This window comes from Pseudophryne corroboree, chromosome 3 (assembly GCF_028390025.1).
Source record: "Pseudophryne corroboree isolate aPseCor3 chromosome 3, aPseCor3.hap2, whole genome shotgun sequence".
Taxonomy (NCBI): Eukaryota; Metazoa; Chordata; class Amphibia; order Anura; family Myobatrachidae; genus Pseudophryne; species Pseudophryne corroboree.
Genome location: NC_086446.1, coordinates 108,260,532 through 108,404,710, shown reverse-complemented (window position 1 = coordinate 108,404,710; position 144,179 = coordinate 108,260,532). Strand labels below are relative to the sequence as shown.

The 144,179-nt window shown below is 47.5% G+C and overlaps 2 protein-coding genes across 6 annotated transcripts; one reads left to right on the top strand and one right to left on the bottom strand.

Annotated features, from left to right (window-relative positions):
- Window positions 1-36,688: 36,688 nt before the first annotated feature.
- On the bottom strand, window positions 36,689-64,864 carry LOC135054925 (uncharacterized). Of its 2 annotated transcripts, XM_063958410.1 has the most exons (10): window positions 64,660-64,864; window positions 61,956-62,031; window positions 52,072-52,206; window positions 51,774-51,962; window positions 48,699-48,822; window positions 46,421-46,528; window positions 43,406-43,848; window positions 43,169-43,289; window positions 42,442-42,533; window positions 36,689-38,795 (listed from the first exon to the last, which is right to left on the bottom strand). In XM_063958410.1, exons 3-10 carry the CDS (start codon window positions 52,147-52,149, stop codon window positions 37,308-37,310), a joined length of 2,643 nt encoding a protein of 880 aa, XP_063814480.1. In that variant the 5' UTR covers window positions 52,150-52,206; window positions 61,956-62,031; window positions 64,660-64,864; the 3' UTR covers window positions 36,689-37,307. The 2 variants fall into 2 exon arrangements, with proteins under 2 accessions (XP_063814480.1, XP_063814481.1); XM_063958411.1 differs by lacking the exon at window positions 61,956-62,031.
- LOC135054926 (oocyte zinc finger protein XlCOF7.1-like) lies at window positions 64,838-116,730 on the top strand. 4 transcript variants are annotated; one of them, XM_063958413.1, is made up of 6 exons: window positions 64,838-65,029; window positions 65,343-65,501; window positions 107,678-107,844; window positions 109,105-109,293; window positions 109,834-109,957; window positions 114,518-116,730. In XM_063958413.1, exons 3-6 carry the CDS (start codon window positions 107,773-107,775, stop codon window positions 116,188-116,190), a joined length of 2,058 nt encoding a protein of 685 aa, XP_063814483.1. In that variant the 5' UTR covers window positions 64,838-65,029; window positions 65,343-65,501; window positions 107,678-107,772; the 3' UTR covers window positions 116,191-116,730. The 4 variants fall into 4 exon arrangements, with proteins under 4 accessions (XP_063814483.1, XP_063814485.1, XP_063814482.1 ...); XM_063958415.1 differs by having other exon boundaries at window positions 64,838-65,227; window positions 107,725-107,844; XM_063958412.1 differs by having other exon boundaries at window positions 64,838-65,227.
- The last annotated feature ends 27,449 nt before the right edge of the window (window positions 116,731-144,179 follow it).

Here is a 144,179-nt window from a genome sequence, read left to right as displayed (position 1 = left end):
ACAAAAGGACGCTCTGGATCTGGGTGTCGCAGCACCTTGGCCGAAACAAATGCCCTTTTGAGACGGGCAAAAGCCGCTTTAGCCTCACAAGACCAGTGAGCAACATCCGCCCCTTTCTTAGTGAGTGCCACCAAGGGCGCCACTATAGACGAAAATCCAGCGATAAATCGTCTATAAAAATTCGCAAAGCCCAGGAAACGCTGAAGCGCCTTCAAACTAGTGGGCTGCACCCAATCCAGGACTGCCTGTACCTTGGAACCCTCCATTTGGAAACCTTCTGGGGAGATAATATATCCTAGAAATGCGATTTGCTGAACTTCAAATTCGCACTTCTCCAGCTTCGCCCCAAGCCGGTGGTCTCTGAGTTTCTGGAGGACTAAGCGTACATGCTTCCGATGTTCCTCCAGGGAATGGGAGAAGATTAGGATGTCATCTAAGTATACAACTAAGAATCTATCCAAATATTCCCTGAGCACATCATTCATGAAATCCTGGAAGACTGCCGGGGCATTACAGAGCCCAAAAGGCATCACCAAATATTCATAATGCCCCGAGTGGGTATTAAAGGCAGTCTTCCATTCATCCCCCTCTCTTATTCGGATTAGATTGTACGCACCGCGTAGGTCAATCTTAGAAAAAATGGTGGCAGTACGAAGCTGGTCAAACAAGACCGAAATGAGAGGCAGTGGGTATGAGTTTTTAATCGTGATACGGTTCAATTCCCTGAAGTCGATGCAGGGTCGCAACGAACCGTCCTTTTTACCCACGAAGAAGAACCCCGACCCAACTGGAGACTGTGAAGGTCTGATAAATCCCTTAGCCAAGTTCTCCTGAATGTACTCTGCCATAGCCTGAGTCTCAGGACGTGACAGGGAGTACAACCTGCTCTTGGGAAGCTTAGCATTTGGCAACAAATCAATGGCACAGTCATAGGAGCGATGGGGAGGTAGTACCTCTGCAACTTTTTTGGAGAACACGTCCGCAAAATCTGCATAACACCCTGGCAATCCTGGCAAACTTAGCTGCGAGAACCTGACTGGAAGGCTCAAGCAACTCCTGAAACAATCAGTACTCCAACTAAGAATCTCCCCAGAGACCCAGTCAAATTGAGGATTGTGGGCCCTTAACCAGGGTAACCCCAACACCAATGGGGCAAAAGTACAGACAGTCACATAAAAGGACAATTTTTCAGAGTGTGTGGCTCCAATAAACAAAGAAATCTGGCTAGTGCAAGAGGTAATTTTACCTTGGGATAATGGTTCCCCGTTTAACCCACAAATCTCAATTTCCGATGCCAAGGGTACTAAGGGAACAGAGTGTTTCAGGGCGAATTGGCGGTCCATAAAAACCCCGTCGGCCCCACTGTCCACAAAGGCCTCAGTCTTGACAGTTTGACCGAGGATCTTCAAGGTCACCGGAATGATAAAAGTCTTCTTGGGAAATTCTGACTTCTGGCCTGACAGGATATTTCCCATCACCCTCAGGCCCTGAAGTTTTCCGGCTTTTCTGGGCATGATACTACCACATGACCTTTATTCCCACAGTACAAACACAACCCCTGCTGTCTCCTCCGCATCTTCTCACGCGAGGAGAGGCGGGTAGCCCCAATCTGCATAGGCTCCTCGGAAAATTCCTCAGAGTCTGAGGGTCCCTTGGGAAGGAAGGAAATCTCAGTCTCCCTTTCAAGCCTACGCTCTCTCAGCCGTCTATCCACCCGGATGGATAACTGCATGAGCTGATCCAAGCTATCAGGCAAGGGATGTTGTACCAGTTGGTCCTTTATCTGGTTAGAAAGACCTCTTCGGTACTGGTGTCTCAGGGCTGGGTCATTCCACTGGGTATCATGGGCCAACCTCCGAAACTCCGTACAGTAAACCTCAACTGGCCTTCGCCCTTGCTTAAGGATCGAAATCTGAGCCTCGGCTGAGGCCGTCTTGTCAGGGTCATCATACAACATGCCCAGTGCCGTAAAAAAAGCATCAACACTTTTAAGCGACGGACAGTCAGGCTGCAACCCATATGCCCAGACCTGTGGGTCTCCTTGTAGCAAGGAAATCACTATGCCCACCCGCTGAATCTCCGACCCAGAAGACTGAGGCCTAAGCCGGAAGTATAGCTTGCAGCTCTCCTTGAAACAAAAGAACTGCGAGCGATCTCCAGAAAAACGATCCGGGAGATTTACTTTCGGCTCCTTAACCCCTGCAGGTGCTGCTGCTGCGGGAGCTCCGCCAGCAGCCTGGGAGGTGTGCATTTTAATGGACAAATCATTACATTTTTGAGTCAGGACCTGCACCTGATCAACCACCTGTTGCAACGTATTTTGAGGGGTATGCTCCATATTCCCACAAAATTTCAACAGGAGTATTGGGCTGCTGAATATGTTATGCACACCAGTGCCTGCAGGAAAGTACTGGTGTCAGGACTGTTATGCACTCCAGTGCCTGCAGGAATGTACTGGTGTTTGAACTGTTATGCAAAACAAATGGACTCACAGACAGACTAGGGAATATGACATAACGTACACAGAAGGTGGTAGGGTAACAAAATACACACAACGTGAACAGAGAAGCCCAGAGGCTAAGGAACTGGGTATCTCCCTTGTATTAGAACTGCTCAGATGTGAAAGCAAGATGTTGTGTTTTAATACATAGAAAACCCGAAATGCTGTTGCTAAGGGCAACAGCAAAACCCTAAAGGGTTACCAACGGGTGTGGCAGTAAACTCCTTGGTCAGAGATGGAATGATAGACACAAGGAGATTCTCCACAATCCTAATTCTCACTTGCAGTGCACAGGTTCGGTTTACTGCCACTAAACTGACCCCTGACACCTAGCACAGTGAGACAGGATTAGACAGGCAAGTCTTAGAATACAGCCGCAAACTTGCTAAGTTCACAGAGTAGTAACAGAACCCCAGCAAGCTAAACGACTGACTCCAGTCTTACTGCTAGGTCTGGATTGGCAGAGTGTAATACCAAATCCCCAGGCCTATTTGCAGTAAGCAACAAACAAATACAAAGCTACACAGTACTGGCTAACTTTCAGAAACTGACTAACCAACAAAGATTCAGCAGCATCTGCTTACCCTGAAAAGAGGCCTTATAAAGCAGGTGCTGTCCACGCCCCACTCAGACCTCACAGACTGTGAGCACAAAAACCAGCACCGGATCCCCTGCCATGCACAGAGCCTATAACCACTGCACAGCAAAAGACCCGAACCGGAGTATCAGCTGCGCTCAGGTTACTCCGCTAGCACTTGTCTCCCGGTTGCCATGACGACGTGGCAGCACAGGGCAGGAGACCCTAACAGTAAGATACCATCCTGGCATGTTATAGTTACTGTTTTGTGTACTGTGTGTGTATTTTTACAATAAAGGGCATTTGCCACTTTACTAAACTGTTTACCTGAGTGATCTGAGAATCTGTATCCTCACAATAAGAATCCTCCGCTGGGCAGAAAAGCACACGGTGGCGCTATCAGCAATCTTCATTCCGGGAGTGGACAACTGGGAAGCGGACTTCCTCAGCAGACACGATCTCCATCCAGGAGAATGGGGCCTCCACCCCGAGGTGTTCGCAGAGATGACAAGCCGATGGGGTGTACCTCAGGTAGACATTATGGCCTCTCGCCTCAGCAAGAAGCTTCGGAGGCACTGTTCCAGGTCAAGAGACTCACAGGTAGTGGCGGTGGACGCACTGGTAACTCCGTGGGTGTTCCAGTCAATGTATGTGTTCCCTCCACTTCCACTCATCCCAAAGATTCTCAAACTAATAAAAAGAACAAGAGTTCAGGCGATCCTCATTGCTCCGGACTGGCCAAGGAGGGCTTGGTACGCGGATCTTCTGGAATTACTGCTGGAGGATCCGAGGCCTCTTCCTCTTCGAGAGGACCTTCTGCAACAGGGGCAGTTCGCCTATCAAGACTTACCACGGCTACGTTTGACGGCATGGAGGTTGAATGCCAGATCTTAGCTTGGAAGGGCATTCTGAAAAAGGTCATTCTACCCTGATACAAGCTAGGAAGGGAGTTACGTCTAAATATTACCATTGGATTTGGAAAAAGTATGTGACTTGGTGTGAATCCAAGAAGTTTAGAATGGTGGAGTTTCAACTGGGATGGTTTCTCCTCTTTCTGCAAGCAGGTGTGTATGTTGGCCTACGCTTGGGCTCCATAAAGGTCCAGATTTCGGCCTTGTCCATTTTCTTCCAGAAACAATTGGCTGCCCTCCCGGAGGTTCAGACATTCTTGAAATGGGTTCTGCACATCTAACCACCCTTTGTGCCTCCTACGGCACCTTGGGATCTTAATGTGGTGCTGCAGTTCCTGCAATTGGATTGGTTCGAACCTTTGCAAGAGGTGGACGTCAAGTTTCTTACTTGGAAGGCGGTCACACTGTTGGCATTGGCATCTGCTAGACGTGTGTCAGAATTGGGGGCATTGTCATGCAAGAGCCCCTACTTGATTTTCCATGAAGATAGAGCTGAGCTCAGAATGCGTCAGCAATTTATTCCGAAGGTTGTGTCGGCTTTTCATATCAACCAACCTATTGTGGTGCCAGTGGCTACTGACACCTCAATTACCTCACAGTCCTTGGATGTGGTGAGGGCTTTGAAAATATATGTGAAGAGAACTTCTCGTCACAGGAAGTCGGACGCTTTATTTGTCCTTTATGATCTCAACAAGGTTGGGTGTCCTGCTTCTAAGCAAACGATTTCTCGGTGGATCAGGTTTACTATCCAGCATGCTTATTCTACGGCAGGCTTGCCGTGTCCAAAATCTGTTAAGGCCCACTCTACTCGTAAAGTGGGTTCTTCCTGGGCGGCTGCCCGGGGTGTCTCGGCTTTACAGCTTTGCCGAGCAGCTACTTGGTCTGGGTTGAACACATTTGCTAAGTTCTACAAGTTCGATACTTTGGCCTCTGAGGACCTAAAGTTTGGTCAATCAGTTCTGCAGGAACCTCAGCACTCTCCCTCCCGTACTGGGAGCTTTGGTACATCCCCATGGTACTAAAATGGACCCCAGCATCCTCTAGGACGCAAGAGAAAATAGGATTTTAATTACCTACCGGTAAATCCCTTTCTGGTAGTCCGTAGAGGATGCTGGGCGCCTGCCCAGTGCTTTGTATTCCTGCTTTGTTACTTGGTTCAGTATTGTTGTTTCAGCCATTGCTGACTTGTTCCAAGTTGGTTAGCTTGGCTTTCCTTTTTTGTTATATGTGAGCTGGTGTGAATCTCACCACTATCTGTGTATTTCCGTCTCTCGAAGTATGTCCGTCTCCTCGGGCACAGTTTCTAGACTGAGTCTGGTAGGAGGGGCATAGAGGGAGGGGCCAGCCCACACTATTAAACTCTTAAAGTGCCAGTGGCTCCTAAAGGACCCGTCTGTACCCCATGGTACTAAAATGGACTCCAGCATCCTCTACGGACTACGAGAAAAGGATTTACCAGTAGGTAATTAAAATCCTATTTTCAAATTCTGCTGAAGCCTTTTGTTCTACACCAATTGGACATATCAACATTACAAACAGTGGCTGCAGTCGCATTTTGGTATAACAATAAATGCTGTTTGTGGTGTAGTCTGCGCCAGTGTTGGATTACCCGTAATGTGGCTGGTGTCTTGACTGCATTTCAGTAAAAAGCAAGGTTTGCCCAGGCTATAATGGGGGAGCCCCACTGGTCTGATGCTGCATGGTGGAAAGTCCTTCCGCTTGGACCATCCACTGTTGTTGGAATATATATGTACAGATTGTTGTGGCACAGTTAGTGTATACACCAGCGGATGCCTTGAACCTACAAACAGCCCAAATGCTTAACCAGTGGAGTGGTTTATTAATGGTAGATGCAGTACTACAGCCATACTTACACTATAGTAGTACACACTGGTTATGTAGAAAAGAGCTTCAGTGGAGTGGGGTATCATACAGCTTAACAGCTGGTGACTGTATCTGGGTAGAGGGTAGAGGGTAGTGGTGTGGATGCAAGCAGTACCAGGCTGTATTATCAGCATCTCTGAAATGGTTGCCGCAGTGTCTCCCAGGAGGATGGACATCTCCCACTGTGGTGCGCTAACACAGTGACAAGATGGCACCTCGCATTCGCAGTAGTAGGTTCAGTGGCCATCTTTGTTAGGTAACAAAGCCTCCTTGTAGGAACCAATATGGAGTATGCGCAGTAGTGCACTTCTACACCTTTTCCCTCCCTAAGTTCCCATTCTATGTTTTCCTCCCCTAAGTTCCCACCCCTTCCTTTTTCACTCTTCTATCCTATCCTTCACACTTCATGGTATGAAGAAACCAAAGAGCCTCCTCCAGACAGATGTAAGGATCTGGGAAGGGTTGTGGGTGTATTTATGTTATCCGGTGGTTGGTGTCAGCATATTAAAGTTGTGTGGGGGTTGGGGGGTATATTGTTATTATATTGTTGCACATATATTAATGTTATGTGTGGGGCGTAGTAATGTTATGTAACAAAGTGTACAGTGGAGACCAGCGCTGGAACTGAGTAGGGGTATCCAGTGTTGGATATGGTTGCTGCTTAAGGTGGAGAACTACACCCAGTGCGACACCTAGAGAGCTTATTGAACACTTACCTGGACTTGGAGAAGAAGGATTTGGAAAGGTCCCGGGCACATGAAGGTACCCACCAGGTAAGTCTTTATTGCTTATGAGCAGTAGCGTGCAGGAATCTCTGCAGATTCAAGCCCAACCAATCAGCTAGCGTTAGTATTGCTGCATGGCATATGGCATAGGGTACGCTGACAAGGCCCAGCAGTAGAGTGACGCTGACTCCTGTGAGGAAGGACCAGCATCCCTATCTGTGCCTGTCAAGGTCAGCAGAGCAAGTAAAGCCCCAGGGGGGCACCTGTGTCTTCGTGATAGCCACTAGACCACTAGGGTATATTGGCTGCACTAAATTGGGTCCTATTCAGCTTCCCCATAACAGGCATTTAGGCCTAGAGGATGATTGGAGTGGACCTCCTAATTGATTTGTGTAGGGGTTATTAGGCCCTGCATTTTCTAGCAGCAGGAGGTTAGTTTAATACATGGAGAGGGCGAGAGGCCACGATAGACGGGATGTGTCCATGCCTGTTCTGCCATTAATTTGATAATAGGCAGGCTGCTGATGTGTTTTGTGTGGTATAAACAGCATATACTTGCATGTTTTGCTTTGTATTGACTGTCTCACTCTACTGCATTGCGTTATTGTTTGTATTATTGGATCTATTGAACTTGTGTCGTTAGACAGCAATAGGTGGCTCACACTGTGTAGGCCAAGGTACACCAACCCATGAAGGTGGGTTGTGGCTGTGTTTTTTTTTTTTTATAGGAATCCTGTGTATGTTGCAGTCAGATACCAATCAAGTGGCACCAGAGTGACCCTTATAAGTTGAGTCAAAGTGGCTATAGTTGCGAGCAACCACAGAAGCCAGATTTACTCTTGTGCATACTACCTAATGCGGTAATCCAGATGCAAGAGATCCGCCAGAAGCTGGACTCACTTCCCCGTATGCACAACTGAGAATCACATGGAGATTTTGATACACCCCCCACAACACTCCTATGACACAGTTACAAGTCAGGGTGGCTACATGTTATAGCTTTGCCCCACTGCACGGTTCCTGGCCAGAAACGATCTATTTCACCGAAAGACGGAAAGTTCTGTCCATACCAGAATAGGTCAGACATATGCAAAAAATCATAAATTTGTTTCTGCGAATGTCCTATGTGATTCATGTGGGTGCTAGGACAGGCGGAAGGCATTACTGTGAGACAGGGAGGGGGGGGGGGGGGGTTAGTAGGCAGTATCACTCTTGTGTTGTTTCTTGCCATATTGTGTTGCCAGGTCCTAACATTTTTCTCCTTCCAGAGTTGTCTGACCTGCATTCTAGGACACGCTGTGCATCATCTCAGCGTCCTGGAGGTGACAGTGGATGGGGTAAGGTATGTGCACACCTACACCCCACTTCATGCCTTCACACCTCTCACAATTATGTCGGAGAGGGTTATAGTAATGCCTCGTTGCATCTGATATTGTTTTAAAAATATTCACACACACAACCTTCAAAACTGTCTCCAATTTCTGACATCCACCATACATCTCCAGATTCTAAGATAAGCTACAGAAAGAAAATGGACTAACCGGGATCAGCACAGATCGGGGTCCTGGCAGTAGTAGCGGTCATGCTGCTGTGTGCACCAATCACATTCCACCATGCCATTACTCCACCCAAGGTAGGGGATATATTCGAAGCCACTTTGGGCGGGAAAGGAAAATTCGCTTGAATACCAGGAAAAGCAGTAACGGTGGCCAGCACAGAACGGCGAGTGGACCCCGACAGGCAGAGGTCCAGGATCAACAGTACCAATGAGGTCACTGCAGCTAGAAGTCTCCCCCCAAGAGATGTCCCCTGCAGCTGGAACCCCTGTACAAGAGGAGGGAGGCCCCATGCAGACTAGAAGACAAGGTAAGTTGTCTATGAGTGTCCTGCCCTGTTACCCCTAGACCTTAGGCCCCTAGGACAGCCCACAGGCTACCGCCAGCCGCCAATTACTTCCCCAGGTCAAAGGTTGGCCCAGGTCTCTGGCCTAAATTCTGCCCTATTTGCTGCTATCTGAAGTTATTTAGCCCTGCCCCTTCACACAGACCCGCAAATCACGGCATTTTACCGCTATGGTGGTGGGGCATAATGATGCAAGAGCCCTGATGCGCTCCCCAAATTTGCAAGCTGCAGCTCCTCTCCGAGCTTCTCCTGGAGAAGAAAATGGAGTAATGGCAAGTATGGCTTCACATATTTGCTGGTGCACTGTATTGTAGTTGCATGGCGCAGAAGTATGTGCTTAGTTGTAGTGCAGGTAGTTTAGATATCATGGTTAGGGTAGTGCACCACACCTAAATTCATTGCATAGCAGAGGGATTAGTTAGTGGTAAGACACTGGGCCTGATGAGTGTGCTAGGCGAAGGGCATGTTATTATTACACACCCTGTACTGACCATCCCTAGTACATGGGAACATCTAGGGGATATACGATAAAGTATAATTAATTATGCCCTAAATCATGTGGCAAACAAGGTACAATGAAAGCAACTCATTTCAACACAAATCGTAATTGTGGTTGCAGTTGCACCACACATGTTTATTCTACTTTTAAGATTAATAATAATATTATAGTAGTAATAATAAAATTATTACTATTATTATTAAGATTAGCATAGGCTATTGTTATACAACACAAGTTAAGTCAGTCTATAGAAAAGATAGATTCAGTGCGGGTATCCAATAAGCCGTGATATATTGCGTTTTCGTAATAAATGATCACAAATGTGATAATTCAGTATCATATTAGTGGTGATAGGGTATCGCTGATAAATCTTCATAGGGTTTATCGCAGATTTCTCTTCAACCTTCTCAGAGCTGAAGAGAAGGCAAAATCCCTTTTTAAAGCTAAAATGTCTTGGCAAATTTAGCATTGAAGCAGCCCTCATACAAATGTACGGGGCTGCTTTAGTAAACAAAAAATGGGGCATCGCAGCTGATATAACCGATATTTGCTGCACTCCCCCATAGATACCTCCTTCATAAAAAAAAGGATATTCAGCAAATATGATTTGATAAATAGGCCTCTAAGAGATTTACAGCTATAGCACTGCTGCTGGTATTCATCTGGTTTCCCACATTAGGGGGGTGATTCCGAGTTGTTCGCTCGCTAGCAGATTTTAGCAGCATTGCACACGCTAGGCCGCCGCCCTCTGGGAGTGTATCTTCGCTTAGCAGAATTGAGAACGAAAGATTAGCAGAATTGCGAAAAGAAAATTCTTAGCAGTTTCTGAGTAGCTCGAGACTTACTCCTACACTGCGATCAGCTCAGGCCGTTTCGTTCCTGGTTTGACGTCACAAACACGCCCTGCGTTCAGACAGCCACTCCCCCGTTTCTCCAGACACTCCCGCTTTTTATCCTGGCACGCCTGCGTTTTTCCGCACACTCCCAGGAAACGGTCAGTTTCCGCCCAGAAACACCCACTTCCTGTCAATCACACTCCGATCACTTCAACGATGAAAATTCTTTGTTCTGCCGTGAGTAAATCTACTAAGTTTTGAGCTAAAATACTTAGCGCATGCGCATTTTCGCATTAATCGCTCCGTTGCGAAAATCGGCAACGAGCGAACAACTCGGAATGACCCCCTAGATTAATTATCTGGAACACATGAGGAACACTAACACCTAGTGGATGTTCAGGACATTGCAGAGCTGACACCCAGAGTATTCATTTTTTTTTTGTAATGTAGTGCCATCTAGTGAGCAGTGTAGGTAACAACAGTGTCAGTTTCCTTTTAGACCTAAATTATTTTGTTGGGAAAAATAAATAAATTATATATTAGAGACAGAAACAAAAGGAGGGGGTGCACATAGTGCAAATCACTTTTATTTAAAACAGGTAAAATCCCTTTAACAGAGGATCCACATTAACACATAGGATCACTGTGACATAGAATCCACATTAAATGAATGAGACTCGTACCGAGGTTCTCACCTGTGTGGACTGGTTACCACTTGATGGCCTCCTTACGAAGCTACATGCGAAACTAGTAGAGGCGTGGCCTTCTAGATGTACCCATCTCCAAGCTGACCACCGGTCTGTGCCTTCTGCCTGTGTTGGTGTCCCGACGAGCCGCGGTGTTGTCCCGTAAGCCGTTGGCGCGGTGTGAGATCCCAGTTCCCAGTGCAGCACAGCTCTTACCGGCAGGGAGAGATTGGAGCATTTACTTTGTATACATCAAGTGGTAACCAATCCACACGGGTGAGAACCTCGGTACGAGTCTCATTCATTTAATGTGGATTCTATGTCACAGTGATCCTGTGTGTTAATGTGGATCCTCTGTTAAAGGGATTCTACCTGTTTTAAATAAAAGTGATTTGCACTCTGGGGGTTATTCCGAGTTGATCGCTAGCTGCTGTTGTTCGCAGCAATCAGGAAAAAAAAATCGGCATTTCTGCGCATGCTCCGCAATGCGCACGCGTGACGTATGGGTACAAAGCCATTTGTGTTTCTGCACAGGTTCTAGCAAAGTTTTCAGTCGCACTGACTGCCTCAAGAAGATTGACAGGAAGGGGGCGTCTCTGGGTGTCAACTGACCGTTTTCAGGAAGTGTTTGTAAAAAAACGTGGCGTGGATGGGCGTTCACTAGGCGGGTGTATGACGTCAAATCTGGACACGAATAGGCTGAAATGATCGCAAGTGCTGAGTAGGTTCAGAGCTGCACAGAAACTGCACAAACTGTTTTTGCAGAGCTCGGCTGCACACGCGTTCACACTTCTGCTAAGCTGAAATAGACTCCCCAGTGGGTGGCGGCATAGCGTTTGCACGGCTGCTAAAGCTAGCTAGCGAGCAACTCGGAATGACCCCCTATGTGCGTCCTGTCCCTGATGACGGGGTAAAGCCCAGAAACGCCGTTGGATGGTCTAATAAAGATCCTTGCACTTACCTATTAGTCCAGACTGCTTGAGTGCCGCCGAACCTTTGCAGTATATACCTGTATATATATATATATATATATATATAATTATTATTTTTTTTGCCAGTCCAATTATTAAGATATTTCCTGCTGTTTGTATTTGAAACTTGGGCTCTGTTTGAAAAAATGCAGAAAGATATTACTCCTTTGTGCTTATTCTATTCCTAACCATAAATCCAGTTGGTAGCCTGACTGGCTCTACTTTTGCTCCCACCAGGACGTTGTTGCTTACATGAGATAGGGTGATGCCTAGAATGAGGTGAAGGTATATAGGGGAGAATTCCCTGCATTGCAGTGGGGGCATTGTTTTTCTTCTCATGTGGTGGCAGAGGTCAATTAAACGATTCATATAAAAATATGCCCAGTAATAAATTATTCCTTCCTGTTAGATACGTCTTTCAATAAATGATGCCCTCTCATAGATGTTGCCTGCCAGCAAACAATCGAACACAAATAGGCAAATTTGTTTGTGCGTTTAGAGGGAAATGGAGTGTTAACCTAGTCAAATAGCAAGGATATGAGCGACAGTGAGCAACAGGGCCAAGAGCCAGCAGACGGCTTACATTGCTATAGGAAAGGCTGGAGACGAGAACAGCACTTTAAATAAAAAGAAAGCCCTGAAACTCTATCAGTATCCGTCTGTAGGAAAACATTCAGAAGTTCCTTTCTTGCCAGTCCCCGAAGCAGCTTGTATTATCCTTTATGTAAGTTTTAGTTTTTGCTGTGTGTCATTTTTATTGTTCTTTAGATTCTGTAAGTATAGTTTTTCATATATTAAATTCCATTTGAACAGGTTGATGCTCTTATTGCGTTTATAGCCTGTTTGAGAGAATTATCTTGCATGGACGGGAGTATCCATGTTGGGGAGGGAGTCCGTTACATCAGTAGCCCATAAATGAGGCAAGTGCAATATTGAGGGCTCAGAACAAGAAACGAATCACAGGCAGAGCCAGCCCTAGGCAAACTGGGCAAACGCTTAGGGGCACAAGCAGATTCTGCTGATTAAAATGATATGCGGCAGGTCTATATTCTGTGTGTGACTGCGGCTGTATCGTCATACAAAATGCTACGTTGCAATGATTTCCAGGAATTACACTGTAACATAGCATTTTGTATGCAGATACAGTCAGTCGCACACAGAATATAGGCATGCTAATTATCATTTTAATCAGCAGAATCTGCTTGTGCGTCCTAGTCATATAGCAATGCAAATAAGACGCATTTTCTGCAAAAACAAAGTACCCAACCTTAGCAGAGCTGGACGGGCATATCGAGGCAAGATGTTTGAGGACACATCTTTATCCAAGCAGAGGCAGAGGTCACACTGTTAGCGGCTGTGTGTGGGTAGGTTCATTGTGCAATAGGGGCATTATGTTTGTCATTATGTGTATAATGGCATTAATAATGTGTGTCATGTGTAAGGGGCATTACTGTGGTATGTGTATTAAGGCATTACTAATGTGTGGCATTTTGTGTATAAGTTGCTCTACTGTTTGGCGTAATGTATAGAAAAGGCACTACTGAGTGGTCTAATGTGAATAAAGTGCAACATGGTGTGGTGTAATGTGCATAAGGGGCACTACTGTGAGGAGTAACGCATATAAGGTAAAGTGGTATTACTGTGTGATTTAACCTGAAGAAAGGACACTAGTGCATGAAATAATGTGAATAAAGTTGCACTACTGTGTGGTGTAATTTGAATTGGGGGTACTATTGTGTGGCCATGCCCCTTCTTAAAAGAACACACCCCTTTCTCTGACGTCCTAGTGGATGCTGGGAACTCCGTAAGGACCATGGGGAATAGCGGCTCCGCAGGAGACTGGGCACAAAAGTAAAGCTTTAGGACTACCTGGTGTGCACTGGCTCCTCCCCCTATGACCCTCCTCCAAGCCTCAGTTAGATTTTTGTGCCCGGCCGAGAAGGGTGCACACTAGGGGCTCTCCTGAGCTTCTTAGTGAAAGTTTAGTTTTAGGTTTTTTATTTTCAGTGAGACCTGCTGGCAACAGGCTCACTGCATCAAGGGACTAAGGGGAGAAGAAGCGAACCTGCCTGCTTGCAGCCAGCTTGGGCTTCTTAGGCTACTGGACACCATTAGCTCCAGAGGGACCGAACACAGGCCCAGCCTCGGAGTCCGGTCCCAGAGCAGCGCCGCCGGCCCCCTTACAGAGCCAGAAGCAGGAAGAGGTCCGGAAAAATCGGCGGCAGAAGACATCAGTCTTCAACAAGGTAGCGCACAGCACTGCAGCTGTGCACCATTGCTCCTCAGGCACACTTCACACTCCGGTCACTGAGGGTGCAGGGCGCTAGGGGGGGGCGCCCTGAGCAGCAATGTAAAACACCTTGGCTGGCGAAAATACACCACATATAACCCCCGGGGCTATATGGAAGTATTTTAACCCCTGCCAGAATTCACCAAAAAGCGAGAGAAAAGGCCGCCGAGAAGGGGGCGGAGCCTATCTCCTCAGCACACGGGCGCCATTTTCCATCACAGCTCCGCTGGAAGGACGTCTCCCTGACTCTCCCCTGCAGTCCTGCACTACAGAAAAGGGTAAAAAAGAGAGGGGGGGCCACTAATTTGGCGCAGTTTTGATAATAACAGCAGCTATAAAGGGAAAAGCACGTTATATAGTGGTATTCCTGTCTATATATAGCGCTCTGGTGTGTGCTGGCATACTCTCCCTCTGTCTCCCCAAAGGGCTAGTGGGGTCCTGTCCTCTATCAGAGCATTCCCTGTGTGTGTGCGGTGTGTCGGTACGATTGTGTCGACATGTTTGAGGAGGAAAATGAGATGGAGGCGGAGCAATTGCCTATAATAGAGTTGTCACCCCCTAGGGAGTCGACACCTGAGTGGATGAGCTTATGGAAGGAATTGCGTGACAATGTCAGCTCTTTACGAAAGACAGTTGACGATATGAGACAGCCGGCTACTCAGCTTGTGCCTGTCCAGGGGTCTCAAACGCCATCAGGGGCTCTAAAACGCCCGTTACCTCAGATGGCAGACACAGACACGGATACTGACTCCAGTGTCGACGATGATGAGACAAATGTGACTTCCATTAGGGCCACACGTTACATGATTGAGGCAATGAAAAATGTTTTGCATATTTCTGATAATACAAGTACCACTAAAAAGGGTATTATGTTTGGTGAGAAAAAACTGCCTGTAGTTTTTCCTGTATCCGAGGAATTAAATGAAGTGTGTGATAATTCCTAAAAGGTTATTGGCATCATACCCTTTCCCGCCAGAGGATAGGGCACGTTGGGAAACACCCCCTAGGGTGGATAAAGCGCTCACACGCTTGTCTAAACAGGTGGCACTACCCTCTCCTGATACGGCCGCCCTAAAGGAACCTGCCGACAGAAAGCAGGAGAATATCCTAAAATGTATATACACTCACACGGGTGTTATACTGCGACCGGCAATCGCCTCAGCCTGGATGTGCAGTGCTGGGGTGGCGTGGTCGGATTCCCTGACTGAAAATATTGATACCCTAGATAGGGACAGTATATTACTGACTATAGAGCATCTAAAAGATGCATTTTTATATATGCGTGATGCGCAGAGGGATATTTGCCGACTGGCATCAAGAGTTAGCGCGCTGTCCATTTCTGCAAGAAGAGGGTTATGGACGCAGCAGTGGTCAGGTGATGCGGATTCCAAAAGGCACATGGAAGTATTGCCTTATAAGGGGGAGGAGTTATTTGGGGTAGGTCTATCAGACCTGGTAGCCACGGCAACTGCTGGAAAATCCACATTTTTACCCCAGGTAGCCTCTCAACATAAGAAGACGCCGTATTATCAGGCGCAGTCCTTTCGGCCCCATAAGGGCAAGCGGGCAAAAGGTTCCTCATTTCTGCCCCGTGGCAGAGGAAGAGGAAAAAGGCTGCAGGACACAGCCAGTTCCCAGGAACAGAAGCCCTCTCCCGCCTCCGCAAAGTCCTCAGCATGACACTGGGGCTTTACAAGCGGACTCAGGCACGGTGGGGGCCCGTCTCAAGAAGTTCAGCGCGCAGTGGGCCCACTCGCAAGTGGACCCCTGGATCCTTCAGGTGGTATCTCAGGGGTACAAATTGGAATTCGAGACGTCTCCCCCTCGCCGTTTCCTAAAGTCTGCTTTACCGATGTCTCCCTCAGACAGGGAGGCAGTATTGCAAGCCATTCACAAGCTGTATTCCCAGCAGGTGATAATCAAGGTACCCCTCCTGCAACAGGGAAAGGGGTATTATTCCACACTGTTTGTGGTACCGAAGCTGGACGGCTCGGTGAGACCAATTTACCCTTCTCACCAAGGGTACCTCAGGTTTGTGGTACAGAAGTGTCACTATCAGTTTCAGACGCTGCCGTTTGGCTTGTCCACGGCACCCCGGGTCTTTACCAAGGTAATGGCCGAAATGATGATACTCCTTCGAAGGAAGGGAATTTTAGTTATCCCTTACTTGGACGATCTCCTGATAAGGGCAAGATCCAGGGAACAGTTGGAAGTCGGGGTAGCACTATCTCAGATAGTGTTGCGGCAGCACGGTTGGATTCTCAATATTCCAAAATCGCAGCTGATCCCGACGACACGCCTTCTATTCCTAGGGATGATCCTGGACACAGTCCAGAAAAAGGTTTTTCTCCCGGAGGAGAAAGCCAGGGAGTTATCCGAGCTAGTCAGAAATCTCCTAAAACCAGGCCAAGTCTCAGTGCATCAATGCACAAGGGTCCTGGGAAAAATGGTGGCTTCCTACGAAGCAGTCCCATTCGGCAGATTCCACGCAAGAACCTTCCAGTGGGATCTGCTAGACAAATGGTCCGGGTCGCATCTTCAGATGCATCAGCGGATAATCTTGTCACCAAAGACAAGGGTGTCTCTCCTGTGGTGGTTGCAGAGTGCTCATCTTCTAGAGGGCCGCAGATTCGGCATTCAGGACTGGGTCCTGGTGACCACGGATGCCAGCCTGAGAGGCTGGGGAGCAGTCACACAGGGAAGAAATTTCCAGGGCTTGTGGTCAAGCCTGGAGACATCACTTCACATAAATATCCTGGAGCTAAGAGCCATCTACAATGCTCTAAGCCTAGCAAGACCTCTGCTTCAAGGTCAGCCGGTGCTGATCCAGTCAGACAACATCACGGCAGTCGCCCACGTAAACAGACAGGGCGGCACAAGAAGCAGGAGGGCAATGGAAGAAGCTGCAAGGATTCTTCGCTGGGCGGAAAATCATGTGATAGCACTGTCAGCAGTGTTCATTCCGGGAGTGGACAACTGGGAAGCAGACTTCCTCAGCAGGCACGACCTCCACCCGGGAGAGTGGGGACTTCATCTAGAAGTCTTCCACATGATTGTGAACCGTTGGGAAAAACCAAAGGTGGACATGATGGCGTCCCGCCTCAACAAAAAACTAGACAGGTATTGCGCCAGGTCAAGGGACCCTCAGGCAATAGCTGTGGACGCTCTGGTAACACCATGGGTGTACCAGTCAGTGTATGTGTTCCCTCCTCTGCCTCTCATACCCAAGGTACTGAGAATTATAAGACGGAGAGGAGTAAGAACTATACTCGTGGCTCCGGATTGGCCAAGAAGGACTTGGTACCCGGAACTTCAAGAGATGCTCACAGAGGACCCGTGGCCTCTACCTCTAAGATGGGACCTGCTCCAGCAGGGACCCTGTCTGTTCCAAGACTTACCGCGGCTGCGTTTGACGGCATGGCGGTTGAACGCCGGATCCTGAAGGAAAAAGGCATTCCGGATGAAGTCATCCCTACCCTGATCAAAGCCAGGAAGGATGTAACCGCACAACATTATCACCGTATTTGGCGTAAATATGTTGCGTGGTGCGAGGCCAGGAAGGCCCCTACAGAGGAATTTCAACTGGGTCGTTTCCTGCATTTCCTGCAAACAGGACTGTCTATGGGCCTAAAATTAGGGTCCATTAAGGTTCAAATTTCGGCCCTGTCGATTTTCTTCCAGAAAGAACTGGCTTCAGTTCCTGAAGTTCAGACGTTTGTCAAGGGGGTACTGCATATACAGCCTCCTTTTGTGCCTCCGGTGGCACCTTGGGATCTCAATGTAGTTTTGGGGTTCCTAAAATCACATTGGTTTGAACCACTCACCACTGTGGACTTAAAATATCTCACATGGAAAGTGGTAATGCTGTTGGCCCAGGCTTCGGCCAGGCGTGTGTCAGAATTGGCGGCTTTATCCTATAAAAGCCCTTACCTAATTTTTCATACGGACAGGGCAGAATTGAGGACTCATCCTCAATTTCTCCCTAAGGTTGTTTCAGCGTTTCACCTGAACCAGCCTATTGTGGTACCTGCGGCTACTAGGGACTTGGAGGACTCCAAGTTGCTGGATGTAGTCAGGGCCCTGAAAATATATGTTTCCAGGACGGCTGGAGTCAGAGAATCTGACTCGCTGTTTATCCTGTATGCACCCAACAAGCTGGGTGCTCCTGCTTCTAAGCAGACTATTGCTCGTTGGATTTGTAGTACAATTCAGCTTGCACATTCTGTGGCAGGCCTGCCACAGCCTAAATCTGTAAAAGCCCATTCCACAAGGAAGGTGGGCTCATCTTGGGCGGCTGCCCGAGGGGTCTCGGCTTTACAACTTTGCCGAGCAGCTACTTGGTCAGGGGCGAACACGTTTGCTAAATTCTACAAATTTGATACCCTGGCTGAGGAGGACCTGGAGTTCTCTCATTCGGTGCTGCAGAGTCATCCGCACTCTCCCGCCCGTTTGGGAGCTTTGGTATAATCCCCATGGTCCTTACGGAGTTCCCAGCATCCACTAGGACGTCAGAGAAAATAAGAATTTACTTACCGATAATTCTATTTCTCGTAGTCCGTAGTGGATGCTGGGCGCCCATCCCAAGTGCGGATTGTCTGCAATACTTGTACATAGTTGCTGTTACAAAAATCGGGTTTTTGTTGTTGTGAGCCATCTTTTCAGAGGCTCCTTCTGTTATCATGCTGTTAACTGGGTTCAGATCACAGGTTGTACGGTGTGATTGGTGTGGCTGGTATGAGTCTTACCCGGGATTCAAAATCCTTCCTTATTGTGTACGCTCGTCCGGGCACAGTATCCTAACTGAGGCTTGGAGGAGGGTCATAGGGGGAGGAGCCAGTGCACACCAGGTAGTCCTAAAGCTTTACTTTTGTGCCCAGTCTCCTGCGGAGCCGCTATTCCCCATGGTCCTTTCCGGAGTTCCCAGCATCCACTACGGACTACAAGAAATAGAATTATCGGTAAGTAAATTCTTATTTTTTGGGATGCGCGGTTTAATCGGCATTATATGGGATGGAAGGGAGATCAATGCCAGAGTCAGCAGGTTTTCCAAAGTCTGTGATATATGTGGATCTGAGTGCTCAATCAGTGCACTGTACCAGAGAGCAGCTGCCAAAAAGAAGAGACAGGCATCTTACGTTTTGGGGAAGTACTGATTGTGTAATTACTAGCATTACTGCCTCACAGCACTGAGGTCATGGGTTCGATTTCCACCATGGCCCTAACTGTGTGGAGTTTGTATATTCTCCCTGTACTTGCGTGGGTTTCCTCCGGGTACTCTGGTTTCCTCTCACAATCCAAAAATATACTGGTAGGTTAATTGGATCCCAACAAAATTAACCCTAGTGTGTATGTGTGTGGTGTACATGCGGTAGGGAAAATAGATTGGAAGCTCCACTGGGGCAGGGACTGATGTGAATGGCCAAATATCTCTTTAAAAGCGCTGCGGAATATGTGTGCGCTATATAAATAACTGGTAATAATAATAAATAAATAATACTGCGAGCTGCGAGAATGTGTGCTTAGAAGCTAAATTCTCTCTCTGATGGGTTATATTATCCATGTATTATTAATGTGGGATGCTTAACATTCACTCTTCCACTTATGTTATTTATGTTATGCGATAAAAAGGTTTGATACAGTAAGTTCCTATTTTATACTCTCTCCCCTACAGCCTATATTATACACCGGTGTTTCCCAAACAAGGTCTTCAGGGGTAGGAATCTGACTTTGGGAACCAATGAGCACTGCTATAGACCATATACAGCATAGTGTTAATTGTTAATACTGTATTATACACATACTTGCCTACTCTCCCGGAATGGCCGGGAGGCTCCCGAAAATCGGGTGACCCTCCCGGCCCCACGGAAGAGCAGGCAAGTCTCCCGATTCGCGAGGTCCCCCCTGCCCATCCGCCCACTTAGGGTGTGTACACACGGTGAGATTTTTTCTTAAGATTTTGACTATATAGTCAAAATCGTAAGAAAAGTTAGTGCAGATCGCAAGGTGAAAGTCACCTTGCGATCCCGATGCGCGGTCCCGCCAGGTCGGCATCGCATGAAAAGATAGACTGTGCAGGCAAGTCAATCCTTGCTAGATCGGTGTACTATCTAGAGATGAGCGCCTGAAATTTTTCGGGTTTTGTGTTTTGGTTTTGGGTTCGGTTCCGCGGCCGTGTTTTGGGTTCGACCGCGTTTTGGCAAAACCTCACCGAATTTTTTTTGTCGGATTCGGGTGTGTTTTGGATTCGGGTGTTTTTTTCAAAAAACCCTAAAAAACAGCTTAAATCATAGAATTTGGGGGTAATTTTGATCCCAAAGTATTATTAACCTCAAAAAACATAATTTACACTCATTTTCAGCCTATTCTGAACACATCACACCTCACAATATTATTTTTAGTCCTAAAATTTGCACCGAGGTCGCTGTGTGAGTAAGATAAGCGACCCTAGTGGCCGACACAAACACCGGGCCCATCTAGGAGTGGCACTGCAGTGTCACGCAGGATGTCCCTTCCAAAAAACCCTCCCCAAACAGCACATGACGCAAAGAAAAAAAGAGGCGCAATGAGGTAGCTGACTGTGTGAGAAAGATAAGCGACCCTAGTGGCCGACACAAACACCGGGCCCATCTAGGAGTGGCACTGCAGTGTCACGCAGGATGTCCCTTCCAAAAAACCCTCCCCAATCAGCACATGATGCAAAGAAAAAGAAAAGAAAAAAGAGGTGCAAGATGGAATTATCCTTGGGCCCTCCCACCCACCCTTATGTTGTATAAACAAAACAGGACATGCACACTTTAACCAACCCATCATTTCAGTGACAGGGTCTGCCACACGACTGTGACTGATATGACGGGTTGGTTTGGACCCCCCCCAAAAAAGAAGCAATTAATCTCTCCTTGCACAAACTGGCTCTACAGAGGCAAGATGTCCACCTCATCTTCACCCTCCGATATATCACCGTGTACATCCCCCTCCTCACAGATTATCAATTCGTCCCCACTGGAATCCACCATCTCAGCTCCCTGTGTACTTTGTGGAGGCAATTGCTGCTGGTCAATGTCTCCGCGGAGGAATTGATTATAATTCATTTTAATGAACATCATCTTCTCCACATTTTCTGGATGTAACCTCGTACGCCGATTGCTGACAAGGTGAGCGGCGGCACTAAACACTCTTTCGGAGTACACACTTGTGGGAGGGCAACTTAGGTAGAATAAAGCCAGTTTGTGCAAGGGCCTCCAAATTGCCTCTTTTTCCTGCCAGTATAAGTACGGACTGTGTGACGTGCCTACTTGGATGCGGTCACTCATATAATCCTCCACCATTCTATCAATGTTGAGAGAATCATATGCAGTGACAGTAGACGACATGTCCGTAATCGTTGTCAGGTCCTTCAGTCCGGACCAGATGTCAGCATCAGCAGTCGCTCCAGACTGCCCTGCATCACCGCCAGCGGGTGGGCTCGGAATTCTGAGCCTTTTCCTCGCACCCCCAGTTGCGGGAGAATGTGAAGGAGGAGATGTTGACAGGTCGCGTTCCGCTTGACTTGACAATTTTGTCACCAGCAGGTCTTTCAACCCCAGCAGACCTGTGTCTGCCGGAAAGAGAGATCCAAGGTAGGCTTTAAATCTAGGATCGAGCACGGTGGCCAAAATGTAGTGCTCTGATTTCAACAGATTGACCACCCGTGAATCCTTGTTAAGCGAATTAAGGGCTGCATCCACAAGTCCCACATGCCTAGCGGAATCGCTCCGTGTTAGCTCCTTCTTCAATGCCTCCAGCTTCTTCTGCAAAAGCCTGATGAGGGGAATGACCTGACTCAGGCTGGCAGTGTCTGAACTGACTTCACGTGTGGCAAGTTCAAAGGGCATCAGAACCTTGCACAACGTTGAAATCATTCTCCACTGCACTTGAGACAGGTGCATTCCATCTCCTATATCGTGCTCAATTGTATAGGCTTGAATGGCCTTTTGCTGCTCCTCCAACCTCTGAAGCATATAGAGGGTTGAATTCCACCTCGTTACCACTTCTTGCTTCAGATGATGGCAGGGCAGGTTCAGTAGTTTTTGGTGGTGCTCCAGTCTTCTGTACGTGGTGCCTGTACGCCGAAAGTGTCCCGCAATTTTTCTGGCCACCGACAGCATCTCTTGCACGCCCCTGTCGTTTTTTAAAAAATTCTGCACCACCAAATTCAAGGTATGTGCAAAACATGGGACGTGCTGGAATTTGCCCATATTTAATGCACACACAATATTGCTGGCGTTGTCCGATGCCACAAATCCACAGGAGAGTCCAATTGGGGTAAGCCATTCCGCGATGATCTTCCTCAGTTGCCGTAAGAGGTTTTCAGCTGTGTGCGTATTCTGGAAAGCGGTGATACAAAGCGTAGCCTGCCTAGGAAAGAGTTGGCGTTTGCGAGATGCTGCTACTGGTGCCGCCGCTGCTGTTCTTGCGGCGGGAGTCCATACATCTACCCAGTGGGCTGTCACAGTCATATAGTCCTGACCCTGCCCTGCTCCACTTGTCCACATGTCCGTGGTTAAGTGGACATTGGGTACAACTGCATTTTTTAGGACACTGGTGAGTCTTTTTCTGACGTCCGTGTACATTCTCGGTATCGCCTGCCTAGAGAAGTGGAACCTAGATGGTATTTGGTAACGGGGGCACACTGCCTCAATAAATTGTCTTGTTCCCTGTGAACTAACGGCGGATACCGGACGCACGTCTAACACCAACATAGTTGTCAAGGACTCAGTTATCCGCTTTGCAGTAGGATGACTGCTGTGATATTTCATCTTCCTCGCAAAGGACTGTTGAACAGTCAATTGCTTACTGGAAGTAGTACAAGTGGGCTTACGACTTCCCCTCTGGGATGACCATCGACTCCCAGCGGCAACAACAGCAGCGCCAGCAGCAGTAGGCGTTACACGCAAGGATGCATCGGAGGAATCACAGGCAGGAGAGGACTCGTCAGACTTGCCAGTGACATGGCCTGCAGGACTATTGGCATTCCTGGGGAAGGAGGAAATTGACACTGAGGGAGTTGGTGGGGTGGTTTGCGTGAGCTTGGTTACAAGAGGAAGGGATTTACTGGTCAGTGGACTGCTTCCGCTGTCACCCAAAGTTTTTGAACTTGTCACTGACTTATTATGAATGCGCTGCAGGTGACGTATAAGGGAGGATGTTCCGAGGTGGTTAACGTCCTTACCCCTACTTATTACAGCTTGACAAAGGGAACACACGGCTTGACACCTGTTGTCCGCATTTCTGGTGAAATACCTCCACACCGAAGAGCTGATTTTTTTGGTATTTTCACCTGGCATGTCAACGGCCATATTCCTCCCACGGACAACAGGTGTCTCCCCGGGTGCCTGACTTAAACAAACCACCTCACCATCAGAATCCTCCTGGTCAATTTCCTCCCCAGCGCCAGCAACACCCATATCCTCCTCATCCTGGTGTACTTCAACACTGACATCTTCAATCTGACTATCAGGAACTGGACTGCGGGTGCTCCTTCCAGCACTTGCAGGGGGCATGCAAATAGTGGAAGGCGCATGCTCTTCACGTCCAGTGTTGGGAAGGTCAGGCATCGCAAACGACACAATTGGACTCTCCTTGTGGATTTGGGATTTCAAAGAACGCACAGTTCTTTGCGGTGCTTTTGCCAGCTTGAGTCTTTTCAGTTTTCTAGCGAGAGGCTGAGTGCTTCCATCCTCATGTGAAGCTGAACCACTAGCCATGAACATAGGCCAGGGCCTCAGCCGTTCCTTGCCACTCCGTGTGGTAAATGGCATATTGGCAAGTTTACGCTTCTCCTCCGACAATTTTATTTTAGGTTTTGGAGTCCTTTTTTTTCTGATATTTGGTGTTTTGGATTTGACATGCTCTGTACTATGACATTGGGCATCGGCCTTGGCAGACGACGTTGCTGGCATTTCATCGTCTCGGCCATGACTAGTGGCAGCAGCTTCAGCACGAGGTGGAAGTGGATCTTGATCTTTCCCTAATTTTGGAACCTCAACTTTTTTGTTCTCCATATTTTATAGGCAGAACTAAAAGGCACCTCAGGTAAACAATGGAGATGGATGGATTGGATACTAGTATACAATTATGGACGGACTGCCACGGTTAGGTGGTATAAAAAAACCACGGTTAGGTGGTATATATTATAATAATAATACAATTATGGATGGACGGACTGCCTGCCGACTGCCGACACAGAGGTAGCCACAGCCGTGAACTACCGCACTGTACACTGGTTGATAAAGAGATAGTAGTATACTCGTAACAACTAGTATGACACTATGACGACGGTATAAAGAAAGAAAAAAAAATACCACAGTTAGGTGGTATATATTATAATAATAATACAATTATGGATGGACGGACTGCCTGCCGACTGCCGACACAGAGGTAGCCACAGCCGTGAACTACCGCACTGTACACTGGTTGATAAAGAGATAGTAGTATACTCGTAACAACTAGTATGACACTATGACGACGGTATAAAGAAAGAAAAAAAAATACCACGGTTATTATAATAATAATACAATTATGGATGGACGGACTGCCTGCCGACTGCCGACACAGAGGTAGCCACAGCCGTGAACTACCGCACTGTACACTGGTTGATAAAGAGATAGTAGTATACTCGTAACAACTAGTATGACACTATGACGACGGTATAAAGAATGAAAAAAAATACCACAGTTAGGTGGTATATATTATAATAATAATACAATTATGGATGGACGGACTGCCTGCCGACTGCCGACACAGAGGTAGCCACAGCCGTGAACTACCGCACTGTACACTGGTTGATAAAGAGATAGTAGTATACTCGTAACAACTAGTATGACACTATGACGACGGTATAAAGAAAGAAAAAAAAATACCACAGTTAGGTGGTATATATTATAATAATAATACAATTATGGATGGACGGACTGCCTGCCGACTGCCGACACAGAGGTAGCCACAGCCGTGAACTACCGCACTGTACACTGGTTGATAAAGAGATAGTAGTATACTCGTAACAACTAGTATGACACTATGACGACGGTATAAAGAAAGAAAAAAAAATACCACAGTTAGGTGGTATATATTATAATAATAATACAATTATGGATGGACGGACTGCCTGCCGAGTGCCGACACAGAGGTAGCCACAGCCGTGAACTACCGCACTGTACACTGGTTGATAAAGAGATAGTAGTATACTCGTAACAACTAGTATGACACTATGACGACGGTATAAAGAATGAAAAAAAAACCACGGTTAGGTGGTATATATTATAATAATAATACAATTATGGATGGACGGACTGCCTGCCGACTGCCGACACAGAGGTAGCCACAGCCGTGAACTACCGCACTGTACACTGGTTGATAAAGAGATAGTAGTATACTCGTAACAACTAGTATGACACTATGACGACGGTATAAAGAATGAAAAAAAAACCACGGTTAGGTGGTATATATTATAATAATAATACAATTATGGATGGACGGACTGCCTGCCGACTGCCGACACAGAGGTAGCCACAGCCGTGAACTACCGCACTGTACACTGGTTGATAAAGAGATAGTAGTATACTCGTAACAACTAGTATGACACTATGACGGTATAAAGAATGAAAAAAAAACCACGGTTAGGTGGTATATATTATAATAATAATACAATTATGGATGGACGGACTGCCTGCCGACTGCCGACACAGAGGTAGCCACAGCCGTGAACTACCGCACTGTACACTGGTTGATAAAGAGATAGTAGTATACTCGTAACAACTAGTATGACACTATGACGACGGTATAAAGAAAGAAAAAAAAATACCACGGTTAGGTGGTATATATTGTAATACAATTATAGATGGACGGACTGCCTGCCGAGTTCCGACTGCCGACACAGAGGTAGCCACAGCCGTGAACTACCGCACTGTACTGTGTCTGCTGCTAATATAGACTGGTTGATAAAGAGATAGTATACAATACATACAACAATATACTACTATACTGGTGGTCAGGCACTGGTCACCACTAGTCACACTGGCAGTGGCACTCCTGCAGCAAAAGTGTGCACTGTTTAATTTTAAATTAATATAATATTATGTACTCCTGGGGGCTCCTGCTATAACAACCTGCAGTGCTCCCCAGTCTCCCCCACAATTATTATAAGCTTTGCCTTTTATACATTGATGTGCAGCACACTGGGCTGAGCTGAGTGCACACAGACTGAGTCACACTGTGTGACTGGCTGCTGCTGTGTATCGTTTTTTTTCAGGCAGAGAACGGATATAGCAGAGAACGGATATATTATATTAAAATAAATAAAAGTTAACTAACAACAACTGCACTGGTCACTGTGGTAAACTCTGTCTGACTCTGCACAATCTCTCTCTCTCTTCTAATCTAATTTCTAATGGAGAGGACGCCAGCCACGTCCTCTCCCTATCAATCTCAATGCACGTGTGAAAATGGCGGCGACGCGCGGCTCCTTATATAGAATCCGAGTCTCGCGAGAATCCGACAGCGTCATGATGACGTTCGGGCGCGCTCGGGTTAACCGAGCAAGGCGGGAGGATCCGAGTCTGCTCGGACCCGTAAAAAAAACATGAAGTTCGTGCGGGTTCGGTTTCAGAGAAACCGAACCCGCTCATCTCTACTATCTAGTTCTTCTCGCATGTCAATGACATCTCACATAAGCCAAAATCGTAAGCACACATAGTACAGATCTCAAGAAAAGTTAGTCAAAATCTGTCCTATCTGGGCTCCGGGGAGTTCAAGGGAAATCGCAAGTAAAAAATAAGATTTTACTTACCGATAAATCTATTTCTCGTAGTCCGTAGTGGATGCTGGGGACTCCGTCAGGACCATGGGGATTAGCGGCTCCGCAGGAGACAGGGCACAAAACTAAAGCTTTAGGATCAGGTGGTGTGTACTGGCTCCTCCCCCCATGACCCCCCTCCAAGCCTCAGTTAGGACACTGTGCCCGGACGAGCGTACACAATAAGGAAGGATATTGAATCCCGGGTAAGACTCATACCAGCCACACCAATCACACCGTATAACTTGTGATCTGAACCCAGTTAACAGTATGACAAACGTAGGAGCCTCTGAACAGACGGCTCACAACAATAACAACCCGATTTTTTTGTAACAACAACTATGTACAAGTATTGCAGACAATCCGCACTTGGGATGGGCGCCCAGCATCCACTACGGATTACGAGAAATAGATTTATCGGTAAGTAAAATCTTATTTTCTCTGACGTCCTAAGTGGATGCTGGGGACTCCGTCAGGACCATGGGGATTATACCAAAGCTCCCAAACGGGCGGGAGAGTGCGGATGACTCTGCAGCACCGAGTGAGAGAACTCCAGGTCCTCCTCAGCCAGGGTGTGCCCCTGACCAAGTAGCAGCTCGGCAAAGTTGTAAAGCCGAGACCCCTCGGGCAGTCGCCCAAGATGAGCCCACCTTCCTTGTGGAATGGGCATTTATATATTTTGGCTGTGGCAGTCCTGCCACAGAATGTGCAAGCTGAATTGTACTACACATTCAACTAGCAATCGTCTGCTTAGAAGCAAGAGCACCCAGTTTTTTGGGTGCATACAGGATAACAGCAAGTCAGTTTTCCTGACTCCAGCCGTCCTGGAAATCTATATTTTCAGGGCCCTGACAACATCTAGCAACTTGGAGTCCTCCAAGTCTCTAGTAGCCGCAGGTACCACAATAAGCTGGTTCAGATGAAACGCTGACACCAACATAGGGAGAAACTGGGGACGAGTCCGCAGCTCTGCCCTGTCCGAATGGACAATCAGATATGGGCTTTTGTGAGACAAAGCCGCCAATTCTGACACTCGCCTGGCCGAGGCCAGGGCCAACATCATGGTCACTTTCCATGTGAGATATTTCAAATCCACAGATTTGAGCGGTTTAAACCAACGTGATTTGAGGAATCCCAGGACTACGTTGAGATCCCACAGTGCCACTGGAGGCACAAAAGGGGGTTGTATATGCAGTACTCCCTTGTCAAATTTCTGGACTTCAGGAACTGAAGCCAATTCTTTCTGGAAGAAAATCGACAGGGCCGAAATTTGAACCTTAATGGACCCCAATTTGAGGCCCATAGACACTCCTGTTTGCAGGAAATGCAGGAATCGACCGAGTTGAAATTTCTTCGTGGGGCCTTCCTGGCCTCACACCACGCAACATATTTTCGCCACATGTGGTGATAATGTTGTGCGGTCACCTCCTTCCTGGCTTTGACCAGGGTAGGAATGACCTCTTCCGGAATGCCTTTTTCCCTTAGGATCCGGCGTTCAACCGCCATGCCGTCAAACGCAGCCGCGGTAAGTCTTGGAACAGACATGGTACTTGCTGAAACAAGTCCCTTCTTATCGGCAGAGGCTCTGAGTCCTCTGTGAGCATCTCTTGAAGTTCCGGGTACCAAGTCCTTCTTGGCCCATCCGGAGCCACGAGTATAGTTCTTACTCCTCTTTGTCTTATAATTCTCAGTACCTTTGGTATGAGAAGCAGAGGAGGGAACACATACACCGACTGGTACACCCCTGGTGTTACCAGAACGTCCACAGCTATTGCCTGAGGGTCTCTTGACCTGGCGCAATACCTGTCCAGTTTTTTGTTCAGGCGGGACGCCATCATGTCCACCTTTGGTCTTTCCCAACGGTGCACAATCATGTGGAAAAAACTTCTCGATGAAGTCCCCACTCTCCCGGGTGGAGGTCGTGCTGAGGAAGTCTGCTTCCCAGTTGTCCACTCCCGGAATGAAAACTGCTGACAGTGCTATCACATGATTTTCCGCCCAGCGAAGAATCCTTGCAGTTTCTGCCATTGTCCTCCTGCTTCTTGTGCCGCCCTGTCTGTTTACGTGGGCGACTGCCGTGATGTTGTCCCACTGGATCAATACCGGCTGACCTTGAAGCAGAGGTCTTGCTAAGCTTAGAGCATTGTAAATTGTTCTTAGCTCCAGTATATTTATGCGGAGAGATGTCCCCAGACTTGATCACACTCCCTGGAAATTTTTTCCCTGTGTGACTGCTCCCCAGCCTTTCAAGCTGGAATCCGTGGTCACCAGGACCCAGTCCTGAATGCATAACTGTGGCCCTTTAGTAGATGAGCACTCTGCAGCCACCACAGAAGAGACACCCTTGTCCTTGGAGACAGGGTTATCCGCTGATGCATCTGAAGATGCGATCCGGACCATTTGTCCAGCAGATCCCACTGAAAAGTTCTTGCGTGAAATCTGCCGAATGGAATCGCTTCGTAAGAAGCCACCATTTTTCCCAGGACCCTTGTGCAATGATGCACTGACACTTTTCCTGGTTTTTGGAGGTTCCTGACTAGCTCGGATAACTCCCTGGCTTTCTCCTCCGGGAGAAACACCTTTTTCTGGACTGTGTCCAGAATCATCCCTAGGGACAGCAGACGTGTCGTCGGAGACAGCTGCGATTTTGGAATATTTAGAATCCACCCGTGCTGTCGTAGAACTACTTGAGATAGTGCTACTCCGACCTCCAACTGTTCTCTGGACCTTGCCCTTATCAGGAGATCGTCCAAGTAAGGGATAATTAAGACGCCTTTTCTTTGAAGAAGAATCATCATTTCGGCCATTACCTTGGTAAAGACCCGGGGTGCCGTGGACAATCCAAACGGCAGCGTCTGAAACTGATAGTGACAGTTTTGTACCACGAACCTGAGGTACCCTTTGTGAGAAGGGCAAATTTGGACATGGAGGTAAGCATCCTTGATGTCCAGGGACACCATATAGTCCCCTTCTTCCTGGTTCGCTATCACTGCTCTGAGTGACTCCATTTAGAATAGGTCTCACCGAGCCGTCTGGCTTCAGTACCACAATATAGTGTGGAATAATACCCCTTTACTTGTTGTAGGAGGGGTACTTTGATTATCACCTGCTGGGAATACAGCTTGTGAATTGTTTCCAATACTGCCTCCCTGTCGGAGGTAGACGTTGGTAAAGCAAACTTCAGGAACTTGCGAGGGGGAGACGTCTCGAATCTCCAATCTGTACCCCTGGGATACTACTTGTAGGATCCAGGGGTCCACTTGCGAGTGAGCCCACTGCGTGCTGAAACTCTTGAGACGACCCCCCACCGCACCTGTTTGTACGGCCCCAGCGTCATGCTGAGGACTTGGCAGAAGCGGTGGAAGGCTTCTGTTCCTGGGAATGGGCTGCCTGCTGCAGTCTTCTTCCCTTACCTCTATCCCTGGGCAGATATTATGGGGACGAAAGGACTGAGGTTGAAAAGACTATGTCTTTTTCTGCTGAGATGTGACTTGGGGTAAAAAAGGTGGATTTTCTAGCTGTTGCCGTGGCCACCAGGTCCGATGGACCGACCCCAAATAACTCCTCCCCTTTATACGGCAATACTTCCATGTGCCGTTTGGAATCTGCATCACCTGACCACTGTCGTGTCCATAAACATCGTCTGGCAGATATGGACATCGCACTTACTCTTGATGCCAGAGTTTCGCATATATAGAAATGCATCTTTTAAATGCTCTATAGTCAATAAAATACTGTCCCTGTCAAGGGTATCAATATTTCCAGTCAGGGAATCCGACCAAGCCACCCCAGCGCTGCCCATCCAGGCTGAGGCGATCGCTGGTCGCAGTATAACACCAGTATGTGTGTATATACTTTTTAGGATATTTTTCAACCTCCTATCAGTTGGCTCCTTGAGGGCGTCCGTATCTGGAGACGGTAACGCCACTTGTTTTTATAAGCGTGTGAGCGCCTTATCCACCCTAAGGTGTGTTTCCCAACGCGCCATAACTTCTGGCGGGAAAGGGTATACCGCCAATAATTTTCTATCGGGGGAAACCCACGCATCATCACACACTTCATTTAATTTATCTGATTCAGGAAAAACCACATGTAGTTTTTTTACACTCCACATAATACCCTTTTTTGTGGTACTTGTAGTATCAGAAATATGTAACATCTCCTTCATTGCCCTTAACAAGTAACGTGTGGCCCTAAAGGAAAATACGTTTGTTTCTTCACCGTCGACACTGGAGTCAGTGTCCGTGTCTGTGTCTGTGTCGACCGACTGAGGTAAAAAGGACGTTTTAACGCCCCTGACGGTGTTTTAGACGCCTGGACAGGTACTAATTGGTTTGCCGGCCGTCTCATGTCGTCAACCGACCTTGCAGCGTGTTGACATTATCACGTAATTCCTTAAATAAGCCATCCATTCCGGTGTCGACTCCCTAGAGAGTGACATCACCATTACCGGCAATTGCTCCGCCTCCTCACCAACATCGTCCTCATACATGTCGACACACAAGTACCGACACACAGCACACACACAGGGAATGCTCTGATAGAGGACAGGACCCCACTAGCCCTTTGGGGAGACAGAGAGAGAGTTTGCCAGCACACACCAAAAACGCTATATTATACAGGGACAACCTTTATATAAGTGTTTTTCCCTTATAGCATTTTAATATATATATACATATCGCCAAATAAGTGCCCCCCCTCTCTGTTTTAACCCTGTTTCTGTAGTGCAGTGCAGGGGAGAGCCTGGGAGCCTTCCCACCAGCATTTCTGTGAGGGAAAATGGCGCTGTGTGCTGAGGAGAATAGGCTCCGCCCCCTTTTCGGTGGGCTTCTTCTCCCGTTTTTCTGAGACCTGGCAGGGGTTAAATACATCCATATAGCCTCCAGGGGCTATATGTGATGTATTTTTAGCCAGAATAAGGTATTATACATTGCTGCCCAGGGCGCCCCCAGCAACGCCCTGCACCCTCCGTGACCGTTGGTGTGAAGTGTGTGACAACAATGGCGCACAGCTGCAGTGCTGTGCGCTACCTTCATGAAGACTGAAAAGCCTTCTGCCGCCAGTTTCTGGACCTTCAATCTTCAGCATCTGCAAGGGGGGTCGGCGGCGCGGCTCCGGGACGAACCCCAGGGTGAGACCTGTGTTCCGACTCCCTCTGGAGCTAATGGTGTCCAGTAGCCTAAGAAGCCAATCCATCCTGCACGCAGGTGAGTTGAACTTCTCTCCCCTAAGTCCCTCGATGCAGTGAGCCTGTTGCCAGCAGGACTCACTGAAAATAAGAAACCTAAAAACTTTTTCTAAGCAGCTCCTTAAGAGAGCCACCTAGATTGCACCCTGCTCGGACGGGCACAAAAACCTAACTGAGGCTTGGAGGGGGGTCATGGGGGGAGGAGCCAGTACACACCACCTGATCCTAAAGCTTTAGTTTTGTGCCCTGTCTCCTGCGGAGCCGCTAATCCCCATGGTCCTGACGGAGTCCCCAGCATCCACTTAGGACGTCAGAGAAATAGGACATAGCAAGGAACTCACCGTGTGTACACACCCTTAGTGTGTAAAGTGGGCGATCCGGGCAGTCGATGACGCGATTCTTGCAGAATTGCGTCATCATAGCCACGCCCCCTGCAGTGTAATGCCGGTGATCGCGGCATTACAGAGCGGGGGCGTGGCTTAAAGGAGGCATCATTGTGACCCTGCCCTTGCTCCGCCCCCGCCCACCATTGCTCCGCCCCCGTCCCACCTCCGGTCAACCCCCTCCTCTTCGTCACAGCCTCCACTGCCCGCCCTCTGAGCCGACCTGGCTGCTCTCTCCCGCAGAGAGCAGCCAGAATGTCGGTAACTATGATTATACACTACACAGTGAATAAGGTAATCATTGTGCACATATAGTGGATGTCCAGGACCAGTGCTAGGTTCTTCTACCAGCCCCTCCCTAGATTCCTGACTTGTTGCACAGAGCAGGGGACTTGAATTGTGGAATGGTACCCACATATAGCCCCTTGCCCCCCCCCCCCCCCAAGTTAAATGGAAAAACACTTGTCCTCTTAGTCTGCCAAAAAGTGGTTTTGAACAAAGCGTCTCGCAAGGGGGGTACGCACTGAGAGATTCTGACTAGATTGCTTAGAATTTAAGCACGGATCTTTCCATGTGTATGCACATCGCGCTGAGTGCTGAACAGGGGGGTGGGGGAGAGTTTAGTGTTCTGTGCTAGATCGCCTAGCACACATCTCTGGATAAAATCTCCCTGTGTACTGGCCTTAAGACTTTGATGCCTTTGTTTTGTTTTTCTTCTCAATAAAACCAGTAGAGGACACAGTAGGGTGACATGATGAAGACTGGTGGTGTGACAATAAGTGAGCAAACGCTGCTGAAAAACTCAGTTTATTTTGTACAGTCTAGAAAACAAAAGCATACATCTGATCTTTTGCTATTGCTTATAGCACATTTTGGGTTGCTGCCTGTGCAGCATTTTAGTGAACCTCTGTGTGCCTTTACAGTCTTATCAATAAAGTTTTAGTATAATGTCCCTTTAAACCTTTAAGGTACAATTATCTCTTAATGGGTCTAATTCTCAATCCTTTGATACAGTCGCGCCTGCCTCTTATACTAATGCAGCAACTGGTTTTCTTAATACTGTTCACTCCCAAGAACGCCCACTAAAATACATTGACCCTGCCTCCGATCCTGTACTGCAACATGTGACAGAGCCGTTCAGATGTATAGGCAGAGTTATATCAGCCATTTGCCACTGCATCTACCCAATGTGTGCAAAACCGCAATACTGTGCATGAAGGAGGTTCCATTTGCCCAAGTGCCTCCATTCTCTCCCTCCCACGATGCATTATCTTACAGTACCTAACAAAATATAGTGCTTAGAATAATGGGGGGTCATTCAGAGTTGCTGCCGTTGTTCGCTGCGTAGTGATCAGTGAAAAAACGTCTAATCTGTGCATGCACCGCAAAGCGCACGCGCGTCTTACGGGTACGAAGTCCTTTGTGGTTTTGCACTGGTTCTAGTGACGATTCCAATCGCACAGCGAACGCAAGGAGATTGACAGAAAGAAGGCGTTTTTGGGTGTCAACTGACCGTTTTCTGGGAGTGTTTGGAAAACGCAGGCGTGGCCGGGCGTTTTATGGGCGGGTATCTGATGTCATTACCATGTCACCCATCACAGCAATCATCGCACAGGATAAGTAACTACAGGGCTGGTCTTGTTTTGCACAAAATGTGTTTGCAGGCGCTCGCAAGCAAAAATACACTCTCCCGTGGGCGGCGACTATGCGTTTGCACAGCTGCTAAAAAATGCTAGCGAGCGAACAACTCGGAATGAGCCCCAATGTGCAGTGATGTTTTACAGTGATGAATCTAGTCTCCAACGGTTAATGGTCAATGTAATGTAAATGTAACGCCTACACCTACCTCTCATGTCATTTACATCTTTTATATCTGAATTGTTCTTTCTGGATCTCATTACGAGTTGGATGTAAATGTAAGCTGCGTTTATTTTTGCTCTCTTCTGTTGTCGAATGCGCACCTTTTCACGATGCATGTCTTTTTGTACTGGCAAGATGCACTTATGACTCTCTCCGACAAGAGACAACACTGGCATTTGGAGAGGGTTCAGTATGATATACCGCCAATGGCATCCCGGCCGTCAGTATGCCGGCAGCGCGGTGAGTGGAAAGAGTCCCCTATGGCTCAGTGGCTCGCTGCACTCGCCATAGGTTCTATAACTACTGAGGGTGTTGGCATTGTCAGCGGTCGGGATTCCGGGGTCAGAATCCTGAACGCCGGCAAATTAACTGCATCCCTTTGGAGGTGCTTGGTACAGTAAGGTTAAATCAACGCTAAGACGCAAATACGCCTGTTTCTTGGGACAAGACTTGCGGGTACTCAAAACCTGCCGCAAGTTGCAAGTGGATATCACGATGACAGCCACAGGACACTTCTGATTCGCCAAATGCATTAAAGACACACCCAGTTATGCAAATGTATTAAAACTGCTGAGGTTGCGATTTTACAGCAGGGTTACAGTGTACTGAACACACACGTCAAAAAAAAAAAAAAAATGTATCATGTTGACTGCTGTTTGGAAAGGGGGAGGCTGCTGATATATTTAAGTCTGGACTTCAAAATAAAATAAATAAATAAAAGTAATTTCACAGGCTCCAGCCTTTTCTGCCCTATACTGTAATGTGTACAGTTTGTATGATCTTTCATACACCGAAGATAAACCTCCAGTTACATGTATATATACTACAGGTACTGGCATGGAAAGGGAGCCTCACTTGGCCCCCATGAAAAAAAAAAAAATATATTTCTACAATCGCATAGCATGACTGTGTTCATCACTGAATAAAGTCCTCTAGAAGTATAACACTTATGGGTTCATGGCCTAAGTTTTAGATCAGTGCATATCTAGCTCCTGAATTTACCATAACAACATTCGACCTGCCAAATCATCATGGCAATAGCTGGGCGTTGCGGCAGCCTGATCTCACAAAAAAAAAAAAAAAAAGTGTGTCAACTGGCCCATAGTGAAGTGAGCACTTTTGTGCAAATTCTGGATTCAAGTAGGCAGGCGAAGGGTGCCAATGTTTAAACACCGCGGCAAGGGTAACTCGCAACTTCTCCCGCAATTGAATTTCCACCAGAGTGTGTCTAATATTATTATTTAGGGTCTAACAGAGTTAGCACAAATTTGCAGCCTTTAAACAGCCATGTTGCGATGCATGTAGTAGGTTGCAAACACCTATTGTGTTTTTGGACGCAGAGAAAATACTGAACAGTTTTTGCAAGTCTTTTCCTTCTGATCTCGGACAGGCCACTTTAATCTTGTACAGACAATCTGAGAACACAGTTCACCTACTTTTACATTTTCCGTTGTGATGATATGTTCCGATTTTCACAGCTACACGCATCGCTTAGCATGGTAATACAGTGTCAAAAGCAGACTTACCAATGTAGATACCTCCCCAACCAGATTGCCATGATTTGAAGACTGCCCCCCTCCATTCTGTGATCGGCACCTCTGTACCAAATAATTGCAGGATTTGGGAGATATTCCAATGCTACATTCAGCGGATACAGATCCCTCCACTGCATGCACTGGAAGCATCACATTCAGAAATGTTTAACCCCCAATAACACTGCCTTTTCTCGTGGCCACATTCGCACATTCTGATTATGGGACTATGGGGGGTATTCAATTAAGTGCCGTTTTTTCGACTTGTCAAAATAACGTCACTAATTCGACACAGTATTCAATTGCGGGCATTTTCGCCCATTCTTTAATCCATTTTCACCCATGCAGTTTCACTTTTTTGTTTTTTTGTCGAATTGGTATGGTCGAAAATTGTGCCAAAAACGGGCAAAACCACCCGCAAATTCGCCGAAACGACAGGGACGGTTTTTTCGCCCAGTCGATAAAACGGCACAGGCATTGAATAGGTCGAATGTAAACTCTACCTAAAAACGGGCGAAAAGTGACATTTTTTCGAGTGGTCGAAAAACAAAAAATGCCACTAATTGAATACCTCCATAAATGTTGGTGAGGAATGAATTAAGACAATCCCTGCTGCACCCACTCATCAGATTACATACTATGTAAACACTGTGGGTGAGATCGATCAAACCTTGGAAAGAGATAAAGGGACATAAAGTATCAACCAGCTTATAACGGTCATTTGAAAAATGACAGCTACAAGTCGATTGGCTGGTACTTTATCTCTCACCAAACTTTCATACATACATCAACACCTTACTTTTTTTCAAATCATTTGAGCTGGTGGAGATCCTCTTATGGGATTCCTATTGCACGTTCTAGGAACATCAGCACACATATGTCCTACATAAACCCATAACAAATAGGATAAGGGTGCAGTGCCTACAGTATGTCTCTTAGGGGTCTATTCATGAAGCAGTGAAAAGTGTGGAGAAGTGAGCCAGTGGAGAAGTTGCCCATGGCAACCAATCAGATGCTCTGTATAATTTTATAGTATGCAAAATATAAATGTTACGTCAATGCTGATTGGTTGCCACAGGCAACTTCTCCACTGGCTCACTTCTCCACTCTTTTCACTACTTCATGAATAGACCCCTAACTCTTATGACTTATTACATACATAAATAATGCACCAATGAGCGGTATTTGAAGAGAAACCGTGTTCATGATGGACAGAATTTTGACTTTGTGGTACAATTACCATCATACAATCCCAACAATTGTCACGCCAGATGTCAGTAGACGGGGGAAAATACTGGAAGACGGATGAGAACCCGTATAAACACAGGCCAACAGGCGCACTTGGGAGAAAGCGGTGTACCTCAGGACTGCCCAGGACGATTCAGTCATAGGTATATACACTGTTGGTGAGTTGAACCGAGAAATTAAACCTGAAAAATCTCTGCAGGTACGGTAAGTGCAAACCTGTACTGTAATAAATCTAAATGAAGACGAATAAAAATTCCAGAAAGCTGTTTTTTTGTAGAAATAAGAAAACTTAATTTAAATAAACAATTAGAGAACTGGTTAAAAAGTTGAATAAATATAGCTTAAAGGTGAAGGGTAAACACAGGTGCAAAGACAAAAACAAACAGAAAACCCAACACAAGTCCAGGGGCAATTTCTTTTAAAAAAAAGTTCCTTTTGGAGGCAGAGTGTATTGTGGATTTAGAGGACACTACAAAGTACCGTAGTCTACTCCGATTTAAAGTCATACATAATTGTTTTGCGTTTTTTAGCGGGTTCCCCTAAACTCAGGTGACTGTAGTTATTTAGATACATGGCTGAATTGCGCTGCTGTACAAACCCTGTGTCTACAAAGCTCCTTTTATTATTAATAGATGATTCTACATATCTGCTGGTTGATGGGCGCGGGTGATAACTGCTGGCGGAAGGAAGTAGCTTATCTTGTGATGGACGTGACGTGGTTGGTTGTACGTTGTTTATCATGACTGGTGCTTTATGCTGCTTTCCCTCTAGGATACTGGAACGGTTATTACTGCTGTGTAAATTATACTGCCGCGTGGTCTGCACCATTGAAGTGGTGGACAAATGGTGTTGGGGCAGCCTTTCCACTAGTCTCTTTTTTGTGATGTAGCTCACTTTCCTTTTTGACTCTGGCAGTGAGGCCCGTATTTTCATGGTTGTCATCATCGCTCTAATTTTTTGAATTCCTATTTTTGTTGAACGGAACCATTCGGAGAAGGCAGGGTTATAGTTCACATTAGGCGCCAAGTAAAACGGAGAATCTGGTGCCATCATAGCACTGGGCCTGAAGCTTCTGTACTTTATGTATGCGGTTATTGGGTCTCTCTCTGGTATATGTGGAGTGGAGTATATCCTGGGGTTCATTTGTCTTAAATTTTTGCAATTTTCTACAGCTTCCGTTTGGCGATCACAATATTCAAGGTATTGATTCCCTCTTGGATCAATTTTTAACTTGATGTCGCCCCACTGAAGGTTGTATTGTTCCTTTGTTCGTAATGCAAAATGGATGCCATTGTTGAAGAAGACTAAGTTGAGTAAGCTTGTTGGGTTATCTAGGGATAGTGTCCTGCTCTTGAAGAGGTTTTCTATGTCATGGTCTGTTAGTGCCTCCTGTCTGATTGGTGGGTTGCTTTCTGCAATTTTTTTGAGGAATTTGATTTTTGCATTTAGGGACTGTTTTGTCAGTGGAAAGTCTTTGCTGTTGCCATAAATTATTGTGTGTGTGTAGCGGTGTTCTTTTAAGTACCGGTCGATGCTCCCTATCATACACCGGAGGGTGTGGGGCTCGTATTCATTGCCGTCTTTTCTTTTCACCACCAGAAGAAATTTGGAAAGCAAGGTATCCAGCTGTGTGTGAGGTATCTCTTCCACTTTACGGTTCTCGTTCAGTTCGCTCATAAAGTTCTGTAGCGTTTGAATATCGGACGTGGTTTTTCGGACAGTGTTTACGTTTTTCTGTTGTTGTTGCTGCTGTTGTACTGTATGGACGTGTCCTTGAGCCATGGGCACTCCAAACGGTGTAATCATTTCTACCTGACAGGGAGGGAAAGTTCTTTGGGGCTTTGAACATTTTTTCACATTAATGTTGTTGTTTAGTGTTGCTGCTGATCCGTTATTAGTGTGACCTTTCAGTAGTGCTTGTGGACTGCTTTTATTTGTTAAAGAACTCGTTTTGACCCCAGGCAGCATACGGTTCTGATGAGAAAGATACAAAGACAGGAGGAATGTTACTCAGATTTGTCTGTATCCAGCAAGATACTTTACTTTCAAGTAGCAATACATTTATGTAGCATGATAAATGTCTAAACGTATGAAAGTAGCATAGAGCTGAGGCCAGTTGCAGTTATTGGCTCCCTTACTACTTGTGTGTCCAAAAAGATCAATTTATTTATTTGTTTTAAATATGTAGCTGAATTCTTATCTAAAGGATACTAAAATCCGTATAGTCCCCGTATACAGCAAATTAAGAAAATAGTATTTTTGGGTGCAAGGATTGTTTATTATTCAGAACCCCCTAAAAAAGTACAGATTTTTATCTGTGATCCTATATTATCTTATATTATTTAACATGATTATTTCAAATGAAGTTACCTTTAATCTTCAGGTAGTGCAGTGGGGACACGCTTTGTTGTTGCCCAATTCTGCTAATCATTTTATTATTATTTTTAAATAGGTTGCCAAAGATATTTTATTTATTATAAGCTATGTTTTGAAAATATTTATTTATTAAAAGGTGTGAGGAGATCAAGATTGGGGTGCCCTCTCGCAGGCTTGATGGTCCCTTCCAGACACACAGCAGTCAGGAAACAGCACACCAGTCCAGGGTTTTTGTGCAATCTAGCCATAGCTAGCTTTATTGTGCAGTACAAAAACACAAAACATAAAAATAAACCCTAGTACATCTGGGAACTAACTAAATAAACAGATTCCGTCTCTCAGAGTGGTAGGACCTAATTCCCCTACCACAAACACAGGCATATGCACAGTACTTACAGTCAGTAAATCATAGTGTCTCTTAACAGGTGTCATGCATGTTCCTCCAGGTAGTGAGACACTTGAGTAAAGCCTTGACACAGCTTTATTAACCTGTACAGGTGCAAGCACTAATTAGCCTAATTTCAGGCTGATGACCTGAAGATCTGAAGTGGGCCTAATGGATGGGACCCACCCTCCCTCTACATCAGAGATGTGCAGTGAGGTACATGGCTCAGGAGGCACTTAGTACCAGAGCCACATTTTAAACAAAATATGTATGAGCCTAAGAGTTCAAGTGGGCATGATACACAGATGCAGCAGTATAAACTCCTGAAAATGTGGTGAATTTTGATAAGAGACATGCAGAAAAGATAGGCAGGGGAGGCAGAGTTTTGACTATAAAAATGATTATAATACTATAAAGAAGATATTTCTAATATATTCTTTGTATTTTCCATATACCTTATATAGTCAAAACTCTGGTGTATACGTTAGTATTAGAACAGAATGTAAGTTGGTAAGTTGCTCATTTCAATTAGAATATACAATTCAGGTGCGTGAAAGGGAAGAGGTAGTCTAAGGTAGAAATACACTCGGGATTAACTCTTGGTGTCCCCCAGCACACCAAGCTGTACCTGTACTAAGACACGATGGAATATTACACACATTATATATATATATATATATATATATATATATATATATATATATATATATATATATATATATACACATACACATACATACATACATACATACATACATACATACATATATATATATATACATAGATACATACATTTGCAAATGAATGATTAAGCCACCAGGCCCAGACACGGCTCCTCTGACGTTGGTGGTCCCTAACTATAGGTCTGGGCCTGGGGTGCAGAACCCCACAAACCGCCATAATGCCACATGATATTGGGATCTGAGCAAATATATCCAAATTGAGATCTAACTTACCGGTAGATACAACCTGGGATCTCCAAATAGCACTACAGAGACCAGCATGCCCTCTAAACACTGGTCCCTTACTAACACTTTACCCTATCGCATTGTGCTGCCCTGGGGTAGCTGGCCTATGCCGGTTTGTGGGGTTCTGCACTCCAGGCCCAGACCTAGAGCTAGGGAGCACCAACGTCAGAGGAGCCTTGTCGGGGCCTGGTGGCTTCATCATTCATTTGCAAGTGTATGTAACTAAGACCTCTGGATTTCTATTATATATGGAATGTAGTTATTTGACCGGCGGTCAGGCGACCACTGGTCACAATACACTCCCCCTACAATCCCGTACCCTCACAATCCCGACGGTCGGCATGCTGATCAACAGGGTCTATTCCCATTCGTGGGTGTACACGACACCCAAAGAGTGGGAATAGAACCCGTGCACGGGTCGCCACCGAGCCCACAAGGATCTTTTTGTACTCTCCTCCCCGCCGGCATTCCGCTGCCGGGATTACGATGGAGGTATGCCGACCAGCAGTCACACAATACACATCTACATATCTATATCTCTTTCTATGTGGCTTGTGTCACTATAACCCATGAGCGTGTTCATTCGTTAGCCTATATATTCTGAACTATAATCATACTCTGGTAAATACAGGTGTGCTGTGACCTGGCACATAGTGCTGTCATATTGTTATTTTAAGAGGATGCCATTCTGTGTATGAGGTTACAAGTTATCATTGATAAGCCTATTGAGTCCATCTATTATCCTTATATGGTTACACTGGAAGTATGAGGGCCAGGTAATATCTCTCTGAAGATGCACCTCCACAGGGGACAATCAGGACTTAAACCAATTTCCCTATCATTGTTCCTTCTGTTTACTTTCCTCTGTTAAACCCTGGGCTCTGCCAGACAACTCGGAGCCTGGCCCAGCATGTGGTCAGCAGGAGAAGGCCAGCTGTGGGAGGGAGGAGGGAGATACCTGAAATGGGATCCCACCAATCAGGAACCTGTGTATCCTCCCCAGGTGAGCGCATCATGGGCATTTGGAAGGTTTTAAAAGAGGTTGCACAGGTCAGCTCCAGATGTTAGTCACAGGACTCTGGCTAAGGGGTGATTCTCTGCCAGGGTACCTTGTGGAACGCATCACCAGTGCTGTGTGGACTTATACGTTTTTACTCCTGCGTGGACTTAAACAAATATTCTCCTGTGGACTAATCTATCACTGCGGTGTGGACTCAGTGATAGTTCTGCTGTGTGGACCTGTTTATCTGTAACTTCTGTGTGGAATTGCTGTGGACCTTAATCCTCTACTGGGACTTACTATCTGAACTGCTACCTGCGTATGGTTTCTGGGCTATATTTACCTCTGTTTCCTGTGTGATATCTATTCCGGTGTGCAGTGAGAAATAAACCATCACTTTGGTTTCATCTGCTCTGTGTCTGAGTGATTAGAAGAACCCCGTATCCTCACACTCTTACTTCCCGATATGTTAGGAAGCTGAAATTTAACTTAGGCATTCTTCAGGTGGGAAATAGAAAAACTACGCAATTATGATTTTTAATAAACCTCCAACTAAGGGGATGAAAAGAGGGTTGACATAATGACGTCATTACCGATGCGTGGCTTGCGTTGCGTGAGCAATAACGCCCAAACGAACATTCGGATCAAAATTTGGTTTGCACCTCTAGTGTGTAGAATTTAATAAGCTACAAAAATAGTCCCGTCACTTTTTACCATATCTGCTACGGGTGCGCCTCGGGTAACGCCAAGAACAATGGATAAATATTTACTTACATTAACACGTCTCAAATTTACATCTCTATAGATTTAACACATTTTTAATTTACATATATATCTGTGAAAATCAGAAACACATATATTATATATCATTTTTGTGTTTGTGTATCCTACCTGGAGGTCCTGCGGCACATCTTTTTCTTCTTTATAGTGAGGATAAAATGTACGGGGACTTCTCTCTGCAGTATTTCTGTTACAGGATCCACCTGTAAAAACAAACACATAATTGATGCGTTGTATAAATGATATAACCATTCACTCCAGAATGTAAAATGTCTATACACCATGCACAGTAAAATAAAATGATAACCTAAGGGAAACTAAAAGTTGAATATGTCGTTATTGAACAACCATGCACCAGACTACTTACAGTAAAGCACAGGGAGAAGCCAATGTACAGCAATATGATGTTACAAAATATAGGGGTCATTTGTGTGGTGTAAATGGGTCTTTAGAAATGCATTAGGGAATGAGGGGACCAGGAGACAAAAAAGGTGTATATTCCAAAATCAGGGGATGTAAAATGGGGTTTATTAGTGACCGGCACAAAAAATCTGCATAGACCAGTGATGGCTAACCTTGACACTCCAACTGTTGTTGAACTACACATCCCAGCGTGCCCTGCATCAGTTTTAGCATGGCCAAATAGCAAAACTGTAGCAGGGCATGCTGGGATGTGTAGTTCAACAACAGCTGGTGTCTCAAAGTTAGCCATCCCTGCCATAGACTCTTCTCCTACCTCATAATAATATTGGGCTCTCTCTCATCCTCAGAATCATGTCCGGTTATTCAACAAGTAGACTTACATGACCCATATTTATAGAGAGTGTATAGCGCTCACCTGTGCTGCTTCCTTGGTGAGGAGTTTCCCCCTTGTATTGCTGTACACCCCACAGAAAGGTCTCTTCCTCCCACTCATCATCTGACAAAATCTCAATCTTCACATCTTTCAGCAGCTCTTCCTAAGTGACAAAAAAAATGCAATGTATATCATGGCGGCTGGCTGAGGGTTATGGGAGATGTGGCTCATAAGAAACAAAACGACAGTACAGAGAGAATTCTGCCTAGTACAGCCTACCGCATAATATGGCAAGACCTCATCTTCTTCATGTTTGCAATTCTTCAGGGTATTGTCATCTTCCCGTTTATAGTATTTTGTTATGGTGTTAATGTCCTCTTTACCATTTAGTGGTATAGGGTCATCTTCACTGTCCTGTTGTGTATAGTCATCTTCCACTTGTGGAACAGTATCATCATCCTCCTCCCCACTATCTTGTAGGATATCATCATCGTCCTCTATGCCATCTTGTGGCATATAATCGTCCTCTATGCCATCTTGTGGGATATAGTCATCTTTTTCTTTACCTACTGGTCTCATTTTGTCTTCTTCCTCATTATTACCTTGTGAGGTTTTGACATTTTTCTTTGTACCATCCCGTGACTCATTAATGCCTTCTTCTGTATCTGGTGAACAAAGAGGACTAAGGCATCCGCCCTGTGTAATACTTTTACTGGATTCATCTGTAGGAAACCGATACGGTACACGACTCGTTATTTACAGTTTATATATATATGCTTTTGTCAGAATGGTCAACCAAACTGAAGGTTTTAATACTCGGTGACATTAACAAAGATCAAATAACACAAAAGCTGACTTGCCTGCACTCCAACAATATTACTATACAATTGGTGCCATGATACCTGTTACGGTAACAGCTGGTTGGTAAAAGCCCGTGCAGCTGTGGCATAGACATCACAGCCGCCTGCTGTGCTCCCCCAGGTCATTATTTGCCTGCAACCACTGCCTGATGCCTGGCCGACCACCACCACTCATTGCAGCTGATCCGCCTCAGACTCTCTCAACCCACAATGGCCACCAACCCACTGGTCATCGATTTCTGCATGCAAACCAAGGAGCCGTAACAGAGTCTCTGTGTAACACCGCAATGTCTGTGGATGGGGCACACATCTACACACCCATCCACCAAACACCAAGAACACTGTGTTCTGTACAGCAGTCATTACGTGTACTCATTCAGGCAAGTTTCTCTCCCTGTGACCAGACTAGGGTAGGCCAAATCCCAAAGCAGATATTCTAGAATGTACCTGGTAAATGCTAGCTAGAAGCTGATAGGTTACAATGGGCAACTTCCTCACTCTTTAGAAGGCTTGATACAACTCCCCCATAGTGACTATAGTGGACAGTGTGATGCCCCTTATCAGCTGGCATCAGAAATCATAACTCGTTTAACACTAGTAAAGGCATGTAAATAGGTATAAGGATTAGAATCCGTTGGTTCTGAAGACCTTAAACCCATCTGCACATTTGCCAGCTATTGGGAGAGCCCATGGCACTGTGACATCTCAAATGTGCTGCCTGCTCTATTTACTTAAATTCACTGAACACACCAGGGTCCATGGACTGTGCTACCACCACACATCAGACTGAATTTTCCCTAAACGGACCATCCTTGTCCTAGGCAGCAGACCAAAACAACCAAAAAAACAACATTGCAGTAGTCAGGCCTTAACAAAAACAATGGGGCAGATGTATTAACCTGGAGAAGGCATAAGGAAGTGATAAACCAGTGATATGTGCAAGGTGATAAAGGCACCAGCCAATCATCTCCAATATGTAAATTAACAGTTAGGATCTGATTGGCTGGTGCGTTTATCACCTTGCACATATCACTAGTTTATCACTTCCTTATGCCTTCTCCAGGTTAATATATCTGCCCCAATGGGTCTAATTCAGACCTGATCGTAGATGTGCTAAATTTAGTTTCACAGACATGTGGGGGGGGAGACACACCCAGCACAAGGCTAGTCCGTCCCGCATGTCAGGCCCTACCCCCTTCCCCCGCACAGGTACAAAAGCATCGCACGGCGGCAATGCTTTTGTACCTGAGGAGTAGCTTCCAATCAGCGCAGCTCCTGCGCGCTGGCAGGGAGCTACTCGTAGCTCCCTGGGTCGCAGCGGCTGCGTGTGACGTCACGCAGCCGCCACAGCCCGCCCCCCGCATGGTCTGAGCACGCCTGCGTTGCCCGGACTGCGTGCCAAAACGGCGGCCAAACGCCGCCGGCTCGCCCAGTGACCGCCTCTGCCTGTCAATCAGGAAGTATAGCCTTGATCCCTGTTCACACCTATGCACTACAGCTTCACTGTCTAACTCCCCCAGTCTGTTTCTAGAGTTCCAGGCCTCTCTTTATTCTCCTTTCTCCCATCTCGCTCCCCATGCCTACCCCATCTGTGTCTCACCCTTTATCAGAGTCTCTCTTCCCCTCTTTCTCGCTCTTGATTTACCCACCACTGCCACACCCCACACCCTTCTCTCTCCACTTTTTTTCTCTCTTACAATAAATCTGAGAGGAACTGTTCCTAGTACTACCAATAGTTTGGCTCTGGATAGTGCTTCATTGTACATCTCAAACAGCAAAATGGAAACACTAGTGAAAGTCACATAATGCTGTCCACCTCTTACTCAACTTTAACTCGAAGGACATCAGGATAGTGATCAGTTAATCTGTCACTGATAATCCCACCGCACTGCCAGTCAGCCAAGTAAGAGTGGGACAGCTTTACCTGTACTGGCTGGGTTCTGACAGCATACGTCATTGGTGGGAGGGAGCAGTTATGATTGGCGGAGCACTAAACTGTCTGCCTCTGACTGCGCACGTTAGGGACAGACAATGTATCTTATTATAGAATGGATATGACGTGCAGCGGAGATAACATGACACAGCTGGATTACAGGTAAATCTGCTGTCCAAATAAAATATGGAGAAGAAAAAAAAAAGTGACTGCAACCCATTGTTGCAACTTTATCTTCTATATATTTTAGTCATAATCAACTCCTGAAACCTAAACATGGATATTTGTGAGCGTTAATGGTCCTTTAATAGAGAAATTACCAATTATTTGTAGGATCCCATACAAACATGAATGGAGCGGGATGCATAGAATTTCAAGCAGACTTGACAGGCCTAGAATGCTGAAAGGATGACATCAGTAATATACTTGTATTATCTCCAGCAAATACTAGGCATTTCAGTATTTCTGCAGCCATCACCTGATGCACTGTAAAAACATTACCTTCGCTTGTAGGACATTCCTCAATACAAGTATTGCAGTGAAGAACCGGTTTAGAAGCCATGGTTGGATCGGTCTTTCCTTTACCAACGAGCGAGGTCATGTTGTTCACTGTAAATTCATGAAATAACATTATACATGGTGAGAAAATGTGTGCACCATCCCCACTCTGGGCCTGATTACTGCATAACCCTGATGGCTTATGTACTAACCTAACAGTGGCGGAACCGCGCATGCACAGGAGCCGTTCTCTGCATGTGCATAACGGGTCCTGCATCGTCACAAGCAGTGCCCCTCTAAGCCACAGCCCGACTGACAGGTTGTGGCATTTAGGGGCGGTGATAGGGACCGTTCTACAAAACAGGGGTATCACGCCCCCATTTCGTAGGCATGCCGAAGCTAGGGTCTGCGTTTTCCGATGCATATATCCTGGCCGCAGCAGTATAAGCAGCCCAGTCATCTTGCGGAAACTGAGCGTTACTCAGATGGCCGATGTTCACGCTAGTAATCTGATGTAATGGACGCAGCTGCGGATCACAGAAGCAGTCAGGAAGCCAACGATACAGCTGCTGTGTGTAATGCTCTGAATGTAGGCCCTCTGTGTGTGTATTTCAGGTCACATTCTGACAGCTGTATTTAACTTTTGTCGCCTTAATGAGTATTATGTAATTTACAGTAATGTATGTGGTCTGATTTGCTCCAATGAAGATTTTCTCTAATTATCCTTCTCTTTAGAGACAATCTAGGAATAAAAATTCTTAGCTGCCAAGAGAGTGGAAAGTAACATCTAGTTCTACACAGTTGACAAAAGTGACTGAACACTGACGGCAAACAGATCAACGAGAATTCATGGACGTCAGTACTTTGTAGGTCCACCACGTGCAGAGATTACTGCACACACCTTTCTTGGCAAACTGTCCACAAGTCCCTGGACAACAGCAGGTGGTATGTTTTGGCATTCTTCCTTAATTACGGTGACCAACTATGACACTGAAGAAGGTCAAGTCGGCTTTGAATGGACCCGTCGCTCCAATTCGTCACAGAGGTTCTCAGTTGGGTTAAGATCTGGACTCTGAGCTGGCCAGTCTATCCAGGTCACTGAATTTTCTGTTTCCCAGTCCAGCATTGCCCTGGCTACATAACAGGTGGCATTGTCGACCTGATAAAAATATTTGTTGTTTCCATAGAACTGCCGCAATGTATGGAGCACAGAGTTATCAAGAACATTTCTATACTTCTCAGAGTTACTGTGACCATGCATTACAACTAGTGGGTCCATGCCAAACCAGCTGAAATAGCCCCACAGCATAAGGCGACCACCTCCATGTTGTACTGTAGGTACTGTACACTCTGGCATCACACATTCTCCTGGCAATCATCAAACCCAACCACGTCCATCTGATCTGAAAAGTGTAAACCGTGATTCGTCACTCCACAAAACTCGCCGCCATTGTTCCACTGTCCAGTTTTTGCGCTCTTGACACCATCGTAAGCGCTGGGCTGCATTCTTCTTTGTGATTAGAGGTTTACGAGTAGCTGCTTGCCCATAATGTCCAAGTGCATGGGCCTCCCTACAAAGTGGTGTTGTCGAAGCCGGCACATTAGTGGCCATTTGTGGTATGCATGGGGCAACCCCTGTTCTTTCGCAGCTCCCTGGTTAGCACTCTCCGGTCCCTGGGTTGCAGTTTTGGGGGTCTTCCAGAGAATGATTCATTCCAGCAATGACCATTCTTCTTCCACGCATTAATGACAAATGACAGAGGATTTAGGAACCTTCCTAACACCAGCAATGCTTCTCACAAATCACACCTCTGATTGTAGGCTGCCCAATGATCCCCTTTTCAAACTCCGTTAGCTCCTTCCAGCAAGCCATTTTGTTAGCAAATGATCTAATCAGAGCCCCCCTACTACCAGTTTTATACCTTCATGTGTCGGCGGAAGGAACTACACAATTGCGTGGGGGTGTCCAATCACTTTTGTCTACATAGTGTATAAATCAGACTAGGGAACTGTAGGTTAACACTGGGAACTTGCCATTATTGTGGTAAGCTATCTTCAGCCCTATCCCTGCAAAACTCTACGGTGTGCAGAAGAAAAAAAAAAAAGAGTGACGATACATGACAGTTACAGTGCAGATTATTAGGAACACATGTACATTATTGTCCTTTTTTTCCCCCCCCCCTCTTTCCGAAATCTAATTGGAAAAGGAAACAACTCCCCCCCCCCCCCCCCCCCCCTCACCCCCAAAAGGGGGAAAAAAAAGAAAGAAAAAGACTCTTACCAAGAGGTGTGATGGGATGGTAATTTTCCATCATGGCGTCCTTGTAGAGCTCCTTGTGTCCTTCTATATACTCCCACTCCTCCATGGAGAAACAGACCGTGATATCCTCACACCTTATAGGAACCTGCACACACACAATGACACAGTCATCACCCAGACACCTCCCCTGGTGTTACTGTATAATGTCCCATTCCCAGCAGTCACCTCTCCAGTCATCACCCAGACACCTCCCCTGGAGTTACTGTATAATGCCCCATTCCCAGCAGTCACCTCTCCAGTCATCACCCAGACACCTCTTCTGGTGTTACTGTATAATGGCCCATTCCCAGCAGTCACCTCTCCAGTCATCACCCAGACACATCCCCTGGTGTTACTGTATAATGTCCCATTCCCAGCAGTCACCTCTCCAGTCATCACCCAGACACCTCCCCTGGTGTTACTGTATAATGCCCCATTCCCCCCAGCAGTCACCTCTCCAGTCATCACCCAGACACCTCCCCTGGTGTTATTGTATAATGCCCCATTCCCCCCAGCAGTCACCTCTCCAGTCATCACCCAGACACCTCCCCTGGTGTTACTGTATAATGCCCCATTCCCCCCAGCAGTCACCTCTCCAGTCATCACCCAGACACCTCCCCTGGTGTTACTGTATAATGCCCCATTCCCCCCAGCAGTCACCTCTCCAGTCATCACCCAGACACCTCCCCTGGTGTTACTGTATAATGCCCCATTCCCCCCAGCAGTCACCTCTCCAGTCATCACCCAGACACCTCCCCTGGAGTTACTGTATAATGCCCCATTCCCAGCAGTCACCTCTCCAGTCATCACCCAGACACCTCCCCTGGTGTTACTGTATAATGCCCCATTCCCAGCAGTCACCTCTCCAGTCATCACCCAGACACCTCCCCTGGTGTTACTGAATAATGCCCCATTCCCAGCAGTCACCTCTCCAGTCATCGCCCAGACACCTCCCCTGGTGTTACTGTATAATGTCCCATTCCCAGCAGTCACCTCTCCAGTCATCACCCAGACACCTCCCCTGGAGTTACTGTATAATGCCCCATTCCCAGCAGTCACCTCTCCAGTCATCACCCAGACACCTCTTCTGGTGTTACTGTATAATGGCCCATTCCCAGCAGTCACCTCTCCAGTCATCACCCAGACACATCCCCTGGTGTTACTGTATAATGTCCCATTCCCAGCAGTCACCTCTCCAGTCATCACCCAGACACCTCCCCTGGTGTTACTGTATAATGCCCCATTCCCCCCAGCAGTCACCTCTCCAGTCATCACCCAGACACCTCCCCTGGTGTTATTGTATAATGCCCCATTCCCCCCAGCAGTCACCTCTCCAGTCATCACCCAGACACCTCCCCTGGTGTTACTGTATAATGCCCCATTCCCCCCAGCAGTCACCTCTCCAGTCATCACCCAGACACCTCCCCTGGTGTTACTGTATAATGCCCCATTCCCCCCAGCAGTCACCTCTCCAGTCATCACCCAGACACCTCCCCTGGTGTTACTGTATAATGCCCCATTCCCCCCAGCAGTCACCTCTCCAGTCATCACCCAGACAGCTCCCCTGGTGTTACTGTATAATGCCCCATTCCCAGCAGTCACCTCTCCAGTCATCGCCCAGACACCTCCCCTGGTGTTACTGTATAATGCCCCATTCCCAGCAGTCACATCTCCAGTCATCGCCCAGACACCTCCCCTGGTGTTACTGTATAATGCCCCATTCCCAGCAGTCACATCTCCAGTCATCGCCCAGACACCTCCCCTGGTGTTACTGTATAATGCCCCATTCCCAGCAGTCACCTCTCCAGTCATCGCCCAGACACCTCCCCTGGTGTTACTGTATAATGCCCCATTCCCAGCAGTCACCTCTCCAGTCATCACCCAGACACCTCCCCTGGTGTTACTGTATAATGCTCCATTCCCCCCAGCAGTCACCTCTCCAGTCATCGCCTAGACACCTCCCCTGGTGTTACTGAATAATGCCCCATTCCCAGCAGTCACCTCTCCAGTCATCGCCCAGACACCTCCCCTGGTGTTACTGTATAATGTCCCATTCCCAGCAGTCACCTCTCCAGTCATCACCCAAACACCTCCCCTGGTGTTACTGTATAATGCCCCATTCCCAGCAGTCACCTCTCCAGTCATCGCCCAGACACCTCCCCTGGTGTTACTGTATAATGCCCCATTCCCAGCAGTCACCTCTCCAGTCATCGCCCAGACACCTCCCCTGGTGTTACTGTATAATGCCCCATTCCCAGCAGTCACCTCTCCAGTCATCACACAGACACCTCCCCTGGTGTTACTGTATAACGCCCCATTCCCAGCAGTCACCTCTCCAGTCATCGCCCAGACACCTCCCCTGGTGTTACTGTATAACGCCCCATTCCCAGCAGTCACCTCTCCAGTCATCGCCCAGACACCTCCCCTGGTGTTACTGTATAACGCCCCATTCCCAGCAGTCACCTCTCCAGTCATCGCCCAGACACCTCCCCTGGTGTTACTGTATAATGCCCCATTCCCAGCAGTCACCTCTCCAGTCATCACCCAGACACCTCCCCTGGTGTTACTGTATAATGCCCCATTCCCAGCAGTCACCTCTCCAGTCATCGCCCAGACACCTCCCCTGGTGTTACTGTATAATGCCCCATTCCCAGCAGTCACCTCTCCAGTCATCGCCCAGACACCTCCCCTGGTGTTACTGAATAATGCCCCATTCCCAGCAGTCACCTCTCCAGTCATCGCCCAGACACCTCCCCTGGTGTTACTGTATAATGCCCCATTCCCAGCAGTCACCTCTCCAGTCATCGCCCAGACACCTCCCCTGGTGTTACTGTATAATGCCCCATTCCCAGCAGTCACCTCTCCAGTCATCGCCCAGACACCTCCCCTGGTGTTACTGAATAATGCCCCATTCCCAGCAGTCACCTCTCCAGTCATCGCCCAGACACCTCCCCTGGTGTTACTGTATAATGCCCCATTCCCAGCAGTCACCTCTCCAGTCATCGCCCAGACACCTCCCCTGGTGTTACTGTATAATGCCCCATTCCCAGCAGTCACCTCTCCAGTCAGCAGCTGAATGATCTTGTTGGTGAGATCCAGGATCTTCTGGTCATTGTCTCTCTCATGTATCAGTGAGTGAGGTGGCAGCTCTGTCACGGGGCTCTGGGTCTTGCTCCATCCTCCTGATACACGGGGGCCGCTGCTGGGGGTCACGCGGTCACAGAATGATTTTGCTGGCAAATAATCCTAATTAATTAATGAGAAACACAGAAAATTGTATCAATACACAGACATGGCTTACTAACCTACAGCGCAAGAGTAGTGATATCACAGTGATGTTCCTAGAATCCCTCACCTCTCCAGTCAGCAGGTAGATGATTTCCAAGGTGAATTTTAATATTCTCTCAGTGATGTGATCCTTGTCCTTGTCCATTCTGAGCCAGTCTATAAGATGGTGTCTGGATGCACCTTCACCCAACTATCAGACGCCCTGTACACACAGATATAGACATATAAATCAATGACCTGGCAGTGTACAGTGATTATGCAACATATATGATTCCGCTATATAAAACACTCTAGAATGACATAAACCTGTTGTACGTTTCTAGAACTCCATAAAGTTATTTTCGTTCCAATCGATCTTATATCAGAAAAAATGTAAGATCCATTGTAACAAAGTATGAGATCAGATTATTAGACTTTCAAGTTTCGAGAGATCTACTGGATCAGTACACAATGAGAAAATGACGGGATGTATCGCTAGTTTTGTCACACATGTGGTGTAATGGTTAGCATTACTGCATCACAGCACAAAGGTCATGGGTTCAATTCCCACCATGACTTTGTGTGGAGTTTGTATATTCTCCCCGAGCTTGAGTGGGTTTCCTCCGGGTACTCCGGTTTCCTCCCACAATCCAAAAATATACTGGTATGTTAATTGGCTCCCAACAAAAATTAACGTGTGTGTGTGTGTGTGTGTGTGTGTGTGTGTGTGTGTGTGTGTGTGTGTGTGTGTGTGTGTGTGTGTGTGTGTGTGTGTGTATGTATACACACGTGTTTAGGGTAGACTAGATGGGCCAAGTGGTTCTTATCTACCATCAAAATTCTATGATTCATGTTCGGGAATCCAGCTGCATCACATAGGGGACTATGGTGCAATAAGCTATGCCCACTGATAGGTTTCAGGCTATTAATTTTATATTGGGCTAGTTGGGAGAAATAGCCCAATGATTAAATGAGAATTCTATTTATTGAATGCTGTGGCTGGTAGGTGGGGAAATAAATCTGTATTTTAAATGGGAATGCTATTCTTTTGAAATTGGGGCGAAGATGGGGATATCACTTTGCCGGCAATGTAATGGTGAGGAGGAGGCCTCACAGTTAAATGTGGGAGCTACAGATTTAATGTTGGACTGGTTGGGAGGTGGGGGTGTGTGGCTAGACTCTTTATACTGCTTTCTGTAGAGCATTAAAAAAAAAAAAAATAGGATTTTAATACCTACCGGTAAATCCTTTTCTCTTAGTCCGTAGAGGATGCTCGGGACTCCAAAAGGACCATGGGGTATAGATGGATCCGCAGGAGCTTGGGCACACTATAAAGACAAACTGAGTGTGAACTGGCTCCTCCCTCTATGCCCCTCCTCTAGACCTCAGTTAGAAAACTGTGCCCAGGAGAGATGGACATTTCGAGGAAAGAATTTATTTTTAAACACGGTGAGTGTCCTACCAGCTCACACCACGAGCATACCGCAGAACATGGCATTCAATAGAATACCAGCCAACGGCATGAACAATACACAGCCACATGCTGAGAGAATATGTAACACAACCTGTGTGTCAACACAACCAATAATAAGACACCGCATGCCCTGGCATGAACAATGTCAGCAACAGCCTGACAGAGAAGAAACACCACCAGAATGTAACCAAAACCAATAACTGCAGACACAGTACGCACTGGGACGGGCACCCAGCATCCTCTACGGGCTAAGAGAAAAGGATTTACCGGTAGGTATTAAAATCCTATTTACTCATACGTCCTAGAGGATGCTGGGGACTCCAAAAGTACCATGGGGTCTATACCAAAGCTCCAGAACGGGCGGGAGAGTGCGGACGACTCTGCAGCACCGATTGAGCAAACAAAAGGTCCCCATCAGCCAGGGTATCAAACTTGTAGAGCATAGCAAAAGCGTTTGAACCAGACCAAGTATCCGCTCGGCAAAGTTGAACCGCCGAGACTCCTCGGGCATCCGCCCAAGAAGAGCCCACCTTCCCAGTAGAATGGGCCTCCACCGACTTCGGTAACGGCAATCCAGCCGTAGAACGAACATGCCAAATCGCATCACAGATCCAGCATGTAACAGACTGCATAACGCAGTCACCCCAATCATGCTGGGAGCATACCGGACAAACAGAGCCTCTGTTTCTCCAAACTGAGCCAAAGTGGCGACCTAAATATTCAAATCCCTGGCTACATCAAGAGACTTTGAATCAGCTAAAGCCTAAGTAACCACCGGCATCAAAATAGGCCGATTTCTGCGAAACCTAGCAACCACACTTGGCAGAACTACTATCCGAGTTCTCAATTCCTCTCTACCCACATGAAAGATCAAACAAGGCACTTGTGAGACAAAAGCACCACTACCGACACCCGCCTTGCGGACGCCAAAACCAATAGCGTGACCTCTTTCCAAGAGAGAATTTGTTAAATAAATTTAGAAGGCCATACTGCACTGAAATGGAGCCTAACTTTAGGCCTGCATCCACACCGGCTTGTAAAGTATGGATAAGAACGACCTAGCTGAAAGTCCTCCGTAGGAGCTTTCCTGGATTCACACCAAGACACAGTTACGCCAACTACAGTGGTAAGGCTTTGCCGTTACTTCTTTCCTAGCCTGAAGAATTGAGGAAATGACTTCACTGGGAACACCCTTTCGGCTTAGGATATGGCATTCAACCGCCACGCCGTCAGACGCAGCAGCGGTAAGTCTTGATACACGCCCTGATCTTGTTGTAACAGTTCCTCACGTAGAGGAAGAGGGCAGGAATATTCTATGAGTAAATCATGAAAAACTGGATAGCAAACCCTCCTTGGCTAGACCGGATCCAAGAGGAGCGTCTGAACCTTTGTTCTTCTTACGTTTATCACCTTCAGAAAAAGGTGAAAGCGGAGAGGCCAAATAGACCGACTAAAAACACCCACGGTGTCACGAGGGTGTCCACTGCTATAGCTTGAGTGTCCCTTGACTTGGAACAATATCCCTGAGGCCTCTCAGTGAGGCGAGACGCCAACATGTCCAATTGCGACACTCCTTAAAGACTTGTCACGTCTGTGAAACTTCTTGATGATGACTGAATTTCTCCCGGATGGAGATCGCGTCAGCAGAGGAAATCTATTGCTCCGTCGTTTATCTCCGGACCGAAGACTGCTAATATAGCGTTTACCAGACTTTCCACCCAACGGCAAAACTGTGCATCTTCTGCCATTGCCGCTTTGCTCCTTGTTCCGCCATAGCGGCTTACTAACGCCACTGCTGACAATTCATCTGGCAGAACTAACACGGGCAGAACACGAAGAATAAGTTCATCGAAAATAGCTCTTAATTCAAGAAAGCTTTCCAACTTGACCTTATCCTCTGGAAATACGTCCCTTGCAAGGACTGCTCCCCAGCCTCGGAGATCCGTATGCACGGACACCAGGATCTAAACCTGGATCCCGAACCTTCATCCCTCTAGAAGGAGAGAACCGAGCAGACACCACAGGAGCGATGTCCTGGCCGTTAGGATTATATTCCGGTGCATGTGCAGGTGAGACCCGGACCACATTTCCAACTGGTCCCTTGAAAGCCACTCTGGCATTAGACCTGCTCACCAAAAAAGGCCTCTTAGGCCGCACCCATCTGTTTTAGTAACGGAACATATCGATGAAGTGTCACAGCAAATCTGATCCAACTCTGGATCCTCAGACCTCTTTCCACAGGAAAAACACCGAACCTTAACCGGTCAGTATCTACTCTGAAACCCACCTCTGACATCTGTGTCGTTGGGAACAACAGCCAATCCCTGTGTCGAAGAACAGTCAGAGAGAAACAACGAGTTGCACCTTTATACAGGGTCAACCGGACAATGTCCTGAACCTGACGCACCTCTGTATGGCGCCGCGTACTACCTCCCCTTCCAGAGGGGAACGGCAAGATCTATTAGAAAAAACAGTAAGGGGAAACAACCGTAACTCAGAATGTACCCCATTGGATTCTATAAATAACTCACCGGTCCTAGTCTATTCCTGGACTAACTGAAAATTAGTAGACGAGTGCCCACCGGAGTGGGGACCAGCCAGATAGACTCAGCGACAAGTGGCGGATGTGGTGGAAACAGAAAACGACATCCACTTCTGCGAACCTAACAAGGCTGCAGAACTCTTACCTTTTCACCTTCCACTGTCTGCACAGAAAAGGAAAAAGAACGGTATCGAACCGGTTAAACGACTGCATCCCACAAAAGAATGCGTCACCAACCGTTGTGAAGTAACCTAACTCACGAAGTTAGACTTACCAGTGGTATCCGCCGAGAGTGACTGAACAGAGGCCTCTCCAAACAGCTGTCTACCTCCCTCCAGTATCTCTCGGAGACATCCTCAGCATTTCCCCGGTCACACCTCCTGCTGACACGTGGCAGCCTGCTGCAATGTTATAAAGTAGAATCAACATAAGCAAGCTTACCCACTCTGGGTAGGGTAATTCTATCGGATGCCTACCCCAATATAACACTCCCTCATGTGCATGCAATGCAAATAAGGTCAAAATATAGAAATAAAATATCACTTAGCTTCCTGTTATACAAAAAAGAATACCAAGAACTAGCGCTATATATAAATTACAGTAAAAATGATAGGGATATTGCCACGTAGAAATCCCCTGTACGGTCTCTCCCCTGGAAAAACACTTACAGGTAGTTTCTTTCACGTGTGTCCATAAAGGTATCTTTATCAGCACATGGATTTCAACCCACTGGCACCACAGTATTCTTTCACTGATAGCTGACAGTTATACAACTTACATTGAATTTCTGTCCCGCGTGCCCATAAAGGTATCTTTCTCCTCTCTGTGTGTTGATTTCCAGTAGGAATCCCCAGTAGGATACCTTTATGGGAGGGACTTGGTAAGAATGAGCAGGATCAATGTTGAGCAGGATTCGACTGGAGCTAATGATGAACAGGGTTCGGCTGAGGATAAGCTGGACAAGACTGTCTACCAGCTATGGGGAACTGGACTTGAGAGCAACCGCACTGGAACTGGTGAATTGCTACAATGATGAATATACTGCAATGATGAAGCTGAGCAAACCTTCAGGATCACTGCATACCTCCCAACATGACCCTCTCCATGGCTCTGCGTCGACCAGGAGTTGACTGCCACAATGTTCTCTCTGCGTCGGGAAGAGAATAATATTCGGACTCCTTGAGAGGATCGAAAACCAACTTGTCACGGCCAATCTAGAGCTTAATCAACAGAGCGACCAGCACATGATAAGAATACCATTATTTCAGCATTCATGGATATACATAATGTAATACACCATAAAACACACATATCCTAACCATGCATATATAACTATATATCTACATATATATATACATATAGATATAACCTATACGCAAGTGGATTGTCCAGACCCGTCAGGTCCCTAGTGACAGTAATGTAATGTGATGTGAATGTGTATGACCATGTACTGACATGCCCCAGATGTGGATCTACCGGGAACGTTATGGTCGACAGAAACTTAGTAAATGTCGACAGCAGAGAATAGTAAGCGGGCAAAAAATAATAAAAATCTTGGAACCCCGAGGGGTCTGAGGGAGGCATACATATACAATTTCAATAACACTCCCCCACATATACCTATAAATATATATACAGGTACCAGGCAATAACAGCCTGTTAATTTTTTTACCCAGGAAATACTGTTGATGCCGACAGGGCATCCACAAACAACTGTATCTCCCCTAGCGTGTTTACTTTTTTAAGCACACAAACCCCAACCTGCTAATACTTAATTTTCCGAATCAAGTACCGCAATGCGCCGGCGAAGCCCGACAGCAGCTTGTGACAAAGCCCTCACACGTGTCGACATATGTCGACTAACCGATAGTGAGTAAACAAACAGGGAAACACTGAATTTATGTATCACACAAGGATTATGCGCCCATTATCAAACATAATGCTATATGACACCCATATAGCATTAAAACACTGTGCCCCCCCCTCCTTCTTACTATACAGCAAGTCTTGGTGGGGACCTGAGGAAAATGGCGCTGACTCCGCTGTGAGGGCTAAGCTCCGCCCCTTCTCGGCGCGATTAAGCCCGCTAAAAAAAAAATACATATATTGAGCTAGGGGGACCTATATACAGCGAGTAACCCCCTGTAAATACACACATATATAGAGAACGCTGCCCAGGGCGCCCCCCCTGCGCCCTGCACCCCCGGAAGCCGTTGGTGTGTGGGAGCAATGGAGCGCAGCGCGCGCGCTGCGGTACTCTGGCGGGGTGAAGAAACCAGGTGTCCGGGCAACTAAATATGTCCCCCCGCCATTGATCTAACACAGTATATACCGCCCAGGGCGCTCCCCCCCAGCGCCCTGCAAGAGCCGATGGTGTGCGGGAGCAGGGAGCGCAGCGCTACCGCTGCTGCTCCCTCCGTTTCGCGGCACACTGGCGGGGTGAACATACCCGGTGCCCTGGCACCTAAATATGTCCCCCCACCAGTGCTCTAAACCTCAGTAACATGCCCCCAGGGCGCTCCCCCCCAGCGCCCTGCCTGAGACGTTGGTGTGTGGGAGCATGGAGCGCAGCCCTACCGCTGCTGTTACCTCCATTACCGAAGTCTCCTGCCGTCACTGAAGTCTTCTTTTCTTCCAATACTCACCCGGCTTCTTTCTTCTGGCTTCTGTGAGGTGATTGACGGCGCGGCTCCGGGAACAAGCAGCTAGGCGCACCAAGTGATCGAACCCTCTGGAGCTAATGGTGTCCAGTAGCCGAGAAGCAGAGCCTTTAACTAAGAAGAAGTAGGTCCTGCTTCTCTCCCCTCACTCCCACGATGCAGGGAGCCTGTAGTCAGCAGGTCTGCCTGAAAATAAAAAACCTAACAAAGTCTTTCAGAGAAACTCAGGAGAGCTCCCCTAGTGTGTGACCCATCACTCCTGGGCACAAAGTCTAACTGAGGTCTGGAGGAGGGGCATAGAGGGAGGAGCCAGTTCACACCCAGTTTAAGTCTTTATAGTGTGCCCAAGCTCCTGCGGATCCGTCTATACCCCATGGTCCTTTTGGAGTCCCCAGCATCCTCTAGGACGTATGAGAAAAGGGAGGTGCTGTGCCCACCTGGGAGAGAGCGAGCTGGAGGGCACTCTAACACTTGGGCTAGATATTCCCCCATGGCCGGTGGACCCCCCTCTCTCAGCAGTGGTCCTCCACCTGGAAGCAGTACTATTTATTAACATTTACTTACACAGCACCAGTGTATTTCCTTGCACTACCTAGAATGGATGCGGTGCCAGTGCGCTCTGTCACCCAGGCCACCAACATGTCTAGTTCCAGATCTGTAACTTCTTGACAGAAACATCTACCTGTTCCTAGGATTAGTAAAGTTGCAATTTCTTTAGCCAACAGAATGAATGTTAATAAAATATATTGGTTAGGAAAACCCCTATATTATTATTATTATTAACAGTTTCTTACCTAGCGCAGCATATTCCGTTGCACTTTACAATTAGAACAACAGTAATAGAACAAAACTGGGCAAAAACAGACACAGAGGTAGGAAGGCCCTGCTCGCCTGCTTACAATCTATAGGTGTATTACACATATTGGCTTTTTTTGCCCATATATATTATTGATTTCACTATGATTTATCTCCTTGATGGGGGAGCAATGCCACCTCTGTATTTTCTCTGTATTCCAATTAGTTTTTATTACAGGCTTGGACAACCAGTGACTCTGCAGGTGTTGTGAAACTGCAAGTCCCAGCTGTCAGAGGATGCTCCATCTCAGGCATTCCCAACCGCGGTCCTCAAGGCACACCAACAGTGCAGGTTTTAGTGATATCCAGGCTTCAGCACAGATGGTTAAATCAAAATAACTGATGTACTAATGAAGTCACCTGTGTTCAAGCCTGGATATTACTAAAACCAGGACTGTTAGTGTGCCTTGAGGACCGAGGTTGGGAAACACTGCTCCATCTGGTAGTTCCACAACACCTGGGGAGTCACAGGTTGTCCAGGCCCAGAAAGACTGCATCAAGCTCATAAACAGTGTCAATGTTATGTTTTACATCCGGCTGATGGGGTGCGTAGACGCGGCCCTATGGACAAGCCTGGTGGGAATTAGACATTGCAGAGGCAGGCAAGACTTGTGGTAACTGTTGTGGAAATTAGCATCAGATCTACACTGACCAGACCACTCTATCTGAGGTAAAGTACAGAGGTCATCAATGGTTTAGCTATTACACATTTTGGGGCTGTAAAGGTCAAGATACAGTAATAAAGACCAACCTTGATCAGTGCTACCAAATGTGGGCATAATACTGTAGGTATTGCCTTGATCCTTCTTAAATAGGCAATTACCAGAGAAGCCCTGTGAACAGCTGGTATGGAAGGGTCTCTCCGGCGGTATTGATTAATCAGTTTTTCATTAACTGAGCCAAGACTATAACAGGGAAATGATACTGCTTCATGGAGCTTCTCAAAGATATTAAGGGGCAGATGTATTAAGCCTGATGAAGTGATAGAGAAAAATGACAGTTAGGAGCGTATTGGCTGGTTCGTTATCACCTTGCGCTTATCAGTTCTTTATCACCGCTTTATCCCTTCTCTAGGCTTAATACATCTGCCCCTCAGTGACATAAGTGAAGGATAATTTTAAATAAGCGAATTTTGAAATGTGTAATCTGAATTGGAACCTCTGTCTACTTTGGGTCTAAAACAATATGCTGATAAATAAGTAAATTAACTATTCAATCCAGACTAGGGAGGCCAATCCCGGGCCTTTTTTTTTTTTTTTTTACAATCCCAGGATACCCGGGATTGGGTTGAAGATTTTAAAATTAAAATCTTCATTTTTTCCCGCCCCTTCTCCCGGACCTGCCGAGCCCACCCCTGCCCACACAAATACCATCCTAGACAGGGGGGCGGGAGGGTTCATTGGCTGCAGGCGGCGATGTACAGTCCATGCGGCGCGTGCAGCTGGCGTCAGACTGTGCAGCGTGACCTCTGACATCATGTCACACTGCACAGTATGCACAGCTGGGGGCAGGGGGAGCTGGGAGCCACCATAATCCAGGCTAGTCCCTGCACAAGACAGGCATTGTCTGCTAGTGCTAGTGTGTCCAGGTGCGATTTTGCCTGTTTTTATCCGAATCCGATGGATCGTTCCGATAAATGGGATGAAAACTGGCCAAATCATCAGTGTTTGACATGAGTTCGGATCCGATGCGCGTTCCCGTGTGCATTGGATCAGACCCTACAGATCCTATGTGCAGCACATAGGATAAATCGGATTTAGGGCCATCAGCAGCACATAGCGGGTGCTTTTTAAGCACCTGCGATGCTGTATATCGCATGCATACTTGACTGGCATCCTGTGTGTGCCCACCCACACAGGATCAGGAAGTGACGCAGCATCAGCTGCTACTTTTTAATTCACTGTTTAGCCACCCCACACTAGCAATGAGGGCCAGCCTATCAGATAAATCTGATGAGATCTATCTAATGCAAATTGCATGTAAAAATGGCATATCAAGTGCCAAATCTGATGTAGCCCTCCCGGGCAGCTGCCGGGAAAATCAGGTCAGACTTGTTGCTCAGACAAGTCTGACCTGTGTATGGGGGCCTTTAGTTTGTACCCAGTACAGTGTTTCCCAAACATGTTCCTCAAAGTCCACCAGGTTTTAAGGATATCCATGCTTTAGCACATATGGTTAAATAAAAAATGACTGGGTTAATAATTAAGTGACCTGTACTTAAGCATGGGTATGCTTAAATTCCTGACTATTAAGGGACTTTAAGGACTGTGTTTAGGAACCATTGATATAATATGTAGTAGATCTATTTAAAAGTGGTCAGAGACTGGTCCTGTGGCCAGGGACCAAAGTCACATAACTAATATGTATAAAGCTGCAAGGAAAAAGTTAAACTTTAATGTTGCTAAAATGTGCAATGCGGTACTATGTACATTTTTTAATACCTGTTGCAGATAGCCTTGGCATCAGTTTCTGGTAATTGCAGCATCAAAGGCGTTAAATTCCCGGGACTACAGAATACTGTTTTAAAATAAATTGAAATGTATGAACAGGTTATATTTATCAGTAGGCACTGCTGCGCTGAAATAAACGCTGCTACCATCATGAAAACATCTCTAGATTGCTGTTGCCTCTATAATACAAGTAAGAAGTAATATTGTTTTCTTAATAAAATGAAACCGCAATATTCTTCCTAATACATTAATAAAATAGTATTTCCCCCATAAGAAACTTAACAATGTTATCTGCACAGAACGACTGCCCTTATTTTTAAGTGTATTGCGATTCCACATGTTCTGTTCAAGACAGATGAGGGTGCTTTACGGCAGTTTATGCCGGTTTGGTCAAGAAAGAAAAACCCCTCCGTAAAACAGTGATTTACAAAACCCCATCAAAACCGCTGAATAGTAAAACCAGTGGTTTGGTGCTTTAATCTGCCTGCGAGTTGATGAGGCTTCAAAATCCCAACAAACAGTGGCTTAGTAAATTGACTCCTAACACTAGGCACTAAGGCCCAGATTTATTAAGCCTTGGAGAGTGATACATTTCACGGCAATAAAGTACCAACCAGCTCCTGTCATTTTTCAAACACAGTCTGTGACATGGCAGTTAGGAGCTGATTGGCTTGTACTTTATCTCCGTGCAATTTATCACTCCCCAAGGCTTGATAAATTTGGGCCTTAGTTTTCTCACACCAGCGGTTACTGGAGCTTGTCAAGGATGTCAGTGGTCAGGTAAGAAGAAGTGCAACGGCATTTAGAGATTCAAAGTGAGTAAGAGAATAAGATCGTGTGTCTCAACTTTATCACAGATGGGAGACCGTTTATTTAGTGTGCTCCGTCACTGCTATAGAACAGAGAAAGCCAGTTTAGAAATCCCAAACCGCCACACCACACCACACCACCAGGAGATTATCCCCTAGCAGAAAGCGGGACACCACCAGTGCCTCGGTGAATTATAAATAACACAAAACTTTATTTAGAAATGCACAATGAAAGTAAACATGGCAATCCAGGTGTTGGTGAACTGAAAGCAATTTTAAGAACAACCACGTATTTCCTAAACCTGTTCTTGCTGCACTGTGTTACCTGCAGAGCATCTTTCCATAACTTTTCCCACTGACTTACTTAATAGAAGGATGTAGAGAGGAAATACAGTAGAAAGCAAATCATGGCAACACTGTGGAGACAACAGAATGGCCTGGAGTCGTGGGATTGAATACCCCCTGCAAACTGGAGTCTGAGTCGCCAAACTGCTGGTGACGTGGGTGGGTTACGAAGCCACACACCGCCGGCATTCTGGTGTGTTTTCTGTACATTTGCTGGGATTGCATAAATTGAGAATAATAATATACTAACCCCTACCAACTACCCAAGGGGGGGGGGGGGAGAAGGGGATTGGTATGGGATCAGGAGACAAACGCCAGGATCCAGACAGCCGGAATCCCAGCAGCGAGTGAAGCATGTCCCCCACAGTCTTGATTATTGTCTACCCTTGCGCGAGTGAGCGATATAAAAAATAAAAAAAAAACCTTCAGTAACAGTCCCATCTATCCCATATAAAATTGTCAATTATCTATTTCATGTAATTGACAGGTATCAATCAGTCAACTATTTCATATCCACTCTAAAGACAGAGGAAAACCTTGTTCTCAATGTAAGCAACATGAATAAAACCATCTGTAGTCTATGCAATATCTATTCAAAATGAATGAATAAAAACCAACAAAAGCTATAAGGCTAACGCTGCTCCTTACCTCTATATGGGGTATTCTGCGTCACTAGTTCGGACGCACACAGCCGCTGGCACTGACATTACTGATATGCCGTTCTGTCATTTTGATGGGATGGTAACTAGTATTATATTTTATTTATATGGTGCCACAAAATGTATTATATCTATCTATATATATATATATATATATATATATATATATATATATATATATACATATACATACATACACACACCCACACACATATATACACACGCACGCACATTTATTTATTTATTTTAAGTGCACGGTACCTTTTGTTGCACAATGTAAATAAAATATTATAATGTTTGTTGATTTTTTTTATTAGTTTTTTTTTTCTAAGTAGGGGGTTAAGGTGTATTTCTGGTTTTATCTCACATTAATTATTTAATATATGGGATAGAAATATATTACATAACATATGTTAAATAATGAATGTGAGATAAAACCAGAAATACGCCTTACCCCCTATTTAGGAAAAAATGCCCTGAATGTAAATGAGTGCAGTAACCCATCTGATCCCCGTAATGATATTAATCCAGTATGAATGGCAGAACAGAGCACCTAGATCACAATATCCATTTATTACCAGTGACACACAATAGCCAGTCAGTGTGAGGGGCAGCAGGGATGTACACCCATAGTCCCTACATTACAAGCATCCAATGTAATAGTCAAGAAAATAAATCCATTAGATGAGCCCAGTAAGGTGAGGGGCAGGAATCCAGCCCTCTGTCACCTATGTGAGCCCTATACAATGGGAATGACAGGAACAACCCACAATAGAAAAAAACCCAAAACATCATCTAATGACTGTGACCGACCCCATACACCCATGCCTCATCTATACAGCATATATACATCCAGTGTGAATAACAGGGGGTACAACTCACCTGGACACCACGATCCTTAGCCCAGGTTACATGAATAATACATTTAATAGACCTCTAATAGCTCCAGCCTTTTGCAGAAGTTAAACACCGGAAATTGGCTTTTTAATAAACTTCCTGTCTGCGCTCCAAGCCTCGTTGTGGCTGACATCTGCCTAGCACACCTAAACACTAGAGAGCCACGCTGGCAAACATCGCCGTGGCAACGAGCGCTCTGTCACCGCGCTGTGAAGCCTACGGCCGCCATTATGTCAAAGCCGATTACCTTAACCGTGCGTGAGTAAAGCACCGGTCCCAGTACACCGACGTCCTAAGAGGAAAGTAGTTGTTGTTCTTCAATGTCGCCTTAGCAGGGGCTCCGGCGCCATTTTGGGTAGGACATGCCATTGATTGTCCTACTTGTTTTAAACGTCAATTGAATACCGCAGGCGGCTTGTTATATCAGCCCATACATGTATAAAGACACTGGACTACCGTGTGGTCCGCAAAATCAAAATAATCTTGTTGATGACAATTTATAACTGTTGGTTCCTTGTCATGGCTCCTGCAGTGGGGGCATATTATAATACAGGTGGTTATCTGGTTTCTCCTTAATGCAGTTCTCCTGGATGGATTGCATAGCTTGCAATTTGAGCAAGTATATATAATTTGTTAGCTGTATTATGTCCCTTTGTCTTTTTTTATAGTGATGTATGAAGTGCAAGATAAAAGACTACAAGTCCCATAATCCTGCTGGGGTATCATTTACTTCCAGTGTGGTGTGTATGGGTGATTTCCTTAAGTGTTATGGAGGAGTCTGCATAACGCCTATATCTCCTGCCCTGTGACCAATGTCTGCTTGGAAGGTAAGACAGGGGCTGCTGTGGGTAACTCAGATCACTGATGGCATTGTGAGGGGATTGCCCTTTGGTATGTCACATGTATATCCTGTGGAAATGATACAGAACATTGCTTGATGTCTGCCCACATTCTGACAGGGATTTCTTTTGTAAGGTACTATATTAATATTATGTTACGACTGAGCCACCCATTATATATTGGATTTTTTTGGGGAGGAATTTCAGTTGTTATTGGGACACCTATAAGTCATGGGCGCCTGACTGAAGCTATTTAATTGTTTTGCCAATAGGCGTGAGTTCTGCGGGTGCCAATTACTTCAGCTCAAACCCTTATGAGGTGGCAAGCAGAAATGCACCAAAAGTCGGGCTTTTGGGTGCCCAAACTGCAATATTTTGTACAGGTTTAGCCACTTTATGCGTCTAAATCCGGTGCATTTGGGAGCTACAAGCGCGATAAGTAATGGCCGCCCGTGGCACTCGTACCTTACTTGCCTAGTTTCTGTAAGCTGCGTGCGACTCATGATTTTTTGGGAAGCCCCTCCCTGGAATGGTAGGTGTCTCTCCTGCATCTTGCCCGTTTCTTGGTAAAGCAGGATAGGATAAAATCAATGCGTTTGCGGTTATTAAGTGAAGGGAGCGGGGCTAAAAGATGCAAATCGCAGGCATTTTCCTGTTTGGGGGGCAGGTGTAATGATGTGGCTTGCTGCGTCTCCTCTCCAGGCTTCTCCCTGGGAGGAGACAAAAATAAGTAGGTAAGTATGACACCCACCCATCTGCAGAACAATTTAATATTGCCCGTCGGGCACCCATTACTTTCATGTGCCACAAAACAATTGAATTCCCCCCTATGTATGTACCCAGTAGGGTCATATGCATTGTATAGCTAATACAGGATGTCAACTTGTGCAGAGTTTCAGACAAAAAATTAATATGTTTAATATATATTTAGGATAATGTACTGATACTGCGAAATATGAGAGTATTGGTTTTCATGAAGGTCAGTGTTTCCCAAACTCTGTCCCCAAGGCACCTTAGCAGGTCAGGTTTTAGGGACAGGGCCATCTTAACGTATAAGCACACTGGGCAGCTTCCCAGGGCCACACTATTCTTGGGGCCTTCGAGCAGGTATGGGCTTTGCCAGCAGGCATCTGACCCCAGGCAGGTGCCTCAGGAGATTTTTGGGAAGCAGGTAGAGAATGCTGCCTGACTGCTCTGATTGTGGATTATATGCAGTCAGAGAGGCCAGGCCGCGTTCTCTACCTGCAGCTTAACAGCTGTCAGTATGCTGATTGGTGGATGGCTGGAGCTATTCACCAGTCAGAGTGCTGACAGCCATTCACTGTATGGAAGCATGTTGAGAGAAGGTGCGGGACTGCAAGAGGGGTACGTTAGGATATATATATATTTTATTTAGCATTTATTCCTGTGAATGGGTGGGTAGGGGTCCCAGTGCATTTATTTACCAGGCTTGCAATGCTGTTAAGACTGCCCTGTTTAAGGATATCCATGCTTAAGCACAGGTGACTTAATGAGTAAAACATTCAGTTTGCTGTAACTGTCTGTGCTTGTGCATGGGTATTCTTAAAACCTGGGGGTAGATTTACGAAGGTACATACACATCTTATAATAACTATAAGAAGAACTGTTAATCCAGCCTTGTTTAGAATTCATTACTATTGCCTTCTTAAACTATTGGTTTAAGCCACTGATGATCTATGGCATGGGTCTTCAACCTGCGGCCCTCCAGCTGCTGTGGAACTACACATCCCAGCATGCCCTGCCACAGTTTTGCTATTAAGCAATGCTAAAACTGAGTCGGGGCTTGGTGGGATGTGTAGTTCCACAGCAGCTGGAGGGCCGCCGGTTGAAGACCCATGATCTATGGCTTTGACAAACCTCATCTTAGTAAATATGTTCTCTAGACCAGTGGTTCCCAAACTGGGGTGTTGTGGCCCACTTGCTGAGGTGCCGCAGTTGGTGGTCTAGGTCTAAGTCAAAGGCTTGCTTCAGAGATGGACGCTATTAAGACAGCCGCTGCATCTTTGTACCAAGCCGCTGTGTAAAATGAAGCTTATCCTGTAGGATGCGCCTTAATGAAAAAGGCGCAGCTTCGCATCATCATTAGCATGGCTGCCCGGACACCAATACCGAGGCCAGCAAATCTGCATTGGCTGTGACTCTGACGCATGCGCGGCCCTCCCACCATTGAAAATGTGTCCATCAGTAAATCAGGCTCCAAATTATTTGTGGTCTTTTTAATAGGCAAAAACCAGTTTTGTTATTTGGGAGTGCTAAAACTCTAGCAGGGCATACTGGGATCTGTAGTTCCACAACAAATGGAGGGCCGCACCTCTGCCTCATTCTGTAAAAACACGAGACAACAGGTGACGAAGCTCTGAGATGACTCCTAATAGCCATATTCAAAGAGGGGTGCATTATTCCGTGTAGTAGATGAGTAGTAGTATTTGAGACCTTTTTTCTTATTAACTGTACTACCACTTATAAAATGTTTTTTTCTTCTTTTTTTTTTACCTTCCTATCAGTAGACCCTGTAGCTGCTACATTCTGCCATATTTTCCTGGGGTTTGCTTCTTCCACAATACAAAATAAAACTTGCCACTTTAAAATAGCACTGTGTGAACGGGAGGCCCAATCACATGCCACAATGTCCTGATTGCGTAGATGTGTAGGGGAGATGAGTTGACTCCATGTTGAAAGATCTACTTTCTCCTCAGTGTTGTAATTTAATCTTTTGATTGAGGCCTGTGATTGGTCCTCCTGCTCCTTTTATTTATTTATTTATATATATATATATATATATATATATATATACATATATATATATATACATATATATATATATACATATATATATATATATATATATATATATATATATATATATATATATATATATATATATATATATATATATATATGTGTGTGTGTGCAAGTATGTATACGGGGATAGCATAGTACCATCTGCTCCGAGAAGGTGCAGATTTCAATTTCTCTTGTGGAGTAAAAGTTGTGGTGCTCCTAATAAGATGGTCTTTCTGGGAAGCCGTTACAATGCTGACGCCGGAATCCCGACTAGTGGTGAAATGCTGTCACCGGAATACCGCCATCACAGTCTGTGGGTGTGCAAGTCCGCCCCGCGGTCCGGGACCTGCCCCCCCACCCCCCTCCCCTGCAGACGTGCGAAAGCTTAGCACAGCGGCAATGCTTTTGCACCTGCCGAGTAGCTACCCGCCATGTTTAGGGTCAAAGCAGCTGCGTGTGATGTCACACAGCCACCACGGCCTGCCCCAAAAACGGTCCAGACATGCCAGCGTTGTCCAGAACCCGCCCCAAAAACCGTGCCGTAACGTGGCCGACGCGACCCGTGACCGCCTCTGCCTGTAAATCAGGCAAAAGCGATCGCACAAGTGAGATGCCGTCGTATCTCACTGTGTGCACATGCGCAGTGCGGCTGCTGCCTGTGTACGCTGCTGCTGCAGTGACCGGGTCTGAATTAGGCCCAGTATAATGAAACGGTTCAGAAAATAACTAATTGATTAAAAAACATTACCACACCGCAAAACTGTCTCCTGTATCTAATAATCTATCCCTAGCCGCTGTCACTGATTTGTCATTTTATCATTTTGACATATTTCTGAAAACTGGATTAAGGCCTGATTCAGAGTTGTAAGCTATGCCGATGTTTTTGCAGTTGAGCAATTATCGGTAATCCGCGCATGCACCTTAGTCGCACTGCGCACGTGTCAAGGTACCTTATCGTTGTTGCTCGCGTGAGGATTTATTCTCAAACTGATTAACAGTCAGGAAGTGTTTAAGGGAGGTAACGGTGAGTGGCAGCAAAAACGCAGGCGCATCATGACCGTTCTGCAGGCATGTTTCAGGCTGCAACTGCGATCCCATACACAGAAAACACTCAGCCAGACTATAGGTCTACTCAGACTGGATGCAGTCAGTTTACCTCCAATCAAAATCCCGACGTTCAAAATCCAGACACCAATTGACCGACGGTCAAAATCCCGACAAGGTCAAAATCCCGACATGGACAAAATACCGACATTTAAAATACCGACCAGGTCAAAATACCGACATGTAAAATGCCGGCAGGTCAAAATACCGACATGAGTTTTTTATGATTTTTTTTAAACCGACTTGTCCATCCCAGTGGACCTGGAGGGGGAATATAATAGTGTGCCGAGCGCAGCGAGGCACTGTGCCCGAAGCATGGCGAGCGCAGCGGTACACTTTATATGGTGTCCATGTTGACTTATGTCGACATACACACACAAAACAACAACAAAAAACGCATGTCGGCATTTTACATGTCGGCATTTTACATGTCGGTATTTTGACCTTGTTGGTATTTTAAATGTCGGTATTTTGTCCATGTCTGTATTTTGTCCATCGGTCAATTGGTGTCGGGATTTTGAACGTCGGCATTTTGATTGGAGGTATTTCATACCGATCCCACTCAGACAGTCATTTACGGAAGAATATTATTATTATTATCCTTTATTTATATGGCGCCACAAGGGTTCCGTATCGCCCAATTACAGAGTACATAAACAAATAATCAAACCGGAAAACAGCAACTTGCAGTTGACGATAACATAGGACAAGTACAGGGTAACTAAACATAGCTAGATCTGCAGATGACACTGGGATCAGGTGGCAGAAGACTGCTGAATTTGGTGCAGTTGAAGACTATTTAAGTAAGAAAAAGGCTAAGCACGTGAGGGAAGAGGGCCCTGCTCATGAGAGCTTACATTCTAAAGGGGAGGGGTAGACAAACATGGGTGACACAGATGGGGTACATAGAGAGCATAGAACAGAGGGTTAGAATGAGATTTGGCTGGGTTTGGTGAAGAAGTGGGTCTTGAGACCCTGTTTGAAGTTTTGTGGAAAGTCTGAGGAGGAGAGGTAGGGAATTTCAGAGAAAGGGAGCAGCACGTGAAAAATCTTGGAGGTAGGAGTGGGAGGAAGTAATCCGTAGGCAGGAGAGTCGGCGTGCATTAGCAGAGCGAAGAGGACAGGTGGGAGTGTAAAGGGAGATAAGGTCAGATGTAGATGGGAGAGGAGTGGGTGAGGGCTTTGTAAGTGAGTGTGAGAAGCTTGAAATGGATTCTGAAAGGGAAGGGGAGCCCGTGAAGGTCTTGTACGAGAGGAGAGGTGGATGTAGTGCCAGTCAGGAGGAGATCACAGTAGTCCAGTCTTGAGATGACCAGTGAGTGGATAAGAGTCTTAGTAGCCTCCTGGGTGAGAAAGGGTCTGATCCTGAAAATATTTTTTAGATGAAAACGGCAGGTTTGTGAGAGGTGCTGAATGTGTGGTTTGAAGGAGAGGGAGGAGTCAAGGATTACTCCAAGACAGCGCACTTGGGGGCTAGCGGAGATAGTCGTGCCATCAATAGATAATGAGATTGTAGGAGGTGAGGGAAGATGATCAGCTTGGTCTTAGACATTTTAAGTTTAAGAAAGCGCTGTGACATCCAAATAAAAGCATATGCATTTGTGTACCAGATGCTGAGATTTACGAGGCCGCCGGTGGGCATCTTAGTCAATTTCCAGGCGGCAGCTGCAGCATCATCCTGTACAGTAGCTGCGTACAGATGCACACATTAGCATACAACTATGTATCAGGCCCTGAGGCAAGTTTTTCACAATTAAGCCTGTTGCATTTGTCTAATGCAGCACCAATGCTCACATCACCTTGTCTTCTCTTAAAGCTTGGATTCAGGGTATCTGCTGCAGCATAAAGTGATTGACGACACAATTCAGTGGGGTCAATTCATGTAGGTGCGAACAGAGCAATGGTGTAGAAACTCAGATATTTCTACATTGCCCTATTGGGCTGTGAATAAAAATCAGCGAGCCCCCTCTCTAAGATTATAACATGTTGGAAAGAGTTATGATATGGACAACCTTGGATTTACATTTCTATTACGTCCTAGAGGATGTTGGGGACTCCGTAAGGACCATGGGGAATAGACGGGCTCCGCAGGAGACATGGGCACTAAAAAGAACTTTAGATATGGGTGTGCACTGGCTCCTCCCTCTATGCCCCTCCTCCAGACCTCAGTTTGATACTGTGCCCAGAGGAGACTGGGTGCATTACAGGGAGCTCTCCTGAGCTTCCTGAAAAGAAAGTATTTTGTTAGGTTTTTTATTTTCAGGGAGACCTGCTGGCAACAGGCTCCCTGCATCGTGGGACTGAGGAGAGAGAAGCAGACCTACTTAAATGCTAGGCTCTGCTTCTTAGGCTACTGGACACCATTATCTCCAGAGGGAGTCGGAACGCAGGTCTCCCCTCGCAGTTCGTCCCGGAGCTGCGCCGCCGTCCTCCTCACAGAGCCGGAAGATAGAAGCCGGGTGAGTATGAGAAGATAGAAGACTTTAGAGGCGGCAGAAGACTTCAGATCTTCTTTGAGGTAATGCGCAGCGGTAACGCTGCGCGCCATTGCTCCCACACATAACACTTAACATTTTAAACCTCTGGGACTGGCCAAAAATATATATATAGGTTCTGCGCTGTATATAGGAAATCCCCCGCCAGTTTTAAAAGAAATCGAACGGACCGAAGCCCGCCGCTGAGTGGGCGGAGCTTGATCCCTCAGCACTCACGAGCGCCATTTTCTCCACAGCACACCGCTGAGAAGCTGGTTCCCCGGACTATCCCCTGCTGAACACGGTGACAGAGGGTTTTAAAGAAGGGGGGGGGGGGGGGTACATAATTTGGCGCAGTGAATATATATATAGAATAAAAGCGCTATATCTATCTGGGAATTTTTTCCAGGGTCATTGGCGCTGGGTGTGTGCTGGCATACTCTCTCTCTGTCTCTCCAAGGGGCCTTGTTGGGGAACTGTCTCCAGATTAGAGATTTCCCTGAGTGTGTGGGGTGTCGGTACGCGTGTGTCGGCATGTCTGAAGTGGAAGGCTCTTCTAGGGAGGAGGTGGAGCAAATGAGTGTGGTGTCTCAGTCGGCAACGCCGACACCTGACTGGATATGTGGAATGTTTTAAATGCAAATGTGAATTTATTACACAAAAGGTTGGACAAAGCAGAGTCCAGGGAATGTACAGGGAGTCTAGCCCTGCCTTTCACTATGTCGCAGGGACCTTCTGGGTCTCAAAAGCGCCCACTATCCCAAGTAGTAGACACTGATACCGACACGGATTCTGACTCCAGTGTCGACTACGATGATGCAAAGTTGCAGCCAAAATTGGCTAAAAGTATTCATTATATGATTATTGCAATAAAAGATGTGTTGCATATCACTGATGACCCCTCTGTACCGGACACGAGGGTGCGCATGTTTAAAGAAAAGAAGCCTGAGGTTACTTTTCCCCCTTCACATGAGCTAAATGAGTTGTTTGAAAGGGCTTGGGAAACTCCAGACAAGAAACTGCAGATTCCCAAAAGGATTCTTATGGCGTATCCTTTCCCGGCTAAGGATAGTATACGGTGGGAATCCTCCCCAAGGGTGGACAAAGCGTTGACACGCTTATCCAAAAAGGTAGCGTTGCCATCTCAAGATACCGCAACCCTCAAGGATCCTGCTGATCGCAGGCAGGAGACTACCTTGAAGTCAATTTACACACATACTGGTTCATTACTCAGACCGGCGATAGCGTCGGCTTGGGTTTGTAGCACTATAGCAGCGTGGACAGATACCTTATCGGCTGATATTGATACGCTGGATAAGGAAACCATTTTATTGACCCTGGGTCATATTAAGGATGCGGTCCTATATATGAGGGATGCTCAGAGAGACGTGGGCCTACTGGGTTCCAGAGCCAACGCGATGGCGATTTCTGCTAGGCGAGCCCTATGGACCCGACAATGGACGGGTGATGCCGACTCGAAGAGGCATATGGAGGTTTCGCCTTACAAGGGTGAGGAATTGTTTGGAGAAGGTCTCACGGACCTAGTTTCCACAGCTACGGCAGGTAAATCAACTTTTTCCCCCTATGTTTCCTCACAGCCTAAGAAAACGCCACATTATCGGATGCAGTCCTTTCGGTCGCATAAATCCAAGAGAGTACGGGGATCTTCCTTTCTTGCCAGAGGTAAGGGCAAGGGGAAAAAGCTGCCAACTACATCTAGTTCCCAGGAGCAGAAGTCCTCCCCGGCTTCTACAAAATCCACCGCATGACGCTAGGGCTCCGCTGAGGGAGTCCGCCCCAGTGGGGGCACGTCTTCGACTTTTCAGCCATGTCTGGGTTCAATCACAGGTGGATCCCTGGGCAATAGACATTGTTTCCCAGGGTTACAGGCTGGAATTCGAAGAGGTGCCTCCTCGCCGGTTTTTCAAATCGGCCCTACCGGCTTCTTCCCCAGAGAGGGAGGTGGTTTTAAATGCGTTTCAAAAATTGTGTCTTCAACAAGTGGTGGTCAAAGTTCCCCTGCCTCAGCAAGGGATGGGGTATTACTCAACCCTGTTTGTGGTCCCGAAACCGGACGGTTCGGTCAGACCCATTCTGAATTTAAAATCCTTAAACCTATACTTAAAAAGGTTTAAGTTCAAGATGGAATCGCTCAGAGCGGTCATTGCCAGCCTGGAGGTGGGGGGGGGGGATTATATTGTATCCCTGGACATAAAGGATGCTTACCTTCATGTCCCCATATATCCTCCTCATCAGGCGTTCCTGAGATTTGCTGTACAGGATTGTCATTACCAATTTCAGACGTTGCCGTTTGGGCTTTCCACGGCCCCGAGGGTTTTCACCAAGGTAATGGCGGAAATGATGGTGCTCCTGCGCAGGCAGGGAGTCACAATTATCCTGTACTTGGACGATCTCCTAATAAAAACGAGATCAAGAGAGCAGTTGTTGAACAGCGTATCAGTCTCCCTGAGGGTGTTGCAGCAGCACGGCTGGATTCTCAATCTACCAAAGTCACAGTTGGTTCCAACGAACCGATTGCCTTTCTTAGGCATGATTCTGGATACAGAACAAAAAAGGGGTTTTTCTCCCGATGGAAAAGGCCCAGGAACTCCAGAGCTTGGTCAGAGACCTGTTGAAGCCGAAAAGGGTGTCGGTGCATTTATGCACTCGAGTTCTGGGAAAGATGGTGGCGTCTTACGAGGCCATTCCATTCGTCAGGTTCCATGCGAGGACTTTTCAGTGGGACCTTCTGGACAAGTGGTCCGGGTCACATCTACATATACATCAGATGGTCAGCCTGTCCCCAAGGGCCAGGGTATCTCTCCTGTGGTGGCTGCAGAGTGCTCACCTTCTAGAGGGTCGCAAGTTCAGCATTCAGGACTGGGTACTGGTAACCACGGACGCGAGCCTCTGAGGATGGGGAGCAGTCACACAGGGAAGAAACTTCCAAGGTCTGTGGTCAAGCCAGGAGGCTTGTCTACACATCAACTTACTGGAATTAAGGGCCATATACAACGTCCTTCGTCAAGCGGAGAATTTGCTTCGCGACCTACCGGTTCTGATTCAGTCAGACAACATCACCGTAGTGGCTCATGTAAACCGCCAAGGCGGAACAAAGAGCAGAGTGGCAATGGCAGAAGCCACCAGGATTCTTCGCTGGGCGGAAAATCATGTAAGCGCTCTGACAGCAGTCTTCATTCCGGGAGTGGACAACTGGGAAGCAGACTTCCTCAGCAGACACGATCTACATCCAGGAGAGTGGGGACTTCATCAGGAAGTCTTTGCAGAGATTACAAGTCAGTGGGGACTGCCTCAAATAGACATGATGGCGTCACGCCTCAACAAGAAGCTTCCGAGGTATTGCTCCAGGTCATGGGACCCTCAGGCGGTAGCAGTGGACGCCCTGGTGACACCGTGGGTGTTCCAGTCGGTCTATGTGTTCCCTCCTCTTCCTCTCATCTCAAAGATATTGAGAATCATAAGACGAAGAGGAGTACAGACAATTCTCATTGTTCCAGATTGGCCTCGAAGGGCCTGGTATCCGGATCTGCAGGAAATGCTCACAGAAGATCCGTGGCCTCTTCCTCTCAGAGAGGACCTGTTGCAACAGGGGCCCTGTCTATTCCAAGACTTACCGCGGCTGCGTTTGACGGCTTGGCGGTTGAACGCCGGATCCTAGCGGAAAAGGGCATTCCAGATGAGGTCATTCCTACTCTGATAAAGGCTAGGAAGGAGGTGACAGCAAAACATTATCACCGTATATGGAGGAAGTGTGTGTCTTGGTGTGAGTCCAAGAATGCTCCTCCGGAAGAATTTCATCTGGGCCGTTTTCTTCACTTCCTACAGACTGGAGTGAATTTGGGCCTAAAATTAGGCTCCATTAAAGTTCAGATTTCGGCCCTATCCATTTTCTTTCAGAAGGATTTGGCTTCTCTCCCAGAAGTCCAGACTTTTGTGAAGGGAGTGCTGCATATCCAGCCTCCTTCTGTGCCTCCAGTAGCACCATGAAACCTTAACGTGGTGTTACGGTTCCTTAAGTCTCACTGGTTTTGAGCCGCTTCAAACGGTGGAATTAAAGTATCTCACTTGGAAGGTGGTCATGTTGTTGGCCTTGGCGTCTGCTAGGAGAGTATCTGAGTTAGCGGCTTTGTCTGACAAGAGCCCCTATCTGATCTTCCATGTGGATAGAGCTGAGTTGCGGACTCGTCCTCAATTTTTGTCTAAGGTGGTTTCCTCTTTTCATATGAACCAACCTATTGTGGTGCCTGTGGCTACGCGGGACTTGGAGGATTCCGAGTCCCTTGATGTGGTCAGGGCATTGAAAATTTATGTAGCCAGAACGGCTCGGGTTAGGAAAACAGAGGCACTGTTTGTCCTGTATGCAGCCAACAAGGTTGGCGCTCCTGCTTCTAAGCAGACTATTGCTCGCTGGATCTGTAACCCGATTCAGCAGGCTCATTCTATGGCTGGATTGCCGTTACCAAATTCAGTAAAGGCCCATTCCACTAGGAAGGTGGGCTCTTCTTGGGCGGCTGCCCGAGGTGTCTCGGCGTTACAGCTTTGCCAAGCGGCGACTTGGTCGGGTTCAAACATCTTTGCAAAGTTCTACAAGTTTGATACCCTGGCTGAGGAGGACCTCATGTTTGCTCAGTTGGTGCTGCAGAGTCATCCGCACTCTCCCGCCCGTTTTGGAGCTTTGGTATAATCCCCATGGTCCTTACGGAGTCCCCAGCATCCTCTAGGACGTAAGAGAAAATAAGATTTTAAACCTACCGGTAAATCTTTTTCTCCTAGTCCGTAGAGGATGCTGGGCGCCCGTCCCAGTGCGGACTAAATTCTGCTAGACTTTTATATAGTTTTTGCTTACATAAGGGTTATGTTACAGTTTGATCAGTCTCGGGCTGATGCTGTTTTGTTTCATACTGTTATATGGTGTGGGCTGGTATGAATCTTGCCCTTGGATTAACAAAATCCTTTCCTCGTACTGTCCGTCTCCTCTGGGCACAGTTTCTCTAACTGAGGTCTGGAGGAGGGGCATAGAAGGAGGAGCTAGTGCACATCCATATCTAAAATTCTTTTTTCTCTAACGTCCTAGTGGATGCTGGGAACTCCGTAAGGACCATGGGGAATAGCGGGCTCCGAAGGAGGCTGGGCACTCTAGAAAGATTTAGGACTACCTGGTGTGCACTGGCTTCTCCCACTATGACCCTCCTCCAAGCCTCAGTTAGATTTCGTGCCCGACCGAGGTTGGATGCACACTAGGGGCTCTCCTGAGCCCTTAGAAAGAAAGTATAGTTTTAGGTTTTTTATTTTCAGTGAGACCTGCTGGCAACAGGCTCACTGCAGCGAGGGACTAAGGGGAGGAGAAGCGAACTCGCCTGCTTGCAGCCGGATTGGGCTTCTTAGGCTACTGGACACCATTAGCTCCAGAGGGATCGACCGCAGGCCCAGTCCTTGGTGTTCGGTCCCGGAGCCGCGCCGCCGTCCCCCTTACAGAGCCAGAAGCAAGAAGAGGTCCGGAAAAACGGCGGCAGAAGACATCAGTCTTCACCAAGGTAGCGTACAGCACTGCAGCTGTGCGCCATTGCTTCTCATGCACACTTCACACTCCGGTCACTGAGGGTGCAGGGCGCTTGGGGGGGGGGGGGCGCCCTGAGCTGCAATAAAAACACCTTGGCTGGCAAAAATACCACAATATATAGCCCTAGAGGCTATATATGTGGTAAATACCCCTGCCAGAATCCTGAACAAAGCGGGAGAATAGGCCGCGGAAAAGGGGCGGAGCTATCTCCCTCAGACACACTGGCGCCATTTCTCCTTCACAGATCCGCTGGAAGGAAGCTCCCTGGCTCTCCCCTGCAGTCTACACGTCAGAACAGGGTAAAAACAGAGAGGGGGGGCACTAAATTTGGGCGCAATACATATATAATATAAAAAGCAGCTATAGGGGACATAACTCAGTTAGTCCCTGCATTATATAGCGCTCTGGTGTGTGCTGGCATACTCTCACTCTGTCCCCCCAAAGGGCTTTTGTGGGTCCTGTCCTCATTCGGAGCATTCCTTGTGTGTGTGTCGGTACGGCTGTGTCGACATGTTTGAGGATAATGATGTGGAGGCGGAGCAGATGCCTTTAGAAGGGATGTCACCCCCTGCGGGGCAGACACCTGAGTGGATGGGCTTATGGAAAGTAATGAGTGCACGTATAGACTCCCTATATAAGAAAATCGACGACATGCCAAATGTGGGACAGCCGTCTTTTTAGCTCGTGCCTGCCCAGGCGTCGCATGGGTCGTCAGGGGCTCTAAAACGCCCGCTACCTCAAGCAGACCCAGATGTCGACACTGATACTGACGCCAGTGTCGACGACGATGAGTCAAACCTGATGTCCACTAAGGCCATTCACTGTATGATTGAGGCAATGAAAGAGGTGTTAAACATTTCTGATATAACTACTGGTACCACTAAAAAGGGTATTATGTTTGGAGAGAAAAAACTACCCGTAGTTTTTCCCCCATCAGATGAATTAAATGAAGTGTGTAAAGAAGCGTGGGCTTTCCCTGATAAAAAATTGGTAATTCCTAAGAAGGTACTAATGGCGTTCCCTTTCCCGCCAGAGGATAGGTCACGTTGGGAAACACCCCCTAGAGTGGATAAAGCGCTCACACGTTTGTCTAAAAAGGTGGCACTACCGTCTCAGGATACGGCCGCCCTCAAGGAACCTGCTGATAGAAAGCAGTAGGCGATACTGAAGTCTGTATATACACACACAGGCATTATACTTAGGCCAGCTATTGCGTCAGCTTGGATGTGCAGTGCTGCCGCTGCTTGGTCAGATAAACTGTCAGAAAATATTGACACATTAGACAGAGACACGATCCTGTTAACCATAGACCATATAAAAGACTCAGTCTTATATATGAGAGATGCACAGAGGGAAATCTGCCGACTGGCATCTAAAGTAAGTGCATTGTCCATTTCTGCTAGGAGAGGCTTATGGACTCGTCAGTGGACAGGAGATGCAGATTCTAAAAAGCACATGGAAGTGTTGCCTTATAAGGGTGAGGAATAATTTGGGGATGGTCTCTCGGACCTAGGCCCTCATTCCGAGTTGGTCGGTCGCAAGGCGAATTTAGCAGAGTTGCTCACGCTAAGCCGCCGCCTACTGGGAGTGAATCTTAGCTTCTTAAAATTGCGACCGATGTATTCGCAATATTGCTATTACAAACTACTTCGCAGTTTCAGAGTAGCTCCAGACTTACTCTGCCTGTGCGATCAGTTCAGTGCTTGTCGTTCCTGGTTGACGTCACAAACACACCCAGCGTTCGCCCAGGCACTCCCACCGTTTCTCCAGCCACTCCTGCGTTTTTTCCGGAAACGGTAGCGTTTTCAGCCACACGCCCCTAAAACGCCGTGTTTCCGCCCAGTAACACCCATTTCCTGTCAATCACATTACGTTCGCCGGAGCGAAGAAAAAGCCGTGAGTAAAAATACTTTCTTCATAGTAAAGTTACTTGGCGCAGTCGCAGTGCGAACTTTGCGCATGCGTACTAAGCGGATTTTCACTGCGATGCGATGAAAAAGAACGAGCGAACAACTCGGAATGAGGGCCCTAGTTTCCACAGCAACGTCTGGGAAGTCAGCATTTTTACCCCATGTCCCCTCACAGCCTAAGAAGGCGCCGTTTTATCAGGTTCAGTCCTTTCGGACCCAGAAAAACAGGCGTGGAAAAGGCGGGTCTTTTCTGTCCAGAGGCAGAGGTAGGGGAAAAAAGCTGCAACAAACAGCAGGTTCCCAGGAGCAAAAGTCCTCCCCCGCGTCTTCTTCCAAGTCCGCCGCATGACAGGTACAGTGGGGGGTCGCCTCAAAAATTTCAGCGATCAGTGGGTTCGCTCACAGGTGGATCCCTGGATCCTGCAAATAGTATCTCAGGGCTACAAGCTGGAATTCGAGGCGTCCCCACCCCACCGATTCCTAAAATCTGCCTTGCCAATTGCTCCCTCAGACAGGGAGGCGGTGCTAACGGCAAATCACAAGCTGTATTCTCAGCAGGTGATAATCAAGGTACCCCTACTTCAACAAGGCCGGGGTTATTATTCCACACTATTTGTGGTACCGAAACCGGACGGTTCGGTGAGACCCATTCTAAATTTGAAATCCTTGAACACATACATAAAGAAATTCAAGTTCAAGATGGAATCGCTCAGGGCGGTTATTGCAAGCCTGGACGAGGGGGATTACATGGTATCCCTGGACATCAAGGATGCTTACTTGCATGTCCCCATTTACCATCCTCACCAGGAGTACCTCAGATTTGTGGTACAGGATTGCCATTACCAATTCCAGACGCTGCCATTTGGACTGTCCACGGCACCGAGGGTATTTACCAAGGTTATGGCGGAAATGATGATACTCCTTCGAAGAAAGGGAGTTTTAATTATCCCGTACTTGGACGATCTCCTAATAAAAGCGAGGTCCAAGGAACAGTTGTTGGTGGGAGTAGCACTATCTCAGGAGGTGCTGCACCAGCACGGCTGGATTCTGAATATCCCAAAGTCACAGCTGGTTCCGACGACACGACTACTGTTCCTGGGTATGATTCTGGATACAGTCCAGAAAAAGGTGTTTCTCCCGGATGAGAAAGCCAGGGAGTTGTCATCTCTAGTCAGAGACCTCCTGAAACCAAAACAGGTATCAGTGCATCGCTGCACGCGGGTCCTGGGAAAGATGGTGGCTTCTTACGAAGCAATTCCCTTCGGCAGGTTCCATGCCAGAATCTTTCAGTGGGACCTGTTGGACCAGTGGTCCGGATCGCATCTTCAGATGCATCGCTTGATAACCCTGTCTCCAAGAACCAGGGTGTCGCTACTGTGGTGGCTGCAGAGTGCCCATCTTCTAGAGGGCCGCAGGTTCGGCATACAGGACTGGGTCCTGGTGACCACGGATGCCAGCCTTCGAGGCTGGGGGGCAGTCACACAGGGAAGAAACTTCCAAGGACTATGGTCGAGTCAGGAGACTTCCCTTCACATAAATATTCTGGAACTAAGGGCCATCTACAATGCCCTAAGTCAAGCAAAATCCCTGCTCCTACACCAGCCGGTGCTGATCCAGTCAGACAACATCACGGCAGTCGCCCATGTAAATCGACAGGGAGGCACAAGAAGCAGGATGGCGATGGCGGAAGCCACAAGAATTCTCCGATGGGCGGAGAATCATGTACTAGCACTGTCAGCAGTGTTCATTCCGGGAGTGGACAACTGGGAAGCAGACTTCCTCAGCAGACACGACCTCCACCCGGGAGAGTGGGGACTTCATCCAGAAGTCTTCCAGATGCTGGTAAACCGTTGGGAAAAACCACAGGTGGACATGATGGCGTCCCGCCTCAACAAAAAGTTAAAAAGATATTGCGCCAGGTCAAGGGACCCTCAGGCGATAGCTGTGGACGCTCTAGTGACACCGTGGGTGTACCAGTCGGTTTATGTGTTCCCTCCTCTGCCTCTCATACCAAAGGTATTGAGAATAATAAGAAAGCGAGGAGTAAACACCATTCTCGTGGTTCCGGATTGGCCAAGACGAACGTGGTACCCGGAACTTCAAGAGATGCTCTCAGAGGACCCGTGGCCTCTACCGCTCAGACAGGACCTGCTACAACAGGGGCCCTGTCTGTTCCAAGACTTACCGCGGCTGCGTTTGACGGCATGGCGGTTGAACACCGGATCCTAAAGGAAAAGGGTATTCCGGAAGAAGTCATTCCTACGCTTATTAAGACCAGGAAAGATGTTACGGCAAAGCATTATCACCGCATATGGCGGAAATATGTTGCATGGTGCGAGGCCAAAAAGGCCCCCGACAGAGGAATTTCAACTAGGTCGATTTCTGCATTTCCTGCAAGCAGGAGTGAATATGGGCCTAAAACTAGGCTCCATTAAAGTACAGATCTCGGCTCTGTCGATTTTCTTTCAAAAAGAACTAGCTTCAGTACCTGAAGTTCAGACATTTGTGAAAGGAGTGCTGCATATTCAGCCCCCATTTGTGCCTCCTGTGGCACCTTGGGATCTCAACGTGATGTTGAGTTTCTTAAAATCACATTGGTTTGAGCCACTAAAAACCGTGGATCTGAAATATCTCACGTGGAAAGTGGTCATGTTATTGGCCTTGGCTTCAGCCAGGCGAGTGTCAGAATTGGCGGCTTTATCATGTAAAAGCCCTTATCTGATTTTCCATATGGATAGGGCAGAATTGAGGACTCGTCCCCAGTTTCTCCCTAAGGTGGTGTCAGCGTTTCACCTGAACCAGCCTATTGTGGTGCCTGCGGCTACTAAGGATTTGGAGGACTCCAAGTTGCTAGACGTTGTCAGGGCCCTGAAAATATATGTTTCCAGGACGGCTGGAGTCAGAAAATCTGACTCGCTGTTTATCCTGTATGCACCCAACAAGCTGGGTGCCCCTGCTTCTAAGCAGTCTGTTGCTCGCTGGATTTGTAGTACAATTCAGCTTGCACATTCTGTGGCAGGCATGCCACAGCCAAAATCTGTAAATGCCCATTCCACAAGGAAGGTGGGCTCATCTTGGGCGGCTGCCCGAGGGGTCTCGGCTTTACAACTTTGCCGAGCAGCTACTTGGTCAGGGGCAAACACATTTGCAAAATTCTACAAATTTGATACCCTGGCTGAGGAGGACCTGGAGTTCTCTCATTCGGTGCTACAGAGTCATCCGCACTCTCCCGCCCGTTTGGGAGCTTTGGTATAATCCCCATGGTCCTTACGGAGTTCCCAGCATCCACTAGGACGTTAGAGAAAATAAGAATTTACTCACCGGTAATTCTATTTCTCGTAGTCCGTAGTGGATGCTGGGCGCCCATCCCAAGTGCGGATTGTCTGCAATACTTGTAAATAGTTATTGTTAACAAAAGGGTTATTGTTGAGCCATCTGTTGAGAGGCTCAGTTGTTTTCATACTGTCAAACTGGATATAGTATCACGAGTTGTACGGTGTGATTGGTGTGGCTGGTAAGAGTCTTACCCGGGATTCTAAATCCTTCCTTATTATGTCTGCTCGTCCGGGCACGGTGTCCTAACTGAGGCTTGGAGGAGGGTCATAGTGAGAGGAGCCAGTGCACACCAGGTAGTCCTAAATCTTTCTAGAGTGCCCAGCCTCCTTCGGAGCCAGCTATTCCCCATGGTCCTTACGGAGTTCCCAGCATCCACTACGGACTACGAGAAATAGAATTACCGGTGAGTAAATTCTTATTTTAGTGCCCATGTCTCCTGCGGAGCCAGTCTATTCCCCATGGTCCTTACGGAGTCCCCAGCATCCTCTACGGACTAGGAGAAAAAGATTTACCGGTAGGTTTAAAATCTTATTTTTCCACTTCTGTGGCATGTCTGTGTGGTTTGAATATTTCCAACATTTAGGGGGCTATTCAGAGATGGACGCAGATCTCTGCATCCGCAGCAAGATCTGTGTCCATCTCCTCACATGCTGGGGGCCGCCCCGCATGTGTGTTGCACCGCCCTGCAAAGCGTTCACAATTTAATTGTGAATGCATCAATTTGAGGATGACCCCTGCCTGCTCATTCTGACGATCTGGCATGAATTTTTTTCTATCTGAGCGGCTGTGTGTGGTCCGGACACGCCTGCGTTATCCAAACCATGCCCACAAAATGCTGCGGTGCCGCCCCTTTCCCCCGACGCACAGAGCTGTCAACATAGATCGCATCCTTTTGGAATGCAATTGCATGTAGAAGGGTCCTGCACGTGTACTATGGCCAGTGTGCATGCACAGACATGATGGACGCAGACACTGCATGCAAACGCAGCGGCTGCGTCCGTCTCTGTATAAGGCCCCTAAGCCATTACAGAGTTCAACCGTACTGAATCTGGAATCATCATCTGGGAGATCTATACCTGAATTCAACAGCGCTTATGGGCCCTCATTCCGAGTTGATCGCTCGCTAGCTGCTTTTAGCAGCAGTGCAAACGCTAGGCCACCGCCCTCTGGGAGTGTATCTTAGCTTAGCAGAAGTGCGACCGAAAGATTAGCAGAAAATGTCATGCTGTTTCTGAGTAGCTCCAGACCTACTCCTATCTTGCGATCACTGCAGTCAGTTTAGTTCCTGGTTTGACATCACAAACACGCCCTGCGTTCGGCCAGCCGAAAGGTTCGCTGAACTGCTTCAAAATATTTTCATGCAGTTTCTGAGTAGCTGCAGACCTACTCCTACCTTGCGATCACTTCAGTCTGTTTAGTTCCTGTTTTGACGCCACAAACACGCCCTGTGTTCGGCCAGCCACTCCCCCGTTTCCCCAGGCACGCCTTCGTTTTTATCTGACACGCCTGCGTTTTTCAGCACACTCCCGGAAACGGTCAGTTACCTCCCAGAAACGCCCCATTCCTGTCAATCACTCACGATCAGCAGAGCGACTGAAAAGCGTTGCTAGACCTTGTGTGAAACTACATCGGCTTTTGTGAAAATACGTTGCGCGTGCGCACTGCGTCCCATACGCATGCACAGAAGTGCCGATTTTTTTTGCCTGATCACTGCGCTGCGAACAACGGCAGCTAGCGATCATCTCGGAATGACCCCCATGGAGCCCTCTTTTGTGTACAATATATGCTAATCAGGAATTGGTGCTCTTGTGAGCGGAGATCTGCAGTTAGAGGGCACAAGTTATTCCATCTGTTCTGTATCATTGGAGTGTGTCTTTACTATGATATGCGATTTATGGTTTAGTTGAAGTAGCACTATTGGTTCCTGTTTGGTAAACTTTGAATTCTCTTCCCCCGGATTGTATTTTACATGTTTGTGTTCTTAATTACCATTATGTGTAGTCACTGTTATGGCCCCCGTACATCAGCCACCGCGATTCTCCATCCCGCTGGTGCCGCCAATCCACAAACTCTGATCCACCAATCAGCGGCCAGCGATGGTCAGCAATCCATTGGGGAATCGGGGAAATTAAATATGTTAAAAATGCCTGATTCCCCTATCCTGACCGTATATGTTCTCAGGATCAGGGAATTGGGGTTTTAAACATGTTTAATATTCCCCTATTCCACAACAGGCGATTGGGACATTGCAGCAATTAATTGCTGATGTATGGGGGCTATTACACGGTCTCTGGATTAGCCCCCCTTTCCCCCCTTCCCTTTTCTCTTCCCCCCCCTTTTAATGTTTAATGTTAATGTTTACTGTTGTTGATATGTTGCTGTATTTCTGCCTCTGTTTATTGTTTTCCATAACCTTTTTGTACCTATTGATCACGGTATCTTAGCCATCACTGACTGTATTTTTAAAACGGGGTGCATTCAATATCCTGGCAGTCGGGATAACTGCGCTCAGCATACTGGCGCTGGGATACCGACATCTTTTGTCTGAGTAGTATACTAGAATGTGCACGCTATCTGCAGGATCCCTGAGAATAGCTAGTGCTACCTTCTGTGCAAACGGGACACCCTAGGGGAAGATTCCCATCACATCCTGGCCCTAGTGGGGAAAGGATACTGCTTGAGAATTTTTTGTGGGAAGCTGCAGTCTCTTGTCTGGAGATTCCAGCTCTTTTTCCTCATGAGAGGAGGGAAATTTACCTCCGCTTTCTTCCCCTTAACATGTATACCTTTGTGTCAGGGACAAATGAGTCATCAGTGATATGCAAATCATCTTTTATTACAATAATCATATATTCAATACCTTTCAGCCATCTTGGCTGTAACTTTGCATTATCGTAGTCGACACTGGAGTCAAACTCCGTGTCGATATCAGTGTTTATTATTTTGGATAGTGAGCATTGTGAGACTCTGAAGGTCTCTGTGACATAGGGACAGACATGGGTAGATTTCCTGTTTGTTCTCTAATCTTTTGTGCAATAAATTCACCTCAGCTCGTACACATATCCAAACAGGTGTCGGCGTTGTCGACGGAGACACCCTCTCACACACATATTTGCTCTATATTTACTTGGGGTGTCCACGACACCCCTGGAGGGAGAGTATATAGCATGGCGCGCCACCGTGCCCTCCGCATGGCAAGTGACACAAGCACACATTGGGCTCTTTTGCGCTCACCTCGCTGCCGGCATTCCGCGGTCGGGATTCTGACTGGGGGGATGACAGGTGTCGGTATATCGATACCAACCCTTTGAAACTGTGAATAACATTTTACAAGTTAAAAAAAATTAAATCAGCGAGCCTGGGGCTACTGTAAGTGACTCGCCACTTAATTGAATTGACCCCATTTTGTCTGTTGCCACTCCCTGTGTTTCCACCAGGAATTCACATATTTTGTCAAATTGTACATGTATTTAGGACATTGGGCCTGATTCAGATCTGATCGCAGCAGCAAATTTGTTAGCTAATGGCAAAACCATGTGCACTGCAGGGGGAGGGCAGATGTAACATGTGCAGAGAGAGTTAGATTTGGATGGGTTATTTTGTTTCTGTGCAGGGTAAATACAGGCTGCTTTATTTTTACACTGCAATTAAGATTTAAGTTTGAACACACCCCACCCAAATCTAAAGGGTCCTACACATTTAGCGATGAGCTGCCCGACGGCGGATACGGCCGACCGGCGGCCGGGGGGTTTTGGGGGGGGGAGGGGGGTAGTGACTGGGGAAGTGAAGTTTCTTGACTCCCCCCGTCACCCGGCTCCATAGCAGCGCAGGTAAATATGGACGAGATCGTCCATATTGGCCTGCATGCACAGGCGACGGGGCACCAGCAGTGAACGAGTGCGGGGCCGCGCATCGTTCATCGCTTGTGCCTCCACACTCAGATATGAACGGTATCTCGATCATTAATGAACGAGATCGTTCATATCTTTGACTATTATCGCCCAGTGTGTAGAGCCTTTAACTCTCTCTGCACATGTTATATCTGCAACCCCCCCCCCCCCCCTCCCGCCCAACTGCTAACAGATTTGCTGCTGCGATCAACTCTGAATTAGGCCCATTGTCCTATCCTGATTGTAAAGGGCCGTACTGACGGGGAGATTTCCCCAGAGATGTGTGCTGAGCAGTCTAGCACAGACCACTCACCACACATCTCTCCCCCCGCTCAGCACACAGCGCGATGGGGGATGGACACGGGGGGGGGCACTCATTTCACCCAGCGGTGAAATGAGCGACCTGCTACATTGTGCCTGCACCCCTACACATGGAGCGATGTTCAGCTGATTTCTAGTAAGATTGCTTAGAAATGAGCTGAACATCGCTACGTGTGCACCCCCCTTAAGCCTGTCCGTCACATTGCTCTTTCAGTGTTTGTTCTTTGGGTCTACCCTCTGTGCTCTTCCTGTATCAGCAGGAGTACCACAAGTCCTTAGTCCTCTGTTCTTCTCTAGCTACACCACTTCTGGAATACTGTAAGCTCTTTTGTATCTCCGTATCATCTATATAAGGAAAAAAGAGAAGTTCAACTTATCAAGAAAGCGCATTAACTATTTCTCTAACGTCCTAGTGGATGCTGGGGACTCCGTAAGGACCATGGGGAATAGACGGGCTCCGCAGGAGACTGGGCACTCTAAGAAAGATTTAGTACTACTGGTGTGCACTGGCTCCTCCCTCTATGCCCCTCCTCCAGACCTCAGTTAGAATCTGTGCCCGGCCAGAGCTGGGTGCTTTTAGTGGGCTCTCCTGAGCTTGCTAATAAGAAAGTATTTTAGTTAGGTTTTTTATTTTCAGAGAGCTTCTGCTGGCAACAGACTCTCTGCTACGAGGGACTGAGGGGAGAGAAGCAAACCTACTAACTGCGGCTAGGTTGCGCTTCTTAGGCTACCGGACACCATTAGCTCCAGAGGGTTCGAACACAGGATCTTAACCTTGGTCGTCCTTTCCCGGAGCCGCGCCGCCGTCCCCCTCGCAGAGCCAGAAGACAGAAGCCGGCAGAAGCAAGAAGACATCGAAATCGGCGGCAGAAGACTCCTGTCTTCACATGAGGTAGCGCACAGCACTGCAGCTGTGCGCCATTGCTCCCGCATTACACCCACACACTGCGGTCACTGTAGGGTGCAGGGCGCAGGGGGGGGGCACCCTGGGCAGCAATTAAGTACCTCCTGGCAAAAGCAGCATATATACAGTTGGACACTGTTATATGCATGAGCCCCCGCCATTAATTTTACACAAAATCGCGGGAGAAGCCCGCCGCTGAGGGGGCGGGGCCTTCTTCCTCAGCACTCACCAGCGCCATTTTCTCTCCACAGATCCGCTGAGAGGAAGCTCCCCAGGCTCTCCCCTGCACGATAGAGAGGGTGAAAAAGAGAGGGGGGGCACATAAATTTGGCGTAAAAACAATATATACAGCAGCTACTGGGTTAACACTAAGTTACTGTGTGATTCCTGGGTCATATAGCGCTGGCGTGTGTGCTGGCATACTCTCTCTCTGTCTCTCCAAAGGGCCTTGTGGGGGAACTGTCTTCAAATAGAGCATCCCCTGTGTGTGTGGTGTGTCGGTACGTGTGTCGACATGTCTGAGGTAAAAGGCTCCCCTAAGGAGGAGATAGAGCAAATATGTGTGTGAGAGGGTGTCTCCGTCGACAACGCCGACACCTGTTTGGATATGTGTACGAGCTGAGGTGAATTTATTGCACAAAAGATTAGAGAACAAACAGGAAATCTACCCATGTCTGTCCCTATGTCACAGAGACCTTCAGAGTCTCACAATGCTCACTATCCAAAATAATAAACACTGATATCGACACGGAGTTTGACTCCAGTGTCGACTACGATAATGCAAAGTTACAGCCAAGATGGCTGAAAGGTATTGAATATATGATTATTGTAATAAAAGATGATTTGCATATCACTGATGACTCATTTGTCCCTGACACAAAGGTACACATGTTAAGGGGAAGAAAGCTGAGGTAAATTTCCCTCCTCTCATGAGGAAAAAGAGCTGGAATCTCCAGACAAGAGACTGCAGCTTCCCACAAAAAATTCTCAAGCAGTATCCTTTCCCCACTAGGGCCAGGATGTGATGGGAATCTTCCCCTAGGGTGTCCCGTTTGCACAGAAGGTAGCACTAGCTATTCTCAGGGATCCTGCAGATAGCGTGCACATTCTAGTATACTACTCAGACCGGCGATTGTGTCGACATGGGTTTATAGCGCTGTGGCAGCGTGGACAGGTACCTTATCAGCAGAGATTGAGACCTTAGTATGCATATAGATATATATATAGATATATATAGATATATATATATATATATTAAAGATGCTGTCTTAAGTGATAGGTGTATATATATATATATATATATATATATATATATATATATACACACCTATTAAACATGCCCAAAGAGACATGAGTATACTGGGTCCTAGAGTCAAAGCTATGTTGATTTCTGTTTGACGTGTCCTGTAGAATATGCAATGGACAGATGATGCCGACTTAAGAGGCATGTGGAAGGCTGAGGATTGTGTGGAGAAGGGTTCTCGGACCTTGTCTCCACAGCTATAGCTGGTAATTCTGATATTTTGCCTTATATTCCTGCACAGCCTAGGAAAGCACGACATTATCAAATGCAGCCTTTCGAATAAAGAAACAAGAAAGTCCGATGTGCGTCCTTTCTTGCCAGAGGCGTGGGCAGAGGAAAGAAGCTGCACAACACAGCTAGTTCCCAGGAACAGAAGTCCTCCCCGGCCTCTACAAAAATCCACCGCATGTCGCTGGGGCTCCACAGGCGGAGCTAGGCCCGGTGGGGACACGCCTTCGTAAGTTCAGCCACAAGTGGGTTCACTACCTGTTAGATCCCTGGGCAATAGATATTGTGTCTCAGGGATACAAGCTGGACTTTGAGAAGATGCCCCCTCACCGACGGCCCTGCCGGCTTCCCCCCACGAGAGGGAAACAGTGTTAACTGCAATTCATAAATTGTATCTTCAACAGGTGGTGGTCAAGGTTCCCCTCCTTCAACAAGGAGGGGGTTATTATTCGACCATGTTGTAGTCCCGAAACCAGACGGTTCGGTCGGACCCATATTGAATTTAAAATCCCTGAACATATACCTGAAAGGGTTCAAGTTCAAGATGGAATCGCTAAGAGTGGTTATTGCAAGCCTGAAAGGGGGAGATTTTATGGTGACTCGGGACATAAAGGATGCATTCCTTTATGTCCCCATTTATCCACCTCATCAGGCGTACCTCAGAATTTCGGTACGGGATGGTCATTACCAATTTCAAACGTTGCCGTTTGGTCTCTCCACGGCCTTGAGAATATTCACCAAGGTAATGGCGGAAATGATGGTGCTCCTGCGGAAGCAAGGTGTCACTATTATCACGCACTTGGACAATCTCCTCATAAAAGCGAGATCAAGAGAGCAGTTGCTGAACAGCGTATCGCTTTCTCCGGAAGTAAAACGGCAACACGGCTAGATTCTATATATTCCAAAGTCGCAGTTGGTTCTTACAGCTCATCTGCCTCTCCTAGGCATGATCCTAGACACAGACCAGAAAAAGGTTTATCTCCCGATAGAGAGAGCTCAGGAGCTCGTGACACTGGTCAGGAATCTATTAAAACTAAAACAGGTTTCAGTGCATCACGGCACTCGAGTCCTGGGAAGGAGGGTGGCATCATACGATGCCATTCCCTTCGGCAGGTTCCATACCTTCCAATGGGACTTGCTGGACAAGTGGTCCGGATCACATCTTCGGATGCATCGGTTAATCACCCTATCCCCCAGAGCAAGGGTGTCTCTCCTGTGGTGACTGCAGAGTGCTCACCTTCTCGAAGGTCGCAGATTCTGCATTCAGGACTGGGTCCTGGTGACCACGGATGCAAGCCTCCGAGGGTGGGAAGCAGTCACACAGGGAAGAAATTTCCAAGGGTTGTGGTCAAGGCAGGAGACTTGCCTTCACATCAATATCCTGGAACTAAGGGCCATATACAATGCCCTAAGTCAAGCGGAGACCCTGCTTCGCAACCAACCGGTTCTAATCCAGTCAGACAGTATCACCGCAGTGGCTCATGTAAACCGCCAAGGCGGCACAAGGAGCAGGGTGGCGATGGTAGAAGCCACCAGAATTCTTCGCTGGGCGGAGAATCACGTAAGCACACTGTCAGCAGTGTTCATTCCGGGAGTGGACAACTGAAAAGCAGACTTCCTCAGCAGGCACGACCTCCACTCGGGAGAGTGGGGACTTCACCAAGAAGTCTTCACGCAGATTGCAAATCGACGGGAACTGCCACAGGTGGACATGATGGCGTCCCGCCTCAACAAAAAGCTAAAAAGGTATTGCGCCAGGTCAAGGGACCCTCAGGCGATAGCTGTGGACGCACTAGCAACACCATGGGTGTTCCAGTCGGTCTATGTGTTTCCTCCTCTTCCTCTCATACCAAAGGTGCTGAGAATTGTAAGAAAAAGAGGAGTGAGAACAATACTCATTGTTCCGGATTGGCCAAGAAGGACTTGGTACCCGGAACTGCAAGAAATGCTCCCAGAGGACCCATGGCCTCTGCCTCTCAGACAGGACCTGTTGCAACAAGGGCCCTGTCTGTTCCAAGACTTACCGCGGCTGCGTTTGACGGCATGGCGGTTGAATGCCGGATCCTAGCAGAAAAAGGCATTCCGGATGAAGTTATTCCTACGCTGATAAAGGCTAGGAAGGACGTGACAGCAAAGCATTATCACCGTATATGGCGAAAATATGTTGCTTGGTGTGAGGCCAGGAAGGCCCTACAGAAGAATTCCAGCTGGGTCGATTCATGCACTTCCTACAGTCAGGAGTGACTATGGGCCTAAAATTAGGGTCCATAAAGGTCCAGATTTCGGCCCTATCCATTTTCTTTCAAAAAGAACTGGCTTCACTGCCAGAGGTTCAGACGTTTGTTAAGGGAGTGCTGGATATTCAGCCCCCTTTTGTGCCACCAGTGGCACCTTGGGATCTTAACGTTGTGTTGGGTTTCCTGAAATCCCACTGGTTTGAGCCACTTAAGACTGTGGAGCTAAAGTATCTCACGTGGAAAGTGGTAATGCTGTTGGCCTTAGCTTCGGCTAGGCGTGTGTCAGAATTGGCGGCTTTGTCATGTAAAAGCCCCTATCTGGTTTTTCAGATGGACAGGGCAGAATTGCGGACTCGTCCGCAATTTCTGCCAAAGGTGGTGTCATCTTTTCATTTGAACCAACCTATTGTGGTGCCTGCGACTACTTGTGACTTGGAGGATTCCAAGTTGCTTGACGTAGTCCGGGCTTTGAAGATTTATGTAACCAGAACGGCTGGAGTCAGGAAGACTGACTCGCTGTTTATCCTGTATGCATCCAACAAACTGGGTGCTCCTGCTTCAAAGCAAACTATTGCTCACTGGATCTGTAACACGATTCAGCAGGCTCATTCTGCGGCTGGATTGCCGCATCCAAAATCAGTGAAAGCCCATTCCACAAGGAAGGTGGGCTCTTCTTGGGCGGCTGCCCGAGGGGTCTCGGCATTATAGCTTTGCCGAGCTGCTACTTGGTCGGGTTCAAACACATTTGCAAAATTCTACAAGTTTGATACCCTGGCTGAGGAGGACCTTGTGTTTGCCCATTCGGTGCTGCAGAGTCATCCGCACTCTCCCGCCCATTTGGGAGCTTTGGTATAATCCCCATGGTCCTTACGGAGTCCCCAGCATCCACTAGGACGTTAGAGAAAATAAGCTTTTACTCACCGGTAAATCTATTTCTCATAGTCCGTAGTGGATGCTGGGCGCCCGTCCCAAGTGCGGACTTTCTGCAATACGTGTATATAGTTATCTCCTATATAATAGCCCAGATCTGTGACTTTGTGATTCATTTGCTAACGCTGGGCGGAGTCACAACACTGGGCGGAGTTAGTCAAATGAGTCACAGATCTGGCCAAATCTATAGGAGACTAGGAGCAGAAGCAGATAGTATGGGCATGGCACAGGCAGGGGTGCACACCTCCCAGCTTTCTGCAGGAGCTTTCTTCAGGCAGAAGGAGGGACACACACTCGGCGAAAAGGGGGCGTGGCTTCACGGGAGGGTCCCCGTTTTCGTCAGTGAGGGGGCATGCCCAGCGCTCTGTGAGCTGCTGGCATGCCCCCAGGGGCTGATTATGAGTCTGGGGGGCCCAGGGCACTTGAGACAGGGGAGCCCTATCGCATTGCTGTGCCTGCTGTGGGGTTGGGGGCGTGGCCTAATCGTGGGCCGCGCGGCCACGCCCCTTTATGCAAATTCTGATTTTTATTTTTATTTTTTTAATGGGATTTTGGCCCCTCAGCTAGGGCTAAATCCAGAGGAGGTGGTCGCTCCCCCCTACACACCCGCACAGGCAGAAGAAAGCAGGGAGACTGCTGCCTCCCTGTAACACCACAGACCTGCCAACACGCAACAGCGTGTGCTGACTGTAGCACAATGCTGACGTTGTTGCTGGCAGGACAGGGGGGGGGAGCTTCTGAGCTGGGACAGAGCTACTCCAGCCGGGGGGCCCCCTAAAACTGTGGGGCCAACGGTACGTACCCCCTGCCCCCCCCCTTAATCCGGCTCTGCTGCTGGAACCCCCCCTTAATCCGTACCCCCTGATGCCCCCTCTCCCTCTGTCTCCACTATTCACCGCTGCTCTGCTAAGCAGAACAGCGAGTACAGGAGCTTTCCAACTGCCCCCCCCCCCCCCCCCACCGCGGGACACTGCGACCCGCGGGTGGGACAGCGGGACAGACCCCAAAAAATGGGACTGTCCCGCGAAAATCGGGACATTTGGGAGGTATGGGTGTGTGTGAGGGGTATGTCATACAGACAGACGGGCACCGGCTCACTGTGTGCTTGACCCCCCACATCGGCATACTCAGCAGGGTCTCTCTGGCGCGGAGGAGCGTCACTTTCTGGCACACTCCACGCTTCTTAGCTGCAGTTTTGAGGGGCACCTGCCGCTGTGCAAGTTCCGTACTGCCTCTGTTATCTCCAGCCCCGGCAACCCCACCGCTAGCTGCAGCGCTGCCACCCGCAGTGAGGTGCGCCCAGCTCATTCACACACTTTAGCTGGCGGGTAGCGCTGCAGAAATCCGAGCTGCTTGCAGGCTCCGACCCACTCCTCCCTCCAGCCGCAGCGTCTCCTGGGAGCTAACCAGTCACTCCCAGTCTCCCCTTACCACAGTGCCCGGCAGCCGCGAGGTCCGCACCACGTGCATGCTATGACCTCCTCCTCCTCCCTCCAGCCGCAGCATCTCCTGGGGGCTAATCAGTCATTTCCAGTCTCACCTTACCACAGTGCCCGGCAGCTGCGCAAGGTCTGCGGTGTGTGACTGAGGAGGGGGGGAGGGATGCGGACGGGCAGAGGAAGCAGGACTCCAGCCTGAGAGAGTCAGCCATGCCAAGTCTCCAGCAGCAGCAGATCCCAACAGGTTGGAGTGGAACAGCAGCAGCCAGCAGCAGTGACTCCGGTAAGACACATCTGTCTGTCACCACTGTTTTGTCCCTAATACCAATCTCTCCCGTGCCCTGTGTTCTGTCATGTCCCTGTCACCCCTGGCCTTGCCCTGCCACCCTTATCCTGGCCCTGTCACCCTTATCCTGGCCCTGTCACCCTTATCCTGGCCCTGTCACCCTTATGCTGGCCCTGTTACCCCTATCCTGGCCCTGTTACCCCTATCCTGGCCCTGTCACCCCTGTGCTTGCCCTGTCAACCCTATACTGGCCCCATCACCCCTGTCCTGGTCCTGCCGCCCCTACATTGGCCCTGTCACCCCTATCCTGTCCCTGTCATTTCTGTCCTGGACCCGTCGACCCTGTCCTGGCACCGTCACCCCTGTTCTGACCCTGTCACCCCTGTCCTGGCCCCGTCAACCCTGTTCTGACCCTGTCACCCCTGTCCTGGCCCTGTTACTGCATACCCTCCAACTACCTTTTATGGCATGTACAGTACCCGCAACGCCTCCAGACCTCTCCCCAATGCACCACACCTCCGCACCTTCCCCTCCACCACATGCGGCACTCCACCCCTCCCCCACATGATGTGCCTCCAGACCCCCTACACCACCCGCGGCTCCCTCTCCTCCGCCCCTTCACCACCCACAGCACCTCCAGGCCCCCTCCACCATTCACCCCCCTTATATGTCTCCCCCCACACCTGCCCCCCTCCACCCGCAGCATCTGCAGACACCCTCCTCCATCCGCGGTCCCCCCCTCACCCACCCTTCCCCCACCAATGGCACCCCCGCACCTGCCCCTCCACCACGTGCAGCACCTCCGGACCTCCTTTCCCATCCGCCGCACCACCCGTACCTGCCCCTACCCTACCCATGGTGCCTGCGGTCCCCTACCCCACCCCCGGCACTCCCGTCCCTTCCCATCCCACAGCACCTCCGGAACCCTTCACCCATCCACAACATTCCCACACCTGCCCCTCTCCCACCCGTGGCACCCCTGCCCCTCCCCCACCTGCAGTGCCTCCAGACCCCTCCCCCATCTGCATCCCCCACTCCTCTGCTCCTCCCCCACCCGCAGCACCTCCCGAACCTTCCCCATCCGGGACCCACCCCCACTTCTGCCCCCCCTCCACCCGCAGCATCTACAGACACCATCCGCAGTCACCCCCCCCGCACCCGCTACATTCTGTACATCGTGCCCTGCAGGTGCTGTTCACGCCGTCGCAAGGGGCTGCGCCTCCTTCACCATCGCACGCCCTTTCATTGTGCAATATTTAACCACTAACAAAGGAATGCAGGTAATACTCCATATAATACAAATATTAAACCCCAGAAAGGCATGCAAGGGTTAAGGGGGCGTAGCCCCTTGCAACGGTGTGAAGAGCGCCCGTAGGGCGCGATGAAGCACCTAGTTGCTTAATAAAGGGTTATGTTATGTTGGCATCCATTGGTTGATGCTCTGTTGTTTGTTCATACTGTTAACTGGGTAAGTTTATCACAAGTTATACGGTGTGATTGGTGTGGCTGGTATGAGTCTTACCCTGGATTCCAAAATCCTTTCCTTGTAATGTCAGCTCTTCCGGGCACAGTTTCCTTAACTGAGGTTTGGAGGAGGGGCATAGAGGGAGGAGCCAGTGCACACCAGTAGTACTAAATCTTTCTTAGAGTGCCCAGTCTCCTGCGGAGCCCGTCTATTCCCCATGGTCCTTACGGTGTCCCTAGCATCCACTACGGACTACGAGAAATAGATTTACCGGTGAGTAAAATCTTATTTTTTCTCATATGTCCTAGAGGATGCTGGGGACTCCAAAAGGACCATGGGGTATAGACGGGATCCGCAGGAGACATGGGCACTTTAAGACTTTAAAAGGGGTGTGACTGGCTCCTCCCTCTATGCCCCTCCTCCAGACCTCAGTTAGATTCTGTGCCCAGGAGTGACTGACATACACTAGGGGAGCTCTCCTGAGTTTCTCTGAAAAATACTTTATTTAGGTTTATTATATTCAGAGAGACCTGCTGGCAACAGGCTCCCTGCGTCGTGGGACTGAGGGGAGAGAAGCAGACCTACTTCTGTGAGTTAAAGGCCCTGCTTCTTAGGCTACTGGACACCATTAGCTCCAGAGGGTCTGATCACTTGGTATAGCCGCGCCGTCGTCCCCCTCACAGAGCCAGAAGAAAGAAGCCAGGTGAGTAACCAAAGTACAGTAGACTTCACTGAAGACGGCAGAAGACTTCAGTCTCGGGGGTACCGCGCAGCGGTCACGCTGCGCGCCATTGCGCCCACACACAAGCGGCACTACTTGGGTGCAGGGCGCAGGGGGGTGCGCCCTGGGCAGCAATAATACCTCAAGTTCAGCCTGGCAAAAGTAATATACAGTGCATAGGCACTGTATAAAGACCCCCGCCAGTATAAAAAACTGTGCTTCATCGCGCCCTACGGGCGCTCTTCACACCGTCGTAAGGGGCTACGCCCCCTTAACCCTTGCATGCCTTTCTGGGGTTCAATATTTGTATTATATGGAGTATTACCTGCATTCCTTTGTTAGTGGTTAAATATTGCACAATGAAAGGGCGTGCGATGGTGAAGGAGGCGCAGCCCCTTGCGACGGCGTGAACAGCACTTGCAGGGCACGATGTACAGAATGTAGCGGGTGCGGGGGGGTGACTGCGGATGGTGTCTGTGTAGATGCTGCGGGTGGAGGGGGGGCAGAAGTGGGGGTGGGTCCCGGATGGGGAAGGTTCGGGAGGTGCTGCGGGTGGGGGAGGAGCAGAGGAGTGGGGGATGCAGATGGGGGAGGGGTCCGGAGGCACTGCAGGTGGGGGAGGGGCAGGGGTGCCACGGGTGGGAGAGGGGCAGGTGTGGGAATGTTGTGGATGGGTGAAGGGTTCCGGAGGTGCTGTGGGATGGGAAGGGACGGGAGTGCCGGGGGTGGGGTAGGGGATCGCAGGCACCATGGGTAGGGTAGGGGCAGGTACGGGTGGTGCGGCGGATGGGAAAGGAGGTCCGGAGGTGCTGCACGTGGTGGAGGGGAAGGTGCGGGGGTGCCATTGGTGGGGGAGGGGTGGGTGAGGGGGGGACCGCGGATGGAGGAGGGTGTCTGCAGATGCTGCGGGTGGAGGGGGGCAGGTGTGGGGGGAGACATATAAGGGGGGTGAATGGTGGAGGGGGCCTGGAGGTGCTGTGGGTGGTGAAGGGGCGGAGGAGTGGGAGCCGCGGGTGGTGTAGGGGGTCTGGAGGCACATCATGTGGGGGAGGGGTGGAGTGCCGCATGTGGTGGAGGGGAAGGTGCGGAGGTGTGGTGCATTGGGGAGAGGTCTGGAGGCGTTGCGGGTACTGTACATGCCATAAAAGGTAGTTGGAGGGTATGCAGTAACAGGGCCAGGACAGGGGTGACAGGGTCAGAACAGGGTTGACGGGGCCAGGACAGGGGTGACAGGGTCAGAACAGGGGTGACGGTGCCAGGACAGGGTCGACGGGGCCAGGACAGAAATGACAGGGACAGGATAGGGGTGACAGGGCCAATGTAGGGGCGGCAGGACCAGGACATGGGTGATGGGGCCAGTATAGGGTTGACAGGGCAAGCACAGGGGTGACAGGGCCAGGATAGGGGTAACAGGGCCAGCATAAGGGTGAAAGGGCCAGGATAAGGGTGAAAGGGCCAGGATAAGGGTGGCAGGGCAAGGCCAGGGGTGACAGGGACATGACAGAACACAGGGCACGGGAGAGATTGGTATTAGGGACAAAACAGTGGTGACAGACAGATGTGTCTTACCGGAGTCACTGCTGCTGGCTGCTGCTGTTCCACTCCAACCTGTTGGGATCTGCTGCTGCTGGAGACTTGGCATGGCTGACTCTCTCAGGCTGGAGTCCTGCTTCCTCTGCCCGTCCGCATCCCTCCCCCCCTCCTCAGTCACCCACCGCAGACCTTGCGCAGCTGCCGGGCACTGTGGTAAGGTGAGACTGGAAATGACTGGTTAGCCCCCAGGAGATGCTGCGGCTGGAGGGAGGAGGAGGTCATAGCATGCACGTGGTGCGGACCTCGCGGCTGCCGGGCACTGTGGTAAGGGGAGACTGGGAGTGACTGGTTAGCTCCCAGGAGACGCTGCGGCTGGAGGGAGGAGTGGGTCGGAGCCTGCAAGCAGCTCGGATTTCTGCAGCGCTACCCGCCAGCTAAAGTGTGTGAATGAGCTGGGCGCACCTCACTGCGGGTGGCAGCGCTGCAGCTAGCGGTGGGGTTGCCGGGGCTGGAGATAACAGAGGCAGTACGGAACTTGCACAGCGGCAGGTGCCCCTCAAAACTGCAGCTAAGAAGCGTGGAGTGTGCCAGAAAGTGACGCTCCTCCGCGCCAGAGAGACCCTGCTGAGTATGCCGATGTGGGGGGTCAAGCACACACTGAGCCGGTGCCCGTCTGTCTGTATGACATACCCCTCACACACCCCCATACCTCCCAAATGTCCCGATTTTCGCGGGACAGTCCCCTTTTTTTTTGGGTCTGTCCCGCTGTCCCACCCGCGGGTCGCAGTGTCCCGCGGTGGGGGGGGGGGCAGTTGGAAAGCTCCTGTACTCGCTGTTCTGCTTAGCAGAGCAGCGGTGAATAGTGGAGACAGAGGGAGAGGGGGCATCAGGGGGTACGGATTAAGGGGGCGTTCCAGCAGCAGAGCCGGATTAAGGGGGGGGGCAGGGGGTACGTACCGTTGGCCCCACAGTTTTAGGGGGCCCCCCGGCTGGAGTAGCTCTGTCCCAGCTCAGAAGCCCCCCCCCCCCCCCCTGTCCTGCCAGCAACAACGTCAGCATTGTGCTACAGTCAGCACACGCTGCTGCGTGTTGGCAGGTCTGTGGTGTTACAGGGAGGCAGCAGTCTCCCTGCTTTCTTCTGCCTGTGCGGGTGTGTAGGGGGGAGCGACCACCTCCTCTGGATTTAGCCCTAGCTGAGGGGCCAAAATCCCATTAAAAAAATAAAAATAAAAATCAGAATTTGCATAAAGGGGCGTGGCCGCACGGCCCACGATTAGGCCACGCCCCCAACCCCACAGCAGGCACAGCAATGCGATAGGGCTCCCCTGTCTCAAGTGCCCTGGGCCCCCCAGACTCATAATCAGCCCCTGGGGGCATGCCAGCAGCTCACAGAGCGCTGGGCATGCCCCCTCACTGACGAAAACGGGGACCCTCCCGTGAAGCCACGCCCCCTTTTCGCCGAGTGTGTGTCCCTCCTTCTGCCTGAAGAAAGCTCCTGCAGAAAGCTGGGAGGTGTGCACCCCTGCCTGTGCCATGCCCATACTATCTGCTTCTGCTCCTAGTCTCCTATAGATTTGGCCAGATCTGTGACTCATTTGACTAACTCCGCCCAGTGTTGTGACTCCGCCCAGCGTTAGCAAATGAATCACAAAGTCACAGATCTGGGCTATTATATAGGAGATTAGCGGGACATAAGCGCGCCATTATGGGGGCGGGGCTTGGTCCTCCCAGCTCAAATCATCGCCATTTTCTCTCCACAGTGAGCTGCAGAGACGCTGGTCCTGGCATCCTACACTTCTGTCACAAATAACGGGGTGCTAAACGGGGGGGGCACAGCAAATTTGGTGATTGTTATTTATAAAAAGCGCTGACAGGTCTGGGGCATTATATATACTTTCAGACCGGGATAGGCGCTGGGTGTGAGCTGGCAAACTCCCTCTGTGTTTCTCCAATAGGCCTTATTGTGGGTCTGTCCCCTATAGCCCATTGTGATAGTGGTGTCGGTACGAGTGTGTCGACATGTCTGAGGCTGAAGGCTCTTCCCAGGAAGAGGCTGGAGTGGGGACAGAACAGTGTGGGGGAGTGAATCTGTCGGCAGCGGGGTAAATATGTTGAGTGCCTTGAATGCAAATGTGGCTTTATTAAATAAGAGATTGGATAAATCTGAGGCTCAGAACCAAACATGGAGACAATCCATGGAAGATACTTTATCCCAAACGCAGGCTCCCTCAGGTTCACAGAAACAGCCGTTTACCCAAATAGCAGACACAGATACCGACTCGGACTCCAGTGTCGACTATGGTGATGCCAGGTTGAATCTTAAACTGGCTAAGAGCATTCAGTACATGATTGTGGCAATAAAAGAAGTGTTACATATCACGGAAGACCCTGCTGTTCCTGAGACAAGGGTCTGTATGTTTAAAGGAAAGAAACCTGTGGGAACGTTTCCTCCCTCTCATGAACTGAACACTCTTTTTGAAAAGGCTTGGGAAATTCCTGACAAAAAGTTGCTGATTGCCAAGAGAATTATTATGGCACCCGTTCCCCTCTGGGGATAGAAAAAAGTGGGAGTCAACCCCCAATGTGGACAAGACTCTAGCACGGCTGTCCAAGAAGGTGGCGCTTCCGTCCCCTGACAAGGCGACCCTAAAGGATCCTGCGGATCGTAAGCTGGAAACTACTTTGAAATCTATTTATGTCACTACGGGTACACTGCTCAGACCTGTCGTGGCATCGGCATGGGTGAGTAGTGCAATTGAAAAGTGGGCAGATAACTTATCATCTGACTTGGACACCCTGGATAGGGATAGCGTTCTTTTGACACTGGGTCATATCAGGGACGCTGCAGTATATCTAAGGGAGGCTGCGAGAGATATTGGCCTCTTGGAATAAAGGCCCAATGCCATGGCAATCTCGGCTAGGAGAGCATTATGGACTCATCAATGGAATGGTGATGCTGACTCTAAGAGGGCTATGGAGGCTGTGCCATATAAAGGTGGTGTTTTGTTTGGTGAGGGCCTCGCGGACCTGGTATCTACAGCTACCGCGGGTAAGTCGTCTTTTCTACCATATGTCCCTGCACAACAAAAGAAAACGCCTCTTTATCAGATGCAGTCCTTTCAGTCTAATAAATTAAAAAAATTACGAGGGTCCTTCTTCCTTGCTGCTAGAGGTAGGGGAAGGGGAAAAAAGTCGCAGGCTGGGGCAAGCTCTCAAGAGCAGAAGTCCTCCCCGGCCGCTGCCAAATCCACCGCATGACGCTGGGGCTCCGCTGCTGGAGTCCGCATCGGTGGGGGCACGTCTTCATCTCTTCAGTCAGGTCTGGGCTCGTTCGGCCCTGGATACTTGGGTGCTAGAAATAGTGGTCCAAGGGTACAAACTGGAGTTTCAAGACGTGCCCCCTCACCGATTTTTCAAATCGGCCTTACCAGCTTCTCTTCCGGAAAGGGAAGTAGTCTGCACTGCGATACAAAAGCTGTGTCTGCAGCAAGTTACTGTCACGGTTCCCCCGTCATAACGGGGAGAAGGCTTTTATTCAAGCCTGTTCGTGGTCCCGAAGCCGGATGGCTCGGTCAGACCGATTCTGAACCTAAAATCCCTCAATTTCTTTCTAAAAAAATTCAAATTCAAGATGGAATCTCTCCGAGCAGTGATCTCCAGCCTGGAAGGGGGGGGGTTTATGGCGTCAGTCGACATAAAAGATGCCTACTTACATGTCCCAATATATCCTCCACATCAAGCTTACCTGAGGTTTGCTGTTCAGGATTGTCATTTCCAGTTTCAGACGTTGCCGTTTGGTCTTTCCACGGCTCCGAGGATTTTCACCAAAGTAATGGCGGAAATGATGGTGCTCCTGCGCAAGCAGGGTGTCACAATTATTCCGTACTTGGACGATCTCCTGATAAAGGCGAGATCAAAGGAGCAGTTACTAAGAAACGTTGCGCTCTCCCTGACAGTCCTGCAACAACATGGTTGGCTCCTAAATTTGCCAAAGTCACAGTTGGTTCCGACAACACGGCTGTCATTCTTGGGCATGATCCTAGACACGGAACTGCAGAGAGTGTTTCTCCCAGTAGAAAAAGCTCTGGAAATCCAGAACATGGTCAAGGAGATTCTGAAACCGGCAAGAGTGTCGATTCATCAATGCACTCGGGTGCTGGGGAAGATGGTGGCAGCATACGAAGCCATTCCGTTTGGCAGGTTCCATGCCAGGGTGTTTCAGTGGGACCTGTTGGACAAGTGGTCCGGGTCTTACCTGCACATTCACCAGAAAATAAGCCTATCTTCCAGGACCAGAGTATCTCTCCTGTGGTGGCTCCAAAGTTCTCACCTCCTAGAGGGACGTAGGTTTGGGATCCAGGACTGGGTCCTGGTGACTACGGATGCAAGTCTCCGAGGCTGGGGAGCAGTCACACAGGGGGAAAATTTCCAGGGAAAATGGTCAAGCCAGGAAGCTTGTGTGCACATAAATATTCTGGAATTAAGAGCTATCTACAATGGCCTTCTACAAGCGGAACATCTTCGCGGTTTGCCCGTCCTGATTCAGTCGGATAATATTACAGCAGTGGCGTACATAAACTACCAGGGTGGAACAAAGAGCAGGGCGGCGATGGCGGAGGCCATAAAAGTTCTCCGCTGGGCGGAAAAACATGCAAGTGCTCTGGCAGCGGTCTTCATTCCGGGCGTGGACAACTGGGAAGCAGACTTCCTCAGCAGACACGATCTTTATCCAGGAGGGTGGGGTCTTCATCAAGAGGTCTTTGCAGAAGTGACAAGTCATTGGGGAATTCCTCAAATAGACATGATGGCGTCTCGCATCAACAAGAAGCTTCAGAGAGATTGTTCCAGGTTGAGGGACCCTCAAGCCAGTGCAGTGGACGCCCTGGTGACACCATGGGTGTTTCAGTCGGTATATGTGTTCCCTCCACTTCTACTCATTCCAAAGGTGATAAGGATCATAATGAGAACAAGGGTTCAGGCGATACTCATTGTTCCAGATTGACCATGGAGGGCCTGGTATCCGGATCTTTAGGAATTACTCATAGGAGATCCCTGGCCTCTTCCTCTAAGAGAGGACCTGTTGCAGCAAGGGCCTTGCGTGTTCCAAGACTTACCGCGGTTGCGTTTGATGGCGTGGCAGTTGAACGCCAAATCCTAGCTCGGAAGGGTATTCCCGGTAAAGTCATCCCCACTCTACTTAAAGCTAGAAAGGAAGTAACGGCGAAGCATTATCACCGTATTTGGAGAAAATATGTGTCTTGGTGTGAATCCAAGAATGCTCCTACGGAAGAATTTCAGCTGGGTCGTTTTCTCCATTTTTTGCAAGCAGGTGCGGATGTGGGCCTAAAGTTAGGCTCCATTAAAGTGCAGATTTCGGCCTTATCTATTTTATTTCAAAAATAATTGGCCGCCCTTCCAGAGGTTCAGACTTTCGTGAAAGGAGTGCTGCACATCCAACCTACATTTGTGCCCCCGGTGGCACCATGGGACCTTAACGTGGTGTTGCGGTTTCTTATGTCACACTGGTTTGAACCTTTACGAAAGGTTGAGTTAAAATTTCTCACTTGGAAAGTGGTCATGCTTTTGGCCTTGGCGTCCACAAGGCGGGTGTCGGAATTAGCGGCTTTGTCTCACAAGAGCCCCTATTTGATCTTCCATGAGGATAGAGCGGAATTGAGAACTCATCAACAATTTCTGCCAAAGGTGGATTCTTCGTTTCACATGAACCAACCTATTGTGGTGCCTGTGGCTACTGAGGCCTTGGCTGATTCAAAGTCTCTCGATGTAGTCAGAGCTTTGAAAACTTATGTAGCCAGAACGGCTCGTATTAGGAAAACAGAGACTCTGTTTATCCTGTATACTCCAAACAAAATTGGGGCTCCTGCTTCTAAGTAGACTGTTGCACGCTGGATCTGTGATACGATTCGGCATGCTCATTCTACGGCTGGATTGCCGTTACCGTATTCGGTGAAGGCCTATTCTACTAGGAAGGTGGGCTCATCTTGGGCGGCTGCCCGAGGAGTCTCGGAGGTTCAACTTTGCCGAGCTGCTACTTGGTCAGGTTCAAACACTTTTGCTAAATTCTACAAGTTTGATACCCTGGCTGATGAGGACCTCATGTTTGCTCAATCGGTGCTGCAGAGTCGTACGCACTCTCCCGCCCAGTCTGGAGCTTTGGTATAAACCCCATGGTCCTTTTGGAGTCCCCAGCATCCTCTAGGACGTATGAGAAAATAGGATTTTAATACCTACCGGTAAATCCTTTTCTCTTAGTCCGTAGAGGATGCTGGGCGCCCGTCCCAGTGCGGACTCTTTCTGCAGTACTTGTTGATAGTTATTGCTTTGGTTACACAAAGGTTGTGTTTTGGTTATGTTCAGCCTGTTGCTGTTTTTGGTTAATGCTGTTAACTGGTATTTTCTTAAAAGCCATGTTGTACGGTATGTTTGTGGTGTGGGCTGGTATGTATCTCACCCTTAGTTTAACAAAAATCCTTTACCTCGAAATGTCCGTCTCCCTGGGCACAGTTCCTATAACTGAGGTCTGGAGGAGGGGCATAGAGGGAGGAGCCAGTTCACACCCCTTTTAAAGTCTTAAAGTGCCCATGTCTCCTGTGGATCCCATCTATACCCCATGGTCCTTTTGGAGTCCCCAGCATCCTCTACGGACTACGAGAAAAGGTTTTACCGGTAGGTATTAAAATCCTATTATTACAGATGCTCGTACAACACACATATATTAAATACAGGTTGAGTATCCCATATCCAAATATTCTGAAATACGGAATATTCCGAAATACGGACTTTTTTGAGTGAGAGTGAGATAGTGAAACCTTTGTTTTTTGATGACTCAATGTACACAAACTTTGTTTAATACACAAAGTTATTAAAAATATTGTATTAAATGACCTTCAAGCTGTGTGTATAAGGTGTATATGAAACATAAATGAATTATGTGAATGTACACACACTTTGTTTAATGTACAAAGTTATAAAAAATATTGGCTAAAATGACCTTCAGGCTGTCTGTATAAGGTGTATATGAAACATAAATGCATTCTGTGCTTAGATTTAGGTCCCATCACCATGATATCTCATTATGGCATGCAATTATTCCAAAATACGGAAAAATCCGATATCCAAAATACCTCTGGTCCCAAGCATTTTGGATAAGGGATACTCAACCTGTACTTCAATAGATACACAAATAGAATATATAAAATTTATATTCAATCTCCAATCTGAGATCCTGTGGTCAGAAAAAGGGTAATAGTAATCACCATTTAATTAGGAAATCCTTGAACCACTTAATCCAGTCTTAAGTGCATCTGCACTATAATAATCAGTTCTTGTGCCAAATATAAATTCACCTCCTTAGAACAAAGGGCTCTTAATGGTGTTTTATTGTTCCTGGGCACTTTTATCTCAGGAAACCAGCACACTGAAGAATTATTCCATTGAATGCAGATTGCTGTCAGTGTGACCCTGTCTCACAAACGGCAGCACGGGGAGGACGCGGTGTGCTTACCGATCACTGCGTTATGTTCCACCCGTTAATACATTAGCCGCTGCACAGATTACGTACATGGGACTCAGATGGAAACCCTCGCTGCTGGAATGAGGTGGGACGTAGACCCCACCTCTCAGCCTATGTTGGCCAGTGTGACTTATACTGCTTTCACATCGCAAACTCTGCTTTTAAAACGTTTCTTAAAATGGGTCTGAGCAGTTAAACCCCCTTCACATCGCATGTTGTAACCAGTATATTACCATTTCATTACCGTTTTTGGTACCTTTCACACTGAACCCGTTTCACCCATAGAAAACAGTGGTGGTCATTGTAAATGGACTTTTCTGGCCCACACATTATTAATAATTTGGCTAGTCGTACGATGGAACCCAGCAGCTTCAAGCATCTTTACCATGTTTTTGTAGATTACTGCATCCTTCACTGTCCCAGTGATTTTATCTACATATTTCTTCATCCCCTCTCATCCTAAGCAGCTCCCCTAATCTCCTCATCACTCCAATTTGCCATTTGAAACTGTATTCTGTATAATAAAATGCTTCTTCACTCGCATGTGTTTCCTCCAGTTTATTTCCTGCTTCTGCCTGGTGACATCACGCATGGAGACAGCCTATCACCTTCTGTGGTTTGGAAATACCGTTTCTGAGCCTTTCACATTGCACAATGAAACGGGTCTGAACTGTGTAGGACCCTGCTTTTTAACCGTTTTAAAATACCAATATTCTGTAACCGGTAAATTCAAAGTAGCCCTTTCACACCGCAGCTAGAACCGTTTTGGAAGGCTTAAAAAATGGCAATTTACCGGGTTATAGCTGCGGTGTGAAAGGGGTATTAATGTCTTTTTGCCATTTCATCTTGGATGTGCTCTCACCGCCTCATTCTCAATCTTTAAGAAATCGAGCTAATAATGGGGGTCATTCCGAGTTGTTTGCTCTGTAAATTTTTTCGCATCGCAGCGAATTTCCGCTTAGTACGCATGCGCAATGTCCGCACTGCGACTGCGCCAAGTAAATTTGCTATGCAGTTAGGAATTTTACTCACGGTTTTTTCTTCGTTCTGGTGATCGTAATGTGATTGACAGGAAGTGGGTGTTTCTGGGCGGAAATTGGCCGTTTTATGGGAGTGTGTAAAAAAACGCTACCGTTTCTGGGAAAAACGCGGGAGTGGCTGGAGAAACGGAGGAGTGTCTGGGCGAACGCTGGGTGTGTTTGTGACGTCAAACCAGGAACGACGAGCACTGAACTGATCGCAGATGCCGAGTAAGTCTCGAGTTACTCAGAAACTGCACAGAGATGTCTTATCGCAATATTGCGAATCTTTCGTTCGCAATTTTAAGAAGCTAAGATTCACTCCCAGTAGGCGGCGGCTTAGCGTGTGCAAAGCTGCTAAAAGCAGCTTGCGAGCGAACAACTCGGAATGACCCCCAATATTCCCACCAGCCAACTGAAGTTACCTTCCTGACCCCTCTCTGTCTGCTGACAACACAGCAATAACCCTTACCCTCTGGCTCACTGCCTAGGTGTTATACTTGCACTCAGTTGTCCTCTCTTCTCAGCGTCCAGTCTGCATACAGATTTATTACCAGTTATTTATATAGCGCACACATATTCCGCAGCGCTTTACAGAGAATATTTGGCCATTCACACCAGTCCCTGCCCCAGTGGAGGTTACAGTCTATATTCCCTATCACATGTGTGTACACACACACACACACACACGGGTTAATTTTTTTTTTATGGGAACCAGTTAACCTATCAGTATATATTTGCATTGTGGGAGGAAACCGGAGCACCCGGACGAAGCCCACTCAAGTACGGGGAAAATATACAAACTCCACACAGTTAGGGCCATGGTGGGAATTGAACCCATGACCTCAGTGCTGTGAGGCAGTAATGCTAACCATTACACCATCTGTACTGGCCAACAGATGATGTGCGTATTCTGTATTTCATACAGCACTCTTTAGTTGATTCACTTAATAGCTCTCACAATAACATATGCAATTCCTTCCCTATTAGTACTTTTAGAGCTTTTTCCAAGGTTTGATATATCTCCGCCTTATACTTTAAGACACTGACCTCCATCATGTAATATAACTATCTTTACATCCCATACGTACTGAAGAACTATTTGCCTGCATCTTAGTACAGTCTTGGTTCCTTTTCCTTGTAGATTGTGTTTGCCTGTGAGTCTCTGAGTAAAATACTCCATCCTTCCAGTACAAGGCCTAGCGATTACCCTCCGTGCATCGGACTCCTCTTCTCATTATGGACAAGGATCACACGACTGAGAGGATACTGAACATCACCCTGGAGATCATCTACCTGCTGACTAGAGAGGTGAGGAGGCTGTGGGCATACTGACATTACTGAGCTTAACATGGAACCGCGTCCTGTTTAGATTGATGGAAATGATTAAGAAACAAAATTGATGACTATCTTGGAGGTCAAAGAGAAAGTAACATTGGTATTTTCAAACCACAAAACACCAAAATGAGCTATTTGTACCTTGATCACCTGGTGCAAGGGTGCATTCATTGCTGCTACCAGTATTAGGGTGATGAAAATTGGCATGTCACTGGTGTGGCAAGGACAGTCCCTTTCCCAAGGATATTTATAAATAATAATACATATACAGTATATAGCTTTTAGCTATACAGTGTGTATTATTCATAATTTCGCAATTGCCTTTGGAAACATTGGGACTCCCTAATTTTAATATGATATCATTAAAGTTTACTATATTTTATCAGTATTCATAATATAAAACATTAGCTTGTCTGGAATAGAGTGCTCCCCAACAAGAGTCTACTACTTTCTTTTCTCTTTGTGGCTGTACTATGGCGACAACAGACACACATGGGTTACAAAAATTACAGGAGTCGTATAGGTCAGAGCACAATGGCAATGGCCGAACTATTCAGGAAGGAAGCCTGGTGTCTTGTGTTGAGGGGGTCAGATCAGTAGTTATCATACGCAGCGTGGATCAAAGGTGGGTTTCCGCTCCCGGAGATGAGAGTAGTCCTGGAGCTCAGATGAATGGCTCTACCAGGAACGGACAGGGGCTGTGAGACAGCCCCAGCATATTACTGTGAGCACACAAGGTGGCATGGCCACGGCTCATGGGACGAGGCCCGGTGGCACACCCCGTCTCTATGCAGGTTGTCCAAGAAGAACGCGCCAGCCCATCTCTGTGTGTGGCTGGAGTGGCCCATCAACTCAATCGTTCCTTCTGGACCTGGGCTATACGGAAACCCATAATGCCAGGAACAGAGTGCTGGTGATTCAGGCCACAATGGGAATAGATAGTAGAAATATGCAGCTGAAGCTATGCCCGCCATTCTTTTTACCATAACTGTGATTGAATATAGCCCATCACTGATTTTGAAAATAAGCTGAAAGCCTCATTCTAAGTAACAATAGAAGCAGGTTCCCCAGTAGCACAGTAGGGTAGGGGGAATCCTATCACACTGATGCTGTAGGATTATAGAGACAAAACTACAACATCCAGCTTGTTCTACATTATCTTCTAGGATGTTTTTTGACCTTATTAAGAAGTAATAAGCGTTTTAACTGTAATTCTACCATATGCTTCTGTAGGTCTACACAGTTGTGAAGAAATCAGGTGATGGGGTGACTCCCTGCAGCTGTCCCAATGTGTCTAATGGATTGAGCAGGACCCTGAACCCCATCATGGAGTTTTCACCTCACTCACAGATCCATGAGAGAGACAATGACCAGAAGGTCCTGAAACTCACCAACAAGATCATTCAGCTGCTGACTGGAGAGGTGACTGCTGGGGGGAATGGGACATTATACAGTAACACCAGGGGAGGTGTCTGGGTGATGACTGGAGAGGTGACTGCTGGGAATGGGGCATTATACAGTAACACCAGGGGAGGTGTCTGGGTGATGACTGGAGAGGTGACTGCTGGGAATGGGGCATTATGCAGTAACTCCAGGGGAGGTGTCTGGGTGATGACTGGAGAGGTGACTGCTGGGAATGGGGCATTATACAGTAACACCAGGGGAGGTGTCTAGGTGATGACTGGAGAGGTGACTGCTGGGAATGGGGCATTATACAGTAACACCAGGGGAGGTGTCTGGGTGATGACTGGAGAGGTGACTGCTGGGATTGGGGCATTATACAGTAACACCAGGGGAGGTGTCTGGGTGATGACTGGAGAGGTGACTGCTGGGAATAGGGCATTATACAGTAACACCAGGGGAGGTGTCTGGGTGATGACTGGAGAGGTGACTGCTGGGAATGGGACATTATACAGTAACACCAGGGGAGGTGTCTGATGACTGTATCATTGTGTCTGTCAGGTTCCTATAAGGTGTGAGGATGTCACTGTTTATCTCTCCATGGAGGAGTGGGAGTATTTAGAGGGACACAAGGATCTCTACAAGGATGTCATGATGGAGAATCACCAACCTGCCAGTTCAAAAGGTAAGATCAGGTTTAATCCTCTCATCATCATCTTATGTGTGTAGCAGGTGATAGTTTAGTGACTTGGGGGTCTATTTATAAAGCAGTGGAAAGTGTGGAGAAGTTGACCATGGCAACCAATCAGCATTGAAGTAACATTTATAATTTGCATACTATACAGTTGTACAGAGCAGCTGATTGGTTGCCATGGGCAACTTCTCCACTCTTCACTGCTTCATGAATAGACCCCTTGGACACTTCCAGAAGCCACAATCCAATTTTTATTTACCTATAATAGGATCAATATTCTTGGTGTGAACTCCAAGTTTTAAGTTTTAGTCAGGGTGATCGTATAAAATGGTAAAGAAGAAAAACGAACATTTCAGTCTTATTATTCATAGAAATTGTATAGCGTAATATTAAACATATCTTACTCGGGTATCTTTAGTAACAGTAAAAGAAAAATTCAAGTTTGGGTCACCAGATATCAGTGTAGTTCCTGGTTTTTAGACGTGTTATAGTTCCAATCAGCGACAGCTCCTACTTACATTTAGTAGGGGGACTGCCGCTACCCCCATGCCTGAAGAGGAGCCAGCCAGCTGCCAGCCTGGGGTCCCTGCACTTAAGCCGTGGATCAGGCAGATACGTGACCTGTGCATGCACAGATGTCGTGGTGCGACTGCGTATACGCAAACACCCGGCTTCTATGGACTGCATCGGCTGCAGCCCATAGAAGCCGGATTGGGCTGTGCCAAAGGCAGGGAGTGTCTTCCTACAGGATGTCAGCTCTCTGCTTTTAGCAGCCCGGCAGTTCCAGAGGGAGGAAATGCCTCCAAATGGGCCTGCCTGTAGTGTCTGTGACTGACAGGTAGGATTTACAATAGGAAGTCACAGAGAGGAGAGGAGTGGCGGATTTTACCTGGGGGCGGGGCTGTAGTCCTGCAGACCGTAAAAAAAATCCGCCACTGGTCCCTTTTACAAACTGGAATTATTAATCATAGCAGACATACATTTTTCATATACAGCACGGCGGCTGTGATGTCTCAATAAACACATTCATACACTGTATCACCAGTGATGTCTGCTTGCACAGAAGGAGAATGATATTCAATTGCAAGATGAAAACAAATGTGTCTGTATTAATATGTAAATATATGAGAGGTTTCCTGTACTAGGGTCTATGCTAAGACCTGCCTCTGCCTTACTCGCGTTTCGCCTAGACTTTATCACAGTTCAGTGATAGTTTAGTTTGATGTAGTAAAATAGGTTAGCTAAGGAATGTTTAGTAGACATGAGCCTCTATTTGATTTAAAGGGATTGTCTTCCTAAAATGTATCAATGGTGAGTACATTTTTTTTAGTATCAAGGGCTTACTTCCGTTTAAAAACAAAAAACCCAGCAGATTGTATCCTATTGTAACATATATAGGTATGTGAATTATTATTATTATTATTATTATTTTAAAATTAGCCTTTTTCTATGAAATTTATGAACAGATGGTATTTATATTATTTATATTGCTTGACTAAAGAAAATCTTTTTCCATTCAACCCACTTCTCGCTGGCGCAACCTATCCTTGGTTTTGTATTTATTTTAATAACTATTACAGACTTAACTTATACAAGTCTCCACTACCCATAATGATGACTTCTACCACTTCACTGCTCCTGGGGGATACGATCATTAAGTCGATATGGAAAAAGGTCGACATGCATTTTTCTTTTTTTTTTTTTTTTTTTTTTAACTTTTTCATACTTAACCGTCTACGTGGACTACGATTGGGAATGGTAACCTGTGCCGAGCGCAGTGGCAGCGGAGTGAGGCACTTTGCCATGTGAGGCGACACGGTGCACTAATTGGGGTTCCCCGTCACTTTACGATGAAAACGACACCAAAAAAAGTTAAAAAAATAAATAACCTCATGTTGACCTTTTTCAAAGTCGACCTTGTTCATGTCGACCTAATGGCTGTGTCGACCTATTTCAGGTGTCAACCTAGTCACTGTCGACCAATAGTGGTTGACCTAATGACTGTCGACCTAATGCATGTGGTTTGCAGTGATGGCACAATATTATGTTTCCCATTTAAGATAAAGAAATTTTTAAATCTGTATACTTATAAGCCATTCTGTCGTTTTATCTTGCACATATTTACATTCACCAAAACCTGAATAATTACAATTTACTGCCCCACAAAACAAACTGCACTGTCCCAGCAGCCTGGTGGTTAAGACACTGAGGGGGACAAATGAAGGCAGGTGCACAATGTGGTATTTTCCCATCTCTTACTATAACAAACACTACAGTAGTTTGGAAATATCTGCTTCACGTAATGGTTTCAGGACTGTTAGTATACGTGGATGCCTTTAAATGAATAACCGGGACATCATGTGACCTGAAGTTTGCTCTGGCTATAAAATAGAGCCCAAATAAGGCAGAACTGTTCTAGAGACCAATTACTTTTCCTTTTGTTAATGTTTGTGCGTGAGGAGCCTAAGTAACGGGATATAACCACTGTGAGTAAAACATTAGGGGTCAGTTCAATTAGGAGTGAGGGGGGAGAGTTGCTGCTGCAGCAGTGTAGAAGCCCCAGCTACTGCAGCTGAATTGTCAGCCCTGTAACCCTTTCTCCCCTGGACTCATGGATTTTTGTAGGCTATGGGGATTCAAACATAAATCTACGAGTCCACTGGTACCTCGAGTGCAGCATATAGCTGCAATTACTTGCTGCTGGGCGCAACAGTTGCACATAATTCCATTGACCCCTTATTGTGGGGAAAAGGGACTGTACTGGAAAAATCAGGGCACGTGAGAATCCCAATATTGTTTTGTGGCTGTTCAAGAAAAGAGAGCAGAAGGTGCAATTTTACACTTTGGCAAAACCATGGTGTGCTGCAGGGGTGCACATTTAAAGGGTGGTCTTCAGTTTGCCAGCTGTCGGGGTCCCGGCGCACAGTATGCCGGCGCCGGAATCCCGACAGCCAGCATACCGACACCGTTTCTCCCTCTTGGGGGTCCACGACCCCCCTGGAGGGAGATAAGAAAGCGCGGCGCGCCACCGTGCCCGCAGCGTGGCTAGCGCAGCGAGCCCACAAGGGGCTCATTTGTGCTCGCCAAGTTGTCGGTATGCCGGCGCCAGGACCCTGACAGCCGGCATACCATACTACACCCTATTTAAAACATGCATGCATACTGACAGACAATCCTACCTCAGCCCTATATTATTGTGTTCAAACAAAGCTGTCCAATATTTATGTGTTACATGTAAAACCAACAGTATTTTCTCTGCATGCAAACAAATTGCATTTGTGCCCCTCCCATCACACCATGGGTGTCTATGTGTAAACTTAGAACATTTAGCAGGATTTTAGCCGAACTATAAATAAGGCCTCTATACTGTAACTTAGCCTGTTTGTCAAAATTGAGACAAATCCCCCGAAATGTAATGTTCCTATTCATGGCAATTTAGGACAGGGTTTTCGGGACTATTTATCAATGCCCCTCTGTTTTGGAACACGTGCTTCAATAAGCAACTTGTCCCAGCCAATCCTAACGCTTACACAAAGGTTTGTCCTGTCTTGTGCACTACGGGGTCCAGGGCAGGGGCGGATAAAAAGACGGATGGGCCCTTCTGCACTGTTCGGTCACGCGCACACCCCCCACCCCTGTGCTGGCTTTTCCCACAGTAGACTACTACACATGCTCTGATCTCCAGGAAAATTGTGCTGGCTCCATTGCCTCAGTGATTTCTATAGTGCACATGACCAGGTCTCCGGAAACTTGGAGCCTGTGATACTTACGGCACCAACGGAGAGCTAAATATTTTAAATGGGTGCAGGGCCCAGGGTCTCATGTGCATCACAAACCCTGCACCTATTATAAATATACCCATGGGGATGTCAAAAGACAGATCCTGGAAAACTGACACTGATCAGAATGCTTTTGCCGGCAACCCGGGGTCCCGATCAAGTGACTGCCGGGACGTCAGGGATGGGTGGGTGTGTGTTAGGTTTTAACCTGCGGGGGGGGGGGGCTGCAGTAAGGGTGGGTTAGGTTTAGGCACCCTCACGGAGGTTAGTCTTAGGCTGCGGCTGGGAAGGTTTAGGTTTAAGCTATGGGGAGGGGTTAGGGTTAGGCTGTGGGAAGGGGCGTGAAGGGTTAGGTATAGGCTTCAGGAAGGAGGGTGCAGGGTGGGTTTTAGCTTGCTTCCCGACCCCTGTTGGGATTCTAAACAGCAGGATTCAGCCCCAACCCCACCCATGTCCCAGGGAAAAATAGAGGAATGTAAGTAGATCCCTCCTCCCATAGTTAGCTGCGGCCAGTCAAACTCAGAAAACTTTTATATTTTGGAGCTTGATAAATAACATAAATTACAGTGCCCCTGTACATTGTATGGGGAATGCGGTGTGTTCAGATACTCGTGTATTTTAGTAAGGAAACAGTAGTGTTTTATGCTAGGCATGTTTATTGTTATTTTATTCTTAACATCTTCTTCAAATATCTAAAGCTGACAAAATCCTGAATACATCAGGGTTTTGAACACTTTCTTAAAAACTCTAATCACTCTGTAATCTTTTCCAGATATGCCAAGCTCTATAAAAACTTCGGTAGCACTTGATTTGCAAATGTTATCACCGGATTCCATAGGCGAAGATGAAAGTTTAATTGCCTTCAATCCAAAGGCAGAAACAAACACTGTCAATAAAGTTGCACCAGAATCAACCTCTTGTGACAAACCTCTCCAAGTTACTAACACGTCTACAAAATATACGCAGACAGAACCTACTCCCACAGAAGAGAAGTCTCCTTTCATTGGTGAAACTGCCAATATTACTTCCAGTCCCACAGACAGTACTGTGAGGAGATACATACCTGAAACTTCCAAATCATCTGAGGAAGGAAGTCATACAGGCTCTGACTTCTACAGGCTGACAGAGCAAAAACAAAATGCATCTGCCCAACCAGGACATGAGATGGACTCAAGTGATAAAGGGCATCTCACAGACAATATTATTTATACACCAGAAAGACCCAAATCTGCTGATATTACAGACGAATCAAACTCCTGGGACGCTGACTTAACCTACCCAAAAAGTCTTTCACCCACAGATCAAACGGAGGCCCAATACACATCGACATGTATTATAGAGGTCGCAACCTTATGTGATAAAGGAAAAGTCACCTGTACAGATACCTACACGCCCGCTGAGCGTAGACAGAAGTCATATACAATTGCCGAAACCTCAGAGGTGCCAACGTCAACTGGCAAAAATGTAATGTACACCAACATTTATACACCCACAGAATTAACACAAGCAGATTTAACTAATATTAAGAAGGAGCTGGTGTCATGGGAAGATGGGAACCTGGAATTGAAAAATTTGTATATTCCGCCAAAAAATGTGCAGCGAAAAATAGTGCCCTCTGCTGATATTTGCGGCACCACCCCATGGGACAGAAGTCTAACTGACAAAGACAGTTATCCAAAGATACCATTTACCACCACTCGTATCAAGACAGAATGGGAAGAAGGGAATTTTGCAGACATTTATGCACCTCCGGATCTTACACAGGCCGCATACGCCACTATTAGCATAGAAGACTACAATAAAGACCCCAGTAATATAGATAAAATAAATAAAAACCTGTCTATAATAAATTGCACCTCGTACAATGAGAACTATAACAGTAGGCTAACCTATGCCACACCCCAAATAATCCAGATGTACAATTGTCCTCTTTGTAACAAGTGTTTTTCTAGTAGCTCAAATTTAGCCAAGCACAGGTTAATCTGTAAAGGTAGGAAGCCGCACATATGCTCCGGATGTGGGAAATGTTTCGCCAGCGCCTCCTATCTTGTTATACACGAGCGAATTCACACAGGAGAAAAGCCCTACTCTTGTTCACACTGCGGGAAGAGCTTCACCAGGAAGCCGGACCTAATCCGGCACGAGAGAATACACACGGGGGAGAAGCCATTCGCGTGTCCAGAATGTGGGAAGTGTTTTACCAGTGTCTCCAATATATTTATGCACAGGCGCATACACAGTGGAGAAAAGCCGTTTCCCTGCTCCGAATGCGGGAAACGCTTCATTAAGAAGTCCGATCTGGTACGGCACGAGAAAATTCACATGCCTCAGAAACCTCTGCCTTGTCCCGAGTGTGGCAAATATTTTGGTTCAAAGGCCATCCTAAATAAGCACATGCAGGTTCATGCCGGAGAGAAGACGGTGACTGTTTGTGAAGCCAGTTGATTTTTTATTTTTATTTTCATATGCTGTATTATGAAAAACTCAAATTGAATAATGCAATTTACTGTATTCAAAATGGAAAGGTTCTTCCCATTTTGCACTGGTGCCCTCTCTCCCTTTTTACTCTTAGACATTTGGTAATAATCTGTTACAGTAGTATTTCGCTACAGCTTCTGGGAATTTGCAGTGGACAGGAAAACTCCATCTTTAGGGATATTTAACAGTAAACCAATCCCCGAGATAATGCCAATGGTCAGATGTTGGGATCCCTGGCTCTATGCAACTAGCATCGGCCCTCTGCTATTGAAGGGAATGGGAAATATTTTGCATGGGTAGAGATCATTTCTGACTCACCGGTAGATCTTTACTCCTGACAGTATCAATGAATTAGCAAGACCGGTAGGAACAATGCATGTGGTACCTAAGGGGCAGGGGGTCTTGAATAAACAGAGCAATCCTCATGTACCATAAAAGCGCATATGTCCGGTTTCTAAATTATGGAAGATTAAACATCGAAGTCAAGTTGTGACCAACTGTTCTTTAGCCAGATCTTCATGTCCTCTAATAACTTTGCTCCATGCGCAACAAGTCGCGTAACACATTTAGTGGTATATTCAATTGATGTCAAATTACTTAATTTGTCGAAATACGGGTCTTTTCCGACCAAAAAACCATGTCGAATCGGATTAGACAATTCAATACAGCGCTTATCGACAAAAAAACATGTTTCAGTTTCGACTCTTGACTATTCGACAATTTCATGTCTGTAATGTAAAAAATGCGGCATTTCGACAAAAGTATATTCAATTGAAGAATGTCGATTCGACATCAGTGCTTTTCGACAGTCAATTCGTCAATTTCATTGCGCCTACTTTTTCTGGCGTGAGCTGATAAGAAATCTTAAATACTTTTATTTCTCTGACGTCCTAGTGGATGCTGGGAACTCCGTAAGAACCATGGGGAATAGACAGGCTCCGCAGGAGACTGGGCACTCTAAAGAAAAGATTAGGTACTATCTGGTGTGCACTGGCTCCTCCCTCTATGCCCCTCCTCCAGACCTCAGTTAGAATCTGTGCCCGGCCAGAGCTGGGTGCTCCTAGTGGGCTCTCCTGAGCTTACTAGTAAAGAAAGTATTTATTAGGTTTTTTATTTTCAGTGAGCTTCTGCTGGCAACAGACTCACTGCTACGTGGGACTAAGGGGAGAGAAGCAAACCTACCTGCTTGCAGCTAGTTTGTGCTTCTTAGGCTACTGGACACCATTAGCTCCAGAGGGTTCGAACACAGGCACCTGTCCTCGATCGTCCGGAGCCGCGCCGCCGTCCCCCTTGCAGAGCCAGGAGAACAGAAGTTTGAAGACGACGAAATCGGCGGCTGAAGACTCCTGTTTTCATTAAGGTAGCGCACAGCACCGCAGCTGTGCGCCATTGCTCCCAGCACACTTACACACTCCGGTCACTGTAGGGTGCAGGGCGCTGGGGGGGGCGCCCTGGGCTGCAATTGAAGTACTTTTGGCATAAAAACATACATATATACAGTCTAGCACTGTATATATGTAAAAAACCCCGCCATTTTTTTACATGGAAAGCGGGACAGAAGCCCGCCACTGAGGGGGCGGGGCCTTCTTCCTCAGCACACCAGCGCCATTTTCTCTTCACAGCTCCGCTGGAAGCAGCTCCCCAGGCTCTCCCCTGCAGTATCCAGGTACAAGACGGGTTAAAAAGAGAGGGGGGGGCACATAAATTTAGGCGCAAATAATACAAAAAAAGCAGCTATTGGGTAAATCACTTATTAGCAGTGAGAATCCCTGTGTTATATAGCGCTGTGGTGTGTGCTGGCATACTCTCTCTCTGTCTCCCCAAAGGACTTTGTGGGGTCCTGTCCTCAGTCTGAGCATTCCCTGTGTGTGTGCGGTGTGTCGGTACGGCTGTGTCGACATGTTTGATGAGGAAGGTTACGTGGAGGCGGAGCAAGGGCAGATAAGTGTGGTGTCGCCCCCGTCGGGGCCGACACCTGATTGGATGGATATGTGGAAGGTCTTAAATGACAATGTAAACTCCTTTACATAAAAGGTTTGATGACGGGACAGCCGGGGTCTCAGCCCGCGCCTGCCCAGGCGACTCAGAAATCGTCAGGGGCTCATAAACGCCCTCTATCTCAGATGGTTGACACAGATGCCGACACGGAGTCCGACTCCAGTGTCGACGATGGTGAGGCACATTTACAGTCTAAAATGACCAAGGCCATAAGATACATGATTATTGCAATGAAAGATGTATTACACATTTCTGAGAGTAACCCTGTTAATACCAAGAGGGTTTATATGTTTGGGGAGAAAAAGCAACCAGTGACTTTTCCCCCATCTGATGAATTAAATGAATTGTGTGAAGAAGCGTGGAGTTCCCCTGATAAGAAATTAGTGATTTCTAAGAGGTACTGATGGCGTACCCTTTCCCGCCAACGGACAGGTTACTTTGGGAAACATCCCCTAGGGTGGACAAGGCGCTGACACGCTTATCTAAAAAGGTGGCCCTGCCGTCTCAGGATACGGCCGCCCTTAAGGAGCCTGCGGATAGAAAGCAGGAAGCTATCCTGAAGTCAGTGTATACACACTCTGGTACTCTGCTGAGACCTGATATTGCTTCAGCCTGGATGTGTAGTGCTGTAGCAGCGTGGACAGATACTCTGTTAGACGACATAGATTCCCTCGACAGAGATACTGTTTTGCTAACCCTGGGCCATATCAAAGACGTCGTCTTATATATGCGGGATGCTCAGAGGGACATTTGCCTGCTGGGCTCTAGAATTAATGCTATGTCCATCTCTGCCAGGAGGGTCTTATGGACTCGGCAATGGACAGGAGATGCTGATTCTAAAAAACACATGGAGGTTTTGCCTTATAAGGGTGAGGAATTGTTTGGGGACGGTCTGGCGGACCTCGTGTCTACAGCGGCAGCTGGAAAGTCGACTTTCTTGCCTCAGGTTTCCTCACAGCCTAAGAAAGCACCGTATTATCAAATGCAGTCTTTTCGTTCCCAAAAAGGCAAGAGGGTCAGGGGCGCATCCTTTCTTGCCAGAGGCAGGGGTAGAGGTAAGAAGCTGCACCATGCAGCCAGTTCCCAGGAACAAAAGTCCTCCCCTGCTTCCACTAAGTCCACCGCATGACGTTGGGGCTCCACAGGCGGAGCCAGGTGCGGTGGGGGCCCGTATCCGAAACTTCTGCAGCCAGTGGGTTCGCTCACACGTGGATCTCTGGGCTATACAAATTGTATCTCAGGGATACAAGCTGGAATTCGAAGCGACTCCCCCCGCCGTTACCTCAAATCAGCCTTGCCAGCTTCCCCCATGGAAAGGGAGGTAGTGCTGGCGGCAATTCACAAGCTGTACCTCTAGCAAGTGATTGTCAGGGTCCCCCTCCTTCAACAGGGAAGGGGTTACTATTCCACAATGTTTGTGGTACCGAAACCGGACAGTTCGGTGAGACCCATTCTGAATTTAAAGTCCTTGAACACTTCTATAGAGAAATTCAAGTTCAAAATGGAATCGCTCAGAGCGGTTATTGCAAGCCTGGAAGAGGGGGATTTTATGGTATCGCTGGACATCAAAGATGCTTACTTGCATGTCCCCATTTACCCACCTCACCAGGAGTACCTCAGATTTGTGGTACAGGACTGTCATTACCAATTCCAGACGTTGCCGTTTGGCCTGTCCACGGCACCGAGAATATTTACCAAGGTAATGGCCGAAATGATGATACTCCTTCGGCAGAAGGGAGTTATAATTATCCCGTACTTGGACGATCTTTTCATAAAGGCGAGGTCCAGGGAGCAGTTGTTGATCAGCGTAGCACTCTCTCAGGAAGTGTTACTACAGCACGGCTGGATTCTGAATGTTCCAAAGTCACAGCTGATTCCTACGACGCGTCTGCTTTTCCTGGGCATGATTCTGGACACAGAACAGAAGAAGGTGTTTCTCCCGGTGGATGAAAGCCTAGGAATTAGCATCTCTGGTCAGGGACCTCCTGAAACCAAAACAGGTATCGGTGCATCACTGCACGCGAGTCCTGGGAAAGATTGTGGCTTCATACGAAGCCATTCCCTTCGGCAGGTTCCATGCGAGGATTTTTCAGTGGGATCTGTTGGACAAGTGGTCCGGATCGCATCTTCAGATGCATCGGCTGATCACCCTGTCCCCGAGGGCAGGGTGTCTCTTCTGTGGTGGCTGCAGAGTGCTCACCTTCTCGAGGGCCGCAGGTTCGGCATTCAGGACTGGGTCCTGGTGACCACGGATGCAAGCCTCCGAGGATGGGGGGCAGTCACTCAGGGAAGAAACTTCCAAGGGCTGTGGTCAAGTCTGGAGACTTCTCTACACATAAATATACTGGAATTAAGGGCCATTTACAACGCCCTGAGTCAAGCAGAGCCCCTGCTTCAAAACCGGCCAGTGCTGATTCAGTCAGACAACATCACGGCAGTCGCTCATGTAAACCGCCAGGGCGGCACAAGAAGCAGGATGGCAATGGCGGAAGCCACAAAGATTCTGCGATGGGCGGAGAATCACGTGCAAGCACTGTCAGCAGTGTTCATTCCGGGAGTGGACAACTGGGAAGCAGACTTCCTCAGCAGACACGACCTCCCACCCGGGAGAATGGGGACTTCATCAAGAAGTCTTCCAACTGATTGCAAACCGATGGGAACTGCCACAGGTGGACATGATGGCGTCCCGCCTCAACAAAAAGCTAAAAGGATATTGCGCCAGGTCAAGGGACCCTCAGGCGGTAGCTGTGGACGCCCTAGTGACACCGTGGGTATACCAGTCGGTATATGTGTTTCCTCCTCTTCCTCTCATACCAAAAGTACTGAATATAGTAAGAAAGAGAGGAATAAGAATAATACTCATTGTTCCGGACTGGCCAAGAAAGACTTGGTACCCGGAACTGCAAGAAATGCGCACAGAGGTCCCATGGCCTCTGCCTCTCAGACAGGACCAGCTGCAACAAGGGCCTGTCTGTTCCAAGACTTACCGCGGCTGCGTTTGACGGCATGGCGGTTGAACGCCGGATCCTAGCGGAAAAAGGCATTCCGGATGAAGTTATTCCTACGCTGATAAAGGCTAGGAAAGACGTGACAGCAAAGCATTATCACCGTATATGGCGGAAGTATGTTGCTTGGTGTGAGGCCAGGAAGGCCGCTACAAAGGAATTCCAACTGGGTCGTTTCCTGCACTTCCTACAGTCAGGGGTGACTATGGGCCTAAAATTGGGGTCCATAAAGGTCCAGATTTCGGCCCTATCCATTTTCTTTAAAAAAAAAAACTGGCTTCACTGCCTGAGGTTCAGACATTTGTTAAGGGAGTGCTACATATTCAGCCCCCTTTTGTGCCACCAGTGGCACCCTGGGATCTTAATGTTGTGTTGGATTTCCTGAAATCCCACTGGTTTGAGCCACTTAAGACCGTGGAACTTTTAGTATCTCACGTGAAAAGTGGTCATGCTGTTGGCCTTTGCATCGGCTAGGCGTGTGTCGGAATTGGCGGCTTTGTCATGTAAAAGCCCATATCTGATCTTCCATATGGACAGGGCAGAATTGAGGACTCGTCCCCAATTTCTCCCAAAGGTGGTGTCATCGTTTCATTTGAACCAACCTATTGTGGTGCCTGCGGCTACTCGGGATTTGAAGGACTCCAAGTTGCTGGACGTAGTCAGGGCTTTGAAAATATATGTTTCCAGAACGGCTGGAGTCAGGAAGACTGACTCGCTGTTTATCTTGCATGTACCCAACAAGCTGGGTGCTCCTGCTTCAAAGCAAACTATTGCTCGCTGGATCTGTAGCACGATTCAGCAGGCTCATTCTGCGGCTGGATTGCCGCATCCAAAATCGGTGAAAGCCCATTCCACAAGGAATGTGGGCTCTTCTTGGGCGGCTGCCCGAGGGGTCTCGGCTTTACAGCTTTGCCGAGCGGCTACTTGGTCGGGTTCAAACACATTTGCAAAGTTCTACAAGTTTGATACCCTGGCTGAGGAGGACCTTGTGTTTGCTCATTCGGTGCTGCAGAGTCATCCGCACTCTCCCGCCCGTTTGGGAGCTTTGGTATAATCCCCGTGGTCCTTACGGAGTTCCCAGCATCCACTAGGACGTCAGAGAACATAAGAATTTACTCACCGGTAATTCTATTTCTCGTAGTCCGTAGTGGATGCTGGGCGCCCGTCCCAAGTGTGGACTTTCTGCAATACGTGTATATAGTTATTGCTTAACTAAGGGTTATTGTTATGAGCCATCCGTTGAGTGAGGCTCAGTTGTTGTTGTTCATACTGTTAACTGGGTAAGGTTATCACAAGTTGTACGGTGTGATTGGTGTGGCTGGTATGAGTCTTACCCTGGATTCAAAATTTCCTTTCCTTGTAATGTCAGCTCTTCCGGGCACAGTTTCCCTAACTGAGGTCTGGAGGAGGGGCATAGAGGGAGGAGCCAGTGCACACCAGATAGTACCTAATCTTTCTTTAGAGTGCCCAGTCTCCTGCGGAGCCCGTCTATTCCCCATGGTCCTTACGGAGTTCCCAGCATCCACTACGGACTACGAGAAATAGAATTACCGGTGAGTAAATTCATATGTTTATGGTGCTTTTTTGATTTCTAATAGCATATCTATTTATTTATATTTGAAGTGATTATCTACTTGGTTTTTCTATTTAAGACCCACAGTATTATATATATTTTTTTTTTTAAAGAATATTTTTTCCTGTACTCGGCTGAGGGAAATGTACCCATGATTCCACAGTTTTACCCAGGATACACTTCTCCAAAGCAACTCCCCTCTTCTCACTCCCGTTTTTGAGACTTCAGGGAGACGAGCAGCCATTACAGTCAGCTCTCTTGTGGAATCGTTTTTTTTTTTTTAAGACAATCCCTGCGTTTTACAACATATATATCCTATTTTTTTTACACTGACTACAATAATGGAGCCTTTTCTGACCAGATTGATCACTCTGCAGCTCCTCACTCCACTCTGCAGGTTCACAAAATGGCTATTGAGCACGCAGCAAACAAGCCCTATATAGGATTCCAAACGGCGGGAAGTCGAATCCAGGCCGCCCACTATTCGACAATTGGTCCGTTTTCGACAGAGGGCGTGTCGAATCCGTTTCTAAATGAATATGTCGAATTCATGGTCCCAGGTGGAGGGTTTCGGCTGTCGAATAGTGTTGAATCCAAGAACTGACGAATCCACGCCGTAATTCGACATCAATTGAATATACCCCAATGTGTGAATGCCGTGTGACTCGTAGCACTGAGGTGTTTTGTTTTGTTTTTGCATCTTTTGCTGCGAAAATGTGTCTTAGACACAATGTAATGTTATAGGACGCACAAGCAGCGTCTACTGATTAAATTGATATGCAGCATGCCTATATTCTGTGTGTAATAGCGGCTCTATCTGCATCCGAAATGCCACGTTACATTATAGCATAGCATTTTGTATGCAAATACAGTAGCAGCCACACACAATATAGGCTTACTACATATAATTTTAATCAAGCTGCTCGTGCGTCCTATTGCATTATATTACATCTAAAATGCATTTTCATGGGAAAAGGTGAGAAAAAAAGGTACTCGGCGTTACCGAGTTCTGCCACGTCATGGTGCGACTTCAAGGGCTGTTTAGCGTGACCAGCAAGGATGTAAGAGGACATATTTATTCATTTCACATAGTAGCCGTGGTTCTGTGGAAATCAAGGGCCTAATTCACAGATGTACACAAACCCAATGTTTTTCACAGTTTAGTGATTATCTGTTACAGACTGTGACTGTGATCCTGTACACAGTTACAATGGCTCCATCATCTTACTTCCTGTGTGACCATAGGGCTAGTTAGATATTCCATGTTTGTCCACTGGTTGCGTCTTTGTACACAAGTGGCGGATCAGAGACGCCAATTATGGGCGCCTCTATACAACTGCCGGCTGCTGCAGCATTTGCATATTTTCACCCAGCTGCTGCATACAAATTGGCAGCAGCAAACACATTTGCCTACATCTCTGACTCAGGACCCATGGCCATACACACACACACATGATCAAATGGCACAAGCAGGTCTGGTCATTTGCACCCTTGGCTGATAAGATGTTACAGTGTGTGGAGTGAACTGTGACCTGTCTACAATTGGGAAGTTCTCCTGCTGGCTTCCTATTGGCTGACTGCTGTCTGTAAAGAGAGAAATCTCCCCTCTCTTCAGGAGGGATGAATAACAAGGTGCTTGTCCAAAACTAAGGGGTTGATGTATCACGCGGTGATAAGAGTGGAGAAGTTACCCATAGCAACTAATCGGCATTTATAAAGAAAATTCTATAGGTAGAATGTATGATAGTTAGATGCTTATTGGTTACTATGGGCAACTTCTCTATTGCTCCACTTCCCCACTGCGTGATACATATACCCCTAAGTATTTCTTCCAGGAGTGGAAGGGTTATCAACGTGCTCTGGTGTGAGCAGAAATGAATCCCATTTGTCATGTTATACTAAAGAGCTAAAATATTTTCTATGTGGGTTGAAAGATGATTTTTACCTTTTTTTTAGTATAACAGAGACCTATGCTATTGTTTATTTCGTGTTTTCATTGTATGTTGCATGAATTTAACAGATTTTTTTTCTTGTTTTATATGGAAAATAAAAGCATAGACAATACTAGTTCCCTATTCTCAGAAGACTCTACAGGTCTTTCGCTCTCACACTACATATATTCTGCAGATAATATGATGGTGCGGACAAGTTACACCACATCCAGTGTTTTAATGCTATGGGTTTTGTGTCCTCCCCTTCAAGCAGCAGTATGGAACACATGGGGGCTGATTCAGATGTGGTTGAAGTTGCTTTCCCTACTGCTTACATGGAAGCGTCAGGGATAGTACTAATATGCAAATGCAGTGACGCCTCCTGCTGTATTACTGGTCCAAGGACGCAGTATTAGAGCTTTCCTGGCACCATCAGCTGGCTGCTAGCCAACCGCAACAAGTCCTACACAGAGGCCAGAAAATCTCATCCTCTGACAGAGATTCTGGCCTCGTTCCCGCCCTGCAGCGCCAATGACACACCTCCATTTGGAAAAATGGAGGCAGTCTCCTCCCCACCCCCAAACGGCATCAGACTATCATCACTGACAGTCTGATGACGCTCAACCCCCATCGTCGCAGGATTCACTTGCGCATGCACAGAATGGATCCTGCACATGCACAAAGTACTGATAATTGGTACTTTGCTGCATGTAAGGCTGGGTACACACTGGCGCAGTGGGGATTCTTTCTGACATAGGAATGAACCCCCGTCAGCCCAAATTGCCCATACACACTGGGGCGACTTTAATGAAGGACGGAACGACCATGTTCCATCCTCCATTAACATAACACAGGACGCAAGCGACAGACGCTTGGTTTGATGTGCAGCATATAAAACCAGGTGTCTGTCACATGCGACCACGGGAGCACGCAATCCTGGGTACACACTGCGCGATGTAAGCAATATGGAGCAACGTCACTCCAGTGTGTACCCAGCTTCTAGCCACTCCAACCACATCTGAATTACCCCCGTTATGTGTTATGCTGATGGGTCACATGTAACTAATCACTGCTAGAAATGTACAAATGAGTAATCCACTAAACATACAGTAGCTGCTGTGACGCATAAGAGGAAAGGAGCACAGACACCGGTAGTTTTGCGAGGTAAGTTTGGTATTTGTTCTCTCACAGCCGCATACAATGGACAATCTGTTGGTATCTTTTCGGTCACACATCTGCCCAGAACCTATTGTTCACCTTGCCGGCACAGACTCCCTAAAGGGGGTACTCATGGAGCGATATTCTAAGCAATCTGACTAGATTGCTTAGAATTGAAGCAGGATCGCTCCGTGTGTACCCCATATAGCGATGCGCAGCCCCGCGCATCGCTATCGCTGGTGCTAGATTGGCCTGCCGTGCAGGCCAATCTAGCGGGTCGCTCACTTCACCCGCTGGGTGGAATAAGCGGCCCCCCGTCTACCCCCGCATGCTCAGCACAGATCGCGCTGTGCTGAACGCCGGGAGAGATGTGTGCTGAGCGGTTCGCTCAGCACACATCTCTCGCACATCGGCCCGTCTATATGGGCCTTTACACTACTTTGCTTTCCACAGCCCTGACTGTTGCCTGGCCACTTGCTGGCATCAGGAGCACTGACCACTCTCTCTAAAGGCCGCCATACACAGGTGCAATCAGGTGCGATTTCTCCTACGGGAGAAACCGCAGCCGATGCCCCTTTTCTCTGATGTCCTAAGTGGATGCTGGGACTCCGTAAGGACCATGGGGATTAGCGGCTCCGCAGGAGACTGGGCACAACTAAAGAAAGCTTTAGGACTACCTGGTGTGCACTGGCTCCTCCCACTAAGACCCTCCTCCAGACCTCAGTTAGATTCTTGTGCCCGGCTGAGCTGGATGCACACTAGGGGCTCTCCTGAGCTCCTAAAAAGAAAGTATATTTTAGGTTTTTTATTTTACAGTGAGATCTGCTGGCAACAGACTCACTGCAGCGAGGGACTAAGGGGAGAAGAAGCGAACCTACCTAACTGGTGGTAGCTTGGGCTTCTTAGGCTACTGGACACCATTAGCTCCAGAGGGATCGACTGCATGGAACCGGCCATTGATGTTCGGTCCCGGAACCGCGCCGCCGGCCCCCTTACAGAGCCAGAAGCAAGAAGTGTTCCGGAAAATCGGCGGCAGAAGACTTCAGTCTTCACCAAGGTAGTGCACAGCACTGCAGCTGTGCGCCATTGCTCCTCATGCACACCTCACACTCCGGTCACTGATGGGTGCAGGGCGCTGGGGGGGGGCGCCCTGAGCAGCAATATAAACACCTTGGCTGGCAAATATATCACAATATATAGCCCCAGAGGCTATATATGTGATAAATACCCCTGCCAGAATCCATAAAAAAGCGGGAGAAAAGTCCGCGAAAAAGGGGCGGAGCTATCTCCCTCAGCACACTGGCGCCATTTTCTCTTCACAGTGCAGCTGGAAGACAGCTCCCCAGGCTCTCCCCTGTAGTTTTCAAGCTCAAAGGGTTAAAAAGAGAGGGGGGCACTAAATTTAGGCGCAATATTGTTTATACAAGCAGCTATTGGGGGAAAAATCACTCAGTTATAGTGTTAATCCCTGCATTATATAGCGCTCTGGTGTGTGCTGGCATACTCTCTGTCTCCCCAAAGGACTTTGTGGGGTCCTGTCCTCAGTCAGAGCATTCCCTGTGTGTGTGCTGTGTGTCGGTACGGCTGTGTCGACATGTGGGATGAGGAAGGTTACGTGGAGGGGGAGCAGAGGCCGATAAATGGGATGTCGCCCCCTGTGGAACCGACACCAGAGTGGATGGATAGGTGGAAGGTATTAACCGACAATGTCAACTCCTTACATAGAAGGCTAGATTACGTAAAACAGCTGTGGGACAGCCGGCTTCTCAGCCCGCGCCTGCCCAGGCGTCTCAAAGGCCATCAGGGGCTCAAAAGAGCGCCCGTTACCTCAGATGGCAGACACAGATGTCGACACGGAGTCTGACTCCAGTGTCGACGAGGTTGAGACATATACACAATCCACTAGGAACATCCGTTACATGATCTCGGCAATGAAAAATGTGTTACGCATTTCTGACATGAACCCAAGTACCACATAAAAGGGGTTTTATTTTTGGGGAGAAAAAGCAGCCAGTGTTTTGTTACCCCATCAGATGAATGAATGAAGTGTGTAAAGTAGCGTGGGTTCCCCCGATAAGAAACTGGTAATTTCTAAAAAGTTACTGATGGCGTACCCTTTCCCGCCAGAGGATAGGTCACGTTGGGAGATATCCCTTAGGGTGGATAAGGCGCTCACACGTTTGTCAAAAAAGGTGGCACTGCCGTCTTAGGATACGGCCACCTTGAAGGAGCCTGCTGATAAAAAGCAGGAGGCTATCCTGAAGTCTGTATATACACACTCAGGTTATATACTGAGACCTGCAATTGCCTCAGCATAAATAGTGCTGCTGCAGCGTGGTCTGATACCCAGTCAGATAATATTAATACTCTAAGACAGGGATAACAGTTTGCTAACATAGAGCATATTAAAGACGTCGTCTTAGATATAAAGGATGCACAGAGGGATAATTGCTGGCTGGCATCCAGAATTAATGCAATGTCCATTCTGCCAGGAGGGTATTAAAAACCCGGCAGTGGACAGGTGATGCTGCCTATAAAAGGCACATGGAGATTCTGCCTTATAAGGGTGAGGAATGGTTTGGGGATGGTCTCTGGGACCTCGTATCCACAGCAACAGCTGGGAAGAAAAATTTTTACCTCCGGTTTCCTCACAGCCTAAGAAAGCACCATATTTTCAGGTACAGTCCTTTCGGCTTCAGAAAAGCAAGCGGGTCAAAGGCGCTTCCTTTCTGCACAGAGACAAGGGAAGAAGGAAAAAGCTGCACCAGCAGCCAGTTCCCAGGATCAAAAATCTTCCCCCGCTTCCTCTGAGTCCACCGCATGACGTTGGGGCTCCACAGGTGGAGACAGGTGCGGTAGGGGCGCGTCTCGGGAACTTCAGGGACCAGTGGGCTTGCCCACAGGTGGATCCCTAGGTTCTGCAAATAGTATCACAGGGATACAGGCTGGAGTTCGAGGCGACTCCCCCTCGCCGTTACCTCACATCAGCCTTGCCTGCTGCCCTCTGAGAAAGGTAGTACTGGCGGCAATTCACAAGCTGTACTTCCAGCAGGTGAAATCAAGGTACCCCTCCTTCAACAAGGCCGGGGTTACTATTCCAAAATGTTGTGGTACCGAAACCAGACGGTTCGGTGAGACCCATTCTAAAATTGAAAGCCTTGAACACTTATATACGAAGGTTCAAGTTCAAAATGGAATCGCTCAGGGCGATTATTGCAAGCCTGGATAATTTCATGGTATCACTGGACATCAAGGATGCTTACCTGCATGTCCCTACTTACCCTCTTCACCAGGAGTACCTCAAAATTATGGTACAGGATTGTCATTACCAATTCCAGACGTTGCCGTTGGTCTGTCCCCGGCACCGAGGTATTTACCAAGGTAATGGCCGAAATAATTATCCCGTACTTGGACGATCTCCTTATAAAGGCGAGGTCCAGGGAGCAGTTGTTCGGCGGAGTAGCACTATCTCGGGAAGTGCTACAACAGCACGGCTGGATTCTGAATATTCCAAAGTCGCAGCTGGTTCCTACGACGCGTCTACTGTTCCTGGGTATGGTTCTGGACACAGAACAGGATAAAAAGGGTTTCTCCCGGAGGAGAAGTCCAAGGAGTTGTCGTCTCTAGACAGAGACCTCCTAATACGTATACAGGTGTCGGTGCATCAATGCACGCGAGCCCTGGGAAGGATGGTAGCTTCTTACGAAGAAATTCCATTCGCCAGGTCCCATGCAAGGATTTTCCAGTGGGATCTGTTGGACAAGTGGTCCGGGTCGGATCTTCAGATGCATCGGCGGATAACCCTGTCTCCAAGGGCTAGGGTGTCGCTGTTGTGGTGGCTGCAGAGTGCTCATCTTCTAGGGGGCCGCAGATTCGGCATACAGGACTGGGTCCTGGTGACCACGGATGCCAGCCTTCGAGGCTGGGGGGCAGTCACACAGGGAAGAAACTTCCAAGGCTATGGAAAAGTCAGGAGACTTCCCTACACATAAATATTCTGGAACTAAGGGCCATTTACAATGCCCTAAGTCAGGCTAGACCCCTGCTTCAACACCGGCCGGTGCTGATCCAGTCAGACAACATCACGGCGGTCGCTCATGTAAACCGACAGGGCGGCACAAGAAGCAGGATGGCGATGGCAGAAGCCACAAGGATTCTCCGATGGGCGGAAAATCATGTGTTAGCACTGTCAGCAGTGTTCATTCCCGGAGTGGACAACTGAGAAGCAGACTTTCTCAGAAGACACGACCTCCACCCGGGAGAGTGGGGACTTCATCCAGAAGTTTTCAAAATGATTGTACACCGTTGGGAAAGGCCACAGGTGGACATGATGGCGTCCCGCCTCAACAAAAAGCTACAAAGATATTGCGCCAGGTCAAGGGACCCTCAGGCGATAGCTGTGGACGCTCTGGTAACACCGTGGGTGTACCAGTCGTGTATGTGTTCCCTTCTCTGCCTCTCTTACCCAGGGTAATGAGAATAATAAGAAGGAGAGGAGTAAGAACTATACTCATTGTTCCGGGTTGGCCAAGAAGAGCTTGGTAACCCGAACTCCAAGAAATGATCTCGGAGGACCCATGGCCTCTGCCGCTCAGACAGGACCTGCTGCAGCAGGGGGCCTGTCTGTTCCAAGACGTACCGTGGCTGCGTTTGACGGCATGGCGGTTGAACGCCGGATCCTGAAGGAAAAGGGCATTCCGGAGGAAGTTATCCCTACGCTATTTAAAGCTAGGAAAGAAGTGAACACAAACCATTATCACCGCATATGGTGGAAATATGTTGCGTGCTGTGAGGCCAGGAAGGCCCCAAAGGAGAAATTTCAGCTAGGTCGATTTCTGCACTTCCTACAGTCAGAGGTGACTATGGGCCTAAAATTGGGTTCCATGAAGGTCCAGATTTCGGCTCTATCGATTTTCTTCCAAAATAGAACTGGCTTCACTGCCTGAAGTTCGGACTTTTGTTAAGGGAGTGCTGCATAGTCAGCCCCCGTTTGTGCCTCAAGTGGCACCATGGGATCTCAACGTGGTGTTGGATTTCCTGAAGTCGCATTGGGTTGAGCCACTTAAATCCGTGGAGCTACAATACCTCACGTGGAAAGTGGTCATGCCATGGCGTCGGCCAGGCGTGTATCAGAATTGGCGGCTTTGTCATACAAAAGCCCTTATCTGTATTTTATATGGATAAGGCGGAATTGAGGACTCGTTCCCAATTCCTTCCTAAGGTGGTATCAGTTTTTCATGTGAACCAACCTATTGTGGTGCCTGCGGCTACTTGGGACTTGGAGGATTCCAAGTTACTGGACGTAGTCAGGGCCCTGAAAAGTATATGTTTCCAGGACGGCTGGAGTCAGGAAAACTGACTCGCTATTTATCCTGTATGCACCCAACAAGCTGGGTGCTCCTGCTTCTAAGCAGACTATTGCTCGCTGGATCTGTAGCACGATTCAACTTGCACATGCTGCGGCTGGACTGCCGCACCCTAAATCTGTAAAAGCCCATTCCACGAGGAAAGTGGGCTCTTCTTGGGCAGCTGCCCGAGGGGTCTCGGCTTTACAACTTTGCCGAGCTGTTACTTGGTCGGGTTCAAACATTTTTGCAACAGTCTACAAGTTTGATACCCTGGCTGAGGAGGACCTAGAGTTTGCTCATTCGGTGCTGCAGAGTCATCCGCACTCTCCCGCCCGTTTGGGAGCTTTGGTATAATCCCCATGGTCCTTACGGAGTCCCAGCATCCACTTAGGACGTCAGAGAAAATAAGATTTTACTCACCGGTAAATCTATTTCTCGTAGTCCGTAGTGAATGCTGGGCGCCCATCCCAAGTGCGGATTGTCTGCAATACTTGTTTATAGTTATTACCTAACTAAAGGGTTATTGTTGAGCCATCTGTTGAGAGGCTCAGTTATATTTCATACTGTTAACTGGGTATAGTATCACGAGTTATACGGTGTGATTGGTGTGGCTGGTATGAGTCTTACCCGGGATTCAAAATCCTTCCTATTTGTGTCAGCTCTTCCGGGCACAGTATCCTAACTGAGGTCTGGAGGAGGGTCTTAGTGGGAGGAGCCAGTGCACACCAGGTAGTCCTAAAGCTTTCTTTAGTTGTGCCCAGTCTCCTGCGGAGCCGCTAATCCCCATGGTCCTTACGGAGTCCCAGCATCCACTACGGACTACGAGAAATAGATTTACCGGTGAGTAAAATCTTATTTTTCCATGGGACACGTCGCATGCGATTCCCGTTCCCCGCTGCCGGAGCACGCCCCAAGATGGTGGTCAGATATGCAGCACGTCCGATCTCCGACTCTGATCTGATTCGCACGGGAACACGCATCGGATTCAACCTCTTGTCAAAACACAGACCATTTTGGCCAGTTTTCATCCGATCCGTCAGAATTTGATTAATACAGGCCAAATCGGACCTGTGTATGGGGATGTGACCGGACGCCTTTCGTACGAAAGCACCGCTTTCGCGACAGGCTCGTCCCCAGTGCACAGAATGGAAGGTTAGGTCACACGGGACCTGACCACATAGGTGATTCCCGCTTACCGTCAGTAACCGCCTGTTACTGACTCCACCCACTGTGCTGTGGGCGGGTTTATGCTGCCACCACCAAACTCCTAACCTGCCGTGGCGTTTGGAACTACGGTTCTGCTCTGTATGTGCCGGCACACTGCATTACCACACCTGTGTGGTGTTGACGAATCCCCGCTAGTCACCTGACTAGGCCGCTACCGGTATCTGGCGGAAGGCGGAACTTGGAGACGTTGGGGTACTCCCGGGACAGCCGGAGAACGGGGCTATGTTTTGCATAGGCCTGCAGGTCACAAGATGACGCAATCTTCTTGAGGCAGGCAAATGATGTTTTAATGCCAACAAATAGTTCTAAAGAGAACTCTTCTCTATTGCCAGGGGAAACAGCATACAGCAAGATGTTCACAGCAGAAAGTAGTTGGTATAATACACCCTGGATGCAAGCAGGCCTCCTTTTTATGTCAATTTTCCACACAGTACCATCGGGGGGGTAAGCCCTCCCTGTCTTCTCCAACCAATCAGGTTATCGCAGAAAATATAAATAAATACAAGTTACATTTCAAAAGCACATTTCTGCTCCTCTTCACATATAACCAAACCAGTGTGCTTTCCCAAACACAATCTGATTACCATGTTCCTGTCTCTTTCACAAATGTAAATGTAACTTGCATTTCAATTGCATTCACCCTCTCACACATAGACAACGTTCTTATACTGTAAATTAAACATAATCCGCATCACACATAATGCAGCCTTTGAAATCTTACATCAAACTGTTGGTAAACGAAACCCACTAGTTTGCATTCATAAAACACAATCTGATTTAGCAGCAACTTGTGTCTCCATGCAAAACCAGTTCACACAATATTCAGAGAACACACTAAACAAATCCTTTCACCTGCATGTGTCTATAAAGTTACACAGAGACACATCTCAATCTCAAAGAAATGGCTTGTCCATAGACCCCTTTCCAGGTGCCAGGGTCATCAGCATCTCAATTCCTAGGTGAGAAGCTTCCAAGGCCATTTGTCCTCAAACGTAAATGCATTTTAAAACCAACACAGCTTACACATTCCTTCTAAGTGCTGGCATTTGCTGCATTGTAAATGTGCAATCCTACAACTGTGCCCAGAGCATTAAATATAACATGGGGAAAACACAGTATTAAATATATTTTTAAATACCCGGTGCCTAGCACCCACAATACATTTAAAGATGGCGACTAGCGCCAGTGCACAGTTTAAAAGTGGCGCCAAGCGCCCATTGTCTTCCTAATGGCGCCGGGCACTAGGGGTTAACCCCTTCAGTGCTGCGGCCGCCATTACACGTGTGGCTGGTTAGTCTCTCCGGCCACAGGGGAACTTTAACTCGGCTAAATAGGGACGTGTCTCTGCAGTGTGCAGGGCTTCCATGAAAACCTGGATTCTGGACTTTGCGGTGGAGTTTCCTCACTAACCTCATTCAGACTATATCCAGGTTGTAAACCTGTCATAGTGGGTTTTCTCAAGTTCCGGACCACCTTTTAGCACCTTAAACTGTGGAACCTGAATTTCTCTGCCACTATACATAATATTTTTCCATTCTGACATTTCATCTGAACTACCAAACATTGCGTTATGTTGTGAAGTCATGGTGGATAGCTGTTCTCTTTTCTTTCCATTGGTCGTTTTTGCTGAAAATGTGACTAGGACGCATGAGAAGACTGTGCTGTTTGATGTGTGTGACTGAGCCTGTACATGAAGCAGAACAGAACTTGTACTGGGAAGAAGCCTAGCCTAGCCTGTTTTTTTTTCTGTGTGAAAAAGTGACCATTTCTGGAGTAATGACTTTTGGATAATGTGGGTGGCCTTTTGCTTCAATGCTCTGCCCACTATGCATTCAGAGCAAGACGCAGGTTAGTGCCAAGACAGGATGTTGCTTAGCAACTACAGTGATTTCCTGTTGCTGGAGTTCATCAGTGTAGGACAATGACCCCAATTCAGCATCACAGGCTAATGTGCTGAAATCGCTATTGCCCAATTTCAACACATGTGCTCGCATGTGCGAGGTCTTAAACTGCGTTCTCTTCAGAACGCAGTCTAAGGGAAACATGTACTAAGCAGTGATAGAATTTAGCCAGTGGAGAAGTTGCCCATGGTAACCAATCAGCTGCTCTGTATACTTTTATAGTATGCAAATTATAAATGTTACGTCAATGCTGATTGGTTGCCATGGGCAACTTCTCCACTGGCTCACTTTTCCACTTTTTTCACTACTTAGTACATCTCCCCCTAAGTCCTATCGGGGGGCAGTGACGGGTCATTGATGCCGCATTTTGTGGGAGTTGATGCACCGTTTGTGGGTCACGGTTCGGACCGTTTGTGGGGCAGCCCGTGGCGGCTGCATGATATTACACAGTCACTGTAACCCAAAAGATGGCGGCCCTCCGGCTGCCTACACAGTTAGACTGCAAAGGCAGGGGGCAACCTTAATCATGCGAGCACTTTGCTGCTGAGTGAAGCGCTTGCATCTTAGTGGGAAGGGGGCAGAACCTGGCACGTGGGGCGGACTTACCCTGTGATGGGCATCCCCCCCATGTTAGTGTAAAGGGTTGTAGTTGTGCAATTTTTCACACAAATACAACCCATGCTGAATTAGGCCCAATGTGCAATAATATAGAGGCAATTGTAGTGTCTAGGACAGAGATTTTCAACCTTTTACAACTCGCGGCACACTGAACAAGATTTAAATATTGCCAAGGCACACTCATATATAATTGTGATGCATGGTGCAGTTGCGTGTCCTAGGATGTAATGTCGCAGCATCTCCATAGGTAACATCTGAGCCACATCTGTGAAAGCCAGAAAAGCCCAACACTGCCCGGGCCCAAAATTAGAACTGGCTCTGCAACCACTAAACCCACCAGTATTGATCGTTCCAGGGCCTCAGTAGCAGCAAAACACTGACGGCCTGGATATCAAAGTAAGGATGGAGGTAGTGAGCTGCATGGGGGTGGAGAAGGGGAGGGAAAGAGCAGCCAGCAAGGGTACTAATGAGGAAATTACCAAGGGTATTGCCAGAACACTAACGACGAGTACAGGTCATCAATACAGCATACAGAAAATGATGTACGTAGCACAAGGGGTAATATTTATCTTAATTGTATGTATTTAAACGCTAGAAGCCTTACAGGAAAAAAAAGGGAGAACTAGAAGTCTTTGCAGCAAACAGTATGATATTATAGGTATTACTGAAACCTGGGGGGACGAATCTCACGATTAGACAGTCAATCTGGAGGGTTACATGCTGTTCAGGAGAAACATTAAATAAATGTGGTGGAGTGGTATGTCTTCACATAAAGTCGTTTTTAAAACCTGATATGCAGGAATATATTCACAAGGGGACTGTAAATACTGTTGAGACTTTATGGGTAGAAATTGCATGCGGGGGAAAGGGAACAAAAAAGATACTTATAGGAATATGCTACAAGCGGCCTGGTACTAATGTGCCTGATGAGGAACTGTTACTGAAGCAAATAAAAAAAGCAGGATTAGGAGAGGTAATAGTGATTGGAGATTTTAACTATCCGGAGATTAATTGGACAAATGATTCTTGTGTTACTGCTAGGGTTAATAGGTTTTTAAACACAGTAAATGATCACTACTTACTTCAACTAATTGAGGAACCAACTAGGTACAATGCAATCTTAGACCTGGTATTATAAAACAATGTGGATTTGATATCCAGTATTATAGTAGAGGAGCCCATGGGAAACCGCGACCACAATATGGTTACATTCAATAACAGTTTTCATAAGCAGTCCTATATAGGCTCAACTAGGACTCTAAACTTTAGCAAAGTCAACTTTGATATGTTGAGGGAAGCTTTACGGGACATTGAATGGAAAATTTTGTTCCAAGGAAAAAATACTACAGAGAAATGGTATGTATTAAAAACGCTGCTCAATAATTATACTCGGAAATTTATTCCCATGGGCAGCAAACAAAGCAGTAATAATTCCAAACCAATGTGGCTCAATAAAAAGAAAAAAGAATGAATAGCAAAAAAGAGGCGAGCATTCAAAAAGTATAAAGTGGAAGGGAGGGCGGAGTCATTCCAGTACAATAAGGATTGTAACAAAATATGCTAAAAGGAATAAGAGCAGCTAAAGTAGAAACGGAAAAGCTAATAGCAAAGGAAAGTAAATCATACCCCAAAATTTTTTTAAATACATCAACAGCAAAAGATTAAAGAGATAGTATAGGCCCTTTAAAGGACAAGCTGGGAGTCTTAATCAAATACGAAAATGACATAGCAGATAAATTAAATGAGTTTTTCTCATCTCTATTCACAAGAGAGGACCAGATGCAGGGATTAACACACAATCTCACTAATGATAGTGCCCCACTGCTAATTGCTTATTTAAGTGAGGAAGAAGTCTATTACCGATTTAAAAAAATTAAGATTAATAAATCACCTGGTCCAGATGGAATTCACCCAAGGCTGTCAGCGTCCGGGTCTTACCGGATCGCTGGGGCCGCGGGGCGGGCTTCACAGGCGGCTGGGCAGCGGCGGTGGAGGGCTGTGGCGCTGGGTTCAGGGGTACAGGCAGCAGTAATGGCGCTGAGGGGGGTCCGCTCGTGGCAGCGGAGCGCCGCTGCAGCGGCTCCCTCTCGCTAAACCGTTGCCTAGGAGACCAGGGGCAGTGAGCAGCATGTTGTCTGAAAAGGTCTGCATTACTGGGCGCCGCCATATTGGAGACCAAGTTTCTGACATAATTCTTGTTCCTAGTTTTCCAGCCAATCCAGGGAGACGTCTTCCTATAAAGGGGGCTGGTTTAGGACAGGGATGCCAGTGCTTCAAGTTACAACCCTGTTGTAGGTGCTTTAGCCTGTGCTCCCAGGATTCCTGCTGCATTCTGGTACTTCTAACCCTGCTTTGCCAGTTCTCAGTTGCTGCTGCAGTCCTGCCGTCCCTAGCCTGCTGCTGTCCATGGAGACGCTCTTGGAAAACCCGGTCCAGTAAGACCCTTTGGGCACGGACGACCCCGGGTCTCTTGCCTCGTCCTCCAAGCCACAGTCTGCAAATTCTTCCTCCCAGCTAAGTCCTCGAACCACCGTTCACAGTCCTCAGCTCGTTATCTCCAGCTTCATCTTTCTCGCCACAGTCTATAGTTCTCAGTCTCCAGCCACGACCCAAACTACCGTCCACAGTTCTCAGCTCTTCATCTGCAGTCTCATCTTATAAGTCACAGTCCACGGTTCTTGTCTTCAGCCACGTTTTTTACCCTCACTCACAGTTCCGCAGTTCTTTGTCTACAACTACGTTCTCAAGTCACCGTTCACCAACCTCAGTTCTCTACCTCAGCTCTGTACATAATAAATACCTTCCATTGACTCTCAAACCCCGCCTACGTCCTTCATTGCTTCGTGTCCCATGCGAAGGAACTATATCCAACCCCCTCATCTTGTTCTTCCACAGCCTGCTACCTCCTTGGGCAAATCTCAGCTGCCGGATCCTCAAACTCTGCTAGACGTGACAAAGGCATGGTTCCCAAAGACTGGTGTATAGCGGAAGTAGTGCTGATATTCAAAAAGGGAAGTCAATCTGAACCGGGTAACTATAGACCAGTTAGTCTTACATCTGTAGTGGGGAAAGTAATGAAAGGTATTATAAGGGATAGTATATAGAAGTTCCTTGAAGCCAATAAGGTTATTAATAGGAACCAACATGGATTTATGAAGGATAGATCATGTCAAACAAACTTACAAGGCTTTTATGAAACAGCGCAAACCTAGATCAGGGTAGGGAGGTGGATGTTCTCTTTTAAGACTTTGCTAAAGCTTTCGACACAGTACCGCACATGAGACTAATCTATAAGTTACAAGAACTGGGGCTAGGGAGCACAATATGCACTTGGGTTAGACATGGTTAGATAATAGGGAGTAGCGCGTTGTGGTAAATGGAACTTTTTCAAATTGTACTGAAGTACTAAGTGGTGTGCCACAAGGGTCTGTACTTGGACCACTATTGTTCAACATTTTCATAAATGATCTAGCAGTACATCTAGAGAGCATAATGTCAATTTTTGCGGACGATACCAAACTATGGGGGTAATTCAGAGTTGATCGTAGATGTACTAAATTTAGCACATCTACGATCATTTACTTTGACATGCGGAGGGGCGCCCAGCCCAGGGCTATTCCACCCTGCATGTCAGGCCTTACCCCCCCCCCCCCACCTCGCACAGGTACAAAAGCATTGCATGGCAGCGATGCTTTTGTACCCAGTGAGTAGCTCCCTGCCTGCGCAGCTCCTGCGCACTGGCAGGGAGCTACCCGCCGCGTTCCAGGTCGCAGTGGCTCCGTGTGAAATCCAACAGCCATCCCCCCCAATGGTCCGGACACGCCTCCGCTGTCCGGACCACGCCAATGGCGTTCTAACGCCGTTGGGATGCCCCCTCCTGCCCCACGACCGCCTCTTCCTGTCAATCAGGCAGAGGCGATTGCAGCAAGTAAGATGCTGTTAGCATTTCACTGGGCTCACAGGGTGCGCACGCGCAGTGTGGCCGCTGCGCATGCACACTCCAAAAAGTAATTCAGACTACGATCACTGCCGCTGCAGTGATGCTGTCTGAATTACCCCCTGTGTAAGGTTATAAATTCGAAGGGAGATGCTGCGTCTTGTCAAAGTCAGAAAAATATCTCTATGCACACTACCATATTTGCACCTCACACAGGTCCGTGCTGCGCATGCGTACGCTCTCCCGTACGTGCGCATACTCACAGTCGCGGGCACCCGCAGGCGCATGGTATGCGTATTTACGGTAGAGTTTATGCGATCATAGCGTGCGACTCAATCATTACATATTTTCACTAATAATGTATTTTGTAGATCATGGTCCCTTTGATAGATTCTGAAAGTTTGGTTAATATAGAATGTTCATGAACAGAGGAATCCCTCTTTGTTTGATACGAAGGGTCAGATAGGAGTAATACAGTGGTGTTTAGTATCCATCGGAAGAATATTTAATTAGAAATATTCCGGTGTTGGTTTGAAGCAGATCAATCGCTCGTGCGAATAGTTATGGACATAAGAAGTTTATGAACATTTACTTTATTTGCACTTTATTACCCATGCGGCGGGAAACCCAGTTTCCCTCCCACCTGAGCAGTTGGAAATAGTCACAGCCCACCTGTATGAATCAACCTATGACCTTTTGTTATAATGCGAAGCCGAATTCCTGTGTCCAATGAACAATGAGATTGTAGGGACCATTAAATTGTATTGTGTGTGGGGCATAAATAGCAGGCCGACCATATCCAACTTCACTCTCTTCAACAGTTCTCATTGCTGATAATCGGGAGCTGGATATCGAGGCGCATGCGATCGTTCCCCTTGTGCGTAAGTTCTCTCCGTAATCATATTGTCTTACTGTGAGCCATTTCTCTCTCTCCCTCTCTTCTCTTTCTCTCGTATTTTCCCTTGATTAGACTTGAATTGTATTGTATTGTATTTCCTGTGTAGTTATCTGGTTAGTTGGTTTATGTTATATTGTAGTGTATGCTTTGTACTGTGATTCCTTTTGCAAGTATAATAGTCATAATACACATAATAGGTTTCGGACCCTAAGCCCAGGTATCTGTGTATTCTTTATAGTGTTAAGTATTCTCTGAGCGTCGGTGACGCTCAAGCAGCTTTGTAGTTAATCAGGTTACACAAGGTTGCACTTACACTTTGTCTCTACATTAAGGTTTGCTGTGTATTTCATTGCTAAAGGTATAGATATAAAGGTTTAACGTTGTGTGCGTCTGCATCGCTGGTGATCTCCTCGTGGTCCCGAGCGCCGCTACGCTATAGCGAATCATTACAATAAGTCAACAGCCAATAGTCTGCCTGCCTGCGATCACTTGGCCGTGAGTGAACGTGACGCCTGAGCGTCTCGATCACGGCTAAGCGATCGATACGCAACTTGCGTACCCTTACGGTACTTCTTACGTAGCTAGCGTACAGTGTTCTTAGACCTCATAAAGGGTTATATACACGATAAATATTTAGCTTTATCAATTGGCGGCTCGTCCTGTCCTTCACATATCTGCACTAGGTAGATCAGCAGACATTATCCCTCAGCAAAGGGCGGGAGGTTGTCTCATAGTGCTGACGGGATAAGCGTCTGCTTCACTTAGATAAAAGAGTGCTGAAGGAATCCGGGAACCGGAGGTAAGAACAAAACGCTAGTGTCTTTTAAAACTGTATTTTTCTGTCTTGCGTACACACGCACGCACACATATATATCTGCATTTCTTTTTCTTTTTCATTTTCGTATATCACTCTCCTGTCTGCCAGTTTTATAGTTGATAGAAGTGCTAAAAAAAGATTTGCCGTTATTTCATAGTTTAAGAGTAAAGGTAATATAGTTAAAAGATAGACAAACACACAGTTTTGCCTGGGAGATAAGGCGAAGTCAGTGTGTTGTGTGGTAGATGACCAGGGATCATCTACATTGATAAAAATATAAATTGTGTTACGGTGGATCTTTGCTTTGCGTACACGTGTCCCTAACAAAAGACTTGTGTACGCAATCCAAAGGCGGACGCACGCAGCGTACATTACGCAACGGAGCATCCGGTTACGCCCACGTAGCTCAAGTCACGATAAGTTGATTTTTAACGCAACGCGGTAAGTAACGCCAAGCGGTAAATAGCGCCACAGGCGATAAATAACGCAAGTCTATTTTTGGAAATCCAAAATTTAAATTAACAGATCCTGCTCCTAATTGGTAACACAGCTGGGCTAAAGAAAAATTTCTGCGCAGAAATAGAAATAGAAGCAAAAGGGTACATGTGATGAGTGAGTGTTTTTGTATTACATAAGTTTATATAACTTAAAGGTTGAACCACAAGAAAAGTCGAGTACTCGTGAGGTACACGCGTGTAAGTGACGTGCACGGTGGCTAGGGAGGCATCCTTGGTTAAACATAATATTTGAGCATTAGAGTATAGCGGACCAGTATAGAACAAGACCAGGAGGTCGTACAGAACAAGACCAGGAGGTCATAACAGACCAGGAGGTCCAGGTACAGTAAACAGGGAAGTCCGCTATACAGTTCAGAGGCACAACACCGAGAAGGGTTGGTGCAAGACCCATATAGGCCGTACAAGCTCTGGCTGAAGGAATTCGCAGTCGTAAGTTTCGATTCCATTGGTCTTTCTGTACACAAGCTTAGTTGTTTGTGTACTGAACGACTGGACCGCACGTAATTGTGTACAGTAGTTAGTAATCTGACCTAGTACCATTAGAGTAAAGGGGTCACAAACGCTATTTGTACATTCTGACGTGATTTGTGTAATTTTTTATTTTTCAAGAAGGGAAGTTCGCTGGTCACTCAGGAACTATCTGACAAACCTCACCTTTACTGGAAAGAGTAAGTGTTCTGCGGATAACCCTCACATGTTCCAGTAAACAACGGTTTTTATAGGTGCCCTGGGTCGAGTGCGCCAGCACCATATCGGTGTGATCAGGTCGCATTGGTCGGCGTGGGCGAGTGAGTGGGGTACTCGGTAAACCGCCACCGTCAGCCTATTGTGAACAATCTGGTTTTCTGTAAGGGTTCGCTGAAGACCTTGATATAGAGATCAGAGGTAGAGCAAGCAACGCCTGCAGAGTTATGGGGGCCAGTTGTTCAGGTAGGGGGCGATCAACCTCGGTTCGGGTTGATTCAGTGGTCCGACCAATTGGGTCGGCCAGGTATATCATGTGTGAGAAATATGGAAGTCACACAGAGGTTTTATGTGATGAATGGGAGAGAATGACGGTACAAGACCGGGAGAAATTCCCAAGAATAGGTAGCTTCAGCCCAGAGGTGTTACAAAATTTAAGGAGGAGGATATGTCTCATAAAATCAACAAAGAGACGAGTTCAGCATTATGATTATTTACAGTTGTGGCAACAGGAAGGTGAGATACAGAGAGGTTTGGCTCAGGCGGCAGGATCTGGCTCTAACAGAAAACTGATTGCCACGGCCCCGCCGCCACCATATATATCAGGAGAGAAGTTGATTACGGAGAAAGACGCACTAAGGTGTAACACAAAATCACTTAGTAACTGTGTAAATGTTAATGATAATGTTAACCCATTAACCCATGCAAGTATTAACCCGTGCAAGTTGTACCCTGTTTTGAACTTTCCTCAGGAGTGTGATCAAGAGGACGAAGCGACAACGATTTCAGCGCTCTCTCTAGCAGCCACCATAGCAGAGACCACAGTAGGCACAGCAACACCCACGAGATTAGTAAAGGCCCCTAGCGGAGGGATAGGTGAGGTCGTATCAACTGGTAAGTACGGCACCATGCATTATGCTGAGACTATTTCACCACAAGCTGTAGAATCTACACAGAATGAGGTTGTTAGAATTACTCCTGTTAGGGTAATAGCAGTTCCCAATGGGAAAACAGATGTATCAGGAGCCACTCCCATAAGGAACATTGCCATGTACAGCCCATTTTCCCGAATGGAATTAAGGACCATAGTGTCTGAATTCCCTGACCCTAGAAAAGATTTAGTTGCCAGCCAAAAATACATCACAGACTTAGGAAACACTTTAGAGCCCAATAATAAAGATTGGCAGATATTGCTAAAAGCTTGTTTACCCTCCAATGTCGACTCAGCTCAATTTTTAGCTGATTGTGGACTAGATCTGGATGTACCTCTTACAGATGTGTACAACAAAGATAACGTAAGAAGGATAAACTTACAGTTAAAGGAGCATTTCCCAGCAGTTGTTAAATGGAACAAAATATTTTCCATTAAACAAAAAGAGTCAGAAACAGCTGCAGAATATTTTCACCGGGCACTATTAGAAATGGCAAAGTACACTGGTATAGAGGACATTAGGACAAATCCAAACCATCGAGAAATAGCAGTATCTGTACTAATGGATGGTTTGAAGGAAACATTAAAGGCAAGGGTACAGACCACGCAACCATGTTGGCGAGGTCTGTCAGTGTCCACTTTGAGAGAGGCTGCTATTGATCACGACCGAAACATCACCAGACACAGGGAGTCGCAGAGTGATAAGCTAATGTCAGTAAGTATACAGGCTCTGACCACAAAGCAGCCTGCGTATGTACCATCCAACCCTGTGGGTAAGTCAACTATGATAACATGTTATTCTTGTCAAAGACAGGGGCACTATGCACGAGACTGTAGAGCGAAAAATTCGCAAAGATCATACCAACCCCCTAGACAACGACACGACACACGACATTGGGAGCAAGGTCCGCAGAAACGGAGTTATGAGCCACATACAGGGGAAACAAAAAGATATCCCCCAAACAGAGACTGGCATGCCTCTGGTAGTTCCCAACTATCTCCCTCACAAATAGTTGCTGCCAGCGGGATTCAGGGAGGTCACCATACCCAATAGGGGTGTGGCCATACCTGTAATCTGCAGCCAGTGAAATTGATTGCCAACCTTGAAAGTGAACCCGAGGTCGCAATTAATGTAGCTGGTAAAACTTTAAACTTTCTTGTAGACACAGGGGCGGCCAAGTCAGTGATAAATTCGACAGTGGGCATGAGGACCACTGGTAGGACAATTCCAGCCATGGGAGTAACAGGAGTAGTCCAGCACTACCCTGTTAGCAAACCAGCCGAGATTACAATAGGGCCTTTGCATACCAAGCATTCCTTTTTGCTGGCTGCATCGGCACCAACCAATCTCCTGGGAAGAGATTTACTGTGTAAAATGGGGTGCGTCATTTATTGTACTCCTGAAGGTGTAT

Excerpts from the sequence above, each read along its gene's own strand:
- LOC135054925 (XM_063958410.1), bottom strand. The coding sequence starts at position 52,149 with ATGGACAAGGACAAGGATCACATCACTGAGAGAATATTAAAATTCACC. Across the intron at positions 43,849-46,420 it reads GGAATGTCCTACAAGCGAAG|ATGAATCCAGTAAAAGTATT; the intron begins GTAATGTTTTTA and ends GGTTTCCTACAG. Across the intron at positions 42,534-43,168 it reads TCACCAAGGAAGCAGCACAG|GTGGATCCTGTAACAGAAAT; the intron begins GTGAGCGCTATA and ends TTGTTTTTACAG.
- LOC135054926 (XM_063958413.1), top strand. The coding sequence starts at position 107,773 with ATGGACAAGGATCACACGACTGAGAGGATACTGAACATCACCCTGGAG. Across the intron at positions 107,845-109,104 it reads TCTACCTGCTGACTAGAGAG|GTCTACACAGTTGTGAAGAA; the intron begins GTGAGGAGGCTG and ends ATGCTTCTGTAG. Across the intron at positions 109,958-114,517 it reads CCAACCTGCCAGTTCAAAAG|ATATGCCAAGCTCTATAAAA; the intron begins GTAAGATCAGGT and ends AATCTTTTCCAG.